Source organism: Pleurodeles waltl, chromosome 7, assembly GCF_031143425.1.
Source record: "Pleurodeles waltl isolate 20211129_DDA chromosome 7, aPleWal1.hap1.20221129, whole genome shotgun sequence".
NCBI lineage: Eukaryota > Metazoa > Chordata > Amphibia > Caudata > Salamandridae > Pleurodeles > Pleurodeles waltl.
Window position 1 is genome coordinate 930,030,639 of NC_090446.1, and position 144,179 is coordinate 930,174,817.

Here is a 144,179-nt window from a genome sequence, read left to right on the forward strand (position 1 = left end):
CACAAACGAGTTCGTAGATAGGATAATGCTCTATCCACTACACTTGCTTTCTTAACTCAGGGGACAACAAATAGATGTTGACAGGTAGTGTGCATATCTCTAAGCAGCACATAGAGCTAGAAACTGTTGACTAACAGGTATATTTCTCAGTTTAGGGTACATCATTCGATCCAGGCACAAAAAGTAATTTTCAGACTATGACCTTCCATGGTCTAAGACACTGAGAAAAAATATCTTACTGTCAATAGCGTCTGCTGCCATTTTAACCTTGATTCCTCTTCCCAAGCATTAATGAAATCTTCCTTTTCAGTTAAAAAACAAATGGGAAAAAATATCAGCGGCCCCTTCACTCACTTTCAAAACTCACCAGCAGAAAAAATAATCTAAGATGGTGGTCACGTACTGACTGTTTATAGTCAGAAAAAAAATATATATATGGAAAATATCACTTACCCAGTGTACATCTGTTCGTGGCATGAGACGCTGCAGATTCACATGCTTTGCACATCTCGCCATCTAGTGTTGGGCTCGGAGTGTTACAAGTTTTTTTTTTTTTTTAAGAAGTCTTTCGAGTCACGAGATCGAGGGACTCCTCCCCTTTCGGCTCCATTGCGCATGGGCGTCAACTCCATCTTAGATTGTTTTCCCCGCAGAGGGTGAGGTAGGAGTTGCGTATTACAGTAATAGTGCCCATGCAATGGAGTAACCATGTATGTACATAATGTAGTTTAAAGTGATGTATTTACAAATTTACAAATGTTCAAGATCAACTTCGAAATGGCTACAGGCTCCCGGGGAGGCGGGTGGGCGCATGTGAATCTGCAGCGTCTCATGCCACGAACAGATGTACACTGGGTAAGTGACATTTTCCGTTCGATGGCATGTGTATCTGCAGATACACATGCTTTGCATAGACTAGTAAGCAGTTATCTCCCCAAAAGCGGTGGTTCAGCCTGTAGGAGTTGAAGTTGTTTGAAACAAAGTTCGTAGTACTGCTTGTCCTACTGTGGCTTGTTGTGCTGTTAACACATCCACGCAGTAGTTCTTGGTAAACGTATGAGGCGTAGACCATGTGGCTGCCTTACATATTTCAGTCATTGGAATGTTTCCTAGAAAGGCCATGGTAGCACCTTTCTTTCAAGTTGAGTGTGCCCTCGGTGTAATAGGCAGTTCTCTTTTTGCTTTGAGATTACAGGTTTGAATACATTTAACTATCCATCTAGCAAAGCCTTGTTTGGAAATTGGATTTCCTGTATGAGGTTTTTGGAAAGCAATAAATAATTGTTTTGTTTTTCGAATTAGTTTTGTTCTGTCAATGTAGTACATTAACGCTCTTTTGATGTCTAATGTATGTAGTGCTCTCTCAGCTACAGAATCTGGCTGTGGGAAGAACACTGGTAGTTCTACTGTTTGATTCAAGTGGAACGGTGATATGACTTTTGGTAAAAATTTTGGATTTGTCTGTAGAACTACTTTATGCTTGTGTATTTGAATAAATGGTTCTTGTCTGGTAAATGCTTGGATTTCACTGACTCTTCTTAGAGATGTGATGGCAATGAGAAACGCAACTTTCCATGTTAAATATTGCATTTCACATGAGTGCATGGGCTCAAAAGGTGGCCCCATGAGTCGTGTTAAGACAATGTTGAGGTTCCATGAAGGAACTGGTGGTGTTCTTGGTGGTATAATTATTTTTAGGCCTTCCATAAAGCCTTTTATGACTGGTATCCATAACAGTGAAGATGAGTGGGTAATTTGCAGGTAAGCTGAAATTGCAGTAAGATGTATCTTGATGGATGAAAAAGCTAGTTTTGACTTTTGCAAATGTAGCAAGTAGCTTACGATGTCTTTAGCAGATGCGTGTAAGGGTTGAATTTGATTATTATGGCAATAATAAACAAACCTTTTCCACTTATTTGCATAGCAATGTCTAGTGGTTGGTTTTCTAGCTTGTTTTATGACTTCCATACATTCTTGTGTAAGGTCTAAATGTCCGAACTCTAAGACTTCAGGAGCCAAATTGCAAGATTCAGCGATGCTGGATTGGGGTGTCTGATCTGTTGATTGTGTTGAGTTAACAGATCTGGTCTGTATGGTAGTTTGATATGAGGCACTACTGAGAGGTCTAGTAGTGTTGTGTACCAAGGTTGTCTTGCCCAAGTTGGTGCTATGAGTATGAGTTTGAGTTTGTTTTGACTCAACTTGTTTACTAGATATGGAAGGAGTGGGAGAGGGGGAAAAGCGTATGCAAATATCCCTGACCAACTCATCCATTTAGCATTGCCCAGAGACTGATCCTGTGGGTACCTGGATGCGAAGTTTTGGAATTTTGCGTTTTCTTTTGTTGCAAACAGGTCTATTTGTGGTGTTCCCCAATTTTGGAAGTAAGTATGTAGTATTTGGGGGTGAATCTCCCATTTGTGGATCTGTTGGTGATCCCGAGAGAGATTGTCTGCTAATTGATTCTGTATCCCTGGAATGGACTGTGCTATTAGGCGAATGACAACTGCTTTGAGTGCGTTCCTCCCTGTTTGTTTAGGTAATACATTGTTGTCATGTTGTCTGTTTTGACAAGAATGTGTTTGTGGCTTATTATTGGTTGAAATGCTTTTAACGCTAGAAATACTGCCAATAGTTCTAAGTGATTTATGTGAAACTGTTTTTGACGAGAGTCCCATTGTCGCTGAATGCTGTGTTGATTGAGGTGTGCTCCCCACCCTATCATGGAGGCATCTGTAGTTATTATGCATTGAGGCACTGGGTCTTGAAAAGGCCGCCCTTGGTCTAAATTTATATTGTTCCACCATTGAAGCGAGGTGCATGTTTGGCAGTCTATCAACACTAGATCTAGAAGGTGACCCTGTGCTTGTGACCATTGTGATGCTAGGCACTGTTGTAAGGGCCGCATGTGCAATCTTGCGTTTGGGACAATGGCTATGCATGAGGACATCATGCCTAGGAGTTTTAATACCATCTTTGCAGGTATCTTTTGTGTTGGATACATGGCCTGTATCACTTTGTGAAATGTTTGAACCCTTTGAGGACTTGGAGTGGCTATCCCTTCTGTTGTGTTGATTGTCGCTCCTAAGTATTGCTGTGTTTGACACGGCAAAAGGTGTGACTTTGCATAGTTGATGGAGAAACCCAGCTTGTAAAGGGTTTGTATAACATAATTTGTGTGATGTGAACACTTTGTTAGCGTGTTGGTCTTGATTAACCAGTCGTCTAAGTAAGGGAACACGTGTATTTGCTGCCTCCTGATATGTGCAGCTACTACTGCTAGACATTTTGTAAAGACTCTTGGCGCAGTTGTTATTCCGAATGGCAACACTTTGAATTGGTAATGTATTCCCTTGAATACGAACCTTAGGTATTTCCTGTGCGAGGGATGTATCGGTATATGGAAATACGCGTCCTTTAGATCTAATGTTGTCATGTAGTCCTGCTGTTTGAGCAATGGGATTACGTCTTGTAACGTGACCATGTGAAAGTGGTCCGATTTGATGTAGGTGTTTAGTGTTCTGAGATCTAGTATTGGTCTTAGAGTTTTGTCCTTTTTTGGTATTAGAAAGTACAGGGAGTAAACTCCTGTGTTCTTTTGTGGAATTGGTACTAATTCTATTGCGTCTTTTTGCAGTAATGCTTGAACTTCTAGTCCTAGAAGGTCTATATGCTGTTTTGACATATTGTGTTTTCTCGGTGGGACGTGTGGAGGGAGTTGGAGAAATTCTATGCAATAACCATGTTGGATAATTGCTAAGACCCAAGTGTCTGTTGTTATTTCCTCCCAAGATTTGTAGAACTGGCTTAGTCTTCCCCCCACTGGTGTTGTGTGAAGGGGTTGTGTGACCTGTGAGTCACTGTTTATTTTGAGGGGTTTTGGGACCTTGAAATTTTCCCCGGTTTCTTGGGAATTGGCCCCCTTTGTATTGTCCCCGAAAGCCTCCCCTTTGATATTGTCCCTGGTAGGTAGGTGGTCTTGTTTGTGAGGTGCTGGCGTCTGTGGGTTGTCCTCGAAACCCTCCCCTAAAAGTTGTTTTACGAAATGTGCCAAATGTGCCTCTGCCCTGCGGGGAGTAGAGTGCGCCCATGGCTTTGGCTGTGTCGGTGTCCTTTTTTAATTTTTCAATTGCAGTGTCCACCTCTGGCCCAAACAATTGCTGTTCATTAAACGGCATATTGAGCACAGCCTGTTGTATTTCAGGTTTGAAGCCAGATGTGCGCAGCCATGCGTGCCTCCTTATCGTGACTGCAGTATTTATTGTTCTTGCAGCTGTATCCGCTGCATCCATGGCAGATCGTATCTGGTTGTTTGAGATACTTTGCCCCTCTTCCACCACCTGTTGCGCTCGTTTTTGGAACTCTTTGGGGAGATGTTCGATGAAATGTTGCATCTCATCCCAATGAGCCCTGTCGTATCTCGCTAGGAGTGCTTGCGAGTTGGCGATGCGCCACTGATTTGCTGCTTGTGCTGCAACCCTTTTTCCCGCTGCATCAAATTTGCGGCTCTCCTTGTCCGGAGGTGGTGCGTCGCCTGATGTATGCGAGTTGGCTCTCTTACGAGCTGCCCCCACAACTACTGAGTCCGGTGTCAGTTGTGATGTGATAAAAGCAGGGTCTGTGGGCGGTGCCTTGTATTTTTTCTCCACCCTTGGAGTTATGGCTCTGCTTTTAACTGGCTCCTGAAATATCTGTTTCGAGTGTCTTAGCATTCCTGGGAGCATGGGAAGGCTTTGATAATGGCTATGGGTGGAGGACAGGGTGTTAAAGAGGAAGTCATCCTCAATAGGCTCCGAATGTAGCGATACATTATGGAATTCGGCTGCCCTAGCTACCACCTGTGCATATGATGTACTGTCCTCAGGTGGTGACGGTTTAGTTGGGTACGACTCTGGGCTATTGTCCGATACTGGAGCATCGTAGAGGTCCCATGCATCCGGATCATCCTGGCTCATTGTGGTATGAGCTGGTGAGTGTGTTAATGGTGGAGTTTGTGCCGGTGATGCATGAGTTGATGGTGGTGGTGAGGGTGGTGGAGTTACCTTCTTTACCACTTTTGCTTGTGGTTGCTTGTCTCCCTGCTGGAAGTCAAGTTTCCTTTTTCTTTTGATTGGGGGGGGGGGGGAGAGAGAGTGCTGATCTTCCCTGTATCCTTTTGAATAAAGATCCGCTTTTGCGTGTGATCTGGCTCTATTGTTTGTAATTCCTCCTCAAATCTATGTCTTTTTAGTTGAGAGGACATTCCTTGTTCCTCTGAGTAGGAACCAGTTTTCGGTTCGGTTGCCGGGTGTTTTGGCACGAAACCGTGTCTTTGGATTTTTTCGGCTCCGACAAGATCTTTTTCTTTTTTGGTGTTGTTCCGTCTCAGTGCCGACCAACTTCGGTGCCGCTGTGCTGAGCAGCTTCGGTGCTGCTGTCTCGGTGTCGACCCTTTTCTGCACCACTCTGTCAGTCCCGAGATTGCTGCGTGCCTGTGTCTCGACCCGAGTCGGACGACTTCGACACCAGCTCGCCCTTTTTCGGTGCCGATGGACGGTCACCTACTTTCCGGGTTAAGCCATGGCCTGTTGGCGGTGGCGTCCCCTGGGCTTTGTCAGTCTTTTCATGTGTTTTTTGTTTCGACGTCTTACTCACGGTTGGTTGATCTTCGACGTCGAATTCTTCGGAATCCGACTCGTGGATGGAGAAAGTTTCTTCTTCCTCCTCCTCGAACTGTTGTTGTCCTGTCGGCGTGGACGCCATCTGCAACCTCCTGGCTCTTCGGTCTCTGAGCGTTTTTCTCGACCGAAACGCACGACAGGCTTCGCACGTATCCTCCTTGTGCTCGGGGGACAGGCACAAGTTACAGACCAAATGTTGATCCGTATACGGATACTTATTGTGGCATTTAGGACAGAATCGGAACGGGGTCCGTTCCATCAGTCTCGATGTTGCACGCGGTCGAGCCGACCAGGCCCCGACAGGGGTCGAAATTACCCCGAAGGGTCACCGGAGCTCTTCAAGGTTCGGTGTCGATTTGTTCTAACTATCCCGATACCGAACGAAACAATACCGACAAATTTTTCCGAGATTCTGACTAACTTTCCGACCCGAAACACGGAGCGAAAAGGAACACGTCCGAACCCGATGGCGGAAAAAAAACAATCTAAGATGGAGTCGACGCCCATGCGCAATGGAACCAAGATGGGAGGAGTCCCTCGGTCTCGTGACTCGAAAAGACTTCTTCGAGGAAAAACAACTTGTAACACTCCGAGCCCAACACCAGACGGCGGACTATGCACAGCATGTGTATCTGCAGCTACACATGCCACCGAACTTGCCAGTACCCAAGTGTCTGTTGTTATCTCTTCCCAATGTTTGTAAAATTTGCTCAGTCTCCCCCCCACAGGTGTTATGTGTTGGGGATTTCTGACTTGGAAGTCACTGCTTGTTTTGAGGAGCTTTAGGGCTTTGGAACTTCCCTCTATTCTTTTGGAATTGTCCCCCTCTATATTGTCCCCGAAAACCTCCCCGCTGATATTGACTTTGATAAGTGGGCCTTGTTTATGAGGTTGTGGGTTCTGTAGCTTGTCCACGAAACCCCCCTCTAAACTGTGTTATGCAAAATGTGCCTCTGCTCTGTGGGGAGTAGAGTGCGCCCATGGCTTTGGCCGTATCAGTGTCCTTTTTAAGTTTTTCTATAGCAGTGTCCACCTCCGGCCCAAACTGCTGCTGTCCATTAAAAGGCATATTCAGCACGGCTTGTTGTATTTCCGGCTTGAATCCTGATGTACGCAACCATGCGTCTCCTTATTGTTACTGCAGTATTTACTGTCCTCGCAGCTGTATCTGCTGCATCCATTGCTGACCGTATTTGATTATTTCAGATACTTTGTCCTTCCTCCACCACTTGTTGTGCCCTTTTTTGGAACTCTTTGGGTAAGTGTTCTATGAAATGTTGCATTTCGTCCCAATGAGCCCTATCATATCTTGCCAGAAGTGCTTGTGAGTTGGCAATACGCCATTGGTTTGCTGCTTGTGCTGCAACCCTCTTCCCTGCAGCGTCAAATTTGCGACTCTCCTTGTCTGGAGGTGGTGCATCTCCCGAGGTGTGAGAGTTTGCTCTCTTGCGAGCTGCCCCTACTACTACAGAGTCTGGTGTTAGTTGCTGCGTGATATACACAGGGTCTGTAGGCGGTGGCTTGTACTTTTTCTCCACCCTTGGAGTTATGGCCCTGCCCTTCACAGGCACCTGAAACACCTGTTTGGAATGTTTTAGCATTCCAGGTAGCATAGTAGGCTCTGGTATTGGCTAGGAGTGGAGGATAGTGTATTAAACAAAAAAAGTCATCCTCAATGGGTTCTGCATGCAAGGTGACATTATGAAAAGCTGCTGCCCTGGAGACCACCTGCGTGTAAGATGTACTGTCCTCAGGTGGGGACGGTCTTGCTGGGTAACAGTCTGGGCTGTTATCCGATACTGGTGCATCATAAAGGTCCCATGCGTCGGGATCGTCCTGACTCATTGCCGTATGCGTTGGGGATTGCATCAGTGGTGGAGTGACTACCGGTGATGTGTGCATTGATGGTGGTGGAGATGGTGGCGGAGTTGTCTGTCTTGCCACCTTTGCCTGTGGCTGCTTGTCCTTATCTTGAAAGGCAAGTTTTCTTTTCATTTTAATAGGGGGAAGAGTGCTTATCTTCCCTGTGTCCTTTTGAATGTGGAGCCTCCTTTGAGTGTAGTCTGGCTCCACTGATTCTAGTTCTTGTCCGAACTTATGTCCGTGCATTTGGGAGGACAATCCCTATTCCTCTGTGTAGGAACCTGATTTCGGTTCCGAGGCAGGATGTTTCGGAATGGAAACCTTTTCGGTAGCCTTTTTCGGCTCTGACAACACTTTCTTGAATTCGGCATCGTGGTCTCTCGGTGCCGACCCATTTCGGTGCCGCTGCCTCGGTGCCGAACTTGCTCGGAGCCGCTGTCTCGGGCTCGAGATTGCTGTGTGCCGGTATCTCGACCGGAGTCGGATGACTTCGACACAAGCGTGCCCTTTTTCGGTGCCGATGATCGTCACCTATTTTACGGGTTAAGCCATGGCCTGTTGGCGGTGGCGTCCCCTGGGCTTTTGTGGTCTTCTCGTGAGTTTTATGTTTTGACGTCTTACTCACGGTTTTCGGCGTTTCTTCGGGATCGAGCTCGTCCGAGTCCGACTCCTGGATGGAGAAGCTTTCCTCTTCCTCCTCCAAATGCCTTTGTCCTGTCGGCGCCGACGCCATTTGCAGTCTTCTAGCTCTTCGGTCTCTTAGTGTCTTCCTCGACCAAAACGCTCGACAGGCTTCACAAGTATCTTCTTTGTGTTCTGGAGACAAACACAAGTTACATACCAGGTGCTGATCTGTATATGGATACTTGTTGTGACATTTTGGGCAGAAGCGGAATGGGGTCCGTTCCATCAGCCTTGAAGAGACACATGGCCGGGCCGACCAGGCCCCGACGGGGGATCGAAAAAACCCCAAAGGGCCACCGAAGCTCTTCAAAAGTCAGTGTCGATCTGTAGTAACTAACCCGATACCGAACGCAAACAATACCGTCGAATTTTCCGAGATTCCAACTAACTTTCCGAACCGAGAAACGGAGCGAAAAGGAACACGTCCGAACCCGATGGCGGAAAAAAAACAATCTAAGATGGAGTCGACGCCCATGCGCAATGGAGCCGAAAGGGGAGGAGTCCCTCCATCTCGTGACTCAAAAGACTTCTTCGAAGAAAAACAACTTGTAACACTCCGAGCCCAACACTAGATGGCGGGATGTGCTAAGCATGTGTATCTGCAGCTACACATGCCATCGAACATATATTTCCAAACCCTACCACTAGTTGGGGGATAACGAATAGCATGTGAATCTGGGATTCTGGCTCCTGCCACTTGTAATTTAGACGCCGATAACTAGCTAAAGTTTTCAAGGTAGTCTACTTATCATAGAGTCACCTTCTGCAAGGTGTAATAGACGTGAAATAGGAAGCTTCCATCTTACACATGTCTAACAAGCAGAACAAAATATTAACTCTCAGAAAACAACTGACAACTCACTTGCTCCAGCCTCCAACACCCTAAAAATAAGCTGAACACAAATGCCGTTTCCACAACTGAATGCTTCAATGTTAGAGGTGCCCTCAGCACACTGAAACACTACACAGGAGATAGCACCAATATTACCCACCTGCATCAGCGGCTTACTACTGTTATTCATCTGTAAACGTTTCTCTCCAGCGATGAGCTTAAGAAGCTCCTTAATGTATCAGCAGTAACCTGGCTTCGAAAACCAGGTTTTCTAGAATTTTATTACAGATTCATCTCTCTTCTTCAAAAGACATCTATTTTGAGGGGGATTTACATTGATACTATTTAATGAAATTGTTACAAGAAACCTCTATTTTAATGTACCTTTTTTTTTTAAATCTAAGTGCACTTATGGGTCCGCATGTCCTTTGAATGAGCCCATACTGTTTGGCCCATTTATGCCTTTTTTTTATTAATGTGTTTTAATAAGAATGTCCCAAATAAAAAGTTTATTTTGCTCCTGAGCCGGGGGCTCACAGTAATGCAGGCAGCAGAATATCAGATGGAGACATCAGTTTTTTTTGGGGGGGATTAAGCATTTAGCCACCATTTAGCTAGGTACTCACTAGATGCCCATAACCCATACATGACATTCAGGATCGGCATTACATACTTGTTTTACTTTAAATATTAAAAACCTCAACCAATTCTCTGAATTGTAAATCTATTTTAATGTAGAGGTGTGGTGTGTGTCTCTTCATGAAGCCTCTGCACTGAAGTCTTCAAGATAATGACCAAGCCCTTAATACTTGTCCAACCCAGGTGAGGGTATGTGGTTGTAACCTCTACATGTGATTAAAAATACAATTTCTTGGGGAGTGGTGCTAGAATATTGGATGCGGAGGGGATGAGTGTTTAAACCGAGCTCTAAGATCAGTGTGCCAAGTGGGAGGGGGTTTGGCAATCCTTGCTTTGCAGCCTTAAAGCATAATGGAATAGTAAAACTACAAGTGCCACACACCACTAACAGAAAACTCCTGCCTACTGATACATGTGGCAGGTCACGTCCCTGGAATCGACTTGAAATTTCACACAGGATTTAAAATTATCTTCTAGAAATGTAACATTAAAAAAAACTCTTATCTGCTTATGAAACTATATCAGTAGAAATGCATCACACGTGCACCAGGTTAGCACCAAATTTGAAATCATGTTTTTCTTTTCTTATAATATATGACTGTAGAAATATTGCTTCTGGTTTCACATAGAAGCCCTTCATGCTACTTCGAGAATCTCGGTCAGAACCAAGGTAATCCTGTAACAGAAAACCAAGTGCCTGTATCATGTTTGTGGGAGGAATATTTTCTCACAAAAGTCACAATAGATGTCACCAATACAATACTTTAATAAATCAAATACAGTTGCCCAAATCCCAGAATAAAACATCGCTTTGGCAGATGATTTTTTTTTGTAGGTAGTTCTAAAGCCAGAAACCCCTCAAAGTGCCAAAAAAAAAAAGGAATTTTCATAGTCCAACATGATAATAAATTTTCCTCAAATACACTAGAGAATCAAGAGTACTAGTACTAATTGCAAAGAGCGAGGGTATGTTAACAATATTCCCTTTTTCATAGACCAGTCTAGTCATTCATCCAGACAATCAATCCGTTTTTCCTAACCTCAGACTGATAAAACTGCCTCTTTTAGATTTAGATGGGTAGGAAGGGCAAATTTCTGTACTCAAACCATGAAAATGGCGCACAAACAACAGAGCCCACTCAGAGAGGAAACAAAGATGAAAAACTGATTATCAAGTGTTCCAGAGTTTAAGACATCTTGGTTTTGTATTTTTGCTAGCTCTCGCAATGACCTTCTTGTGTGGTGCTTGATCACTTCCTATGTGGCATCCCTCACATTCTCTGTAGTGCCATTCCATTCCCTGTGCGATACTACCTCACTTCCTGTGTGGTTCTGCATCATTCCCTTATGGAATCTCCTCACTTCCTGTGCTGTGATGCTTTTTCTTTTCTCTTCCCACCCACCTATGGCTTTCACTGAGGTTTTAAAAGTGGCTTTAGATTTGACACCCTACTTGTTTCATTCAGTGCCCAAGGGATCGCGGACTTCGCTCTCCTCGTAGCAGGCTGGACGGTACATTATCTCCATCACCTCTACTGTGCATCCAGTGGCCTTTGAGGTCAATGGTCAAACATTCATGAATTAGAGAATCACATTGAGAAACAAAAGTAAATGCAAGGCTTCAGCTGATGAGGTTCCATGTGGCAGTGCTCAAGTCTGGAATCACTTCTGAGCCGAGGTAAAGGCTGTTCCTGCCTAGGTCTGGCTCTGTGTAAAGACAGACAGGATGTGCTTCATGTGCGTCAGCCGGTCCTTCAAGGAAGTCATTGAAAGAATCATCATCTGGTAGGTTGGATCAAGTGGAAGGATGGCGAGCAACCACCAACACCAGGCAGGTCCATCGGGGGAAGCCTGGAAGAGAGGGACAGTATCTTTACATTACAAGACAGAGAAGGGAGCAATAACGGAGCACGCAAAGGCGCCTACCGGCAAAGCAGTCTGAGTTTCAGGGTAAAAAGAGTAATGGACACTGCAGACCAGGACTCATACAGCATCCGGTTCAACAGGGAGGTTACTGGTAGAACTGTACGTGGACATCAGTGAAATTAAAAGGTATGTTGTACGCCAGGACTGAGATCAATCAGCAAATCTATACAAGGATCCTTTTGTGCGAACATAAGGGCCCTGCAGGTCAGGTGAAAAGTTGTTTTGGCAGAACGAGAGTGGCTTTCAGTAATGAAACAATAAAGATGTGTCAGCCCCGAATTTGGCACATGTGGGGTTTAAAATGCGCCGACTTTATTCACTGGTACAGCCTGTACACATGCACAGATGTAGCACAGCATCTCTTCAGTTTTAACAGTTCTACTTGTGTTACATTGAGGGTGCTGTGGGATGTGTTGAAATGCATTACATGGAGAGTTACACTGAAACGCATCACTCAAGATGTGTCTACTGAGAGTAGTAAGGTGAATATAATTGTGTAGTACTTGAAGATAAAGCACACATATTACCTAAAGTGACTAAAAGGAAATGAAAACAAATTGGTTTGAAATGGAAGAGGGAAAGAAACACTGGTTAATGCTCTGCACAATTCATGACAGAGGACCTGAATGATAGCTCAGATAAAAAAAAAAAAAAAACGAAATCTACCCTCTAAATAAACTACCATCTAAATAAATACGCAAAAATACCAGGGAAAGCATATAAAAAAGACACACTGGAGGTTTACAGTGCGAAGAACATTTACAGTGGACACAGACCTATCTTCGTTCCTTATTTAGAGTATGACAGGCTTCCCGTGGGCCAGTCTGGTCAATGGAGCTATGGCTCCCGCTCTCCAGGTAGAGCACAGGCTGCCATGCCAGAGTTCCCGCCCTGTATGTGTGCTGTCAGTAGAACTGCCGTAGCAGAATCTCCATTCAGAGCACCATGTTTGATTTCCGCTCGCAGCAAAGTTGATTTTTTTTCCTCACGACAAACGCCCAAAGTGGGAGTTTATTGTAAAAATAAAAAGAAGAAAAAAAAACAATAGTCGGATGTGAATGGAGTTTTCTCCCTCCGTAATGGGAAAAGTGAGACTTTTCCCGACCCCCCGAGGCCACCATGCCTCACACAAATGGTTCCTGGAGACAGAAAACGAGTGAAAACTGTCGTGCCCCCAAAGAGGCAGGGTATCATCACAATTATCTGACGGTCTAGGGTAGATAGGCTTTCCGGTTAAGGGTTTATGCCAGCTGAAACCCCACCGTAGTAAACCCAGCACCTCCCCAACTCTTAACAGGGCGTAGGAACCGCGAGATTGACATGTGAGGGCACCAACAGTTTACTGCTGTTCTGGTGTCTGCCAAGCACTTCATGATCCCCTAAGTGCATAACCAGCATTGCTGTGAAAAGTTAACTCAGAAAATATCTCCAAAGAAAAAAAATGCAGATTTCTATTTCAATAAGGGCAACGTGAACATTATTAAACCATACACCATTTTCAATCAAATTTTGCACAACCATACTGTGCCTTTTTATTTGACAACTACCTAAATAAGTGTGCGCTGCCCTAATTTGCTTCAAGTGAAAAAGTCCATCATTTCCAAGAATTTCGCTTTAATAGTAGCTATTTTTAGAAGCGATAATTTAGAAGTAATATTTTTAGAGGTGTTAATTTCAAACTACCGAAGTAATACTTTATGCACACACCAGAACCAGCCACGTGAATGGCTTTCTAGGCCCTCGATTACCAGTGCCCCGATGTTAGTTGTGATAATTACCGCACCCAATAAAAATGCGACTCTGAGGTTTTCAGGTGCGATGCTTACTTCCCACTCAGAGTTTTGCACGAAATATAGGGCATAGCATGCAATTAACCAGGGCATTGGGATGAAGACACTACAATTCTGAAACAGAATCTTTAAACCAGCGAGGTCCTTCTAACCAGCAACACACAGACGATATTCTATGGCTGCACCAGTTTGGTAAATCGGGAAGAATGAGATAAGGCCTCAAACTGAAATACGACCTTGCATCATTCCAGCCATACCCTGAGATATTAGACAGTTGCTTGTCACTTCATTCTCTAGGCCGCAGCTTTCTCCACCCTTCAGAGAATCCTTAAAGTAAAGAAATCCCCATATTTCCAAACATGCCCTTCTACAATGGGCTAGTGTCCTGGCCGGTTTTGTATATTTCAAGGCGAGAGAAGCAGCTACGAAACTGTTGCCTACTTTTAAGATCATGCAATAGAAAAAAATGGAGCCATCACTGGGGTAAATTCAAGTTGCATCTTTGAGCTAGTTTTACAACAACAGTTAATATTTTTGGTTGGTTGAAAATACATTTTCCCTTTATTTCATCGTTAGGTTCATGCATCCATTTTCTAGTCTCTAAATGTCATTTAAGCAAGGCATTTAATCTGTGATGTAGAGTCTTAACCCAAGACAACGCTTCTGATCATTTTCAATAATGAAAATGTCACTTACCCAGTGTACATCTGTTCGTGGCATTGGTCGCTGCAGATTCACATGTTGTGCACAGTCCGCCATCTGGTGTTGGGTCGGAGTGTTACAAGTTGTTTTTCTTCGAAGAAGTCTTTCGAGTCACGAGACCGAGGGACTCCTCCTCCTTGCTTCCATTGCGCATGGGCGTCGGCTCCATCTTAGATTGTTTTCCCCGCAGAGGGTGAGGTAGGAGTTGTGTGTGTTAGTAATAGTGCCCATGCAATGGAATGAATAAGTATGTACAAATTAAGGTTAAGTAATATATATATATACAAATGTACAGATGTTGAAGATAACTTCCGACGGCTACAGGCTCCCGGGGAGGCGGGTGGGCACATGTGAATCTGCAGCGACCAATGCCACGAACAGATGTACACTGGGTAAGTGACATTTTCCGTTCGATGGCATCTGTTGCTGCAGATACACATGTTGTGCACTGACTAGTAAGCAGTTATCTCCCCAAAAGCGGTGGCTCAGCCTGTAGGAGTGTAAGTAGTCTGAAACAAAGTTCTCAGTACGGCTTGACCTACTGTGGCCTGTTGTGCGGATAGCACGTCTACACAGTAGTGTTTAGTAAATGTGTGAGGCGTGGACCATGTGGCTGCCTTACATATTTCGTGCATTGGAATATTTCCTAGGAATGCCATGCTAGCGCCTTTTTTCCTGGTTGAGTGTGCCCTTGGTGTAATGGGCAGTTGTCTCTTTGCTTTAAGATAGCAGGTTTGGATGCATTTAACTATCCATCTGGCTATACCTTGTTTTGATATTGGGTTTCCTGTATGAGGTTTTTGAAATGCAATAAACAGTTGTTTTGTTTTTCTAACCTCTTTTGTTCTGTCGATGTAGTACATTAGTGCTCTTTTGACATCTAATGTATGTAGTGCCCTTTCAGCTACTGAGTCTGGCTGTGGGAAGAACACTGGTAACTCTACCGTTTGATTTAAGTGGAACGGTGAAATAACCTTTGGTAGGAATTTAGGATTGGTTCTTAGTACAACCTTATTTTTGTGTATTTGGATAAAAGGTTCTTGTATTGTAAATGCCTGAATTTCACTTACTCTTCTTAGAGATGTGATGGCAATGAGAAATGCAACTTTCCAGGTTAAGAATTGTATTTCACAAGAATGCATGGGTTCAAAAGGTGGTCCCATGAGTCTTGTCAAGACGATGTTAAGGTTCCATGAAGGAACTGGTGGTGTTCTTGGTGGTATTATTCTTCTTAGGCCCTCCATAAATGCTTTAATGACGGGTATCCTGAACAGTGAAGTCGAATGAGTAATCTGCAGGTATGCAGATATTGCTGCAAGGTGTATTTTTATGGAAGAGAAGGCTAGATTTGACTTTTGTAAGTGTAGTAAGTATCCCACTACATCTTTTGGGGATGCGTGTAATGGATGAACTTGATTATTATGGCAGTAGCAAACAAACCTTTTCCATTTGCTTGCATAGCAGTGTCTAGTGGATGGCCTTCTAGCTTGTTTTTATAACTTCCATACATTCTTGAGTGAGGTTTAAATGTCAGAATTCTAGGATTTCAGGAGCCAGATTGCTAGATTGAGCGATGCTGGGTTTGGATGCCTGATCTGCTGTTTGTGTTGTGTTAACAGATCTGGTCTGTTGGGTAACTTGACGTGTGGTACTACTGACAGGTCTAGTAGTGTTGTGTACCAAGGTTGTCTTGCCCATGTTGGTGCTATTAATATGAGTTTGAGTTTGTTTTGACTCAATTTGTTTACTAGATATGGAAGGAGAGGGAGAGGGGGAAAAGCGTATGCAAATTTCCCTGACCAGTTCATCCATAGGGCATTGCCTCGAGACTGTCTGTTTGGGTACCTGGATGCGAAGTCTCGGCATTTTGATTTCTCCTTTGTGGCAAATAGGTCTATTTGCGGTGTACCCCAAATTTTGAAGTAAGTGTTTAGGATTTGGGGGTGAATCTCCGATTCGTGGACTTGTTGGTGATCTCGAGAGAGATTGTCTGCTAGTTGATTTTGAATCCCTGGAATAAACTGTGCAATTAGGCGAATGTGGTTGTGAATTGCCCATTGCCATATCTTTTGTGCTAGGAGACATAGCTGTGTCGAGTGAGTTCCCCCTTGCTTGTTTAGGTAATACATTGTTGTCATGTTGTCTGTTTTGACAAGAACGTATTTGTGGGTTATGATGGGTTGAAATGCTTTTAGTGCCAGGAATACTGCTAGTAATTCGAGGTGATTTATATGCAGTTTTGTTTGATGTACGTCCCATTGTCCTTGGATGCTGTGGTGATCGAGGTGTGCTCCCCACCCTGTCATGGAAGCATCTGTTGTTATTACGTATTGTGGCACTGGGTCTTGGAACGGCCGCCCTTTGTTTAAATTTGTACTGTTCCACCATAGAAGCGAGATGTATGTTTGGCGGTCTATCAACACCAGATCTAGAAGGTGACCCTGTGCATGTGACCATTGTGATGCTAGGCACTGTTGTAAGGGCCTCATGTGCAGTCTTGCGTTTGGGACAATGGCTATGCATGAGGACATCATGCCTAGGAGTTTTAAAACTACTTTTGCCTGTATTTTTAGTGTTGGATACATGGCCTGTATGACCTTGTGAAAATTTTTAACCCTTTGTGGACTCGGAGTGGCTAATCCTTTTGTTGTGTTGATTACCGCTCCTAAGTAGTGCTGTATTTTGCACGGCACAATGTTTGATTTTGTGTAGTTGAGGGAGAACCCGAGTTTGTAGAGGGTTTGTATGACATACTCTGTGTGTTGTGAACACTTTGTTAGCGAGTTGGTCTTGATTAGCCAATCGTCTAGATACGGGAATACGTGTATTTGCTGTCTTCTGATGTGTGCAGCTACTACTGCTAGGCATTTGGTAAACACCCTTGGTGCGGTTGTTATACCGAACGGTAAGACTTTGAATTGATAGTGTATTCCCTTGAATACAAACCTTAGGTATTTCCTGTGCGAAGGATGTATCGGTATGTGGAAATACGCGTCTTTGAGATCTAAGGTTGTCATGTAATCTTGTTGCTTTAGCAATGGTAACACTTCTTGTAGTGTGACCATGTGAAAGTGGTCTGATTTGATGTAGGTGTTTAGTATTCTGAGATCTAAGATTGGCCTCAGTGTTTTGTCCTTTTTGGGTATTAGAAAATACAGTGAATAGACTCCTGTGTTTATTTCTGTACATGGTACCAGTTCTATTGCTTCTTTTTGCAGCAGTGCTTGAACTTCTATTTCTAGGAGGTCTAAATGCTGTTTTGACATTTTTTGTGTTTTGGGTGGGATATTTGGAGGGATCTGTAGAAATTCTATGCAATAACCATGTTGGATAATTGCTAAGACCCAAGTGTCTGTTATATTCACCCATGATTGATAAAACTGACTTAGTCTTCCCCCCACTGGTGTTATGTGGAGGGGTTGAGTGACCTGTAAGTCACTGTTTGGTTGTTGGTGTTTTGGGGCTTTGAAATTTCCCCCGGTTTCTCGGGAATTGTCCTCCTCTGTACTGGCCCCGAAAACCTCCCCCTTGGTACTGTCCCTGGTAGGTAGACGGTGTTGATTGTGAGGTGCTGGCTTGTGTGGCCTGACCCCGAAACCCTCCTCTGAATGTTGTTTTACGGAAGGTGCCGAAAGTGCCTCTGCTCTGCGGGGAGTAGAGCGCGCCCATGGCTTTGGCTGTGTCAGTGTCCTTTTTCAGCTTCTCAATCGCCGTGTCAACCTCTGGTCCGAACAGTTGTTGTTCGTTGAACGGCATATTGAGTACTGCTTGCTGTATTTCTGGCTTAAAGCCAGATGTGCGCAACCATGCGTGCCTTCTGATGGTAACTGCAGTGTTTATCGTTCTTGCAGCTGTGTCCGCTGCATCCATAGAGGAGAGTATTTGGTTATTGGAGATGTTTTGTCCCTCCTCAACCACTTGTTTTGCCGCTTCAGAAATTCCTTGGGTAGATGCTCGATGAGATGCTGCATCTCATCCCAATGGGCTCTGTCATAGCGCGCTAGGAGCACCTGAGAGTTGGCGATGCGCCATTGGCTGGCAGCTTGTACAGCGACTCTTTTCCCAGCTGCGTCGAATTTTCGGCTTTCCTTATCCGGGGGTGGCGCATCGCCCGATGTGTGTGAATTGGCTCTTTTGCGAGCTGCTCCTACCACGACTGAGTCTGGTGGCAGTTGAGAGGTGAAAAAAGCAGGGTCTGTGGGAGGTGCTTTATACTTCTTCTCTACCCTTGGAGTGATTGCTCTACTCTTGACGGGGTCTTTGAAGATTTGCTTCGTGTGCCTTAGCATTCCCGGAAGCATAGGCAGGCTTTGGTAGTTGCTATGGGTGGAGGAGAGGGTGTTAAAAAGGAAGTCATCCTCGACAGGTTCTGTGTGTAACGACACGTTGTGGAATTCTGCTGCCCTAGCTACCACCTGCGCATACGCTGTGCTGTCCTCGGGTGGTGATGGCTTGGTAGGGTATGACTCTGGGCTATTGTCTGACACTGGTGCGTCGTATAGGTCCCAAGCATCTTGGTCATCTTGGCTCATGGTGGTGTGAGCCGGTGAATGTGACGGAGTTTGTGCCGGTGATATTTGAGTTACAGGTGGAGGAGAGGGTTGCGGAGTTGCTTTCCTTGCCACCTTTGCTTGTGGTGTTAGTAGTTCAGTTTGGAACTCTATTCTCCTTTTTCTTTTGATTGGTGGAAGAGTGCTAATCTTCCCCGTTCCACTCTGGATGAAGATCCTCTTTTGTGTATGGTCTACATCGGTAGTCTGTAGCTCCTCTTCAAACCTGTGCTTACGCATTTGAGAGGACAATGAATGTTCCTCTGAATATGAGCCGGTAGTGGTTTCGGTTGGTGATTGTTTTGGCACCGAAACTGTGTCCTTTTTTGTTTTCGGCTCCGAGGCGAATCTCTTCTTTTTCGGAGTCGAGCCTTCTCGGCGTCGATCATCCTCGGTGCCGCTGTCTCTGCGTCGAGCAGCGTCGGCTCCGCCTTCTCGGCGTCGATCTTTTTCGGCAACACTTTCTCGGTCCCGAGAATGTTGTGTGCCTGTGTCTCGACCCGAGTCGGACGATCTGGGCACCAGTTCGGCCTTTTTCGGTGCCGATGGACGGTCACCTTTATGGGTTGAGCCATGGCCGGTTGGCAGTGGCGTCCCTTGGCCCTTGTCTGTTTTCTTGTGCGGTGTGCTTTTCGGCGTCTTACTCACAGTTTCGTCGACGTCGAATTCATCCGAGTCAGAGTCATGGACGGAGAAGGCTTCCTCCTCTTCTCCTGTTCCTCGAACTCTCGGTGTTCTGTCGGCGTGGATGCCATCTGTAGTCTTCTGGCTCGACGGTCACGGAGAGTTTTTCGGGACCGGAACGCACGACAGGCCTCACAAGTTTCTTCTTTGTGCTCGGGTGACAGGCACAAGTTACAGACCAAATGTTGGTTCGTATATGGATATTTATTGTGGCATTTTAGGACAGAATCGGAACGGGGTCCGTTCCATCGGTGTCGATGTTATACGCGGTCGGGCCGACCAGGCCCCGACGGGTGATCGAAATTACCCCGAAGGGCTACCGGAGCTCTTCACGATTCGGTGTTGATTCTAACTATCCCGATCCCGAGCGAAACAATACCGATGTAATTTTTCGAAGTTTTGACTATCTTTCCGTCCCGAAACCCGGAGCGAAAAGGAACACGTCCGAACCCGAGGGCGGAAAAAAAACAATCTAAGATGGAGCCGACGCCCATGCGCAATGGAAGCAAGGAGGAGGAGTCCCTCGGTCTCGTGACTCGAAAGACTTATTCGAAGAAAAACAACTTGTAACACTCCGACCCAACACCAGATGGCGGACTGTGCACAACATGTGTATCTGCAGCAACAGATGCCATCGAACATTCAATTTCACAATGGCTGGTATCCTATGCTACCGCTCACATCCAAGATTTGTGACTATTTGATGGGACAAAGAAAGGTACTCTGCATTGAGAGAGCACGTTCCCATGCTTTAAGCTCCTCCTAGCAAGCTGTAGTGTTTTTGACTACCACCTCAGCACACACAACAATCATGCAAGTGTGCATTGTATGATATGAAATGAGACCCAGATAACACCGGTAAATGCTTTACGTTTGTTCCTCCTTGGGGAGGTTTTGTTACCGCCTTGCAGACTGCCCCCTTACATGGATAGTTGCACAATTGCCGATATGTTTGACTGAGAGCAAACTTATTTTCTTTTTGCCGATATGTTGGACTGTGAGCGAACGTCTTTCTTTTTTTGTCTCTCCTTCGCGCTCATGCTCATGGCAGCCATGGGGCTTTGAATCATCTCACTAATGTTTTACACTTCATTTTCAATTTATCTGGCAAGAAACGTCCAGTTAGGAATTTACCACGCCAATAGCTCTAACTGGAGCAAATGCGAGACCTATTGCATTGCAAATGATTGTAACGATAGTGTTACTATCCCGTTACTGGACTGTAGAGGACTTGTCACACTAGTGACAAAAAACATGGCTTCAGAAGTCTGCTTGGAAATAGGAAAAGTATAGAACTGCTTAGATCCAATCACAGACATAAGCTGCTGGAATACACAAAGATGGCCTGCAACTTGGGTATAAAGATGGAACAGAGACTTTTAATAGGTCTAGATTTACGGACCAAAAGACTGAGGTCTCACTACAGTAGCAACCGTGAGATTTTGCTGTTCTACAGGGTTGAAGCAATGACTGACACCTTCTCTTGCGCTGTTAAGGACCAGTTATGTGGGAACAACTCTCCTAGACTACCAGGAGATGCTGCCTGGACCCTGCTTCCAGGGAGAAAGTGGATTCTGGTGCCCTTGAAAGAAGAGGGAACTGCTCTGAAGGAAGGGGGCTAGAAAGAAGCCCAGGCCAGGGTGATCAGGTACTCTGGATTTTCCAGGCGAGTCCCGGCTTTTCACCAGCTGTTCTGGCAGAATTCTGTAATTTTGGTTGAGGTCCCGGTATTCAGTGAGGGTCGACTGAAAAACAGAGAAGGCACAGTTCTGTGTTACAATGAAGTACTAGTTAGCAGCTCTTATTAGAAAGCTATTTAAATAACATGTACGATTCTGGGCTTAAAAGATTACTTTTTATTTATTTATTAAGTGCCTCGTATGCGATTCTATAGTGATGAGCTCTGTCGTTCTGTGCCCCTCGGATGATGATGAATTGAGCCCTTCTTTTATTTTAGCGAAAACTCTTGGTTTTAGCTTTCAAAATCTGATCACCCTGACCAGGCAAAACAAGGCTGTGTCGTCTAGGGCAAATAATCCGCCGTAATGCTGGAGGACCACGGACTGCCAACCATGGTCAAACTGAAAAAAAAAGTAACTCATGGTAGGCTCATTTGGCTCGGGCTGTTGTGACTGGCACAAGGATAACCCGAATGACAAAGCAAGAAAGCCTGCCAGTTCACGGCAACCTACTTTAGACTGGTACTGGTACTATTGCCTGCGCTTGCATCGTAAAGCAAACCCTATTGACTAGTCCAGAGCACAGACAGCAGCATCCCCGTCTGGAGAGCGCTGCCGACCTCGGGTACCAGGAGTAGGTCTGCTCCGACAGACAGCAATGCAGGTGCAGTCTGCTCGAAGGATGTCATTAACTCTATACCAAAGACACAGAGAGGTAAGAAGACACTGTTCCTGAAATGGAGCAGAAACAGATAGCAAAGAGCACTCATCTGACAAATCTCCCCTTTAGTGAAACACCATGGACAGTCGGATTATACTCAACCACCAAACTGAACAAACCCAAGTAGAGGATATATTCCTCATCAAAACATGGTCAGAAGCAACACTTCCAGACCACTGGCAGGAGAGGGGCGAGTATAGGCAGAAAAAGGAACCTGCACACTCACCCTACTTGAGACCCACAGAGTTCTCCAGGCGCATCAACAGGAATGCCATGTTGGAGTTTTCCAACAAGGTGGAAAGGGGGGGGGGGAGAAATAGGAGTGTCCTTTTAAAGTGGGCAGGGCTGTTTTTCTGAATAACAATGAATTTATTCTGAAATTTTGAAACCAATGATTTGAGATCGCTCATTTTTATAAATACATTTATTTAAGAATTCCATTTGAATAATACAGGCAATTGAGTTAGTTGGTATATTATTTTATACCCGAATCATTTTTAGGCGTCCCACAAATGTTATTTGTTATTTGTCAGGTATTCTTTGGTGCTGTGCTGAAGCAGACAGATCCAAAATAGGGTATCTACAACTGCACTGGGCAAGTCTTTCCTCTCATCTTCAACAAATAGGGTCCTGCAGTGTGTAAATATCGCTTGTTACTTACATTGGGCAGGTGCTTGGGAGGAGATAGTGTGACCGGAGATTGTCTAGCAGATATCTCCACCTCCCTGTTTAGGATATGTATGCAAGTCATTGTTTGAAACCTGTCTGAGCATTTAATCTCCATTGTAATGTGTTAATATAGAAACCTGTAACCTACCCCCAGACAAACACGCTAGGTTGGTGAGCTCATAACACTAACAAGAGCTTATATTGTAGGAAATAACTTTCACTGTGTATACAGACTCAAAGTACGGCTTTGGGTCACTCATGACTGCAGCTCCTTTGGATGGACATAGGGCTCGACATCAGCGGGTACTTCCTTAAAAAAAGCACACCGGGTCCAAAACCTTTTAAACTGTTTTAACTGACTTAGCTGCTAAAATGCTACATTGTCTCAAACCACTGATGTTGCTGTATATGTTGTAAAAACAAACTTATGTCCTTAACCTACCCTAAAAGGTGTGTCTTAATTGCAGGAGCAAGCCTTTGCAAGCGAGAAATGAGTTTGATTGAACCAGCAATGTAAAAATGATCCTGAGGTGATGTTGAGTGACAGCACTGGCCGTGTAGTTCCACCGAAATTACTACTCCGTATCCTCATCAGGTTGTATCCTGGAGCAGACCAAGGTTGGTAAGGATGGCACGATCCGTGCTTCTGGAACCCATTTTTATGCACCCTTCTTTTCTTTCATAGACTAGAGTTATTCCCAGTCGTGTGCCACCTGCCCGTCCTTTAATGCTGGAAAAGGGATCAAGGCCTCCCCGCTGCTCCTCTTCCCTCTCGGGATTCCTTTATATACATCCAATTGGATTTCATACAGTCACATCCCTAACCTAGCACATAAAAAATTGGCCTTCAAGGTATGTTCTCAGTTTGGATAGAGGTGTAGCCTTATGCCTGTGCAGATGCTATCACTGTCGCTAAGTGACTGCTTTAAAAGGTTATTCCTAGGTTTGGAATGCTGAGCTAGATCAGCAGTGACCAAGGGACACTTCACGACCTCCATAGAACAAGCAGTCAGCAAAGTTCTAGCAGATCAGCGCTCCGCGCTTTCAGTGTGTCTATCTGTAAAACAGCTAAGATCTGCGTAGAGACTCTGTTAGAGTGGCCAGACACACTATCACTAACTCCGTGGCCCTTGAGAGCGATCACTCCCCACAAAACTAAACTTGAGTCTTTATCAAATCAATTAGGGCTGACCCATGATGCTCCTTTCCAAACCTCCTGTCTCACCAGCAAAGTCAGACCTTCAACTGAATGATGTGGTGCTGCAGTTCTGCAGAAAGTTTATACATAGTCTTTACAGCTTTCATGATCATGTGCATGGTGTTTTACTCGAGTGCCCAGCAGAAGCTTGCCACTCATTTCAGCCTAGTGATCGGGTGTATGTGTAGGTTTAACAAAGGAAGATAGCTTTTAAGTACAGCTGGTGTGGTCCATGTCAAATCCTGCTCATCACAAGCCCTGCTGTTAAATGCGGAGGTTTACTATCACTGCAAGTGAGTTAGTCCTCCAGGGGGTAGCAGTGCTGCTACAATGGAGCCAGGGCCTGGAACGGCCCCTGAAGCACCTGCAGACGCCCTCTGTGCTACAGCCTCTGACCACCAATGGCCAAGCCCCTGGGCCCAGATTCGCAGCCTGCTTCTTCATCATACAATGGTGTCTTGACAGCCTCCCAACATTACGGTCTCCACCCTGAGTAAGCAGCCTTCTTCCCCCACACTCTGGATTCAGTTGCGGGTCTGGCTACTATATTTGTCGCTGCTCTGAGCATCTGGCTGGTAGTGGGATACATTCTAGCAGCAGAATGGGGAGTTATTCTTAGACCAAGCTGTGCCAAGACTCCAATGATATGAAACTGCAGTACAGCTTACAAAAGTAACTCCTAAGTGTTGCTGTTAGAAAAATACAGGAAAATAATTAACTCTTCTTCTCGCTGGGCCTGCAGTCCTTTGATAGGTGTACAGAGCAGCTTTCATTATACTTACATCAACGTAATGATGTGGGACACAGACTGCCGGAATTCGCTCGAATTTCCCCCTCTTCCTTTCCAGATAAGTTTACTATCTCCTTTAATTGCAACTTGCCAGACATCACTTATCTTGCAATTACCGATCAGGGATTTGTTTGCCAGTACCAAGAAGCAAAAGTATCCTGTTGTTCAGCATAGTAAATGTGATCTTGAATTCTTGAGATACACATCAAACATATATCAATTTAGCGTACTAAGGTCTAGGAGACATGTCACTTTTTTGGAATGAGAAATATAGGTTGTGTGCCGGACATCCTCAATGAATGCTTTCAGTAATAATTTGCCTATTTCCCTTTTGCAGACAGGCAAATGTTCTTAGAATTTATGTTGCTTGGTTACTGGGGACTGGTAGTTGGTCAGACTCCATTGAATAACCTTGGTTGATTGTGTATTAACTTAGCTGTTTTATAAAACTGCTAACAGGAAGGAAAAAAGCTTACTCTAACCTCAACAGATGTCGTATGGTCGGTTAAAAAAGAAAAACATACCAAGGTTTGTTAGTGAAGGCACCACTCCATGATGCCCTCCGGTATGGGAGATGGTGTGGTTTTGAACAATTCCACATTTACATTATTAGCTATTTTTCCACTATTTGCTGGGGGGTTGCGGTGAATGTCCTTTCCTGGGTCACTATACTGCCTTTGGCCTGCGGCCCGTGGCTGAATACCTACATGTAGTTACAAAAATAGGATCAATGCTTATGTTGTAGTGCAACAAATAAGTAGTGCAGCTCACGGAGTTGACTTTTGTGTTCTCCTTAAACTTCACGGACTTCATGGACCTAAAGAATAATTAAGTTGCATCATCTAACAGCGGTTAATTACCCTCACTGCAATTAGGGGCCAAGTCATAGGAAAAGACTCCTAGTGAGGAGAGAGTAATTAACAGTCGTTATTGCTCTGAAGGTAAGGACAATTCAGTAATTAGCAGCCACCTCCTCCAAAAATAGGTGGCAATAGTAGGATGGAAATTCTCAGAAGGTGCTCCGTCGGCCTCATCAGAAGGAGCCTTTGTTTCACAAATGACTGCCCAGGTTCCTCTAATTGATAGAAGCTCAATCAGCCAAAAAGAATTGGAGAACATTTATGTTTTCCCATTTTCATTTGGCTGACTGGGTTTCTGACTCAGAAAAATCAAAAGGAGAAGCGAGGGCATCCGCGGGTGCTTCAAAGGAGGTCAAGGGACTGCCACAGGAGAATGGAGTCATCTTTGTTCAACCGTACTGCCAAGAGATCTCACAGCACTCCCAGGGCCAACAGCACACCGGAGGGGCATCAGGAACTGGCATCGCGAAATACTCCAACCGCAGGTCACTAACGTTCCCCATAGCCCGAAAAGGTGCCAGCACCCAACAATTCATTCAGGGTGCTACCTAGAAACAGAGTGAAAGACTTGGCTTGTGGCTTGACGTCCATGATAAATGGCTCAGTAAGGGTAGCTACTCAGTACATGCATCTCCCTCCAATTGCCCAGTGTATACACGAAGGAGACCCTAATTCACGCATTACCAAAAAGATTGCTCACTTTCTCCCAATCTGGCCTCTTCTAATAACTACTGGAGGAGATGGGGGAAACAAACAAACACAAGCATCTTTTTTACAATAACAAAAAACCTTTCAAACTGCTACCTGGATATCATCATCCTTCTTGGGCAGAGGTCCACTCTGCAGAAAGCTTGGCCTAGATAGGTCTGCACGGTCTTCAGATATCCAGCTTTCTACCTGCTGGTAAGTCAGGTCATGTAACCTCTGCAGCTCCACCAGTTCATTCCCTTGTACCTGGCGGGGTAAAGGAAGGAAAGGGAGAGTTTAGGACCCAGTGGAAGGAGGAATGAAAGCGGGAGCGTCGGACAGAAAGTGACAATCTGGGCAAAAAGAGGGACAAAGAAGTACACCAAGGAAGAAAGGGATGAGAAGGAAAGCAAGAGTGTGAAAGAGGCTGGTATTAGTTCTAGAGAATAGATGAAAGGACAAGAGTGCAAATAAAGAAACAGCTAGTTGGAGAGGAGCAGAGCCAGAAGACAGAGAGATTACTAAACAGCTAAAGCCAATGGAGGCTAACACCATGGTGGAAGGGTTGGGGGGTGTAGCAAGGGAAAGTAATAACAATAACAAGAATAAAAATAATAATAACAAGAATAAAAATAATAACAATAACAATAACAATAACAATAACAATAATAATAATCACCTAAGAATAGTCCAGGAAATGAGAAAAGGGATAGGAGCAACAGAGAACTGACGCGAGGGAGAAGGATGAAGGCAGCCATAACAGAGGAAAGAGTATAAAATAAACAGAATGAATGTCAACTTGGCACTGTTTAAAAGCGTAAAGTGCCAAAGACAAGAGAACTACGTGGAGTAAGTAGCAGTGGTAGCTCCGTCAAGGGAAAAGGAAAGGGAACAGTGAACCAGAGAAAAATAAAGGCGCAGAAGTGAGGGATAAGGCAAATTATAAATTAAAGCAGAGATTTGTCCAGGTAATTACTATAGTGAGGCCTCCTAGGGAAGACAGGTAGAAAAGCATCACTATCGCAACAGTCGGAGAACTAGACTACTGAGGAGAGCATCCTACCTCCCAATTACTTGATTTTTCATCCACTACTTTAAAACCTATTCCCTAGCCCCCACCTCCTACTATTCAAACTAACTGCTGGAAAGACCATGACCGTCTGCCCACCAGAAGTGTTACCTTCCGATGCATTTTCCATGGCGTGAACAGCCTTTTCCCCATTTCATAATAAAAACCAGCGGTTCTGACCTTCTTATCCTCCAAGTATTCCACATCCGCAGTATGGTACCCATCTCGCTGTCCTCGTTTCAGCACCCGAAAACGTCGCCTTCCCACCGTGTCAACGAGGGAACGACCATCGGCCAAATACTCCAAGCGAAGAATCTCCAACATACAGCCAAAGTCTGCAAAACTGGGGGAATAAAGAGAGTGGGGGGGCTGAGAAAGAGAAAGAAGCAGGGAGAGGACTCGGAAGCACAAAATGGTTCTGAGAAAGGAGGAGGATCGCGAAAGACAGCGGAGAAGGAGAGGATAGCGAGAAAGCGAAGGAAGCTGGGAGCACAACAGGGCGAGAGAGTAGCAGAAAGAAGTAGGTGATGAATGGAGCGGATAGCTAACATGGATTTCGAGTAGGTGGGTGATAACCAACAGGAGTTACTGTTAAGAGAAGGGTAAGGCAAGCATAAAATAATAGAGAGCAGAAACAGAGCATTAAAGATAAAGGGATTACAAAAAAAGGTTCAGAAATGAATGTGACTGGGTGCAAGAATAAGAGCGGAGGAGGAGAATGAGAGATAAAGAGGAGTGGATTCAAAGGGAGTTGAGTGGAGATTACAGAGGAAGGGGAGAGAGGATTAGGGAACCTAATGAGGATTAGAGAAGAAGGGACGAGAGAGGAAAGGATTAGAGGGGAAGGGAAATGAGGATTGCAGAAGAAGAGGTGAAAAAGGATAAGGGAGAAAGATGGAGGATTGTAATGGTACGGGACTTGGCAAAGTTCACGGATTAGAGAAGAGAAGAGTGACGAAAAGGAAGGAGTTGAGCGAGGGTTAGAGAGGGCAAGAAAGAATTGATTTAGGAGCGCAGAGGAGGGAGGGAAATGTAGGAGTGGGAAATAGTGAGAAATAAGAGTGAAAACGGGGGAAGGACTAAGTAATTGTGACGTAGAAATAAGAAATACAGAGTAGGTAAAAAGTTAATAGAGAGGAAGGAGTTGAGTGTTAGAAAAGAGGGAGGAGAGTAGTAGTGATGAGGGGGCACGTAGTAGCAGATATGACGAGTTGAGACTAGAGATGAAAGGATGTGGAGAGCAGAGACCAGAATGAGTATGGAATAGTTGGACAAGTTTGAAAAGGCTTGGATACGACCAGGAGCGGGCCAGGAGAGTAATAATAAACAGGGAGACTTCAAATGTGGCTGTGGGTTGGGTAGTGAAGTAATTAGAGACTGAAAATTTGTGTCAAAGAGTAAAGAATACTGATGTAGCATCAGCTAGAGGAAGAAATTCAAACCTTAATGGGGCTGATAAATAAGGGAAAAGTAAGGTGTGCTGGTGCCTCAAGTACTCCTGGTACTTTTGTGAATTTCTTATCCTCCTTTAGATTTATCCACGGTGGACTTGACAGCATCCCTGCCCAGAGGGTACTCCTTGATGTTCAATAGTAAAGCATAGACCACATGCCCAGCACTTATAGCTGGGGGTAGCTAATGGCCCTTTGTACCAGGCAATGAGATGACCATCAGCTGGTGGTGGCTGAATGATAGAAGAGCAGTCCATTAAACCTGTGCCACTGCAGAAGAGGCTGCCTACTGTAGGTTACTGAGTAAAAGGTGGCTGGTCCCCCAAAACCATAGTCTTTGCAGTACCTGGACTATGAGTGGCTTATGTGTTGTGTTACATGTGTTTAGAGTATAATACCAGGAGCCCATGTGCAGAGTAAATGTTGCCCCTTTAAGACACTGTCTATTAGCCCACATAAAATGATAGTTCCTTTGCAAGTTACCTTCTAACTGTGGATAACTGCAGGTCCTTCATTCATGGATCCCTGCCTAAAACTGAAGGTGTCCTGTGGGCTTCGGAGGATGCACATCCATCCATTTCTAAGTTAAGTGTCGCCCCAGCACACTTTCTTTCATTGTGCTCAGGGATGCCTAGCAAGCAGAGGAACTTGGCAAAGGCTGTCTGGGCCAGTTTACAAAAGAATCTGATTTGTTTGCACCACCATATGCTCTGGCTGCATATATGCTCTGGCCGCCTACAAAAAAGCCCCAAAAGACAACAAAGCAAGATGCACTTCCTTCTGAATGAAAGGAGATATAACATTTTAAAGAAAGCTTCCCACTGATGACTACTACCGTTCTATAGCCAGTAATGGATGTTTTCTTTGGATTTCAAGAAGCCTCTGAGCTCCAACCACAAGAAAGGTTCACGAGGGACTGAACCACAGTGTTATGCTCCACCAAAACCTGAGAACAAGCCCTATTAACTGGAGTCAACCTCTGCTGTGACTTTGAAGAAGATGGAGCTGTACTCCCCAGCCTGAGGAGGGCTGCGCCCTTACCAGAAAGATCTTGCTGTTATGCTGACCAGAACAAACCGGGAATTGGAACACCATCATTAGAATAAAGAAGCTGCTAGAATCTTTCCAGAACAGCGAAGGTCAGTCGGCCGCCACGGACCATGATCTGCCACATCACAAAATGGCTCTATGGGTGCCCTTTGAACTATAGTAACAGCCCTAAAGGAGTCAAAAGGATGGACCCATTTGCCTGGGAATAGATTTCATTGGCTACAGCTGGTTGTTGCATCTTGGTAGATTTTGGGATCTTCCCTCCTAAATGGGTGGCTCAAACCAACCCTACATTCCCAGGTTCCCATTTGGTGGTTATCAGAGGACCCATGAGTTGTACCATAATCTGAATTTGTTAACCCAAAGCAGCCTCTAGTTTAATAAAGACCACTAGATTGAGGTACCCCAAGGGTGTTTGTTGTGGCTGCCCTTAACCCAACACCCAGTACTCCATTTACTACAACTATCACAAGATAAGGTAGATATGAAAAGATATCCTGCACATCCAATGAAGTCTCTGTCACTAGTTGCACTTGCTAATGGTGGGGCTGGGATCTCAGAGAGCCTACTGTCTGAAGGGATACCATAAGAATATGTTCTAAAAGAACCTGAAGGGTCACACATTCAACCTCATATTAGGACAGCACAAACAATCACAAAAGCATTATTTTACGTTGAGACAGTCCAACTATGGGCACATAACCAAGCAGAAAATGTTACGGAGTCATTTGTTCTGTCCATCTGTTGAAGTATCCAAATAATATTGTAATGTTGATCAGCCAAAAGGTGTTTGTGATTTTAGCAAGATTTCCTGAAACATGAAGGTGATACATTCAGCACAAGGCCTGTGATCTTAAACCCATGACAGCAATCAGGGGGTTTCTTTCTAGAAGAAGTAGTTGTCAAGGCTTATGGTAAACCAATATAGTACCATCTAGAAGTCCAGAGGGGTTGCTGTGAGGACGTTTGGATCCAGCATCTCACCTTGAAATAATTCTATTGTGGGTGCTGCCCTACATGAGGATGAATACTTGTATTTGATGTCAGACTAGTCAGAGCCCTTGATGGTTCACCATAATGTGTCTCTCTCCTGTGTAACATAATCTCAGACTTCCAGATACCCAAATTCATTTGGGCATCATAACTTTTCTGAACTTGGCTTTGGCACACCAAAAAAACTTTTCAAACTTGTGTGCAATACATTTGGGTTTCTGAGGCAAGTTTTAGGTTTTTCAAGTAATTATGTTTGCCAATCTGTGTGTTTGGGAAAACCAAACACACAGATTGATGTGCACCAAGCGGCCCACCTTAAACCAAGAATTGCCAAAAACATTAGCACAGATTGCTGACTGATCCCAACTTAATATATTGTATTTCCCTGTCAGTCATCTCTGCCCTAGAATAAAATTAGATTTCCCCAAAGCTGTGGAGAAAATAACTTTAGTCATAATAACCTAGAATGTATAAACCTAATGTCTAGTGCATAAACATAGTTACAGAGTATGATCAGTAAGTCCAGCCTCAGAAAGTGGTAGTACCTGCTGTACTTCTATATTTATCACAAGTAAATAAATATCTTCTTTTCTTAAGTATGATAGCTAGAACTGGTTCTTGTGTTTACTGTAGTTTGTTTAGTGTGCCAAACTAGTTCTGAATTTATAACCCACTACCACATCCTAAAGCAAGCCTCGATTGTTCGATGTCATTGTGCCTGCCCAGAAAAATGCCCTGGGGGAGTAACACTGGTTATCTAAATAAATGGAGTGCACCAGGACGTGTGACCCTTAGCACCAAAGATACTGTTAACTATCAGCTGACATCTAAGGTCTCAAATAAATTACTTTGTACAAAAACAAAAGGATTGAGGAAAATTGGGACATAGGCAGAGGACAAAGAATGTCACAAATGAAAGAACAGATCAAGTAAGGAACAAAAGAAAAACTTGGAAAATACAAGAACAAAAGCCTACAAAAGATGAAAATGCCCAGGAGGATGATGACAAAGTAGTGCAAAGAGAAAGAGACGTACAGAACAAACTAGATAGGGAGACAGTTTGGAGAAAGACAGCTTTTGATCAAGATTGGGTATCTATGTTCATTCATCGTCTTTAAATCTTTCTGTTTCAATTAGCTCAGAGAAGAAATGTTTAGCAACAAAGGAGAAATGAAGGAGGGTGTTGGATCAGAACAGCAGCCACACAATCTATCTTTTTCTGCAAAATTGAAGTGGTTGGATGCATTTGGTCTGGACAGGAAGAGTGTCCTAAGACCTGAAAATATCACGAAGAGGACACAAAAGGATGTAAACACAAAAGGTGAAAGCCAAGGGAGTGAGCAGACTAGAAAATAAGGATGGGAAAATTCAGACCACTCACTTTTTTCCACGTTCGTAGATGCACATGCCGAAACTTTTGGTGCCAGTCTCCTGGCAGCGACGCATCATCAGTCGATAGCGGGGCTCAAAGATGTGCAGGGGGCATGCTATGCCAGGGAAAGCCAAGGTGCAGATGAAAATTGGGACATCTGTGGTAAGGCTGTTTGGGTCAAGAATGAAGGGCCAGAGGCAGTTTGTAAAGAAGGTGGGATCAAAGCAAGAGGCCTAGGACCATTTAACATGCATATCTAGCTACATATCTGTAAGGCTACCATATAGAGATCTGAAGCATCTGAGCAGCATCACAAGCAACAAACCTGTCACAGCATCCAGACACAACCAGTCTACAGATGAGGGCAAGCAATTTGGCACACCCAAATGCAAAGCTGTACTGGCATTTAAAGAGCACAAATGCATAAGACATCAGTTAGCTAATGAGTAGATCTGCCTAGCCAATGTTTTTTGCACCAGCATTGGAAAATCAGAACCAGTTAGCATGCTTTTTTAGCTATGTCGGAAAAGAGTTGCAAAGATTTGCTTACCTGTAACAATAGGTTATCAGATTTCCTTTAATATAGATTCACACCTGTGCACGGCCCACCGTCCAGAATTTATCATTGTAATAGAGTCTTGTTCTTGTGGATATTTCCAGTGTGAGATGTGAGCAAAGGTGGTTCTCACAGTGAATCATTAGGATTTTAACATGAATGGCACAGATTCCCACTCTGTGGGCTTAATATCCAGATTCTATGTGCCCCTTCATCAGCTTGTGTGTGTGAGGCTGAGGTACTTCACTTGTTTCACTTCAAGAGGAGATCGGGTGGGTAAATATAAATCTAGAGAAATGTCAGAACCCTTTTCTTTGTAAGAAACTCTAATACATCTATGGGGTCATATTATATACAGAGCCCAGAGGAGCAATGAGCACTTGTGCCCACTACTTGGGCCTTTGGGAAACACTGCTATTTCAGAAGGGGACGACTTTATGTAATATGGACTGCGTTGGCAAACACGTAGTCCATATGCTCCAAGATTCATATTTGGCATAAGCACTGTCTTTCCTATGAATTAGGAAGCATGTGGAATATACACTGTACAATTTCTCCATTTGTGGTACTTCTTCAAAGGTCTCCTTGTCAAGTACTTAAACCCTTCTGCGTGAGTTTTCTTTTATCTTAGAATTCCTTGATGCCTTTAAAAGTAGCAATGACTATATGTTTACAGTACCCACTTGTAAGAACTCTGTATCCCCAACATATGGAAATGGCATGTTAGGAGTGTGGAAATTAGAGGGTTTATATGAATGCACACTGGTTATCCTTCCACATCCCCTTCCTCACTGACTCAAGAATTGTGACCTATTCCTCTGGGTTTTGGGTTCCCCAAAAATATACCTTTGTCAATCTTGTTCCTCTCTAAACCACAGTCTAGTCCATGACTGAAGAACAGTCCTATCCAATGCTACATTAGGCACCTGAGTTTGATCCTGTGGATTGAATCCAAAGTCACATAACCAAGAATTACAAAGTGTAAGACACGTTTGTCAACCACCAGCGTGCAGGGGCATGTAGCTTTAACGTGGATATTAACTATTATTTTTACTTAGAGGATTTATTTTGCTTATGCTAATTAAGAGGATAATGAATACAAAATATTCCATGTGTTCCCACTGCTGATGGCCCCATTTACAGGGAACGGATTTAGTAATACTCTGAATATTGACACTCTAGGCTCCCTTTTCAATCCAAATAAAGACTAGCTACGTATTGGGAATATGAGGTACTGGGCCAGTTGTAGTTGTAAGATTGACTAGTCTACTTCGTAGCTGGCATGTCAATTACTGGACTTGGTTCAGGGGGAAAAATGTACATAGATTTCTGTGCCCCAGACTTACATTTTCCTTCTACTCTTCAAGTGTCTGGCCAAACAGAATAAGGATTGAAAAAAAAGCATTTTCTTTCTTAAGACTCTTTCCAGCGCTCATACATAATGAAAGATTCTTAACAATAGTGTCAAAGTCACCACTGAAAGACATAGGTTTTCACACTACACTTTCAATATGACTTATATCAGCATATTGCAAGATCTCAAGTAATCTTATGGGGGGAAAAACTAATACTACATGACTTAAAAGTCATCACGTAGGTCTTCAGTTTTGTTATTTTCCCATGCATGCTCAAAGTCATCTTGTTGAGCATGAGGAGGGCAATGATCATGGGTGATTATATAGTAATAATAAAACATTCTAGAAAGCATTATCATGGGGTAATTGCCCACCAGCTAAGCTATACATTCCAAGCTGAAAGAGAGGATCAAGTCGTGGGTGAACAGACCATCATTAATTGGAGCCCTGAGTTGAATAATATAATTTGTCAATCCATGGAATCTATTCACATGAAGCAAGTGCCATAATATGGCTCGTATGGATGGGTGCTTGAATCATCCAGTAACCCAGCAGCACAGTCATCCAGGATCTCAAGCTGCCACGCCATTGGTTAGACACTACATAAAACCAGAACCTGCCAACATGCATCTCTCTTCAAGTTTACCCAAAACCAGAGAGGAATATTTATAAAACATCTCAACTTACAGAGCTATTAAAAAAAAAAAAATAAAGAAAGTAGAGCCCTATAAGTTGGATATTTATATTTAGGAACTCAGGGCTACGCAAGGATTCTCAAGACAAACAACCATATGTTGAGATTGTTGATGTTATATTCAAAGATTATCAGGAGTTATTCAGTAGGCAGATATGTAAAACATGAAATGATCCAATACGTCTCTCATTCCCACAATAAAAAGACCACTATTGCCAGATGCTTGAACCCTGTGTATTTGTGTACCTATACCTGAACAGAGGCAGGACTGAGATCATGCAACTAGGAAGGTTAGAATATAAACCTTATTCCTCCCAGATAATTCCCAAGGCAGGATCATCTCCTTCTACTATTCTAAAAGTGAAGAATTTACAAATACTTTTTGATGTTGAACTATTCTGTTCCTCAAGTTAATCCAGTAGTCAAGTGCATCGAAATATAGCTTTATCAGATTTGCAAAATATGTTACCACTCTTCCACATTAACCACTAGAGTATGTTAGGGAAAGCTCTTGCTTTAGCATGCTTGGACTACTGCAACTCCATCTAAATGATCAGCTGCAGAGAAAAATCAATGATAGGTTGGTTTTGGAGCCTTTGGATCCTATCATAATGAGGCTGAATCAGCAGGTGGAGGAGCACACAAACCCGGTCCTGAAACCACTCCACTGACTCCCTGTGTATGCACGCCTCAAGTTCAGGGTTCATGTAGTATTACAAAGTGTGTTGGCGTCTGGACCAACTGAAAGGCTAGCACCCCACGTTGAACCAAGCAGACCACTACATTCAAAAACTGCACACCTGATCATCCACAGACTCTTCCAACGATGAAGCACAAAAACGCGTCATTGGGTGCCTAAGGTCTTAGGCTTTGGAATGCCACAAATCCAAGTTTACTCCAAACCACATTCACAATGTCTGTTCTGGCTTCCCAATAACCGACCTACAACGAACAGGAGATGGCGACTGAAAAATGGGATAGGGAAGTCATGTTCACTGCATTGACTCTTACATTCTTGCTCACCAAAATGTGCTTTTATGTCCAACCAGGAAGCACTTGCATGTGAAAGACAGCATGCAACACTCACCAAAAACACTTAATAAATAAACTGATACAAAAATAGTATTGACTGCTCTCCATGCAGGTCCATTACTTACTTAGAGAGCTCCACCATTTCCAGGTCATGAACTTGTTTCCTTTCAGATAGTTCAACGGGGAAGGTGGTGGCCATGACGTCCTGCACCACTACAGTGGGCATGTACTTCCCATCTTTCAGATACTGGAAGATCCAAAGAGAAAACATAGTATTCATCAGCAACATTGGAAAAATACAACCCCTGGTGCTGACATGCTGACCCTGACAATATCCAAATCTGTCTAGGTTTGCATTGTAAAAGAACAAACAATATGAACCAGCTGGTGGAAGGCCTGCATGGTGGAAATTTGTAAATGCCAACACCAGAGAAAACCTGATAGGAACCCTCCTCAGTAGAGGTGTATTAATCAGCGAATGGAGACCACCTCAGGCACTACTACTAACAACCCTGATCCACATTGCTTAGCATCCCAGATGTATAATACTACAATAATTGCAAGAGCAGTGGTGAACCACCAGGTTAGAAATCACTAGCACGGCGGCCTAGCTACTACATTATCTGCTGAACAGTGTTCACAATAAAAAGGAAGGTTTTTAAACAGTAAGCACATGCTACTCAGTTATAGCATTCTACCTAAGGTATATTACATGCCAGTGGGAAAGAGATCAAGTGGTCTGGATGTAACCTCAATATTTAGAAGGCGTCAATGCTTGGAGGTTGATTATGTACACCTGCTGCACCTGTGTCTGACTCTTGAGATTTACTGGTAGAGTAATTTTATAGAAAACTACTTATGGTTGGATACCACCATTTCCATTCTCTTTACTGACTTTAATCACTTATGTCAAGGAGGTCCAATCTTCTATACACAGGGTGACAGCTGTAGCGTTAATGATGGAGGTTGGTTTGGCAGTTTGGGTCAAGACTGACTTGCATATGTCTGGCCCAAACTTACATGGCAAGATACTCAAAATAGCAATTGACTGGGAAGTGGCCTAAGTAATTATCAGTGGCTGAGATAATTCAATCATTCAATTCATCACTATTTTGTATATCTCGGGCTAATAGCAGGTTAGCTTTGAGCTAGGAAAAGGAGCTCATACCTGCCATCATGGCATGGGGTTCTGTTTTCCTGCAAAACAAAAATATATTAACTATTTAATTCTGCTCCCTAGTGACATGTGGGAGTCAATTTCATAGTTATTTAGGGCAAGGGAAAAACTCGACTTATCTGTGATATGCCACTTTTCTGACAGTCTGTTGGTTCCCCTAGCATCAGACTAATATGCTACATATTTTTTTTTTTATTTTTTTTTAGATATGTACACTTCCTTTTTTTTGCATACAGAGCCTGATACTAGTTGAAGCACAATAAACTGTATTTCTTGGTAACTGCCTCTTGCTCAAATGAATGAACGTAAAATGGAGAGGCAACATCTCACGGTCAATGCTATATATCACAATTGAATAAATGAGTCCGAAATTAGAGCTCAAAATGTCTTTAGAAAGATAGAATAATGTCTTTATTGTTCTTGTTTGATACAACACAGCCAAGCAGCTAAAGCGTGTCGCGCCTACGCACACAAGCTATATCAGGGCTTACATTCTGTAACTGATAACCCAAACAAGTGTTTGTAGTTGTTCGTACGTCAATTAGTGATACCAATATTGTTTCAGCACAGTCTCAGTGGAATATCCATCATCTGATCCATGTCAATGCTGTTTTTGGCATGCCTGTTCTGCATCTCTATTTAAAACTGACAAAAACCTTAATTTTGAACTAACTGAATCAATTATGATGTATAGAATGGACCGTGGAATGTTGCCTCTCCATTTTTTTGCGATGATTTAGTAATTTGGGCTTGGGCGGCTAACCCAGGGAGGAAAGTAACTTTTTGTAAATAATAAGGGATTCAACTGGCAATGCGAAGGAGCAGTCCTCAGCCCCGCTGTGGCTATCCATGTGCCCTGAGTTCTTCTTTGCTTTGCTATCGGTTTTAATCTATTGTCACTGTGAGGTGTTCTGTTGGTTTCTCTCAATGAATATATGAATAAAGTTAAGAAAACTCCGAATCTTTCTGATTTAACCCAAGAAATGCTATTAGCGTCTGTGGCTAGGGTGACCTGAACACATTGAGACAGTGGGTGAATAATAACGTGTTTCTGGTATTAAAAACTAACTAAATAAGACCTGTAGTGATATATAAAACAAGCTTGTGCAGAATGACCAGATACTATTTGGCAATATCTTTGGACCACAATATGCACAGTTTTGTACATCCAGAAACCTTATAGAACCCAATGCTGGATACACATTAAGGTAGCAACTAAATAGGTTAGCAAACAAAATACACATATGCAATACTTTCTCTCCAATGAGACAACAGTTCACTACATAATTTACACACATGCACACTGCTAACTGAGCTCAATTCACGGATAATAAACAGACATCTGAACACTTAAAGTACTTCACATGCACAAACACACAATTTACTGTTCCACACACACCAGTACTAAGGTCGGCAACTAGACCTTGTTAACAATATACAGAGCAAAATCTGCTGCATGTGCACTCACAAGCAGTACATATTCTTCTAAACAACAACTGTAGTAGCCACACTGCCAACATATATATGTTCTTGCACTGGCTAGGTATAGAAACAAGGATGTACTTTAACTGCCACCAGATGAAGAAAAAAAAAAAAAAAAAAAAAACTCTTCAATCTTCACCTTTAAGGGTTTTATTTTTTGACCAATGGTGATTACACTGTTGGCAGTGTTTCCATCAATGACATACTTTATACATTACCTGCGCCTACAGATAACAAATGTTGCTGCAATGAAATCAGATACCAATGTGCCTATTTCATAGACAATAACTACAGTTAAAAGGCTGACAATGGTATTTCAACATACAGATGTCCTTTCAGAGAATTCACCTGAAAACAAGCTGCCTTTTCGCTAATAGCAAACATATACGAAAAAGAAAAATGCTGGATGCTTCAGCCAGGTCACTGGTTGCAACATTGTTTTAGTATGACCAGTGAAGGCTCGGATGAACAGATTTGTGCCAATATGTCTGAGGTCATGAGCAGTGTAGCAAGAGTAGTGTGGGTCCACAGTTCAAAACAATTAATAACTTAATCCTATCTTTTCTTCAAATGGACCATTTTAATCAGGAGACATGATTTTTATGATGTTGGTTAGTTGTTGAACTTATGAGACAACCTTAGACAATCCTTAGCAAAAGCTTTTAAGTGATTTTTAGGGGGCTGCTTTGTTTACATAACCAAGTGTCTGGAAGTTACCTATACTTTTATCTAGGCACAATTTCCAGTCTTTGCAAGTCTTAACTGAGCTCCCGTGAGCCTACGAGCTGACGAGCTCTGCTGATGCACCTGTTCGCCTACTGAGTGGTACAAAAACCTGTGAAGACATTCGGCGGCACTTCAAGCAACCCCTTCAGATATATTTTCTCTCTGCTGATGACGGCCGAAAGCCAGAAACACGTGTCCAGAGATACAGCACTTGCTGCACCTACTTAAGGTGAAAGACTTTTTGAAAAATGTCTCTATCTTTAAATCAAATGACTGCATTTACCATGATGCATAGGGGCTATTTTATGCTGGAGTGTGAGGCAGTGTGCTCCCTTTTTTTTGTGTGTCTAATTGACGGCTCCCGTGAGCCTACGAGCTGACGAGCTCTGGTGATGCACCTGTTCGCCTACTGAGTGGTACAAAAACCTGTGAAGACATTCGGCGGCACTTCAAGCAACCCCTTCAGATATATTTTCTCTCTGCTGATGACGGCCGAAAGCCAGAAACACGTGTCCAGAGATACAGCACTTGCTGCACCTACTTAAGGTGAAAGACTTTTTGAAAAATGTCTCTATCTTTAAATCAAATGACTGCATTTACCATGATGCATAGGGGCTATTTTATGCTGGAGTGTGAGGCAGTGTGCTCCCTTTTTTTTGTGTGTCTAATTGACGGCTCCCGTGAGCCTACGAGCTGACGAGCTCTGGTGATGCACCTGTTCGCCTACTGAGTGGTACAAAAACCTGTGAAGACATTCGGCGGCACTTCAAGCAACCCCTTCAGATATATTTTCTCTCTGCTGATGACGGCCGAAAGCCAGAAACACGTGTCCAGAGATACAGCACTTGCTGCACCTACTTAAGGTGAAAGACTTTTTGAAAAATGTCTCTATCTTTAAATCAAATGACTGCATTTACCATGATGCATAGGGGCTATTTTATGCTGGAGTGTGAGGCAGTGTGCTCCCTTTTTCTTTTTTTTTTGTGTGTCTTAACTGAGCAATGCTCGGAACCTACTCCCATTACACCTTGAGCCAAGAAAACTGTGAAAGGGCATGCCTTGCAGGCAACTGCTATGAATCTAGTGCTATTCCTTACTCCTGTTCCCCCTAAGTGCCCACTACACCTTCACTCAGTGCCTGCAACAGACAAAAGGTGTAAACGTTGGTCATGCCGTGTGCACGTGGCATCTTGTTTATTAGCCATAGAGTGGGAAGACCAGCTCTTTGGAAGAAACCGTTTAAGCTTGGAATGCCTCCAAATTTACTAAACTTATTATTTCTCTACTCTCTCCCACCTGGTGTAAACTCTAGGAACGTTGAGAGGGTTGCTGAAGCAGCAAACGTCTGGGTCATTTATGAAGTATTAGACTTAATGTAAACCACAGGACTGTTTCAACACAATTAGAATGTACAATAGATTACTTGCAGACATTTGCTCAAACTCTTTTTTTTTTTTTAAAGTCCTTCCTAGATTAAAGTTATTAAAGCAGTAAATCTCACTGTACAAATCAATTTTAGGTATTGTGACTTTTAAAACAGCCTCAAAAGTATTTACTTCTATCTCTGGATCACAGTGCAAGACAAGTCATACTCATGCTTCGCCTGGGTATTCCTCCTTTGCATCCTTATAAAAGGCATTGGTCCAGTTTGTGAAATGTGAATAGTAAATGTGATCTATCTTGGAGTCGGGTGCAAGACTTAAGGCTCACACTCTTTATTTGCCCTGATGTTGCTGTTGTTTAAGCATGGAAACATTATATTCATCCATTGTATTCTACATTTAACCAAACAATAATCGATGCACTGAATAATTTAGTAATGTTCCCCATAAACAAGTTTGTATGTTATAATGTTTAAACTTTTGAAATCCTTTTTAACACTTTTTAACATTTTATAGATGATGTGTATAGTTAGCATTTAGATTTAAAGTTTTTTTTCATCATTTTACATGGCTGACTTTAGTGGAGGTCTAAAATAATAAACTTATGAACAGGAGCAAAAAAACTGTCAGAAAGAACCGCAAATACTGAAAAAGTATATAAGAAACGGACACACGTTTTATTACAGCTCCACTGAAAATCATAGGAAAACTGTGTAAAGTAACATTACAGATGTTTGTTAAGATTATGTCAATAAAAAACTGCATTAGTAAAAACACAACTTTACGTTACTGTATTATGCAAAGAGCAACATCCTCGGCTGTAGGGTGCAGCGCATGGCTGCAAGGCTCAGGAGTATTCTCTGCATGTATAGTGCACAAAGGATTAAATAAAGGCCTGGGCTGTGCATAGCACATTCAAGTTGTGGCCTGCGGCTATGCCTGTTGGCATTTTTCACGGGACATAGTATGACACTTTTCCTTCTGAAAAGCTCAAAAAAGGAAATTCCTTGTATGACCTACAGATCTGTCACATGAGATGTCAACGAAGTCATGTGTGAGGTCACTTGCATGAGCAGTGCATGTTCAGGCAGTGTAGTTGCAACGCTAACAAACTAGTACATTTCAGAGGTTTTGTTGTTGTAGATACAGCAATGTTGTCCGATTTTCAGGAGCTTTTGTTTTTATACAACACAATGATGTGGTTTTCTCCAAAGCGCACCTCTTTTGATTTACTCAGATTTAACTCTGGTTTAACTACTGTACATAAAGTGGCGAAGTCTGCACAATGTGCCCCTGTGCTTGATTTTCCTGCTATTGTCGATGTGTATGAACATCAGAAAAATAAAACAGCACATTGTTCTTCCTCAAACGAGGATTAAACCCTGTAATCTTGCCAAACACTCCCCAGGTCCTGGTGGACCTGTAGCTGCGCCTCTGACAGATGTGGTGTATCGACGTCATCGGTATCTGCATCGTGGCCCCTCCTGGAAATGTTATCAAGTGAATGGTCTTCTGTTATAGTTCCTGAAAGGCTGATGTTCAAATAGTTCTTCTATGTAGGTCTTAGTGAAGCAGATTATAACACTTCCTCGAAAGTCATTTACTTTCAGGCTTGTCCATGTGAAAATCTTTTTCAGAAAAGGACAATTGCAACATCGTAGTCTCTTCTTTACTGGGTCAATGACTGTAAAGTCAATTCTATTTCCAATGCCTTTTTTTTTTTTTAATCAATGATCTTGGTGACAGATGGCATACATTGCGTTGAAGTGAAGGTTTCTTTGGAATTGGAATCTTAACTCCAACTTTTCGGAAATCTAAAGTCTGTTTTTCTTTTGGGTTGGTGTGTGTTTGTTCACACTGTCTGCTGGTACTGGTTTGGGAGACCTTGAATAGCTAGTCACTCTATCGTGGTGATCTCCATATATTTGGTACTGCACGTTTTTCACGGATATTCTGTTGAAATGCTGTTCCATTTTTCTCAAGTTCTGCAGGACTCTTCCTCAGAAGAATCCTACTTCACCTCCCTAACTCACAAATACTATTTGAGTGGGGCACCACTAGCTCTGCAGCCTCCAAATTCAACTACTTAGCAGGTGAAAGGGTGTGTACATCCTACATTTACTATCTCCTCTATTCAAAAGTGTTAGGACTAGAAATTTCAACAAGCAACTATGGTCCTCTCGGAAGTCAACTGACTGCATCCAGGACAAAAATGAAACCGAGGGCTTTTCTGTAGTGTTTGACTAACTGAATTTTGTGACTACTGAATGTTTTACATTCACAGGTTAGACTAAAGTATTTTAATGTATTTCTCGCCTTATGGCAGGGTCTGAAATATGTCCACCACATTAGCTGATCTCTGCTGATCGCATGTTTCAGAATCCCAGTACAGTGTCACACGCCTAGAGGCCAGGTATTGGAATGTATGCATGCAAAGGATTTGTAATCCACATAACTGCACTGCACACTGCATCAGAGAGCTCCGTGTGTTTGTGAGCTGCACCTTGGAAGTTCGATGGAGAGTGCCACCACTCCTTCACAAGATCAGCCTGGGTGAGCTCTAGCCAGGCACCCGGGAATGAGCTCTGCAAATTTAAATGAATGGAGCAGCTCTCTCTCGTGCTCAGACATGGCGGTATAACACTGTACACCAGGGCATCTGGCTGGTAAGAAAGATCTCTGAGCAACAGCAACTAGTGCAAGCGTGTGAGAGACCATCAGCTGTACAATTTGGCTCTGGTGGGGTGGGACTGGACTCAACCAGCACACACAGCTTGTGGTGAGGTGCAGGGATAAGACAGACCTCAAACTACAGAAGCATCTGGTCGAGTGAGATGGACACACGGATTCAGACAGCACACACAGTGAATGGTGTGGTATGGGGCTGGTGCACTCATGGGAGTGGTGTTTGCACACACACAGCTAAAGGTTAGGGTGCATGGCTGTGATAGGCTATACATAAAACGTGGTTATGCGGGCGGGTTACAGGCATGGTTGCAAAAGGCTACAGATTGCACATGCAGTGGATGATGTGGATAGGCCTTATGCTGCATGGCCACATTGTATTATGCACATCTGCACAAAGGGTAGTACGATTCAGTGCCAGGGACTACTGGTGCAAAATGTCCTTTAAATAAAGATATATTAAAATATTGGCTTTTAGGCAGTTCTTGTTTTCATACATATTATGTGCTGCAGAGAAAATCAATCAACGCATAGAAAACATTGGAGGATGTGGCATCCTCCACTGGTTACAAGAGGTGGGTTTACGAAGACTTTGTTTTTTGAAGCAGACAGGAAAGGCATCAATGACCTTGAAAGAAAGCACTGCCCCCTTTCTATTGCTCGGATTCTTCCAATGAGCATTCTTTCAATGCTGCTTCAGGGGCGTTTAACGCGTTGGCAAGTTAAATATTCCCCACCCCTCCTTATGTCTTGCCCCTCTCACACAGTGAATACGTTTTCTAAATTGGAAGGTCTATACGGGTAAAAAAATATGTTAATTAACTTCTCTTCTTATCTCTTTTCTCGGTCATTACCTATGCTCCGCTCCGCTCCACTCTCCTGTCTCACTCTAATCCTCCCCGGCCACTCTCTAGAGCCTGTTTTTATTTCTGGATTTTAGTCTACAGGGGGGAGACATTAATCCTAAAGGACGTTAAAGCATTTTACTGAAATTACATTGGGAAACACATTTTAAAAGGTTGCATGTGTATGCACAAGATGTTTTCATTATTTAGCAGTGAACTAAAATTGCCATTTAATTCTGTAAATATGTGACTTAGCAGAGTACAGTTACCAAATAGGTTCATAATACAAGAGGAATACTCCTACTCAATGGTCATCGTGGTGCTATACAAAGCAAAAACAAATTCACTTCACCCACACCACACCAATTTTTTGTTTTTTTAAATGAAAGTACCTGTCTGAGGTATTGCTGTACTTCGGAGACGGTTAGGCTACGCCCGCCTTGTGCCCATGTATGCACTATGATAATCCACAACTTTCATACATGCGCAGACCCTTACAAAGTAGCAAGTGTGCCTGTATCTCATTACTGGGAAAAATGCTATGAGGCAATGTGGCTAAACTTGTCCATTCGGTCTGCAGAGTGAAATTTAGATGTATGAACCAAACACACCTACTTTCATTGATAGGCCACTACTGTGAGAAAGTAGCCTCTTTCTAGGATGGTTACCCCATTTTTGGCCTGTTTGTCAGTGTGTTTTTACAGTCTCACAAGGATCCTGCTAGGCAGGACCCCAGTGCTCATAGTTTGAGACCTATTTGTCAGTGCGTTTTTACTGTCTCACTGGGATCCTGCTAGCCAGGACACCAGTGCTAATAGTTTATGGCCTAGGTGTGTGCTCAGTATGCTTTACTGTGTCACTGGAATTCTGCTAACCAGAACTCCAGTGTTTATGCTCTCTCTGTTTACCAAATTTGTCACTATAGTTTAGTGACTGTATATACAAATTCTAATGGGCACACTGGACCCCACCTTACAAGTCATTACTACATGGGACCCAAGTAACCAGGGCATTGGGGTTCCAGGAGATCCTTATGGGCTGCAGCATTTCTTTGGCCACCCATAAGGAGCTCATACAAACACTCCTTCAGGACTGCCACTGCAGCCTGAGTGAAATAGTGCACACACTATTTCACAACCATTTTTCACTGCACCAGGTAACTTATAAGTCACTTATATGTATAACCTTCAGTTACTGAAGGCTAGGTGCAAAGCTACTGTGTGTGTGAGGGCACCCTTGCACTAGCAAAGGTGCCCCCACGTTCTCCACGGCCAATTCCCCGGACTTCGTGAGTGCGGGGACACTATTATAAGCGTGCACTACATATGTCAATACATAAATGTAGCTTCACAATGGTAACTCCAAATATGGCTATGTGAAGTGTCTAAAGGTTGTGAAAGTGAACCCCCAATCCAAATCCGGTATTGGGGGGCCAACTGCATGCACCCTGGGGGCTCCACCATGGACCCCCAGTACTGACAAACCAGTTCTCTGAGATTTCCACTACAGCCCCAGCTTCCACCTCACAGACAGGTTTCTGCCCTCCTGGGGATTGAGCAGCTCAATCCCAAGAAGGCAGAACAATGCATTTCTTTCGTAGAAGGGTGTACACCTTCTCCCACTGGAAACAGGTGTTACATGCATGGGAGGGCTATCCTCCCAGAGTCTCTGGAAATGTTTTGAAGGGCACAATGGTGGCTTCCTTGCATAATACAGTCTACACCAGTTCAGGGACCCCCTGTCCCTGCTCTGGGAAGAAACTGGACCAAGGAAAGGGGAGTGACCACTCCTGTCCATCACCATCCCATGGGGGGTGCCCAGAGCTCCTCCAGAGCATCCCTGGTGTTAGCCATCTTGGATTCCACGGTGTGGGGACCCTCTGGGAGAACCGGAGTGGCAAGTGCCAGCAGGTGACGTCAGAGACCCTCCTGATAGGTGCATACCTGGGTAGGTAGCCAATCCCCCTCTCCGAGTTATTTAGGGTCTCGCCTTTGGGTGTTTCTTCAGATTCGGTTTGCAAGACTCCACCAGGACTCCTCTGCATCCTCTTCTTCAGCTTCCGACAGTCGGATCAACCGCAGATTGCTCCAGGAACCGCTGTAATTGCAACAAAGTATCCAGGAAGGCTACTGTGACCTGCAACTTCAGCTTCAGCCAGGAACTGCAACAGTTTCCAGGTTTTGCACGCTTCGAGTACTGCCTGTATTCACACTGCACCAGAAGAACTGAAGGAATCTCCAGTGGAGTGACTGAGTCACTTCCCTGCTCCAGCAGGCACCTCTCTGCAATGACAACCGGTACTCTGGGATGCCTCTCCTGTCGACAAGCGTGATCTCTGGAACACAGGTGGTGGATCGAAGTGATCCCAACTGTCCAAAGGTCCAGCTGTCCAAATTTAGTGGAGGTAAGGACTTGCCTCCTTGTGCCAGACAGTACCCCTGTGCATCACATCCTCTGCAGCTCCTTGGGCTTCTGTGCACTTCTTCCAAAAGTTCTTTGTGCACAGCGTAGCCCAGGTCCCCAGCACTCTATCTGCGACACTCAGCTCCCCGAGTTGTTCTCCGGTGGCGTGGGATACCTCTGTGTAGTGCTGCGAAGACCCCACTTTGCAACCCCTTTGTCCCCGTATCCTGAGACTCCCATGGGTGCTGCCTGTTCTTCTGAGGGCTCTCTGAAGTGCTGAGAGCCCCCTCTGTCCCTTCAGTCCGAGTTGAGACCCCCAGGTCCCTCCAGGATCCAGGCAGCTCCTCTTTGACGTAAAACGCATTTGTGCGTGAACCAAAGCTTGTTGGCGGAATCCAGCGACGTAAACAGCCTGCATCCAACTAATCGACGTGGGACATCTCTTGCACTAAGCAGGAACCCGCAGCTATCTTATTTGGTGCATTTCTGTACTTTTCTTCCAACCGGAGAATCCACTTTTGCACCTTCTTCCAGGTTGGCAGGGGCTCCTGTTCTTCCTGGACTCTTTATCGACTTCTGGGCTTTGTCTCCTCTCTCCACAGGTCTTCAGGTCCAAGAATCCATTGTTGGTTTCTTGCAGCCTTGCTTGGTTCTTGCATAATCCTTCACCACAACTTGTAGTGTGTCCTGAGGAATCTTGCTGTACTTTACACCTGTTTTCCTGGGCTCTGGGGTATGATATTTTACTTACCTTTGGTGTTTTCTTACACTTCCAGTGCCCCTCTACACACTACACTTGCCTAGGGGGGAATCCAACTTTCGAATTCCACTACTTTAGCATATGGTTTGTGTTGCCCCTAGGCCCACTGCAATCTATTGTGTTTTTCACTGTTGGCACTATTCTAGGACTGTTCACTTACCCGATTTTGGTTACTAGTGTATATATTTTGTATAATACTTACTTTCAGAAGGAGCATTGCCTCTCAGATATTTTTCGCCTTGTGTCACTAAAATAAAGTACCTTTATTTTTGGTAACACGGAGTATTGTTTTTTTATTGTGTGGAAGTACTGTGTGACTATAGTGGTATTGCAAGAGCTTTGCATGTCTCCTAGTTCAGCTTTGGCTGCTCTGCTACAGCTACCCCTAGACAGCCTAAGATGCTAGACACTGCCTACATTTCACTAATAAGGGATAACTGGGCCTGGTATAAAAGGTGTAAATACCTTAGGTACCCACTACAAACTAGGCCAGCCTCCTAAAACTACAGAATGACATTGTCTGAGGAAAAATATATTTGTGAATTTTAATGGAAATGAAAATGTAAATTCCCACAGTAACACCCTCCCCATGACCAATAAGCAAGGAACTGTTCAAAATAAAATATAAGTGGTAGCAAACCTTTTCAAACATGTTTTGCACCAATTTATCAAAAAGGAACTAAGTAGCAATCCAAAAAGACCGCTTTTAATACTAGTGGTCTCTCCAGGCATATTTTGGGCACTCCATGGTGTAACAGTAGCCATCCTGATCTGCTGTTTGTCATCTCCTGCATACTAGTTGGCATCCCTGGACTATTGCTGCCCATCCCTGGGAAGTTTCTAGAAATCCCTACAATATTATGCATACAATTGGGGACCAAATTATTGTATTTGCTAAAATTCAAAAGCAAGTATTTACAAGGACTGCTTGACCGCATCTCAACCCAGAGCTGGGAAGCCTATTGTGCTGTGCGAGGAAGACACTAGTATTGGTGCCTCTGGAGACCGCATCATCGAGAGTACAATGAATGTTTGTGTTCAACATGGTTTTCCCTTTGGACACTATCTTAAACCCCCTTTTCCTGCACTTCTCTGGGGGATGTTTGACAAGTTGCTGCATCACCTCCCACTGAAACTGTCATCTGTAAACAAGTTCAACAGAGTTTGCTATGCACCAATGCATGGCTGCCCCTAAAGCTACCCTTCTGCCTGCTCCATCAGCTTCTTCTTAGTCTTTATCAAGTGGTAAGACATCACCCATGGTTTAGGCAGAGGCTCTTGTTAGTGTGGACTACCAAGGAGTCAGGAGAACCAGGCTTTTAATGCAACAGGTTCACCAGGTGAGGATTTGTATTTTCTTTTTAAATATAAATCAGCCCTAGGTGTTACTACCTAGGTGCTCCTTGAAGTTCTCTGGGGCAGGATTAAGCCTGCTCTCGAGCATGGCTAAGAATTCACTGTATGTTCAGACTTTAAAAGAGACTCCACTAGGAAGTCCTCTTGCTCTTGAACAATGTGCATGTCAACGTTATGATATGTTGTGGCCCTCCAAAATACCTCATGACAAGCCATAGTATCTTCAGTCGTTGGATGCCCTAACTGGGCAGGTGGATGACAGTGTCTTCAGAGGTCATCAGTGGGTGGTCACAGGTGTCAATAAGGTCATCAGGACGTCCTGGATCTGAAAAGGTGCTGTGGGGCCCCTCAAGCAACTCTGGTGGAGGCAGCGGTGGTATCCATGTCAAGGTGTTGTGCATGTGCAAGGTGGTGGAGTTCCTGCGGGTGTGGTACGTGGAAGAAGAGGTGGAGGTTTAACAAAGAGGGTTTGTGTCCCCATCGCTGTCTTCAGTGTTTGCTAAAGAAGGTACTCTAACGATGGATCTTTCCGGCGACATGATGAATAAAGAGATGCTTCTGCCTGGCAATGCGCTCTTCCTGGGTCACTGCAGAATCACTGCATCCGATTCCTCGGATCCAGGCGTTGAAAAAGCTTTTGGTATCAACATGATCTTCGACACCAGCTTCAGCTGTAAACAGGCATCCTTGAAGTCCTTTTAGTCCATAAGGCTTGACGGCCAATGAGGGTCAACACCCTAAGTAGGCGCAGCTTTAGTCAACTCTGCAGCCTCTGATAGACAGCCTGTGTCGACACTGAAGAATGCAGACTGGAATTTTGCCCCCAAGTACCGCATGCGCTGGTTGCCAAATCTTCAGTGTTGAAATTCAACCATGTGGGCCCGAAAAATGTATGACAAACACAACAAATTTGGAAACCTATCTCTGTGCGTCTGAAATCGGTTGTAGAAAAAACAATCTAAAAAGGGGTCAATGCCAATGCGTGTTGTACACTAAGTTAGGAATCACAGTACGCCTTGTGCCTCAAAAGGCTTCTGTGAAGTAAAACAACTTGCAAACATCAGAGCCCAACGCAGAGCATGTGTATCTACAGCCACGTGCTAGAAACATTAAACTATTTACTTAAATGAAACCTGAATTTTAATGGCAAACCGAGTGTAAACTCAGACTGAGAAAATGGCTTTGTGGGCAAAATGTGTACAGTCGCAGCAACTGATAAGCTTAGGAGAATTTCCAAAACGCCTTCAAGGCTAGTCTACGAGTGATAATTCAAGCTGTGATGGGAACACTTGTGGATGTGTTTTCCTTGGTGCAAGAAGTTTAATACTGTTATTTCCAGACTTGCATAGACAATTTGGTACCAAATATGATAGTTTTAAAACAATCAGTCTCTGCAGCTCTCTGAGCCCTTAGTTTGTAAGACTGATGTCAACTTGTACATGAATACATTGTCTGGACTTGTAATGTCGCTATCCAGGGTGAAAGTTCAGGTTTAAGTCTGTAAAATCTGTCTAACCTAAAACGCTGCCAGTGACTGAAGAGTTTACGAGCTGTGTAACATTCCTTCTCCGGTCCAAACACTTGAAATTAAGATTCTTAAGCATATTGTATTACTGAGAAGCTACATGCGCAGAGGTCAAGATGTGAAAGTTAAAGGTCTGGGCTTGCTTGGCACAACAAAACATATGACAATATTTCATGCAAGCCCTTTCAGGATTGCAAGGATGAAATTAAGCCAACTGCCTTGATACAAAGCGAATAAGCCGTCTTACCTCTCTTAAGCTCTGTTTGCACAGGGGACAGCAGGGCCTGTGGTCCAGACATCGTTCTAAGCACTCTTTGCAAAAAGTATGGCCACACGGTGTTGTGACTGGTTCAAAGAACATCCTGGCAAAGAAGACCAAAATGAAAAAGTGAAGATCTAGCCACTGAACGAGCATTCCAGCAAGAGTCCTTCGTATTCGCTCTCTATTTGTCCATGGCCCATCTGAAGAAAAGGCAGAAAGGAAGACCTGGAAAACGATGAGACTAAAGATAACAACAGCCTGTTCACCTACAACAGCACTAAATAAAAGAAAATGTAGAAAGGGCCAGGAAATAGACATCTGGCACATATCATAACGGAGAGATACTATTAATTCATCCTTTTAAGACTATGCCGAAAGTCTCCCACCCAATCAGAGAACTTAGTAAGAAATTCCAAACACAACGGGGGAATAACCAAAGGTCCTGATCCACCTCTCTTTCCGGAGCCCCTAAAGTCTCAAGCGCAAACCTCCATAGCAATACAAGAACCTGTATCTACTTAACAGAAGATCTCCTTCAGGCCTCGCACAAATCTTACAAAATCACAGGTACAAAGCACATCTATCCCACAACATTTTCTCTTTTAGTATTTCAGTCACACAAAAATGCTCTTCAACCCACTCCTGATACTACCAATTCAGAAGATAGGAGCCTGGACACAGAATTATCTGTGAAGTTCTTCATAGCTTACACTCACACTGAGGTGCAGTCCAGCAAGTTACCTGTTGTGGGCACTGAGTCACAGCCAAGCATTTAGTTCTCTTGTCTGCCAGATCAGTGAACTGATCTCACCAGAACAACTTCACACCATGACCACATCTCCCAACACTTATGGTCGGATTTATTGATAGGTTTTCCTAGCCCTCCTCCCCAGGGGCTTAACAGAGCCCCCACAGCCTCTCTAGTGTGCGGGGAATAGGAGGCTGAGAGGTCCACACTGGAGGGGGGTCCCTACAGCCTCTAGTGATGTGAGTGTGGGGTGTGTCCTTCAGCACATCTTGCAGGGGCGCCACCTCATGTTTTGGTACGCCACTGCTCCTACCACAGTTCCGCTCCTCTGCTCCACCAGCATATGCAGGAAGCCCAGACCACCACGTTCCCCAAAGCAGACGGACCACTCCCAGCATGCCAACTCAAAGGTGCTGGGACGCTAGGCAGCTGGCCCTCGGTGCGCATCCAGTAAGAGAATAAAAAGTTGACTTAATTTATCAAATGATATAGTCATCAGGAGCAGCTTAACTATGAGTACAAAGACTATCTAAACAGTTCCCCAGCACGTGTGTTTTTATTTCTTGCTGTGAGCACATCACCATCCATTTTAGTAGATAGCTGTCAAACTGGTTACATGATCATCTGAGTTTGTTAGATATCCGGGTCAGAGACTGTTTCATATAGCAGGTTGTAAGGACTACAAATTCACAGTATGTCGCTACTTAATCATACGTCTCCCAGATATTTTAGCAGGGAGTGCATGCTCACCCCACCTATGGATGCTGGCACATGCAGAAAGCTATTAGAGCTATTGTAGGAAAGTACCATCTTGCCTGGCATGTTACCCCCATTTTTCACTGTATATATGTTGTTTTAGTTGTATGTGTCACCGGGACCCTGGTAACCCAGGGCCCCAGTGCTCATAAGTGTGCCTGAATGTGTTACCTGTGTAGTGACTAACTGTCTCACTGAGGCTCTGCTAACCAGAACCTCAGTGGTTATGCTCTCTCATTTCTTTCCAAATTGTCACTGACAGGCTAGTGACCATTTTTACCAATTTACATTGGCTTACTGGAACACCCTTATAATTCCCTAGTATATGGTACTGAGGTACCCAGGGTATTGGGGTTCCAGGAGATCCCTATGGGCTGCAGCATTTCTTTTGCCACCCATAGGGAGCTCTGACAATTCTTACACAGGCCTGCCACTGCAGCCTGAGTGAAATAACGTCCACGTTATTTCACAGCCATTTTACACTGCACTTAAGTAACTTATAAGTCACCTATATGTCTAACCTTTACCTGGTAAAGGTTAGGTGCAAAGTTACTTAGTATGAGGGCACCCTGGCACTAGCCAAGGTGCCCCCACATTGTGCAGAGCCAATTCCCTGAACTTTGTGAGTACGGGGACACCATTACACGCGTGCACTACATATAGGTCACTACCTATATGTAGCTTCACAATGGTAACTCCGAATATGGCCATGTAACATGTCTATGATCATGGAATTGCCCCCTCTATGCCATCCTGGCATAGTTGGCACAATCCCATGATCCCAGTGGTCTGTAGCACAGACCCTGGTACTGCCAAACTGCCCTTCCTGGGGTTTCACTGCAGCTGCTGCTGCTGCCAACCCCTCAGACAGGCATCTGCCCTCCTGGGGTCCAGCCAGGCCTGGCCCAGGATGGCAGAACAAAGAACTTCCTGTGAGAGAGGGTGTTACACCCTCTCCCTTTGGAAAATGGTGTGAAGGCAGGGGAGGAGTAGCCTCCCCCAGCCTCTGGAAATGCTTTGTTGGGCACAGAGGTGCCCAATTCTGCATAAGCCAGTCTACACCGGTTCAGGGGACCCCTTAGCCCTGCTCTGGCGCAAAACTGGACAAAGGAAAGGGGAGTGACCACTCCCCTGACCTGCACCTCCCCTGGGAGGTGTCCAGAGCTCCTCCAGTGTGCTCCAGACCTCTGCCATCTTGGAAACAGAGGTGCTGCTGGCACACTGGGCTGCTCTGAGTGGCCAGTGCCACCAGGTGACGTCAGAGACTCCTTCTGATAGGCTCCTTCAGGTGTTAGTAGCCTATCCTCTCTCCTAAGTAGCCAAACCCTCTTTTCTGGCTATTTAGGGTCTCTGTCTCTGGGGAAACTTTAGATAACGAATGCAAGAGCTCATCTGAGTTCCTCTGCATCTCTCTCTTCACCTTCTGCCAAGGAATCGACTGCTGACCGCGCTGGAAGCCTGCAAACCTGCAACATAGTAGCAAAGACGACTACTGCAACTCTGTAACGCTGATCCTGCCGCCTTCTCGACTGTTTTCCTGCTTGTGCATGCTGTGGGGGTAGCCTGCCTCCCCTCTGCACCAGAAGCTCCGAAGAAATCTCCCGTGGGTCGACTGAATCTTCCCCCTGCAACCGCAGGCACCAAAAAGCTGCATTACGGGTCCCTTGGGTCTCCTCTCAGCACGACGAGCGAGGTCCCTCGAATCCAGCGACTCTGTCCAAGTGACCCCCACAGTCCAGTGACTCTTCAGTCCAAGTTTGGTGGAGGTAAGTCCTTGCCTCACCTCGCTGGGCTGCATTGCTGGGAACCGCGACTTTGCAGCTACTCCGGCCCCTGTGCACTTCCGGCGGAAATCCTTTGTGCACAGCCAAGCCTGGGTCCACAGCACTCTAACCTGCATTGCACGACTTTCTAAGTTGGTCTCCGGCGACGTGGGACTCCTTTGTGCAACTTCGGCGAGCACCGTTTCACGCATCCTCGTAGTGCCCGTTTCTGGCACTTCTCTGGGTGCTACCGGCTTCAGAGAGGGCTCCTTGTCTTGCTCGACGTCCCCTCTCTCTGCTGGTCCAATTTGCGACCTCCTGGTCCCTCCTGGGCCTCAGCAGCGTCCAAAAATGAAAATGTCACTTACCCAGTGTACATCTGTTCGTGGCATCAGTCGCTGAGATTCATATGGTCTGCATTAGCTCGCCATCTGGTGTTGGGTCGGAGTGTTACAAGTTGTTTTTCTTCGAAGAAGTGTTTTCGAGTCACTGGACCGAGTGGCTCCTCCTTCTGTGCTCATTGCGCATGGACGTCGACTCCATCTTCGATTGTTTTCCCCGCAGAGGGTGAGGTAGGAGTTGTACTATAGTAATAGTGCCCGGGCAATGAAATGTGTAAGTATGTACCTATTAAAGGTTTAAATAATATATATACAAATGTACAAAATTGAAGGTAACTTCTGAACTGCTACAGGCTTCCGGGGAGGTGGGTGGGCCCATGTGAATCTCAGCGACTGATGCCACGAACAGCTGTACACTGGGTAAGTGACATTTTCAGTTCGATGGCATCTGTCGCTGTAGATACACATGGTCTGCATAGACTAGTAAGCAGTTATTTCCCCATAAGCGGTGGATTAGCCTGTAGTAGTAGAAGTTGTCTGAAATAGAGTTCTTAATACAGCTTGACCTACTGCGGCTTGTTGTGCGGATAGCACATCTATACAGTAGTGTTTGGTGAATGTGTGAGGCGTAGACCATGTGGCTGCCTTACATATTTCATGCATTGGGATGTTTCCTAAAAAGGCCATTGAAGCACCTTTTTTCCTGGTTGAATGTGCCCTGGGAGTAATGGGCAGTTGTCTTTTTGCTTTAAGGTAGCAGATTTGGATGCATTTAACAATCCATCTGGCTATACCTTGTTTTGATATTGGGTTACCTGCATGAGGTTTTTGGAATGCAATAAATAGCTGTTTAGTCTTTCTGATGTTCTTTGTTCTGTCAATGTAGTACATTAATGCTCTTTTGACATCTAATGTATGTAGTGCTCTTTCAGCCACAGAATCTGGCTGTGGGAAAAAAACAGGTAGTTCTACCGTTTGATTTAGATGGAACGGTGAAATAACTTTTGGTAAAAATTTTGGATTAGGTCGTAGGACGACCTTATTTTTATGTATTTGTATAAAAGGTTCCTGTGTTGTGAACGCTTGAATTTCACTTACTCTTCTCAGAGATGTAATGGCGATGAGAAAGGCAACTTTCCAGGTTAGGAATTGTATTCCGCAAGAGTGCATGGGTTCGAAAGGTGGGCCCATGAGTCTTGTTAGGACCACGTTTAGGTTCCATGAAGGAACAGGTGGTGTTCTTGGTGGTATAATTCTTTTAAGACCTTCTATGAATGCTTTGATGACTGGTATCCTATACAAGGAAGTTGAATAGGTAGTCTGCAGGTATGCAGATATTGCTGCAAGGTGTATTTTAATAGAAGAGAAGGCTAGCCTTGCTTTTTGTAAATGGAGCAAGTAATTTATTATATGTTTTGGAGTTGCGTCTAGTGGTTGTATCTGATTATGATGGCAGTAACAAACAAATCTTTTCCACTTACTTGCGTAGCAGTGTCTAGTGGATGGCCTTCTGGCCTGCTTTATGACCTCCATACACTCTTGGCTAAGTTGTAAGTGTCCGAATTCTAGGATTTCAGGAGCCAGATTGCTAGATTCAGCGATGCCGGATCTGGGTGTCTGATCTGTTGGTTGTGTTGCGTTAACAGATCTGGTTTGTTCGGCAGTTTGATGTGGGGTACTACAGAAAGATCTAGCAGTGTTGTGTACCAGGGTTGTCTTGCCCACGTTGGTGCTATTAAAATGAGTTTGAGTTTGTTTGGACTCCATTTGTTCACTAGATAAGGGAGGAGAGGGAGAGGAGGAAAAGCGTAAGCAAATATTCCTGACCAGTTCATCCATAGGGCATTGCCTTGGGATTGCTTGTGTGGGTATCTGGATGCGAAGTTTTGGCATTTTGCGTTCTCTTTTGTTGCAAATAAGTCTATCTGAGGTGTTCCCCAGAGTGTGAAGTAGGTGTTCAGAATTTGTGGGTGGATTTCCCATTCGTGGACTTGTTGGTGATCTCGAGAGAGATTGTCTGCCAGTTGATTCTGGATCCCTGGAATAAACTGTGCTATGAGGCGAATTTGATGGTGGATTGCCCACTTCCATATGTTTTGAGCTAATAAACTTAACTGCGTTGAATGTGTTCCTCCTTGTTTGTTTAGATAATACATCGTTGTCATGTTGTCTGTTTTGACAAGGATGTATTTGTGGGTTATGATTGGTTGGAAAGCTTTTAGTGCTTGAAAAACTGCTAATAATTCTAGATGATTTATATGCAGTTTTGTTTGATGTATGTTCCATTGTCCTCTTATGGTGTGTTGATTGAGATGTGCTCCCCACCCTGTCATGGAAGCATCTGTTGTTATTACGTACTGTGGCACTGGGTCTTGGAAAGGCCGCCCTTTGTTTAAATTTATACTGTTCCACCATAGAAGCGAGAGGTAAGTTTGGCGGTCTATTAACACCAGATCTAGAAGGTGACCCTGTGCTTGAGACCACTGTGAGGCTAGGCATTGTTGTAAGGGCCTCATGTGCAGTCTTGCGTTTGGGACAATGGCTATGCATGAGGACATCATGCCTAGGAGCTGTAGTATTGTTCTTGCTTGTATTGTTTGATTTGGAGACATGTGTTGAATGACTCTGTTGAAATTGTGAATTCTTTGTGGAGTTGGCGTTGCTACTCCTTTTGTCGTGTCTATTATGGCTCCTAGATATTGCTGTACTTTGCTTGGCTGAATGTTTGATTTTGCAAAGTTGACGGTGAACCCCAGTTTGTAGAGGGTTTGTATGACTTGATTTGTGTGGTTTGAGCATTGTGTGAGCGAACTGGTTTTGATTAGCCAGTCGTCTAGATACGGGAATACATGTATTTGCTGCCTTCTGATGTGTGCAGCGACTACTGCTAGGCATTTTGTGAATACCCTTGGAGCGGTTGTTAAACCGAAAGGCAATACTTTGAATTGGTAATGTATTCCTTTGAATACAAACCTTAGATATTTTCTGTGTGATTGATGTATTGGTATATGGAAATATGCGTCTTTGAGGTCTGGGGTTGTCATGTAGTTGTGTTTTTTGAGCAATGGTAACACTTCTTGTAGTGTGACCATGTGAAAGTGGTCTGATTTGATGAATGTGTTTACTACTCTGAGGTCCAGAATTGGTCTCAGTGTTTTGTCCTTTTTTGGTATCAAGAAGTACAGTGAATAAACTCCTGTGTTTATTTGTGTGCTTGGTACTAATTCTATTGCATTTTTTTGCAGTAGTGCTTGAACTTCTATCTCTAGAAGCTGTGAATGGTGTTTTGATAAATTTTGTGATTTTGGTGGTATGTCTGGAGGGAATTGCAGGAATTCTATGCAATAACCATGTTGGATAATTGCTAGGACCCATGTGTCTGTAGTTATTTCCTCCCATGCTTCGTAATATTGACCTATCCTTCCCCCCACTGGTGTTGTGTGGGGGGGGTGAGTGACGTGTGAGTCACTGCTTGTTGGTAGTGGTTTTGGGGCTTTGAAATCTTCCTCTATTCCTAGGGAATTGCCCTCCTCTATACTGGCCCCGAAAGCCTCCCCTGTACTGTCCCTGGTAGGTGGACGGTGCGGACTGTGAGGTACTGGCTTGTGTGGCCTGACCCCGAAACCCTCCTCTAAAAGGTGTTTTGCGGAAGGTGGTATAAGATCCTCTGCTCTGCGGGGAGTAGAGTGCGCCCATGGCCTTGGCAGTGTCAGTGTCCTTTTTGAGCTTTTCTATGGCTGTGTCGACCTCCGGACCGAACAGCATTTACTGGCATGTTAAGTACTGCCTGCTGAATTTCTGGCTTGAATCCAGACGTTCTGAGCCATGCGTGCCTACGGATGGTAACCGACGTATTAATGGTCCTTGCGGCTGTGTCTGCTGCATCCATAGAGGAGCGTATTTGATTGTTGGAAATGTTTTGACCTTCTTCAACAACCTGTTTTGCTCTTTTTTGTAGATCTTTTGGGAGATGTTCAATGAGATGCTGCATCTCATCCCAGTGGGCTCTGTCGTATCGCGCTAGCAGCGCTTGTGAGTTTGCGATGCGCCACTGGTTTGCTGCCTAGACAGCGACCCTCTTCCCGGCTGCATCAAACTTTCTGCTTTCTTTATCTGGGGGAGGTGCATCCCCCGAAGTGTGTGAATTTGCCCGTTTTCTGGCAGCCCCTACCACCACAGAATCTGGTGGCAGCTGAGAAGTGATGAATACAGGGTCCGTAGGAGGCGCCTTATATTTTTTGTCCACTCTAGGCGTTACTGCCCTGCTTTTGACTGGCTCTTTGAAGATCTCCTTTGCATGGCGAAGCATGCCTGGGAGCATAGGCAGGCTTTGGTAGGAGCTGTGGGTGGAGGAGAGGGTGTTAAATAAAAAGTCATCCTCTACTTGTTCAGAGTGTAGTTCCACATTATGGAACTGAGCTGCTCTAGCCACCACTTGTGAATAGGCTGTGCTGTCCTCAGGTGGTGATGGCCTAGTTGGGTATGTGTCTGGGCTGTTATCATACACTGGTGCATCGTACAAGTCCCACGCGTCTTGATCTTGGTCGTCGTGGCTCATGGCGGTGTGAGCTGGCGAATGTGACGGGGTGTAAGTTGGTGAAGCCGGAGTTACAGGTGGAGGCGAGGGAGGAGGTGTTACCGTCTTTGCTGTTTGTTGCTGAGGAGCCTCTCGTGCTACAAACTGAAGTGTTCTCTTTCTTTTGACAGGTGGAAGGGTACTGATCTTCCCTGTCCCCTGCTGAATAAAGATACGCTTCTGCGTGTGATCCACTTCAGTGGATTGCAGTTCCTGTTCGAATCTGTGTCCTTTCATTTGTGAAGACATAGAAAGTTCTTCAGTATAGGAGCCTGAAACTGGGTCTGTTGGTGCTTTTTTCGGCTCCGAAAACCCTGTTGTTTGTTTTTTCGGCTCTGAGGTAACCTTCCTCTTCTTTTGTGCCGAAAAATCTTGGCCTCTATGATCTTCGGCGCCACTGTCTCGGCGTCGATCCGTGTCGACACCGAACTCTCGGTGTCGATGCTTCTCTTTAGCACTCTCTCGGTCCCGAGGAGGCTGCGTGCCGGTGTCTCGACCGGAGTCGGACGATCTCGACACTGAATGGGCCTTTTTCGGTGCCGATTGTTGGTCACCGTGAATTTGGGTTGAGCCATGGCCGGTTGGCAGTGGCGTCCCCTGGGCCTTTTTGCCTTTTTTAATTTCTGATCTCGACGTCTTACTCACTGTTTTTGGATGGTCGAGTTCGTCGGAGTCTGAATCCTGGATGGAAAAGGATTCCTCCTGTTCCTCTTCTGTCTCGAACTGTCGATGCTCTTTTGGCGTGGACGCCATCTGCAGTCTTCTCGCTCGACGGTCGCGCAGAGTTTTTCGGGACCGGAACGCCCGACAGGCCTCACAGGATTCTTCGCTGTGCTCGGGTGACAGGCACAGGTTACAGACCGAGTGTTGGTCCGTATAAGGATATTTGTTGTGGCATTCAGGGCAGAATCGAAACGGGGTCCGTTCCATCGGCGTTGTTCTCCACGCGGTCGGGCCGACTAGGCCCCGACGGTGTGCCGAAATCTACCCCGAAGGGCACCGAAGCGCTTCGATGTTCAATGCGTTGTCGTATGTGTTTATCTCGAACCGGATCGCAACGATACCGTCGAAAATCTTCCGTTTTCAGCTATCTTTCCGTTCCGAAACTCGGAGCGACAGGAACACGTCCGAACCCGATGGCGGAAAGAAAACAATCGAAGATGGAGTCGACGCCCATGCGCAATGAGCACAGAAGGAGGAGCCACTCGGTCCAGTGACTCGAAAACACTTCTTCGAAGAAAAACAACTTGTAACACTCCGACCCAACACCAGATGGCGAGCTAATGCAGACCATGTGTATCTACAGCGACAGATGCCATCGAACCGCTAACCGCACGATTTGCAGGTAGCAAGGCTTGTTGGCGTTCTTTCGGCGGGAAAACACTTCTGCACGACTCTCCACGGCGAGAGGGATCCGTCCACCAAAGGGGAAGTCTCTAGCCCTTTTCGTTCCTGCAGAAACCTCAGCTTCTTCTGTACAGTAGAAGCTTCTTTGCACCCGCAGCTGGCATTTCCTGGGCATTTGCCCATCTCCGACTTGCTTGTGACTTTTGGACTTGGTCCCCTTGTTCCACAGGTACCCTAGATTGGAAATCCACAGTGTTGCATTGCTGGTTTGTGTCTTTCCTGCATTATTCCTCTAACACGACTTCTTTGTCCTTAGGGGAACTTTAGTGCACTTTGCACTCACTTTTCAGGGTCTTGGGGAGGGTTATTTTTCTAACTCTCACTATTTTCTAATAGTCCCAGCGACCCTCTACAAGGTCACATAGGTTTGGGGTCCATTCGTGGTTCGCATTCCACTTTTGGAGTATATGGTTTGTGTTGCCCCTATCCCTATGTTTCCCCATTGCATCCTATTGTAACTATACATTGTTTGCACTGTTTTCTAAGACTATACTGCATATTTTTGCTATTGTGTATATATATATCTTGTGTATATTTCCTATCCTCTCACTGAGGGTACACTCTAAGATACTTTGGCATATTGTCATAAAAATAAAGTACCTTTATTTTTAGTATAACTGTGTATTGTGTTTTCTTATGATATTGTGCATATGACACTAGGTGGTACTGTAGTAGCTTCACACGTCTCCTAGTTCAGCCTAAGCTGCTCTGCTAAGCTACCATTATCTATCAGCCTAAGCTGCTAGACACCCTATACACTAATAAGGGATAACTGGGCCTGGTGCAAGGTGCAAGTACCCCTTGGTACTCACTACAAGCCAGTCCAGCCTCCTACAGCTATTAACACCTTAAACATCTTCAAATCACACATGCTCACGCCTGGGATCTTATCCCGGGAAAGGCTCTCTTCTAACGAACAGGTTCACACTCTTCCCCTGTTGAGAATGACCACTGGAAAGTATTGTGTTACAATTTCAGACTGTGAATCTGAAGTTGGGTAGTAGGTGTGGTGTAGTCACCTGCACGCAGGATTTCTTTGTACATGGATTCATCACCCAGACAACACGGAACACATGCTTTATACTGCCCACCGTCTCTACATGGTGTTCAGAACCACCACCAGGTGTTTGAAAATAAACACAACCATTTTCATAGCAGACTGTAGTACCCTGATTGGTTAATGCGCTAATCGATATCAAAGTGCTGATACATTAAGTGCTCCGCCTGTCAGGAGAATTAATAGTACATATTTAACGACGCCCATAATGATGTAATCATTTTCCTGCATCTTGTGTATATTTTGCAATGTTACTACCACTCTAAAGTTTGCCTTCTTTTTCGCCTTGTTTAGCGGTCATAGATTTGAAATGAGTTTAAGTGTGCCAATCAAATTTAGTGTCAGAAACGGCACTTCATTGGGATGTGATCCATCTTGTGCTAAGGTGCTAGTTATATAAACCCCTATTCCAGGCTGTAAGCTTTTCTTGCAGGAGACATATATATTTACGATTCAGCATTCTGCACTTGGGAGGGCTGCATATGACAGTTTGGATTGGTTACAACTACTGGTTACTGGTTACTTTCTCGAGCAACTTAACTATTCATTGTGATAGCATACCACTAGTAAAGAAAAATGCACAATCCTTTACTGCCGGGGAGGTCATAGTTGGAGGGCTTGGGTTCATGAATTTGGTCAGATGTTTGTGGCACTAACCTTACACTATGTCCCTCTTTTACATTTGCACAGAGTCCCATAGAAAAATCCACTCTGCGAATGTCATTACACTGTCCGTTGTGTAGACTGCGGGATATCCCTTGTACGGCTCTTTTTGAGCAGCCTGCCTTCTCTCTGTTCCATGATGTTGGGTGGCTTGGCAAATATAAGTAGCTGCTCCACCCCACAATTGCTTTCAAAGACTTTGGCGCACAGGGCCATAAAAGCTGCTCCAGGGAAAGGCATGCTGTATATAGGAAGTGAATTTCAGGCCTTAACCCCAGCACTTGTAAGAGTGTATGGTGGTAAGGGAAATCATCTGTAGAGTTTTCTCGTAGAAAAATCACAGACATTCAATGCAGTGTGAATACAGGCTCTATGTATTGGTATTTAAACCTCACGAATACAGCTTGTAAGCAACGGAATGCTGCACGTCAATAAGGGATGAGAGACGAAGGGAAATGAAGTTCCACATTCTTTTTTGGTCATCCATGGAAACCCCGGGTCTCTCCTAGCAAGGACAAGAGCTTCTTCCACAGACTCCATCTCCAGAGTTATCTTATGGCACCTTTCAGTTTGTGAAGGCAATGCTTTACTGCTTTTTTCTTGCTATTTCTGGATATGACTTTAGAGTCATTGCATCGGTCACGCTGAGTGAGACAGAGGTAGTTCTATATTTTTCTCCGTAAGTACCCTATTTTCATATCAGATGATGTCCTACTCAAGGTGATATGCTGAATCAGTACACGTGTAAAAGGGGTCTGCGGCTGTGACTGTAAAGTGGTGCACCATAATTTCACTGACTTTGCTGAAACACGCTTGAAGAACAGATCCTTGGTTGCCCCGGCGAAGTAAGCTAGGGTTGGTCATAGAGGTTAGAGTGCAGGTATAACAGGCTTAATTTGGCTATTCTCTTCACATTCCGCGTCCAGTGTTAACTGGTGTAAGTTATAAGTTGAAAACTGCCTAGTATTCTCTGGTGTATGTTCACCTCTGCAAGTGGTTTTGCTTGTGTTGAGCAGTTGCGTGTTGCACTGCACATCTTTTCTGTTTAACATTTAGGGCTTGCAATGCACGCATTCTGTTCAAGATTTCTCTACAAAAATGTGCAAATCATGAGTAAAAGTACAAATGCATCAGGGGTTGTGAATGATTCAAAGGAAAATACATACGAAATTTAAGACCTTTACTAATGTTTTCTACAGGTTTCAATGTAAAACAGCTTTTATAAAAAAAAAATTAAAAAAAAAAAAAAAGTGTACGAGTTAAGGGAGGAAGAATGCTGCTCAGCGATGGTCCCGGTGAAATCCTCCGTGTTGGGAGGTAGAAACATTTCTGGCAGTAGAGCTGCTTTCAGAGGAGCAAACCAACAATTCGAAACTGACCAATGGTGCAATAAGGTCCCGTCGTAGCCTCTGGTTATTTTATTTAAAAAGTTCTAATTGTCCATTTCTGACATCTTGAGGTGAAGAGAGGGCACTTTAACACCAGCCAAGTGTCAAGGACCTTTTGGGCACTACTTGGTGGGTTAAGATTTAAACTCCCAGAAGACACAAGGAGGGTCCAAAGCACTGCTCAGCTGGGCTCTCTTTTGTTGAAGTCTTCTTGCGTCAGTTGTGTGCCTGGAGCTTAAGAGGAAGCTAGCTAACTAGCCTATGAAGTCCACTCTTCTGTGTTGGGTTCAAGTGGGAGCAGGTCCAGCCCTTGAGGTTTCTCTTCACAAGTAAAACAGCAGGATCTGTCATTCTTCTGAGTTCCAGTCCTTTGGTTTGACAATGCAGTCCTTCTGTTTTCTGGAAGATAGCCAGGGGTGCCACTTTTATGCCTGGTAGTAGCTTGTGGGTGGGGAAGACTCCATGACAGAGGTAAGATTCCTGCATGCAACCATACCCACTCATATCACTTCCAGAAGGTTTGGCACTAAATGCCACAGTGCGCCTCTCTGCCCAAATCAAAGATGTCAGAATCTTCCTCCCCTGGTTCAGTGCTATGGGCACGCGTCATACCAGTGTAGGGTGTCAAGAGTCCTTTAAATCACACATACATTATGCAGAGACAATGAACTAAATGTGTGTAAATCAGTGTATAAGAAATTTTACATAAGAGGATTAGGTCTACAAAAAGTGGAGGAGTCACATGTCATTCATACTGGTATGCAGTATATTTTAAGAGTAGTTTGGCTGCAGAAGCACAAACTCGGGATTTAAAATGTAACTTGGAGGTTGGGGAAGCTTTACTAATAAGAATTTGTTTCTACACACAAACTCTTTTAGCTAATGAAAGGCTGGGGGAAACAATGTTTTAACATATACATTGCAGTTTGCATGCAGCTCTTTAATGACAGTTTTTAGCTCAATGTGTTATAACAGAATTGTAACCTATGAACTGCAATTAACAAAAGGATCTACTTGACAACAGTGGTAACCCACTGAGCTATATCTACATAAAATACAATTCTGAGATCTGCATCTTACACGTTCTTTGTAGGAGGTAGATTAGCCTTATGCGCTACTTAATGATGAATCAAAACTGCCACCCCCAAGTTCAGAGCTTTGCAGTCCGCCTAAAGCCAGTCCTAGTACCCTAAAACTATATAAAAAATGTTTATACCACAGTACGAACAGAGAGCTCTGAACAGCTCTATTGAAGAAAATGGAGCAAATGAAACATAGTGCAAAAACATGAGCAGAAACATTCAGCTAGAGCAGTATATTTTTCATGCCGAAAATTACACAATTCTTAATTTTCTGCCAGAGCATGCGACTAGTGCTGCACATTTTCCAGATGAAGGGAATGCCACACGTGTTAGTGGAGTAACGAAACTTAAGGAGGGCCTCCCTGCAAAGTACATGGAGGCCTCCTTCCGAAATCACTCAGGAGCTTGCAGGCCAGGGTACTGTGCTGAGGAGACCTGAAGCTCGCCCCACCCGCACTGAGGGGGGCTTTGTTACGCCACTGACACATATTTACTTGTGGAGACATTTAGCAATGTGAACACACACAGGAAAAGAAAAGATATAGGATTTGACTGGTAATGCAACACAGATAAAACATGCATGGTGCAAAATCACAGGTAGCAGTAAATATGTATGTGGCAGCATCTCTCGGAAGAAGGGTGCAACATACTGAAATACCACCTTTGAAGAGGGTGAGGAGGCAAGGTTAAGGTGCAGTGGCAGTTCCTCTGCTATGGCTGAGAAGCATCGCCCCCCCTACCCAGCCCAACCCCCACCCCCCCACCAGCAGAAGCTGCAAACCTTGTTGTGAAAGGGGGGGAAATGGGGGTGATGAGCAGTAAGGAAGTGCACTGTGCACCCCCCCCTCACTGCATATGTATGTGTGGCCGGCCATCTCGGGCCAGCCAAACACACATGCACAGTAGGCTCTCTCCAGCCCAGCACTGTGTTGCCGGGCTGGAGAGAGCCTGCACAGGCTCCCAGTCTGCCTTGGAGCGCCCTGGCTGGGCACCCCCAGCCAATCCTGACACTGCTCTGACCAGCGTCAGGATTGCCTGCAGGGCAGGCTGGCAGCACTGCAGGACGAAAGAGCAGTGCGGCGAGAAGCGGAGGTAAGTTTTTTTTTTTTTTTTAAAGTTTATTAAAATTCCTCTCCCCAGGGCCCCACCCTCCCCCAGAACACCACACTACCCCCTGTAACCCCAGCGAGCTGCCACTGTTCAGGTGACGTATTCTTTACTCTTACTACATGTCAGGAGCTCTACTGTTTGTGTTCACATTGTGAAGTGTACGCAACGTCTTCCAGTGTAAACAAAACGATACCAAGATCAAATAAGGAGGCAGACTCTTGTCAGGGCTTTAATATTTGTATGACTGGAACAGGCGCTGCAGTTGGTTGTTTCAATGTAAAAGGGGTCTTTGAAGTTCACTGCATTTTCAACAAAGGGTCTTGGATGTTTACTGAACTCTCAACGCTGATGGTGGTTGCCCTTTGGCCACTACAGCTTTTTGTACTTAACCATGGCGCCATCCGTGGTGGTCTGTTGGAATCTACCATTTATCCAGAGTGCAATCAGAGTTTAGCTCCTTTATGCATGAACAAGAGGTGTTTAGGATGAAAGGCATTATAGATTTGGGTCCAAAAGAGCAGCTTCAAATGGAGGACGTGGATGGTACTGAGTAGAATTTTGAACTCTGGGTTTACTGGGCATCTTTGAGGGCTGCATAGAGGCACTGTGCAAGGTCATTTCAGGGACAAATGAATACTATGTTCCAACCACAAATTGGCAGTCTACTTTTATGGCTCTTTCCAATGAGTTAAGTTTGATATAAAAGTTGCTCTTGAAGTAATCTTTTGTTCAACATCAGCATCTTCTTTGCCAATTGACACAATTAGGGAGGCCCTTGCCAAAGTGTTATCCCGGACATACCCTTTGATTTGAGGCTGGCGATTTTAAGAATGAACACTTGGCAAGAATTTTCATGTCGAGTTTACACACGTTCTAGCTGTCATTTTTCAAAAACGTGTATTCTCCAATTCACACTGAAATACTGGTAAGATTCCAAATACAAAGTTTCACATAGCCAGTCATCAATAGCAAAAGACAACCGCACATCTTGACACAACTCTGCGGTGAGCTTCAACCAGGGTACCTGCAACATTCACATCTTCATTTTCAGTGCTGCCTTTAGGACATTAGAAAGAAAAATGTATCTGAAAGAAACCTTTGGGATAGGTTATGAAAATAAGGTATGCTTCAGACCGAACACCTATTCAGAAAAGGAAACTGAAATGAGGCTGAACTAAGCGATAATGCCGGAATTCAGAGAGCCCTTCGAGTCAATTGCCAAAGGGAGATTGTTACAATATTTTTTATTCAGTTACCAAGTTAGAAACTGCATGGCAGCTTAATTAAAAGAATACCACTAACTCATTCACGCTGCAAAATTTGGGTTATTCCACCCCATCCTACATTCCCCATCAACTCACGTTTCCAATGCCTGCTGAACACATTACACAAGATAAAACTCATGGATTCAATAAATCTGCCAATGATCAGTGGCCCCAGATCCTTGTCACCCAACCTAGTTACTGTCACGTGTTCCCTGTTGCCTTCTGTGAGGTTATAATCACTATCCCAGTTCCCAACCCCACCAGTTCTTCTTTCCCAGCTCACCTCACACACAGAGAGCATTCAAAATCCGCAGGGGACAGCAGATCTCGGAGGACCACGGAGCTGAAGTTGGTAGATCCCACAATGTCTTCTTGACGGGTATCTAAGGGCATAGAGTTCCAGAGAAAGAGTGAGGATGAAGCTTACCAATGACAAACCCTCCCCCTCATGCAGCTCCACAATCATCACTGCAGGACACCGTCATGATGTAGGGTCTTGGTCTATGCATGCGTTGCTGCACTTTTGATTCAGACTATCCTCACACAAGGAGAGACTTTGAATTCCTGTTCTGAAAAGATGAACGGGGAGACTTGACAAAAGGATGTTCATTTGAAAGACCTGTACAGTCAGTGTACAACTAGTCACAGATCCAACGTTCACACATGGAGCCTTAAACGTCTTTTACAACTGTGGCATGGAGTCAGTAACCCATTAGGCATTCAAGTTGGTGCTTATGAAAAATAAAAAGACATAACGGATTGGGCAATGCCCTCAGGGACCTCACATTAATCTCTATATACCCGATTTACAGGGAGAAGCTAATGGTGCATTTGCTAAGAAGGGAAGAGCTTGACAGTTGCAACCTGCCAGTCAATAACTGCTGAATTACTCTAAAAGAGGGCCAGAATATGATGGATCAACTGCTTGATCTAGAGAGGCTGAGGCGCCACCATGTGTGCTGGAGGTATCTGCTGAAAGACAATTTAAATAGTGCCAGACTTTCATGGTAAGGAAAGTATAGTGCCATAAACTCCCTTGGTATGAACACTACCCTAGCACAATAAGTCAATTATATATTCGGCCGATGGCAACATACTCCTCTATTGCGGTTACATTACTAGAGTCCACATTTGCTGGAGAACAGTCAGCAGAGATCAGCATTAGCAGATGTTCCAACAGATTTGTGCCTCCAAATGGCTCACTTGGTGGTGAATTCAGCCACATTATTGAAAAGCTTTTACCACCTGGTGGAGGACACAGTTTCTTCTGCTGCCTTCGAGAAGGGGGTTAAGGAATTTTAGGGTGGACTGATATTGAGCCAGTTGAATGTCTCAGTCAGGCCCTGTGTGTCTAAACCACCAGGGCAGCTTTTCACCATCAGCCACAGGTATCCGGGCTAGAGTCGCTAAAAGGACAGTTGGGCTCAGAAATGCTCAGCACGTAGTCTAAGATGTGACGTACAGATCCCCATCCCTACCAGAGTTTGAGGCGCTTGGTTGTAAATTACTAGTTTCTCAAATAGATTAGGGTGCTTCTATGAGCATAACAGGAACAGGGGAGATATGAACCCGAAATTCAGCTGGGAAATAAGAATATCCTGCAGGCATTATTGTTAAGAGATGCACTAGCAGCAGAATATTCTATCATTCTACGAGTGTGATGGTATTCTCTCCTGCAAATGTCTGGAGATACTGCATTTTGATTACTGATGTTGTTACAGGGTTTCCACTTTTCAGTTAAAACCTATTGTAACTGATAAAATACGATCAAAGGGAATATTAGCTTTTTAGTAGAAAATAAGAAGTTGCTTTGATTGCTTTTATTACTATATAACCCTTCAGCGTCAAACAGTGCCATTATGCAATTTTCTGTGATGGATAATACCACTGTGGATGACTCAGGTCATGGTAAGCCACTTAATATGCCCTTGTCGCCATCTGCAATGTCCCTGGGCCCCCAGGACCCACTCCCACACATTTCGGGAGCATAGATCACCTCATATGGCTACAGCTCAGTGTCCACTGCATGTTGCCTCACAAAGGGCAGCAGGTTTGCAGCTCAACTCGGAGCATACTGTCTCTGCAGGGCAAACAGCAACTTACTGATGTCATTCCTCTTCAATGAGAGTGGTAGGCAAACCGTCTTTCTGAAAGCTGACCTATCTGGATTTTGGCTACAAAGATCACTGTGCATATAGATTCCTCCACAATTAATGGCCTCACATAAAACACCACATTCAGCACTCCTGTTCTTGGGGTTACACTGTGATTATTTGAAAAACAGGTCTGTGACAGCTGTAGCCCTTCATGCACAATAAGGAGCCATAACATATACATCTTCAGTACACATGCACAATGAAAAGAGGTCCATACCCTGGTTTTTGGTGAAACTGTGCTGCTTTTTTTTGCATTCGTTAACAAAAATGTTGAGTTAGTGAACTAGCTGTCAATAGTAAAGCTCAGAAACACGAAGAGACAATCACAGCTGTTTGTTTGCTAGTATGTGCTGCAGATCCTTCAATGTCAGCATCTATCTTGGCCTAAGAATCAGCTAAAAAGGCTTCATGCAAAGCATTCTACTCAGTGCTAAAAATAAGATGCATCATGGACATAAATTTGTAATATTAATGTCACAAAGTTGATTTTTATTTAAGTATTTCACTTTTCACTGAGCCGTAGAAGCTACTACCAGGCTCTACCTCCCTACAGTGGCAGGGAGTAGGTTTCCAGACCAGATTTTGGATGTGTCCTTCGGAAGGATGAAGTTATGCCTACCTGAATTTTGCCAGTGAAAGCAAGAGCAAGATGGGAGAATTGTACCTGCTTTGTCGCTCTGTATGTCTTACCTTGGAGAACATGAAATGTCCTACTGATGCAAGTGAGGAACGCCAGCCAATTTCTCATTTAAGCTTCTGCCCTGAACACCACTGATCACTTCTTCTACAGCTCGGGTACAGGTTTGCTACATAAAATTAGCTTAATAAATGGATGGCTTCGATTGAACCGACCTTCGAGGACTGCATTATTGCGGTCTTTGAATTGATGCAGAGCAGTCAGCTCAAATGAAACACCGACAAAATGGAAATTCTTTTATTCGGGTCCCTCTTGATAAATTGGTGGGAGACATCGGGCCATGCCACCCCACCTCCCCAACTTCTTTGGTGGCAAAAAAATCTGGGGGTCAAGCAGGACAATCTTCTGTCCATGCAACCTCAGATTTCTGTGCTACTGGGTCAATGCTTTGGGAAATCCCTTATCTCAGAAATGAAAATGTCACTTACCCAGTGTACATCTGTTTGTGGCATCAGTCGCTGTAGATTCGCATGTTTTGCATAGCTCGCCATCTGGTGTTGGGCCGGAGTGTTACAAGTTGTTTTTCTTCGAAGAAGTCTTTCGAGTCACGGGACCGAGTGACTCCTCCTTTTGTCTCCATTGCGCATGGGCGTCGACTCCATCTTCGATTGTTTTTCCCCCGCAGAGGGTGAGGTAGGAGTTGAATTGTAGTAATAGTGCCCATGCAATGGAGTGACTAAGTATGTACTTATTTAAGGTTGAAATGATATATATATACAAATAGTTGAAGGTAACTTCCGAACTGCTACAGGCTCCCGGGGAGGCGGGTGGGCACATGCGAATCTACAGCGACTGATGCCACGAACAGATGTACACTGGGTAAGTGACATTTTCAGTTCAATGGCATCTGTCGCTGTAGATACGCATGTTTTGCATAGACTAGTAAGCAGTTATCTCCCCAAAAGCGGTGGCTCAGCCTGTAGGAGTGGAAGTAGTCTGAAACAATGTTCTTAATACGGCTTGACCTACTGTGGCTTGTTGTGCGGATAACACGTCTACACAGTAGTGCTTGGTGAATGTGTGAGGCGTAGACCATGTGGCTGCCTTACATATTTCTTGCATTGGGATGTTTCCTAGAAAGGCCATGGTAGCACCTTTCTTTCTGGTTGAGTGTGCCCTTGGTGTAATGGGCAGCTGTCGTTTAGCTTTAAGGTAGCAGATTTGGATGCATTTAACTATCCATCTGGCTATACCTTGTTTTGATATTGGGTTTCCTGCATGAGGTTTTTGAAATGCAATAAATAGTTGTTTAGTCTTTCTGATGTTCTTTGTTCTGTCAATGTAATACATTAATGCTCTTTTGACATCTAATGTATGTAGTGCCCTCTCAGCTACGGTATCTGGCTGTGGAAAGAACACTGGAAGTTCCACTGTTTGATTTAGATGGAACGGTGAAATAAACTTTGGTAAAAATTTGGGATTAGTCCTTAGGACAACCTTATTCTTGTGTAGTTGTATAAAAGGTTCTTGTATTGTAAACGCCTGAATCTCGCTTACTCTTCTTAGGGAAGTAATGGCGATGAGAAATGCAACCTTCCAGGTTAGGAACTGTATTTCGCAGGAGTGCATGGGTTCAAAAGGTGGACCCATAAGTCTAGTTAGGACAACATTTAGGTTCCATGAAGGAACAGGTGGTGTTCTTGGTGGTATAATTCTCTTAAGGCCCTCCATGAATGCTTTAATGACTGGTATCCTATATAGGGAAGTTGAATAGGTAGTCTGCAGGTATGCAGATATTGCTGCAAGGTGTATTTTAATGGAAGAGAAAGCCAGGTTAGATTTTTGTAAGTTAAGCAAGTAACCCACTACATGTTTTGGAGTCGTGTGTAATGGTTGGATTTGATTAATATGGCAGTAGCAAACAAACCTCTTCCATTTACTTGCATAGCAGTGCCTGGTGGATGGCCTTCTGGCTTGCTTTATGACTTCCATACATTCTTGGGTAAGTTGTAAGTGCCCGAATTCTAGGATTTCAGGAGCCAAATTGCTAGATTCAGCGATGCTGGATCTGGGTGTCTGATCTTTTGGTTGTGTTGTGTCAACAGATCTGGCCTGTTGGGCAATTTGATGTGGGGTACTACTGATAGGTCTAGCAGCGTTGTGTACCAGGGTTGCCTTGCCCAAGTTGGTGCTATTAATATGAGTTTGAGTTTGTTTTGACTGAGTTTGTTTACCAGATAAGGAAGGAGAGGGAGAGGAGGAAAAGCGAAAGCAAATATCCCTGACCAGTTCATCCATAGGGCATTGCCTTGGGACTGCTTGTGTGGGTATCTGGATGCAAAGTTTTGGCATTTTGCGTTCTCCTTCGTCGCAAACAAGTCTATTTGAGGTGTTCCCCAGAGTTTGAAATAGGTGTTCAGAATTTGGGGGTGAATTTCCCATTCGTGGACCTGTTGGTGATCTCGAGAGAGATTGTCTGCGAGTTGATTCTGAATCCCTGGTATAAATTGTGCTATTAGGCGAATTTGGTTGTGAATTGCCCAATGCCAAATTTTTTGTGCTAGCAGGCTTAACTGCGTGGAGTGTGTGTCCCCCTTGTTTGTTTAGATAATACATTGTTGTCATGTTGTCTGTTTTGACGAGAATGTATTTGTGAACTATTATTGGTTGGAAAGCTTTTAGTGCTTGAAAAACTGCTAGCAGTTCTAGGTGATTTATATGCAGTTTTGTTTGATGTACGTTCCATTGTCCTTGTATGCTGTGTTGATCGAGGTGTGCTCCCCACCCTGTCATGGAAGCATCTGTTGTTATTACGTATTGTGGCACTGGGTCTTGGAAAGGCCGCCCTTTGTTTAAATTTATGTTGTTCCACCATAGAAGCGAGAGGTAAGTTTGGCGGTCTATTAACACCAGATCTAGAAGATGACCCTGTGCTTGTGACCACTGTGATGCTAGGCACTGTTGTAAGGGCCTCATGTGCAGTCTTGCGTTTGGGACAATGGCTATGCATGAAGACATCATGCCTAGGAGTTGTAATATCATCTTTGCTTGTATCTTTTGTGTTGGATACATGCGTTGTATGATGTTGTTGAAATTTTGGATTCTTTGGGGACTTGGAGTGGCTACTCCTTTTGTTGAGTCTATTATGGCTCCTAGGTATTGTTGTACCTTGCACGGCAGAATGTTGGATTTCGTGAAGTTGACGGTGAACCCTAGTTTGAAGAGGGTTTGTATGATCTGATTTGTGTGGTTTGAGCACTCTATTAACAAATGGGCCTTGATTAGCCAGTCGTCTAGATATGGGAACACATGTATTTGCTGCCTTCTGATGTGTGCAGCGACTACTGCTAGACATTTGGTAAAGACTCTTGGTGCGGTTGTTAGTCCGAAAGGCAATACCTTGAATTGGTAATGTATTCCTTTGAATACAAACCTTAGGTATTTCCTGTGCGATGGGTGTATTGGTATATGGAAATACGCGTCTTTGAGGTCTAAAGTTGTCATGTAGTCGTGTAGTTTTAGCAATGGTAACACTTCTTGTAGTGTGACCATGTGAAAGTGGTCTGATTTGATGAATGTGTTTACTATTCTGAGGTCTAGGATTGGTCTCAGCGTTTTGTCCTTCTTTGGTATCAGAAAGTACAGTGAGTAAACTCCTGTGTTTATTTGTGTGTTTGGTACTAATTCGATTGCATTCTTCTGCAATAGTGCCTGCACTTCTATCTCCAGGAGATTGGAATGATGTTTTGTCAAATTTTGTGCTTTTGGTGGTATGTTTGGAGGGAATTGTAGAAATTCTATGCAATAACCATGTTGGATAATTGCTAGAACCCAAGTGTCTGTAGTGATTTCCTCCCATGCTTTGTAATAATGACCTATTCTTCCCCCCACTGGTGTTGTGTGGAGGGGGTGAGTGACATTTGAGTCACTGCTTAGTAGTAGGGGTTTTGGGGCTTTGAAATTTTCCCCTATTCCTAGGGAATTGCCCTCCTCTATATTGTCCCCGAAAACCTCCTCTGTACTGTCCCTGGTAACTGGACGGTGTTGCCTGTGAGGTGCTGGCTTGTGTGCCCTGACCCCGAAACCCCCCTCTAAAGGGTGTTTTACGGAATGTGCTGTAATTCCCTCTGCTCTGCGAGGAGTAGAGTGCGCCCATGGCTTTAGCAGTGTCCGTGTCCTTTTTGAGTTTCTCAATCGCTGTGTCCACTTCTGGACCGAACAGTTCTTTTTCGTTAAAAGGCATATTGAGAACTGCTTGCTGAATCTCTGGTTTAAATCCAGACGTTCGTAGCCATGCATGCCTTCTGATAGTTACAGATGTATTAATTGTCCGTGCAGCTGTATCTGCAGCGTCCATGGAGGAGCGTATTTGGTTGTTTGAAATGTTCTGTCCCTCCTCAACCACTTGTTTTGCCCTCTTTTGTAGGTCCTTGGGCAGATGTTCAATGAGATGTTGCATCTCATCCCAATGGGCTCTGTCATAGCGCGCAAGTAGTGCCTGAGAGTTAGCGATGCGCCACTGGTTTGCAGCTTGTGCTGCGACTCTCTTACCAGCTGCATCGAACTTGCGGCTTTCTTTATCTGGGGGTGGTGCATCTCCAGATGTGTGGGAGTTGGCCCTTTTCCTAGCTGCTCCTACAACAACAGAGTCTGGTGGCAGCTGTGTAGTGATGAAAACCGGGTCTGTAGGAGGCGCCTTATACTTTTTTTCCACTCTTGGTGTGATTGCCCTACTTTTGACCGGCTCCTTAAAGATTTCTTTTGCGTGCCGGAGCATACCAGGGAGCATAGGCAGGCTTTGGTATGAGCTGTGGGTGGAGGAGAGGGTGTTGAATAAAAAGTCATCCTCGACCGGTTCTGAGTGGAGGCTTACATTGTGAAATTGTGCTGCTCTAGCCACCACTTGAGAATACGCAGTGCTGTCCTCTGGTGGAGATGGCTTCGTAGGGTATGCCTCCGGGCTGTTATCTGACACTGGGGCGTCGTATAAGTCCCATGCGTCCTGATCTTGGTCACCCTGGCTCATGGTGGTGTGAGCTGGGGAATGTGATGGAGTTTGTGCTGGTGAGACATTAATTACAGGTGGAGGAGAGGGTGGTGGAGTAACCTTTTTCACCACCTTTGTTTGTGGTGTTTGTTCAGTTTGGAACTCCAATCTTCTCTTTCTTCTAATAGGGGGAAGGGTGCTTATTTTTCCTGTCCCCTCCTGTATGAAAATACGCTTTTGCATATGGTCTACGTCAGTTGATTGTAGCTCTTCCTCAAACCTATGCTTTCGCATTTGGGAGGTTAGCGATTGCTCTTCTGTATAAGAGCCTGAAACTGGGTCGGTTGCAGTCTGTTTTGGCACCGAAACCCTGTCTGCATCTTTTTTCGGCTCCGAGGTGACTTTTTTCTTTTTCGGGGCCGAAACCTCTCGGCGTCGATCTTCGTCGGTGACGCTGTCTCGGCGTCGAGCCGTGTCTACACCGGTATCTCAGTGTCGATGCTTGTCTCCAGTACTTTCTCGGTCCCGAGAAGGCTGCGTGCCGGTGTCTCGACCGGAGTCGGACGATCTCGGCACTGTTTGGGCCTTCTTCGGTGCCGACGGTCGGTCACCGAATTTATGGGTCGAGCGATGGCCTGGTGGCAGTGGCGTCCCCTGGGCCTTGTAAATCTTCTGAGTGGTTTTCGACGTCTTACTCACGGTTTGTGTATCGTCGAATCCTTCGGAGTCCGATTCGTGGATTGAAAAGGTTCCTTCCTCTTCTTGTTCCTCGAACTCTTGGTGGGCTGTCGGCGCGGACGCCATCTGAAGTCTTCTGGCTCGACGGTCTCGGAGTGTTTTTCAGGACCGGAACGCACGACAGGCCTCGCAGGTGTCTTCACTGTGCTCAGGTGACAGGCACAGGTTACAGACCAAGTGTTGGTCTGTATAGGGGTATTTATTGTGGCATTTGGGACAGAAGCGGAACGGGGTCCCTTCCATCGGCGTTCTTCTGCACGCGGTCGGGCCGACCAGGCCCCGACGGGGGATCGAAAAACTACCCCGAACGGCACCGGAGCTCTTCGATCTTTCGACGCAGTGTTGAATCGAACTACGCCGATCCCGAACGCAACAATACCGACGAAAATCTTCCGAAATTAGCTATCTTTCCGTTCCGAAACTCGGAGCGACAGGAACACGTCCGAACCCGATGGCGGAAAAAAAACAATCGAAGATGGAGTCGACGCCCATGCGCAATGGAGACAAAAGGAGGAGTCACTCGGTTCCGTGACTCGAAAGACTTCTTCGAAGAAAAACAACTTGTAACACTCCGGCCCAACACCAGATGGCGAGCTATGCAAAACATGCGTATCTACAGCGACAGATGCCATCGAACATCTCTTATTTCCTGCCTTTACATAGCAGCAGGATTGTGATCCATGATCTGATCACATTGTGCCTGGATTAAGCGAATACTCTCTGTCTTTAATCAATCAGTTAGGGCGCCTTCAGGTTGTTGAGAACGCCACTGCCAGGTTCATAATGTGCTTGCCCAGTCGTACTTCGATCTCTCCTGATTTCAGTTATTTGCACTGGTTGCCGGTTAGGAAGCGGATCTTATTTAAATTCCCTTGTCTTGGTTCATAGGGCAAGGCTTCAAGCCAGCCCAGGCTATCGAGCTAGGAGGATTATTTTCTATTACCCCTCGAGAGCAATGCGGTCAGCATCTGGGGCGGTGCTGGTTGTTTCCTGTATTAAGGATCTAAGAAAGGGAGGCAAAGCATGGAACAAGCTTCCATGTGATCTTCAGAAGATTCCTCTAGAGGATGTCCTCAGAAGGCAACTGAAAACCTGGCCCTTCTCCTCTAGGGAATAGGGCTTCTGTGCGTATCATTATGCTCTCAGCGCCAGGACATTCTGAGCAGCTGCGCCCTTTGCAAGTCATTCATTCATTCATTTGTTAAATGTGTTGGTCACGTGCAGATTCCTTAAACGCTGAATTTACAGTGTATCAAAATTACAAAGTACTTCGCAAATGGTGTCATTACTAACCTTCAGTCTTAAAATGCTTACTTATTCTTTCTTCCCCCGAGTTTTCCCCGTGTTCATGCGCCTTGTGTTTAGTAGGCTCGCCACTCTGGGTTCCCTGCAGTCGTGCATCAGGCTGGCAGAATAAAAGCAGAAGCTAGCTTTCACTACAGACAATCTTTACCATCACTTAACATATGATATGAGGTTTAGATTGATGACAGATTCAGCTACATACAGTACAACACAACAGTACCTTCCTGTCGAGAGGACCCTCTGCATCTTCAGCCAAAGTGGCACTTAATGGCACAATCAATGCTTTTGTCTCTGGACTCCAATGGTCAAGGTACTGTGTGAGCAACCTGAGAAGAGCTTCAGGAGTGTCCGGAAGTGGTGACACATCAGGATGGAGAAGCTGAGATCCAAGGAAAAAGATCAAGGTGCATAGTTTAGGCAACCATACTCATACAGGTGCAAGTGGTTGTCCAAGGTCTTGGTCAGCAAAAGTGAAAATATATGCAGCATCAGACATCACTTATGTCAAAGTGACCTACTTTGTACACTTAGGGCAGCTCTTCTGTATATGAACTCCACCTGCAAACACAGAATTCACATTGCTTCTGATACTGGAACCCACAATTGCCATTGAAATGAATATGCATTGGTTCTGAAGTGCAGCTCCTGCTCCTTTACAACAGTATACCTTAAATACAGACCTACGAAGATACCTACACTGCTACTCAAAATACTGGGTTTACTTGTACCATCAATGTAACTAGGCTCAGCCAGGAGATATGTGAACTCTGGATGGCATCAAGCTGTTTGGCAATAGCTCTATTTTCCTTGGTACGTGCCTCTAATGTCAAAGCTTTTGTGAGGTTTACTGTCCAAGGTCCCAATCTGCAACATTTGCCTCAAGACACGTCTGTCTAAAGTCTGACACCACCATGGCATCAAACTTTCACTGCTTACAATAAGCGTACTATTTATCTGTAGTTTCTATACAATATAATGTGATAAGCTCAACAAAGCGGATTATTTCTTTAATTTTCATTAAATTGTACTCGCTATAACGCCTAGCAACTTTATTGGTGGATTATGCAACTGGAATATTTTGTTTCACAGTGTGGAACAAACTACACATTTCTGTAACCTCGTGATAAAAACAATAAAGATATTTAAAGGCTGCCTAAAGTGTGTTATTAACCTTCAACATTAAAACATCTGTGCAACTTCAGAGATAAAGCTGCAGTTTAACAACACATATTTGTAGGCCACCTGGAAAGTAAATCGCGTACATACAGTTCCCACCCGAAGGATCGAACACCAGTCGGACCTAAGCTATGTTACTGCTGTCATGGGCCACCTCACACCTGTATCTCCCACACTTCAGTTTATCTTACAGAACTGCTATATACAGTAGAACGTGTGTCACAGTTCAGATTCCTTAACCCTCTGTTTTCAGTAAAGGTCACCACAATCCTCAGCCCCAGTAAAGGATCTGGTAGCACTACATGATGATAGGCCAGTGCATAGGGAGAAAGTGGTGCAGAGAGGGACAGAGTATACAGATACTGGTGTCAAGAAAAGGAAACTTTGAAGAAATCCTTGACCTGGAGATGGCTTCATCAGTTATGGGGGACAATCCAGGAGAGCATGTATAGGATAAGGTAGCAGAAATTAGGGCCAGGAAAAACCAAGTCACATGAATGAAGCATGAGAAAACCCACAGGTGTATTACGGGTATGGGAGGAAATTGTGGACATGCAATTCAATTGAGGAAACATGGAGCAGGTAAATACAGGCCAGAGAAAATCACAAACGTGGGACAAGAAGTTTGGGGGAAAAAAAAGCAGACAAAGGATAGGGAATGATTGTAGGAAAGTGCTAACCAGGACCCTGGTGATTGTACTCTTGCCCTCTAAATTTGGTTGCATGGGATTTTGCACACCCCACAATTGGCATACTGGTGCACCCATAAAAGTCCCTAGTATATGGTACTTAGGTACCAGGGGTTATCCATGGGCTGCAGCATGTATATTGTGCCACCCATGGGAGCCCATGCAAAATGTGTCTGCAGGCCTGCCATTGCAGCCTGCGTGAAAAGGTGCATGCACCCTGTCACTACAGGTCACTTCACCAGCTCACTGCAAGTCATCCTTATGGTAGGCCCTCTTAAAGGGCCAGAGGGCAGAGTGCAGGTATCTGTGTGTGAGGGCACCTCTGCATGAGCAGAGGTGCCCCTACGAACTCCATCTCCATTGCACTGGACTTCGTAAGTATGGGGAAGCCATTTTACTTGTGTACTGGACACAGGTCACTACCCTGTGTCCAGCTACATAACGGTAACTCCGAACCTGGGCATGTTTGGTATCAAACATGTTGGAATCATACCCCAATACTATTGCCAGTATTGGATGTATGATTCCATGCACTCTGAGGGCTCCTTAGAGGATGCCCAGCATTGCTCCTACCAGTCTTCTGGGGTTTTCCGGGCAGCCCGCGCTGCTGCCACCCCTCAGACAGGTTTCTGCCTTCCTGCTGCTTGACCAGCTCAGGCAGAGGAAGGCAGAACAAAGGATTTCCTGTGGCAAAAGGAGGTAACACCCTCTCCTTTGGAAATAGGTGTTACATGGCTTGGGAGGGGTAGCCTCCCTAAGCCATCGGTATGCTTTGAACGGCACATTTAGTGCCCTCCTTGCATAAACTGGTTTGCACCAGTCAGGTCCCTGCTCTGGTGCAAAACTGGACAAAATAAAGGGGAGTGACAACTCCCCTGTCCATCACAACCCTAAGGGTAGTGCCCAGAGCTCCTCCAGGTGGCCACCTGGTTCTGCCATCTTGAACCTAAGGTGGGCAGAGACCTCTGGGAGCAACTGAGTGGCCAGGTCAGGTAGGTGATGTCACAACCCCTCTTGATAGGTGGTCATCCTGCTAGGTGACCAATCCCCCTTCCTGGGCTATTTAGGGTCTACCTCTTGGGTGGGTCCTCAGATTTGACAAGCAAGATTCCAGCAGGAATCCTCTGCAACATTTACTTCATCTTCTGGCCACTGGGACTGCAACTGGACCCTCCAAGACAATCTGCAACTCCACTGATGACTCCGCTATCCAACATTGTTTCGCCGGCTCCTTCCAGCAACTGCAACCTTTCCCCCGGCTGTGCATCCTCTGAAGGCGACAAGTCTTCAGCCTGCACAAGTAGTAAGAAGGAATCTCTCTTGGAGCCACTGCCCTGCATCCACAGGCACCAACTGCAACAGCAACCAGTTGCTTGGATCTTCTCTCCTCTGGAACTGCGTAGAGACTGCATCACAGGTGGTGGTCTGCAGTGGTCCCCTAGGGTCCTCTCTACCAGCTGTCCAACTCTCCTTGCAGGCCAGTATCCCTGTGCACTGCACCTCCTACAGCTACCAAGGCTTGTTTGTTCCTCCTCTAAGGGATCTTTAGGCTCCGTGTAGCCCGTCCCCCAGCACTCATTCCTGCAAAGCACAGCCTCCTGCCTGCTGCTCCAGCGACGTGGGACACTCCTTCAGCTGTGCTGAGTGGGCCTCACTGCAACTCCTGTGCTTGCTGCCAGTGGCTGGTCTGTGGGGGGGTGCTTCCTATTCTTGTGTCTCTTCCAGCTGCTGAGGGTCACACGGACTCCCCTCCTTGGGTCGAGTCGCCTGGATCTTGCTGGTCCTCTTCAACCTTGCAAAACCTTCTTCTCAGACTCTTGCATTTACCAAGGCTTGTTGTTGGTTTTCCAACACCACTGACTGACTGCATCTCAACTGCTGACTTGGGCACCACTTGCATCACTCCTGGAACTCCTCTTCACCTCCTGTGCTGCACTGCTGACCTTCTTCGCCCACGTGACCCGGTCCTGCATCCACAGGAGGGTGGGTAGTGGCTCCTGCCACAGCAGGACATTCCAACTCAAACTGGACTTGGTCCCATTCCTTGGCAGGTCCTCTTCTGTCAGGATCCACCTTTGGGTTCTTCCAGTCTTGGTTAGGTCTTGCATAATCCTCTTCCAAAGTCCTCCTGTTGGTTTTGGGGAAAACCAAGTACTTACCACCTCTGCTCTCCCGGTCGTTGGGGGTCACTCTGGTGCTCACCTCTTGGGGTTCCTAGTTCCTCCAGCTCCCATCTACTGATTCCACTCCCTTGGGTGGGGGACTGCCTTTCACATTCCGCTCTTTTAGTATATGGTTTGACCCTCCACTGGGGCCCTCACTATTTGCTATTGCTTTTACCAATGCCTATTGCTTTCAATGCTATTTACTGATTGCTAATGTGTATATAATAGTGTGTTTACTTACCTCCAGTTGGGGGATTGCCTATACCGTATTTTAGTATTTGTGTTACTATAATAAAGTACCTTTATTTTTGTAACACTGTGTGGTTATTTCATGTGTGTAAGTGTGGTATGATTAAAGTGGTATTGCAGAAGCTTTACATGTCTCCTAGATAAGTCTTGGCTGCTCATCCACAGCTACCTTTAGACAGCCTTAGCTTCCTAGGCACTGCCTACACTTCACTGATAGAAGATATCTGGAATAAGGTGATAACACTATAGGTGCTCACAGCGCACCAGGCCAGCTTCCTACAATGATGAAACTATTGGGGAAGATGAAATGCAAAACTAGGATTGTGACTGAGACAATCAAACATGCAAGACGAGGTAGAGAAAACAAACTCAAGTCACCAGTGCAGATAAAACTATCAATGAAAATGAGCCAAAGGAAAGACAAGAAATTAGAAATGGCATCTTCAAGATGTGGGTGGGTCAGATGAAGAGAAACATTAACCTGGAAGAAATCTGAAAAATTGGGCAAATCGAATGCGAGACACGGTGGTGAGGGAAGAGGAAAAAGAAATGTTCAAGACGAAGTATGAAAAAATTCAACACGTAGAACAAGGCACTGAAAATCGATCAAAGGGAAGGAGGAGAAATCAAATATAAAAATAGCATCGACAACACAAAAAGACACGCAATTTCAAACAGAGGAAATCAAACAATAGACTGGCAAATGGCAGGAGACCAGCAAAAGTGACTAGGCGGGGGCATCAAATGTAATGAGAGGGTAAGGTCAGGCGCAAAATAAACAGGGGAATTCAGATGAAGGAGGCCGCAAGATTTGGACACGTGAGAAGGGAACTTAATTCAGAGACAAGCAAAGGGATGGCTCGAACATTTTTCCCCGTCTTGATCCCTGGAGAATGCAACCCTGTGTTTAAGCCTGGAGAATGTTACCTTCGTGACTTCTTTCTCAGCAGCTAACACGTTGGGGTTGAGCATCAAACAGTGCTGGAAATGTCGCAGGGCTTCCATCCTTTGCCCCATCAGAACCAGGACCTCGCCTTTCTTGCAGAATCCCTGAAAAGAACAAAGCATTAGAGCCAGCGTCATTGGGCAGTGAAGACAGAAACACACAAGTTAAAAGCACCATCCACGTCTGTATATCAGCAGTGACTCCCCCGTTCAGGTCTCCTCAATGTCCCCTTTCGTTCATGTCTCTCAAAGTCATATTTTCATGTGTCTTCTTCAGTGTCCTGGTGTATTCTATGTCTCAGTGTGTCATTGGGTTACAGTCATGTCTGGAGAAGGGCAGGTGGTTTCCAATCATGTTTTGGTGCCGTCAGTTGGGCAGCATTGTGTACAGTGGGTGCATTTAGGCATGGCATGATAATTCACCACTACCAAACAGAAGGGCAAAGATCGGTAGGGCACTGTCTTGTAGTCTGAGACGCCAGTTAACGTCCCATTAAGTTGAGTGGGGTGCAGACAGAAGGGACCATCAAGTAGGGTGGGGTGAAGCCACATGCAAAAAGAACCATTCCACTTAGAGTCTGGCAAAGAACTACATACTCCAAACACTACCAGGAAAAACAAGCCCACAATCAGAAATTAGAGCTCAGCGATAACTCTCACTAAATAGCAAAGTGAGGCATAAAAAAGAAGAGGAAAAAAGAAGGGCTATCAGGTCTGAGAAACAAAAGTCGAGAAACAGTTCTACTGAGGCTAGGCCCGGATTCCAAAGCTAGCCCCACCTGCAAGCACAATGCAAAGCAATCACAAATACCGAACTGGAAAGCACATGCTACTTTACTTTAAGAGTTGTTTTGCAACTTTATTCTTTTAGAGATGTGCATGGGGTGTAGCATTCAGGCACTTGGTGGGTGTGCTCAGTAGAGTGTCAAATGACATCAACGTGTCTTGAATAGTTCACTGTGTCGATGTGAAGCTCAGAGTTCCCTTCACCATAAACGTCATCTTGAGACTGCATTTTGCCTGACATCATCTTATGTGCCAAAATGAAGAAATAAGTGTTCCATTTCTTAATCACCACTCCCACCTCAACGGACAGGTAGGGTTAGCTGGAGCCAGCTGCAGAGCCAGTGTTACATGGAAGCAACTTGTTTCTTTTACACTAGTTGACACCAAAATGAAGGATGATGGAATCATCCCGGTTCAACTTCACCAGACCTACTTAAACAAGTAAGGGTGCTGGCTTAATAGTGAGCTCAGTAGCTGCTCTCAGTGACAGAACAAGGGGCACACACTGTGTCCACCAAGTGTGTGGAGGGTCTGTTCGTGGACTGTTGACTATTAGCGTGGACTTCAATAGGCTGATCTGAGCAACAACTCACAGGAGCATCAAAGGGTCACAGAGCTTACCTGTGCCACGGGCTCTGGGTGACCACCTGTCCACTATTTACACTTACAGTCCCTTATTTTGGGTGGCAGTCCATTGTCTGTTATTGAGTATATTATAGGCAGCGTTTCTCTGTAATTTTGAAGTTGGCTTTAGTAACAATTGCTTAAGCAGTTTAGGGCACTTAAGCAAGAAAGCAGTCCCATGTGACAACTGTAGTGTCATGTTTTTTTTCGTGGTCTGCATGTCTCGGGCGGCGAGCTCCAGAAACTCCATTTAGGTGAGAACTTGTTGGTACCAGCAGCATGCATCTCTTGTTGCTCCAAAGCAGCGATGTAAGGTTTAGGTTTTTAGCTCTGCGCAGAGTACTGAAAAACTCCAGGAAGCGTCATGGAGCAGAGTTTTTTCTCTTGAGCGTCTTGCCAATGTTAAGTCGGCAAGCAAGAGAAATTGCTAAGTTGCCTAGGGAGTTTTCTGAACGCAGTCAGTCACGACAGGTCACTACCGCTCACGTTGAGAAAGCTGCCGCTCACGTTGAGGAAGATGCCACTCAAGTAGAAATTCTACCTGAGGGGCAGAAAGAAGTTAGCGCCCTCAGGCACTCTGTTTGATGCCGTTCAAGATGATTTTACAGTGCAGAAGATGATCCTGGCACTGAAAATCAGCGCAAACAGCTAGACTTACCCAACCTCCGCCGCTTGCAGAACTCGGCGTACAGCGGCAGTGTTTTTTCAGCACTACACGAAAGTCTGCGAACTCCGCCCAGACCTAGTCAAGTTGCACGGGATAGTTCCTCTGTTAAACTTTGCCTCCCATCTTTCCTGTCTGTATATTCTCTGGTATATGTTTGAGAGAAAAGCTAGCAAACCTATGTGGAAGATGAGCAAGTTCTCTGGCATGGCTGAATGAATCAAAGCACATGTGAAGGTCAGGAATTAAAGTCCATACAGCACATGAAATTACCTTTCTTCTAGGGACTTACAAACAAATGGAGGAGAAATATTATCTTTGCTAAGACCTAGGATGAGTTGTCAAGTTTATATTGTCTGAATATATTAATATGAGAGTTTTCTTAATAGTAAACATTTGCATCCACCACCATCCTTCATGGTGCATGGCAACTCAGAATTTCATGTTAAATGATCATTCTTTCAACGTACACTGATGTGTAGTCATAAATGTTGCTGACATAAATTGAATGAGCAAACGTCCGAGTGAAATGTTACCTACAAAATGTATTACCCATTTCCTACTAGTTCAAGCTCCATGAGGCCAAATAATGTTGTCTTGTACAGTAAAGTTTAAGAAAACATTACATGTGCATTTGTAAAACTCCTGCTCACCCCTTGGGGCAGCTTTGCAACTGGCTAACAGGTGTTTATTGTTACCCAACTCAATGGTACACATTTTATCAGCCTCAGAATGATGAAAGGCTGAACGGACCTGCCAGGAGTTGAACCTGTCTGTGGCCATGAAGTCAAACACAAGTTCTTTAATGGATGCATTAGTCCACTGAGACATCAGATCTGGCGAATAGATAGAGAAATCGACATTAGTGAAATAGAGAATAACTTCACTTTTACAAGAGCACCTGAGAAGCTATGAAACCTGGCCAAAAGCCCGTTTTTCCCCCAAGTCTTAAAACATCTTTGTGTAGTGAGGGACTGATCCATTGAGGCCCTCTAGAAAACTATGCAATGCCAATACTCTACGCTAATAAGTACCTGGGCACTCTTCATATAAGAAATGAAGGCAACTCAATGTACCCTTTCTGAGAAGTAACTCTAGTTTGAATCTACCAAGTGCATGACATATATAATGTATCTTTTGGAAGATTTTCTAAAGGTACCTTGTGGTATCTAAGACACCAAGCTACAAATATCTTCCATAATGCAGAGTAGAACCTCTTGTTGTAGGCCATCTGTCTTTCCTAAAAACATCCAGAAACTACTGCAGAAGGGTTACAAATTCAGGAATGATGCTTTCATATTCGGAACGAGAGTCTAGATGATTCCTGTGGCTCATGATGCGCAACCTTGCTTGGGTCGGTAATTTTCAAAGTGTGCTGATCGTCTGCAGTATTGCACAAACATAACGTGTCACATGCTTCATACCACCGTTTGTTGCCATTTCTAGATGCTTTAAAAACAGGTGTTACGTCACCTATTTACCCAAACATGTTTTCAGATTGAATCCTGGCAAGCTCATCTCCGGTTTTTCAAAGTCATCACCTGCAGACCATATGAGGTCACATCTGCATTGCCCAATTCAATATCTCTGGTGGCATCTTTGATAGAACTGGAGTTTTTGTGCACACATTCGTTCAGGAAGTATATTGTTGTACTATTGTTTGTCCAGACTTGCACCACCTTTTCATGTAGGCACACTGTTACCCTCTTTGTAAAAAAAGAAAAAGAAATACTCCAATTCTAATGCTGGTGTGCAGCAAGTGTTGTAGACCTCCCTTCACATTTACACCATCAAATGTGTCTGTCCATCAGCACAGCCCAGCGTTGAACATTTTGACACAACCTCTATATTCTTGAAGTTCCCTGTCTAATGTGACCATTTAATACACTGATCTTGTGAAATAATGGTTGTGGTGTGTCACCACCACTATTCTTTATCAAACACTGCACCATATGGCAAAACAACATATACGGATTGTTCATGGCAGGAGATCACCGGATAACAACCTACATTAGTGTTAGCGTGAAAGTGTTTGTCCAGACTGACACAAATATTAAGAGGTTGTAAGAGAAGAATCAATCTGTCAAAAACTATCTCCTTTAAAATAAGCAAATGCATGGAGAAAACCGTTTGACCTGTCGTTGCTTGAACAATTATTTTACTGCCCCTCAATGGCTATCTTTCTTCAACCAAATGAGGTGGCAAGGAAAATGTTACTTACCCAGTAGACATCAGTTTGTGGCATGAAGTGCTGTAGATTCACATGCTTTGCACAAGTCCACCATCTAGTTTTGGGCTCAGAGTGTTACAAGTTGTTTTTCTTTGAAGAATCTTTTCGAATCACAAGATCAAGTGACTCCTCCTCCCGGTGATAATGTGCATGGGCATCGAGTCTTTTGTTAGATTGTTTTCCTGCAGGCGGATGAGGTAATGAGTGTGTGTATAGATGTACAGAGAGACAGATAGATATAGATAGATAAAAAGAGATGTCCATGCAATGTATGTACATATTTACAATATTTTAAACCACAACTACAGGCTTCCGGGGAGGAGGGAGGGTGCATGTGAATCTACAGCACTACATGCCACAAACAGATGTCTACAGGGTAAGTAACATTTTCCATTTGATGGCATGTGTAGCTGTAGATAAACATGCTTTACATAGACTGTCAAGCCGTCCCCTCCAAATAAGCGGTGGCTAGTCTGTAGGAGTTGGAGTAGCTTGAAAAAGTGCCCTAAGGACTGCTTGACCAACCTTTGCCTGTTGAAGAGCTAAAACATCTACACAATAGTGTTTAGTAAATGTGTGTGGTGTAGACCAAGTAGCAGCTTTGCAAACATCTGCTATTGGAATGTTTCCTAAAAAGACCATAGAAGCACCTTTTTTCCAGGTAGTGTGTGCTTTAGGAGTTGTTGGTAATTGTCTTTTATCTTTAAGATAAGTTTGAATACACTTGACTATCCATCTAGCTAATCCATTCTTTGAAAGTGGATTATCTTTGTGAGGCACTGAAAAAGCTACAAAAAGTTATTTTGATTTTCTAAAACTTTTAGGAGCTCTTTTAATATCTAGTGTATGGAGAGCTCTTTCAGCAACTGCGTCTGGTTGAGGGAAAAAGACAGGCAACTCAACTGATTAATGTGAAATGGTGAAACTACTTTAGGTAGGAATGTAGGGTTTGTCCTAAGAACTGTTTTATCCTTATGTACTTGGAAAATGGTTCCTCTAAAGTGAACACTTGTATTTCACTTACTCTTCTTAATGAAGTCATAGCTACTAAAAAAGCAAATTCCATGAAATAAATTGAAAGGAGCAGGAATGCATGGGTTCAAATGGTGGACCCATAAGTCTAGATGGACAATGTTAAGGTTCCATAATGGAGCTGGAGGAACCCTAGGTGGAGTAACTCTCAAGTCCTTCCATAAATGCTTTAATGACAGGAATTCTAAACAAAGAAATGTGCGGTCTGTTTTGGAGATAAGCAGCTATAGCTGCTAAGTGAAGTGTAATAGAGGAGTATGCTAACTTTGCCTTTTGTAAATGTAGCACATAACAAACAATATATTGTACTGACAGTTTAAGTGGATCAATGTTTTTAGGTTGACCGTAATGTACAAAACTTTTCCATTCAGCAGCATAACACTGTCTAGTTGTAGATCTGCCTGCCTCTTTAAGAATGTCTATACATTCAGAAAGAAGTTGTAAATACCCTAACTCTATACCTTTAGGAGCCATATTGCAAGATTGAGTGTGTTGTGGTCTGGATGTCTGATTTGACCTCTCTTTTGAGTCAAAAGGTCTGGTCTGTTGGGACGTTTGTGATGGGGAACCAAAGACCGATCCAATAGTATTATCTACCAAGGTTGACGTGCCCATGTGGGAGCTACAAGGATCATGGTCAGTGATGTCTGTTTCAGTTTGCGTACCATAAATGGAATGAGTGGGAGAGGCGGAAAAGCATAAGCAAATATCCCTGACCAATTCATCCATATGGCATTGCCCTTGGAATGAGAGTGTGGTACCTGGACGCACGTTTGGGCATTTTGAGTTTTCTACAGTGGCCAAGAGATCTACTTCTGGTGTTACCCAGATGAGAAAGTATTGGTGAAGTACTTGTGGGTGAATTCCCCATTTGTGGACTTGTTGAGCGTCCTGCTTAATAGGTCTGCTAACTGATAGTCCATTCCTGGGAGATATTCTGCCAATAATTGAATAGGATTGTGAACCGCTGACTTCCAAATTGTCTAAGCTAGAAGAGACAATTAAGGTGAGTGTGTTTCCCCCCCGTTTCTACAGATAATGCATTGTTGTTATATTGTCTGTACTGACTAATACCACTTTGTGAGAGATTTGTGCCACGAATGCTTTGGGTGCTAGGAAGACTGTTAGCAACTGCAAATAGCTGGTGTGATAGGTTTGTTGAATGGGATCCCATTTCTCTTGTATGGTAAAGGATGCTGAGGTGGGATCCCCAACCCATCTGCGATGCATTTGTCTCAAGAGTGATCTGAGGCACAGGGTCCTGAAAAGGCTGCCCTTTTGAGAAGTTGTTGGGATTGCAGACAGTGGTGAGTCTGGCGGTCCAACAACACTAGATCTTGAAGATGACCCTGTGACTGAGACCACTGATGAGACAGGCACTGCTGAAGTGGACACATGTGTAGTCTTTCATGGATAACAATGGCAGTGCAGGAGGCCATCATCCCCAATAGTTGCATCACTAGTTTTACTGTGCAAGTATGATTCTTCTGTAATTGAAGCAGAAGATTTTGAAACACCTGAATCCTTACTGGGTTTGAATATGCCAATGCTGAATGAGTATTGAGAATTGCTCCCAGATAAGGCTGTATTCGTGAAGGTTGTAGATGGGATTTGAGATAGTTTGTTGTAAATCCCAAATTGTGTAGAATGTATTCTGTCTTGAGTATGCTGCTGACATTTTTGGATGGTATTGTCCTTTATGAGCCAAACGCCCAAGTATTAGAAGATGTGAATGTGTTGCTTCCTGAGAAATGCAGCTGTTACAGCTAAGCATTTTGTGAATACCCTTGGGGTTATTGTTATCCCGAATGGTAGTACTTTGAATTGATAATGTTTTCCCGCAATGACAAATCTTAGGTACTTGTGATGTGCCAAATGTTTGGGAACGTGAAAATAAGCATCTTTGAGATCTAATGCCGTCATGTAATCTCCTTGTACTAATAGAGGAATAACATCTTACAGAGTGACCATATGGAAATGCTCTGAAAGTATGTATAGGTTGAGAGGCCTGTGATACAGAATCGCTCTTAAAGACCCATCTTTATTTGGTATGAGGAAATATTGTGAATATACTCCTATCCCTTGTTGTGATAGGGGAACTGGTTCTATAGCTCATTTGAGGAGAAGGGACTGCACCTCTTCTTTCTAGAAAACAAGATGGTCATGTGAGTTTTTGAAAACAAGGATATATATTTGGTGGAGTGGAGAGGAGTTCTAGACAGTGAACATGTTGGATAATTGATAGAATCCACTGGTCTGTGGTGAGATTGTACCATTGTGGATAGAAATGTGCCAGTCTTCCTCCCAGAGGAGAGGTATGTGCTGTGGGAATTTGCAGAAAATCACAGTTTTGTAAGAGAGGAAGATTCTCTAGAAGCAGATGCTTTGCCTCTCCCTTTATTATTTGTGCCTTTAGAAGATCATCTAAAGAAACCTCTGTAAAAGAAATGTGTTCCTTGCTTTTGTTGTGAGGTAGAGGGTTCAGTGGTTGATGTTTTAAAACCACCCCTAAATTGTGGCCTATGAAAATTACCCCTGCCGGGCGTAGTTAACAAGGTACCCATATCTTTAGCTGTGTCAAGAGACATTTTTTAATTTTTTTTATAGTGGTATCTACCTCTGGGCCAAATAAACGCTCCTTGTTATGTGCAAGACTGCTTGTTGTATCTCTGGTTTACATCCTGAGCACCTTAACCATGCATACCTTCTTATAAGAATGCTAGTGTTCACACCACGTGCTGCTGTGTCAGCAGCATCAATGACACATCTGATAGAATTATTGTAGATAGTTTGTCCTTCTCTATCTTTTGTCCTCTTTTTTAATACTCCATTGGAAGATGTTGCAATAACTCATCCATCTCATCCCAGTTGGCCCTGTCATTCTTTGCCAGGAATGTTTAAGAATTTGCAATTCTCCAATGATTTGCAGCTTGAGCAGCTACTCTCTTGCCCACTGCGTCCAGTTTTTTGCTTTCCTTATCTGGAGGAGAAGCATCTCCTGTAGACTGACTGTTAGCCTTCTTTCATGCTGCACTTCCCTCTATAGAGTCTGGTGGCAGTTGCATTTTTATGAAGTTGGATGTGAGGGTGAAGCTTTATATTTCTTATCTACCCTTGGTGTGATTATTCCTTCCCTAACAGGTTCTTTAGCTACATCATTAGCATGCCTGGTAACATGGGTAGAAATTGAGACTCTGTGTGTTGGTTAGTGTGTCAAAGAGAAAATCCTCTTCCATTGGACCTGTATGCATTTGCACATTATGATACGCTACTGCTCTAGCAATAACTTGGTTGTATGCAGTTGAATCCTCAGGGGGAGAAGGTCTTGCTGGATAAAGGTCACGGTCACTGGGGAGGATGCGATCTGAATCGTACAGTTCCCATGGATCCACATCATCTCTATGAGATGACGCTTGTGGAAAAAATGGTGGGTGACTAAAGGATGTATGTGGTGGTGGAGTAGAGGGAAGTACAAGAGAATGAGATGAAGGTGGAGGTTGTTCTGGAGCCTTGTCTTTTTCTTTGGAGACTTCTTTAGGGGGAGGGACAATGTCCAATGTTTCTTGGAATGTAAGTCTCCTTTTGATTAGAAGGGGAGGAGAAACCATGATTCTTCAAGTTTTTTTTTTTTTTTATGTGAATTTTGCACTGTCTAGCGTCCATCACTTTGAGGATAGGCTATACAGAAGATGTCTCCTCAGAGGAACCTGTAGAATCTTTGCCCACTATAGTTTTTGGCTCCAAACTGAATGCTTTTTTCTAACCAAAGTAAATGAAAATAGTTTCTTCGACTCGAAAAATGGTTGTTTCCAATTTTCGACTCGATCCCGAAACAGATTGGGATGCAGATGCCAGTTTGCTCGGTGCCAGAGGCATTTTGGGCTTTGTTAATTTCGGTACGGAACCAAAGGGTGGGGCATCCAAATTTATTTTTCGGATCCTACCATGGCCCGAGTCTTTACATTTTTGCGATGTTGCTGGGGTACTCCCATACTGCGCTGCTGAGATGGATTGACCCTCGGTGTCCGAATCTTGGTCTGACTCGGAGTCTTGAATCGAAAGAGATGCCTGGTGTCCAAGTTCTTCTTGTGCGCGTTCTGCTCCAAAGATGTAAGAAGTGTCATCTGTTGTTTTCAATGCCATTTCTAGGCAACATGCTCTTCAGTCCTGGAGGGTTTTCTTGGATCGAAAAAAATCTACAGGCGTCCCTGGTCTCCTCTTTGTTTTCCAGGGACTGACACTAATTACACACCAAGTGTTGATCAGTGTACGGAAACTTGAAGAGACACCGAGGGCAGTACCAAAGTGGAGTACGTTCCATTAGCCTAACATTCTCTGACCTATAGTTCTCAAAGTAGGCCCAAGAAGCGAAGGACACGCCTGAGGGCATTAAGTCAACCCCGATAATAAAATCTGGATCGACTAGTAAAAGTATGGGATACACAATCGAAAACTATACCAACGTTGATAGAGATATGGAATTTAAAGTTCGAAAGATACTGAACCTAGATTCAGCAGAGCGAGAGGAAACACGTCCAAACCCGACGGCGGAGAGAAAACAATCTAACAAAGGACTCAATGCGCATGCGCACAATCAAAGAGAGGAGGAGTCACTCGATCTTGCGTATCAAAAAGATTCTTTGAAGAAAAACAACTTGTAACACTTCAAGCCCAACACTAGATGGCAGACTTATGCACAGCATGTGTATCTATAGCTACACATGCCATCAAACATGGTGTTTCCTGGTCTTTTTGTTTTGATCCAGGACTGTTTAGATGGCAAATCTTACTCTTTTCAGACAGTTGGGAAACAGTTCGGTCAATGGGCCGACATACTGTGACACATTTTCTCCCTCTTTGGCACTTGTGTCACAGGTACCTGTGTGACATTTTCTCAATTTTTTTATTTAGCTCTTCGTCTCAACCTATTTTGCATTATAGGAGATTGTAAAGTGTTTAAAGCCTCTTCAAATATTTTTTCTTCTTTTGCAAATTCTGGGTATACCATGTTTCAGTTCTTCAGCCCCATGGTGTCTTTTCAGCATTGAAGTCCAAAATATGTGAAGGTGGCAGTTTCAGGATCAACATCTGTGAGGCTTCAAACGTATGTCAACTGAGGGCAAAAAAAGAGTCTGTGCCTCAAGGATGTTGACATCAGTAGGACAATGTATTAAAAATAGTTTGTAGCCAGTCGTTTTTTTTTTTTAGATCCTTCTAACCTAACCTCTTCAGCTGATGTACTATGACACCATTAGCGCGTAAAATCTGTGAGATTAATATTTCTTTATAGAAAGAAATAATTCAGGAATTTTTTTTATGTAATTCCAGAGAGTAGTACTGAAAGACTTCACTTTCATTGCTTGAAATTATGTTTTTAGGAGTTTATGGAAAGTCTTCTTCAACCCCCAAGTGTCCGGTACAAGAGCAGTTAGCGAGGTTGCATTTCACGGATCCTGAACAAAGCTTTGAGCTAGACCCATTGACTGCCTCCATAGTGTGGAACGGGAGTCTACTTCCAATTTTAAGAACTCATGGTTCCAGAGCTGACAAAGATTACATTTTAGGTGCAAATCTATCCAACAGAACTGAAAGAAATTTAAGGGACAATGTACAGGATGCTTATTCCTTCTCTTTTTTTTTTTAACTCCATTGTGGACAAAATAGAATAGTGGATTTTGTATTATTTGTGCTTATTCGACCTGCACAGCAATTGCAACGGTCTAAAGCTAGGTTGTTCCGATTCCAGTTCCTGGCACCTCACTTGCACTTCCGAACAGAACACAGAGAAAACAATCTGAAGAGGATGTCTAAACTGTGGTGGTGTCCCTTCTCAGAACAGAACTATGAGGCACAAATAAGAAGCAGTGGCGAGGGAAGGCAGGCAGGGGAAACAAATAGTGACAAAGGGAATGACAGGGGTGCCTTGTTGTGCTAAAAACAAAAATAAGATACACAGGAAAGAGGGGGGTGGGAGGAGGTGCGAATAAGAAGGGACTGCAGGCAAGAGGAGAGAGCTACACAGCCACACCCTAGTAATCAATAACATCAGGTGAAAGTGACTATCTCAGTGAGTCAACCAGGACACAAAGGTCGGCATCTGCTTTTCAACTAGTAATGAAAAAGGCATTACGATTCTGAATCTAATCAGTACATATAGCAATCATACTCAGTATGTGAACTTATAATCGATTTACGTTTCTAAAACACTATTTGATCAACAAAGGGGTGGAAAGGAGGCCTTGTAGAGTTCTATCTCATACCACTCCCACTGCGCAAAACAATCCGCCAGAACATCAAGGAATGCATAATATCAAGTGTGATTAATCCGATTCAGAAGACAAACTACTACACACCTGCTAGAAATCTGTGTCACTGGTAAGAGAGAACTTATTTCCTTTTAAAAGTTTGCATAGATTCAGCTCACATTACCCAATGCTTTGTTGCAAAACTAAAGCAGACTGCTGATCTATGGCAAGGTTTACAAAACCTGGCTGCTGGTTTTAACAAATAAACAAACAAAGACTATTTCTGAATACACTACATGTAAAATATCTGTGCAGTAAACAAACAATGCTTATAATCTACCACATGCACAGAGCACACCTTGCTAGCTAGGACTGTCTGTTTATTATAACCTCTCTAATTCTGTTTTCATTCTATGGGCTACAGCAGTGGTTACCAACCTTTTGATTTCTGTGGACCCCCACTTTAACATTAATGAAACCCAGGGACCCCCACTGAATCATCATTAGAATCCGGGGACCCCCACCTGAGTCATTACTGGAAGCTGGGGACCAAACTTGTCAATATTTGTTAATATTTTTTAATTTTCTAGGCTCTCGCGGACCCCCTGAGAAGGCTTCGCGGACCCCCAGGGGTCCCCGGACCACAGGTTGGGAACCACTGGGCTACAGTGTTTATTTTAAGTGTTCTAGGGCGTTTGGGCAAGAAACATGTGGTAAGTTTGATTAATGTGAAAAGCCTGTATTTTCTAAGCAGATAGGTCTAGGGTTAATGTTCTAAGCCAGATATGGAAGAAACGAAAGCAGGTCTATATTGAAGACTCCCTTGTCTTCGTTAGGGTCCAGCTTTTGTTTCTAAGTGAAATTAAGTTCTGATGGCAAGGAAGCCTTCATTTTAGTCCTGCCTTCATTTCTATGACAAATAAATGAACAACTATAATGAAACTCGAGCTTCAGTTCATTTATAACCAATGAAGAAGTCCTTTCTCAGAATAGAACTATGTTCTCTCTATACAAAGGGGAGGTAGGATGGAAAGGAGACTTATTAATAATGACTTGTATGCCATCCACTCAACAACAAAAATACAACCCACAAATAATCAACTACCCAGCCCTTGTAACAGGAATAACTAGCAATCGAGAAGGAAGGCAGGCGGTGCAAACGAGGAGAGACACACAAAGGGAATGGCAGGGGTGGAAGGTGGGAAAAAAACAGTAAGCTAAACAAGAAATATGGATAGTGGGAGGAACAAACAAGACGAACATGTTCACAAGTGCTCTCTTCAATCTGATGACTAACACATGTTTTTCAGCCTAGAGTAGTTCATTAGCAGATCACACCGGACCACAACATAAAACCTCACCACTGCTATAATTTATCATGCACACAAATCTTTATCTTTCCAGACATTTGACTAGAATAGCATCAAAACATCTCCTAGAAAACATCCTTCTCTGGGCCTTCACGGATGAATATGAACAGACTTGACAAAGTGAATGGGTTGCTTACTGCAGATAGGACCTCAGTGGCTATGTAAGCAACAGAGGCCACATCACCATCACTGTGCCTACCACACGTGCCTCGCTATAGGACATGTAAACCTCAAACAATTGTTAAAATTCCATCCTCCCATCAGAAACTCAAGACAAACTATCCTCTTCTAAATAGAAATCCCTAGTTTCCATTTCACCAGAACGAGCAAACTGAGCCTCTCCTGTGCAAAATGCAAGAGCATAAACCCCTGACACACACACACACACACACACACACACACACAGATCAAATGACAAGCACCGAAGCTTCAGACATAGTAGCAAGATTTGGGTTTTTTTCAACGCACAACCCAAACACTAAGAACAGCATTCCCGATACCTTCAGCCTCTGCTTTAAAGTGCACAAAACTAGGGCCTGCCTTGTGCTGTGCGATATAAACATATCAGGGATGGATAGACAGAATGCCTAGAGCTATACACAATTCCTGCACTTTATTACAGGCTTCTGTTGTTTCTGCTCTCTCTGAGCTGCAAACAACCTTATGCATTTGTCAAAACACCATGCCAGATACAGAGTGGCCCTAAAATGCAGATTCATCACCTCAGGGCTAGCTGGTTCCATTCTGCACACCATGTCCAAGTCCTCCAAAGCCTGCTGATATTGCGATAACGACGTGTAAACCTCAGCACGCATCAACCTGAGAGAGATATCCTGTGGTGCTGTGGGGGCAAAAAGAAGAATCATTGAACTTTGAGTAGACACTAACTGGTCAAAACTCAATCACTGTTGACCAAGGCAAAAGCACTGGCCAAACACAAATACAGTACAAGCAAAAAAACATAGAATAATGGCTTGTATATAAGAAATCAAGTCTGTAAATTAAAACTGAGGAGACTTTGTGCGCATAAATACAGGAGCACCAAAAATAATTTAAGCGCAGGGCTGCACTTGGCAGACCTCAAATATGTATACAGGAGCACAAGAAAGGGAGAGGTGGGTGGGAGAGAGGGAAAGCAGCGGTGGGGAGAAGCATTAAAAGAGTACGTTTCTCTAGAGGTAGACGGAGACCTCATAAAATGACTGAAGAAACCTCATGAATATGGAGGCACCATAAACCTCTCACGCTTTGGAGCATGGAGATCTCATCTGTAAAGCAGAACTGAGCAACTACAATGTGTGCCTACAGATACACAGAGAAGACATTGCACATATAAGTGCAGAACACTCAGGACACCTGCACAGTGGTACTCTAAGGAAGGTGGGAGTATTAAGGCACTCAGGAGATATTGGAGTACACTGCAGCACAGGGAAGAGCGTATACATATAGAAGCATACAGGAAGACTGCCTCAAATTAGTACATGGAAACTCAGGCCTTGAAGATGACCCCATGCTGAGGAGACCATTTACATGTAGTACAGGAGCAATAAGAAAACCATGTGTGCTTAAGAACCTCTTGAAAACTAGTACTGTTTTTAATGCATCCATATACACGCTGGGAGCCAGGAGTACAAGTTTTGATTGGGCAGAAGTTGTGTGCTTCCACAAAAATGTGCTTGCCCTCCATAGAGCTGTGATAATTTTGTTTGTTTATCCATCTGAGCAAGCTTCAATTTTCAGAGGTACACACATGACATTGGAACGCTATTAAAGTGTCTTAAATAACTAGATTATTTATGTTGTCTTTCTCTGGCAGAATCATAAACGGAAGGAGGGCAAGCATCAACCTACATGGATTTTTAGGTCTGGCTTGACAGTGCAGCTGTCATCTGACATTTTAACTTACAATAATATTATTATACAGTTCTTTACTGTCACACAAATACATATCTATTCACATGCGATTTACTTGCAATGCAACACATTACCATAGAATATTCCTTTAAAGCCACACCTGTTGGCATTGCCAGTGCTTGTTAAACAAGCTTAAACCACTAGTAAAAAAAATGAATGCTCAGCTAGGAAGAGACCAGAGGAGGTGAGGTGCGCATAGATAGCTGCTGTAGAAGAAGGACCTGACTGAACACTCCAAACAAAGCAAAGCAATGAGAAGTAGGGGAGGAGATGTAATGATCTTATGGTATGTGAGGTTCAGTTGAAGGCGGTCAGTATGATGTAAGATTCTAGTTCAAGGAAGAAAGTCAGTGCTTCATTTTTGCCTGTGAGTTTTAGCCCGTTGGCACCAGCACTCTTTTCTGGGGATCAGAGGTTAATTTAAATCATCAGGCTTTGATCCACAGCGAGAAAGGATAAGGCAGAAACTAGTAAAGGAGGAAGTTAATGATAGGAAAAGAGTGAAAGGGATCAAAGCGCATCTTCAAGAGAGAAATAAAGAGATAAGTGGCAATAAAGAAGACATATTCTGGGGGATGGAAGAAGTAGTAGGAAAGACTAGAGAAAAATTGTCGTATTAGTCCATTTAGCTGAAAATTAAAGTGTTAAGCAGTCTTTGCAAAGTAGAACACGATGTTGAGGTAGGATTGAGGATGTGAGCGGTGGAGGTAAGGGAGGCATGAACTGCACTCCAGTGGCCCATTAGCAGTTTGTCACACAAACTGAGGGCAAGTCTGTAAGGGAGGAGAGTGAGCAGAAGATACCCATGTGATGAGCAAATATGTGATATGAGAAACTGTAAAAGAAAATGTCTCACAAGGACTTAACATATCCAGAAAAGAGGAAGCTGAGCAAGGAATCCAGGGGGCATTCACTGATTTTGAAACAAATATTGCAGGAAAGAGTGAGAGGCCAGTGGCTCTTAATGGATAAGGTTAGTAACTTTTGAAAGGATGTTTGTGACTCGGAGAGGAGGGTGGAGGGTTTCGGAGAATAACCAAAACTGGGGGGATATAGTTTTCTTTTTTCCAGCTTATGACGGGTATGACAAATAGAAAGATTTTCTGTATTGAACTGTATACAGTCAACACTTCCCGCAGCGCTGTTTGCGACATAGACTGAATTCTGCAAATAAGCCATTGTTTGATACTGTATATACCTGTATGTCACAAAAAGCACAATAAACTTTGAGACTCTTAAACAAATGCAGCCAGAGAGAGGAAACACATTGACTGCGCATTTGATAACAGGCACACAAGTACCTGTTTCCGAGTGGGGGACGGATTAATTTTACAGATCCCTTGTCTTGAGAGTTAAAGTTTTAAAATATACCACTTTGCAAAGAAAGTTTGATTAGAGGGATTGAGGGCCTGGATCATTACTTAATCAGAGGTGTAAACGTACATGGTTTTATGGGTGGGAAATGCAGGTGGTGTTCTTGGTGCTTACTTAACTCCAGTGTTATCTAGCGGCTTCCATTGTTGCACAGGCAAGCACAGTTCCTCATGCAACCATTCATTCACCAACGACCAATGGCTTTTCATCTTTAATACAGTTAAATGGCATCAATGCATACAGTGCTCACCATCATTAAGCCGAATAGCAATTCAACCTCTCCATCATAAAATCCTCCTCTGGCCTTCCGTCACATGACAGTGGCACAGAACATATTAAGGAGTATTTAAATCAAATGGACCGCAGCCCATTGCAATGGATGGCAATCTAGAAATGCCATGTTACAAGACAGAAGAGCCCACTGGACCAGGAACTCTAAAGTATGGAAGCAGAGGGCACCACCCTCCCCACTCAGTAAGGCATGCAATGTCTCAGAGAAGGCACACACCGGTACTGTTCCTGCTCGTGATGTCCCAGTGTCACCTAACCCCAGGTAGTGCCCAGGTCCGTTCTGAAGAAATGAATGAGGGCACCAAAGAGCCTGGCATGGACATCAGTTATCAGGACTTTGACGGAACAGAAGTGAACTAGGGGGTTGTATGGAATCCTTTTCACTTTACATAATAAAAAGATCAATACTAATCTGTGCCTATGCCAGATTAAAAAAAAAAAATACATGTGTGAAAAACTTAGTATCTATGTGCAGATACCCTAACCTCTAAACCTCGTTATGAAAGGGCCGTGATTGTTAGCCTGAAGTGACTGGACACTGGGTATCATTTACTGAGCTGATAAGACGCCTCTATTGGAAAGGTCACGTGAATTGGGAAAGAGTGAAATTTGTTTGGCAGTGGGAATGGTTTCAACTGTAGCTGGAACTGGACCCCGGTTTATATGCTTTAGTCTCTCACAGATTATTAGCGAGGGGTCCTCCACCATTGGATCCTTCATGAAGTCAAGTGATTTGAATTATTTTTTATCTCCAAGTTGTAAATTATTAGTGTAAGATTAACACACAATGCACAGATTCCAAACGTTCTATGAGGCTATGCCAATGGTGGAAATGAGAGGTACAAATACACGACATTTAGCAGAGGCATTAAAATGGCTCGGTAAATACTGCAACTTTTCCACCCCAATAGTCGGGGCTGGTTTTTTCTAGCCACTAAGGAGGGCGAGCACAAGGCCCATGCCCAAACTGTATCTTTGGATTGGTCATAAGGGTCCCAAGAGATGGCTTCATTTGTTTCATTCTTTGGACCAGATGCATTCAAAATTATTTTCAGAGTTGCTGCAAAGGACCGACTACATAATGCAGGTATTTCAACCTATAAAGGTGTTTCCAGTCTGTTCGGTATGCTGCGGGCCGGTCGAATCTTAATTTTAATCCACGATTGCCACCCTCTTGTCTAAACTACACACCAACGAAGACCTCGATGTGGAGAATGCAGGACTTCTAAATTCAGGAAATTATCAGATCAACCACATTCTGAACCCATCTATTGTACATTCCGCGGTAGTGGTATAGTTGTAAAGAGGCTCATAATTTATTATGAGGTTCTGTACAACACGGACCAGGTTCCAAAGAGAAAAAACAGCTCATGGAATTTAACAATTATAAGCTGTTACCATACAGAAATTAAAGTCAAACGCAGTGAACTGGCCTCACAATGGCAACAGAGGTCCGTGGGAGTAGGTTTATAAAATGGCAGTGCTGGCGGGCGCCCACACGCACAGATTTATGGCCCAGTTCATGGATGCGAGTAAACCGATCGGAGCTGTGATCCATCAGTGACTTAGAGAGATAAAAGAAGTAGCCTCGGGCAGCCTGATGCTACCATTCAGAAGCAGCAGGTGGGGGCAGGCAGGCTCTGCATAACAATTATGTAATTATCTGTCATCTCAGTAAGACAAACACCACTATTACACGCATTTCCAAGAACCCATATATTCGCCCAATTCCAAGAAGGGCTCCCAGTCCCCAGTGCACTGGTCAGCCTCCACTCCTACCAACCACCTCCCGGAGGAGAGCAGATTAACACCTCCACCCCCAAACCAAAGAGTAGCACAGGTGGTCAGACCACCAGATGCCCCTATTGGATCAATGGTCAGGCTCTAACACCCCTCTCCCCCAACCCCATGTGGGCCGCATGAAAGAGACCACCCGCGCGGAGCCTGAATGTGTCACCTCATACACGCACAGGACAGGTACTCCTGATAGTAAGTAGCACCGATGATGCCCTATCTCACAATCCTCGACCACCCCGTCCCTAGGAAACTACGGGTAAGAACCCGGAGAAGGAGGTTGATCAGCCCGCAAACAGAAACACTGGACAGACAGACTCCCCGTGAGGGCCACGGGTCAGCAGGGAGAACAAGTCCTGGATTCACAGTCGTCGACCCCGCAACAAAAATAATAAAAACAGATGCAAATATAACTTGCGAATAGGGAAACAGATGCGAACCCCGCTCCCTGACAGGGACACAGCCACACCTGCAAGAGTCACAAACGTCAGACTTCTCACTCCTTCCCACTCACAACAGACTCATAGGTCAGGCCCAGGATCAGATTACATCTGAAAAAAAGTTTAAATCTTAAAATCCACGTCTGTCTGTCACAAGGAAGGCACACAAAGCATAAAGTTCAGAATGGCAGGCGTAAGTAATCACGAACACCATACTTCCTGCTTTAAAGTAAAAAAAAAAAAAGGGTTTGACGTTTCTGAGAATATCCATCAAACAAGTTCAACTGCTGTTGCAGGTAGGCGATCCATGCTGTGGAGTTCTGTGGAAACAGGACAAAACATTCCACGCCACCTGGAAGGTAAAAAAAAAACAACCAGAGCATGCAAAGGCAGCCCTGGAGGGTGTGTGTGTGTGTGTGTGTGGGGGGGGGGGGGGGGTGGGGGGTGATGACATGCTAAGCCTGTGCATGCCATTACCTTTTCCCCAAAAGGGCATGTTGGGATTTCTACAAAGAGGCAATTCTTCAATATAAGTCTTCAATACAAATCCAAAAACATCCCCAAAAAAGGCAAAGAATCCACCAGCAAAAAAACACACACAGAATGTAGGGTAGAGCCCGCAACCAAGATCAGAGCATATAATGCAGTCATCAAATAAAGTGCAAAGGTGGCACAGTATTGCAAGATTAAGCACTTTGCATGTGCAAGGGTTCCACAAACTCAAGTACTACGGGTTCTTGCATCCATTTACTGATGAAATAAAATCGGCCATATTAAGATTCCCCATGTTAAGAGTGAGGGCCCATCCGACCTAGATTTATAACGGCTAAACACAGAAAAATAATAAGCACCAAATTGTAAGGAAAACAGGTACTGCAAAGCCAATAGGCCTGGGTTATTTTAAGTGAAAACGTGGTAATGACTGCACGTTAGATTGAGTACTTGAGGAGCTATGCTGTCAGCTACTACTTCAGAGTCACACTGCATGAGCTCTGGTGAAATCATGACCCAGCCACACACCTCTTCACCCCACACAAAATGTCTCTCTAAAAAGTGTTCAATGACATATGTCCAAAAAGCACAGAATGTCCATTCGAGGATGGTGCTGAAACACTACTGACGACTGCTTCCAAAATCCCTAGCTTCAGCTAGTTAAAGTGCGGATTGATACAGGATAAGTGCGTGTGTGGAAGCTGAAATAATTGGTGAATTACTTCTTGGGTGGAATGAATGAGCAAGCGGTTCATGCATTGGATGAAATAAAAGGTACAGATGGGTACGTGAGGGAACGCATCGCTGACAATACCTGGACAGATAACTGGGTGAGCAAATGCACGGATAGCTGTGATAAATGAGCATATGGATGTGTAAACTGGTAACCAGTGGCCCTCATTTGCTATTTGACTGGATAGGAATCGTTCAAGAAATTACACATTGCCGTCGGTTTAGGGCCACTTCTTCGCAGCACAGTTCTGCAAGGCGGGGGGGGGGGGGGGGGGGGGGGGGGGGGGGTGCAGAGAAATCTAGATATTTAGAAAAGGCTAGTTTACTGATTTATGTCTGAAGCTAGAGGTATTGGGGCAAAAAGGGGAGTACACACCAGTATAAGGAATGGGTGAAGTTAAAATGTACACTATACGTCAGAGGTTCTTAATCTTTTGACTTCTCTGGACCCCTAATGAATCATTACTGGAGTAAAGGGATCCCAACTTTATTATTGGAAATCGGGGACTCCAGCCTCAGCAATTAATATGATTTGTACCTTTGTACACAAAAATATAGACACAATTATACATCAAACAAATGCTCAAATATTGAAATATTTAGATTTATTCAAAGTTTTCCATTTTTCAATTGTGTTTCTTTATGTATATACTTTATTAATTTTAATATTAATTTTGTTAAACATTTGGAGCCCCCCTAGAGTAGGCTTCGCGGCCCCCCAAGGGTTCTCGGACAAACAGGTTGAAACCAATGTTATACATAAAATACCCCTGAATTATGTTATACAATGGCAGTTACATAGGTATAAGTATTCAAGTCTATTGTATAATGAAAAAAAAGCATCAACTTTTCAACATCAGGGTGGTCAGAAGAAGCTAGTTCCAAAGGTAACCATTCTATGCTAAGTGGGATATGTGCGTCTTTTTCAAGGCAAACATCAAGTGCATGTGTGCATGTCAAATACAGTCGGAGGTTGTGAAATGCTAAGGCGCGCTGAAGATCCCAAACTACAGTAAAATTGAAGCTATATGCTGATGGGATACATCACTGAACGGCTAGCATAAGGGTTAACGCTGGAAGCATAAGTACATGATATACATAATACTTATGCATGGTACAATAGGGATGAATCTAATAATGTTGTTTGTAAAAATAACAGTAAAGTGGACAATGTCTTACGTGTGAGGAAGCCCGGGTACCATCGTAACAAGGTAAAAATGCAAACCCTACTGAATAGAAATAGAACATGAGAAAACATGCAAGAAATGAAGGGTTTATTGATCATGTGGCTGTAAGGCTACATATATTCGGGAGCAACATGGAGGTCTGTTATGATATAAGATCTATCATGCTTAGGACTAAAAAGTAAAAAAAAAAAAAAAATGAAGCCAGTTTGAAAATATCACATAGGACGCTCTTGGGACTCACCGTGAGGACGATGAGGGTGGGAAGCCAGACAGAAGTTGGTTAGAGGAAGGACTTGGGAAGGGAATAATTAGCAGAGCGCATCAAAAATGGCAGCCATGTCAATACACATGTATAGAATGCAAGGAGCAGCTCCTCCAGAAGGGCATCCGAAAGAACAATAAGACCATTAAAACAATTATAAAAAGCATTTAGGTGTGCTGTGGGGAATAGGAATAAATACAGTCAACGTGCTTATGTCGAAACGATGCAAAGTTAATTCCAATCCTATTGAATTTCCAATGGAATCCCCGACATTAATGGATAATGACATGGCAGTGTATTCAAACCCTACCTCAGAGATCAAAGTGATAGATGGCTCATAAAAAAGCTCTTTCGCTGGGATTTCATGGCAACAACAAAAAATCCAGCAAGGAGCCACAAATAGCTATTAAAATCTAGGATCTGTGGAACTTGCTTTCATGGAATGGGTGACAATGGGAGAGTACCCTGGTGTTTAGTCTGCTCTAACGCATTCAACAGCCGAGAAAACACGATGCCCATCCTGAAGAAGTGACTCCTTACCCCAGGCCCGGCATAGCAAGAATAGGGAGGGGCATGGGGCCTGAAGAGAAAAAGTTAAAAAGCAAGTGCAAAAAAAAAAAAAGTGGTCTCTTTTTTACATGCACTTCGCCTCCTCCAAAAACAATGAAAAAAAATGTGCGAATAGAGAAGGGGCAATCATCTCCACATTCCCCTCTCTTTTTCGAATTCCTCAAGCCATTGCCCTGTCTGAAAGGGTATACAACTGTACTTCTGGCTCATTCAATACATCAGACCAGAGTTCTGATCACGGATATGGCAGTAATTAAAAGATCACCCGACCAGTGTGTTCCCTTAGCCGCTGCCGCCCGGCCAGGTAAAGAGGGACACAACAGCTTGCTGATGAGGTTGGAAAGTCTCTCGCTGCCAGTATGAGACACAACTGTGCTACCAGGAGAGTCGAAGTGAAGCGCACCGGGAGTGGTGACCGAGGAACTCTTTTCTGCCACAGAGCTTGCTTTTATCCTTTCCGAGGCGTATGTGGTGGTAACTGGCAAACTGTGCCCGACTACGGCAGCAAAGCCAATAGTGGAAGGGGTTGACCTATTGCTCACTCTATATATGCTGACCGGTGGGCCAAACAAAAAAGTGATCGACACTCCAACTAGCCAGCGGCTGGAGGAAGCTAACCCAATGTCCCTCTCTGTGTTCCAGGTATTGTTTATTACATTAAAAAAAGTCTAGACTGAAGCTAAAGCGGTCCAGATAGTTAAAAAAAAAAAAAAGAAAGAAAGAAAAAAAAAAAAAAAAAAAAAAAAAAAAAAGTAAAAGCTTGATAAGCTACGGACACTGAACACTATCAAACTAAAATGAACACTTCTACTTAGAAATGGAAATGTTAGGAATGCAGGTAACTTTCTTCTGCCCGGCACACAGAACCTGCACAACTGGAACCGTGACTTGCACGGGTTATTTCCGTACTCCTTACCTGCTGCGCTTATGCTGAGCCAGGTACCCATGGGCCCACCTGCACTGGAATCGCTGAAAGCACGATTGGAGGTTAACCTTCGAGTGAACAGTCGCGTCGTGCGCACGAAGTAAGAAGGCAGAGCCTTCTGGGGGGGGGTGCTTTTATACCCCCCCCACCAGTGCGCGGCGGCCCAAACCGGTCCGGCACTGCCAGTGACCACCGACGTTCTCCAAGCGTCGGACTTCCGCCCGTGCGTCTTGCGAGACGCGCAAGCGGAAGCCCATGGCCAGCCTGCGCACAACTAGTGCGCGGTTCAGGCCCCAGCGTCCAACCCCTAAGGGTCCGCGCTCCCCCCATGTTGGGGGGGTGCTCTTCCATAGGACTCTGAGGCCGCCATAGGGCCCTTACCCCAACACCGGTCATACACCAACCAACAAGACAATTTTGTTTGATGGAAAAAGTATTTATTTTTATATATACTTTCATAAAAATTCATATACACAATTTTTGCAAGTCATCATATGCACATTACTCAACTAAAACATTTCACTGCAAACTTTAATATATACATATACTGTTATAGACGCTACTTTGTAACCATAGATTATTTTGACAGGATCCCTTCCTGTCCTGAACCTCCTTTGGACCACACAGGGACTGATCGTCACCTGTATCCTTAGGGGGGGCGGTATCCCTGCTTCCTCTGTTCCTTGCCCCCATGCTCAGGGGTCCGCCCCCTCTCCAAACACCAATCAACCAAGGGGTGTACCAGGGCGGCCCAGGGCATGAACCCCGTGACCACCCCAGTGATCTGGGCTCCCTACCCCCAAACAGGTGTATCCATCCGCAGGTTGGTCCAGGACTTCAGGATCCTATCTCTGTTGTTATACCGGGGCCCCACCCTTAGGGTCCCCTCTGTTGCTTCCGGTTACTTTATTCTCTCTTTCTGCGCCACGAGGGCAACCAGGGCCCCAGGGTCCTACGCCCTCCCCACCAGAAAACAAACACTTAGCGAAGAACCACATGTCTGCCATGAATTGGTCAGTACCTGCATCGGATAAATGAACCAAATCTCTATGAAACATTTCAGGTCCTTTCAATTGTCTATGTGGGATGTTCCACAAACGGCCTGGACCAGGGCAAAGCTTAGACATCTCCGCGTTAAGCCGCCTAACTGAGACATTGATTGTTCTTGGTTTGATTCCTGGGCCCCATTTTTTCCGTGGCACATGTGAGACCAGGCGATGGCTGCATTAGGAAATTGCTTAGCAAGCTTTGTTATTTCTAAGAATATTGCCTCTCTGGGGGCTTTACGACCTAGATGTACCAGGTCGTTGCCCCCAAGGTGAATGATGATGAGGTCCGGGTATTGGAGCCCTGCACATCCGCGAGCCAAATCAACCAGCTGTTGTAACTGTTTAATTCCTTTGCCGCCACCCCCGCACCACCTGAAGGCCACGTCTAAGCTTGTCGCCGGATTCGGTTTACGGAGCTGCTGCAACCGGTACGCCGCCCGACGAACGAATGAATGCCCCAGTACCCAAACCACACGCGGAGCCATCTACTGCAATAAAGGGAAAATTGTGTGAGGAATGATACAGAATGTTAAGATACACACATAAACTCCAAATTAGACCAGCTCCGGCCTAACGTAATGCTTATAACAGTTAGACGACCATCTGCCAATTGCCTTAACTTCAGAGATGGGCAAGCCTGCCCCCGCAGCTAACGTAGCCGCGCCAATCCTGAACGAGTGAGGGGAGTAACCTAGAGGCTCTATGCCTGCTGCCTTTAATGATATTTTCATTACCTCTGTAAATTGGTAGCGCGACAGACAGTCCCCATTTGAGTGTATAAATAACGCTGTTGATTTTTCTAAAGGGCGCATCTTTAGGTAAGCATCTAGGTTGGCTACCGGACAGATAAGAGACCCCTGCGCTGCCCGAAGAGCAATCCTCGCCCCTTTTCCTGACTGATCAGTCTTTGATTTGCGCAGCAGTATGGTGGCGGAGTTATTATTGATTATTACATCTGGGCACTGGAGGCCCCCCGCATGGTCGTTCTTGGAAGTACCTAACATTTCCCCAATACGGAAGGCCCCATAGAAGGCCACACAAAAAGCTGATGTGAATAAGGCAGTCTCAAACGGGGAGGAAGAAACTAAAGCAACTGCACCCAGTAATTTCTCTAATATCTGGGGGGTTATAGGCCAGCTGGAGTCTACTTTGGGGCCCTCCGCTCTTGACCACCCCACCAGTGCCTGCTTAATAATAAAGGCATTGAGTTTAGAGTCTTGCCCTCTTAGTTTGGCGAAAAAACGGATGGCTGCCAAGTTGGCCTTGGCGCACGAGACAGGTTTACCATTGCTCTTTAAATGTTGCAAAAAGGCACAGATTGCTTCGGATGAAAACCAATCTGAGGAGTTCACTGATTTCAAAAACAGTCTATAATGCAAGAAGGCCCTTTCGTATGCCCCCTTTGTTCGTGTCGCCAAAGAAGCCCCTACTAGGGCTGACAGCATGGGACACCAATCCTCAACAGTGATGTTGGAAACTCTGTCATCCTCTCCGACGCCTGTGGGTGGAACCTCTGAAAATCCTGCATTAATGATCGAGACAAGGCATCAGCTGCATTGTTATTTACCCCAGGAACATGTTTCGCCCGGAATGTGATGTTGAGTTTCAAACATTGCAGCACCAGATACTTAAGTAGTCTCAGCACCCATCTGCAGCTAGCCTTTTGTCTATTGATCGACTCCACGACTGCCATGTTGTCTGACCAAAATACTACTGTCTTGTTTCTCAATGTGCCCTCCCAAACAGAAACCGCTACAATGATGGGAAATAATTCTAAGAATGCTATATTTTTGGTGAGCCCCAACTCCACCCAACCAGTTGGCCAATCCGCCCTGCACCATGCAGAACCAAGGATAGCCCCAAAGCCCACACTGCCTGCAGCGTCCGTAAATAGGCCAAGGGAAGGGCTGTCGGCAGGGGGATGAGGCCAGATCACCGCCCGGTAAAGTCTTGTAGGAATGCTTCCCACACTCTCAAATCGTCCTTTACTTCAGCAGCCAGCCTGGTGTGATGGTGTTTCTCGGTCAACCCTGCCATAGACCTAGCTATGGATCTGGAAAAGGGACGGGGCATGGGAATGATCCTCAGGGCGAAATTCAATTGACCCACCAGGACTTGCAATTGGTGCAGGGTGACCTTGGTATGGGATAAGACAGTTCTGATGGACCCCTTAAAAACTTGAAGCTTGTCCAGAGGAAGGCGGCACTCCCCCGCTATGGTGTCAATTTCTATGCCCAGGAAAGTGATGCATGTGGAGGGGCCTTCTGTTTTTTCTTGGGCTATTGGGACCCCGAATTCCCTGAACATGGTTGTCAGAGACTGCAGGGCCCAAAGGCATTTTTTAGACTCAGGAGGGCCCAACACTAGGAATTCATCCAAATAATGTATTACATTCGCATGACTTGTACGCCTGGTGAAAATCCATTGCAAAGCAGAACTGAACTGTTCGAAATAACTGCAGGACACACTGCATCCCATGGGCATACATTTGTCATAAAAATACTCCCCATTAAATTGGAATCCCAAAAGATGGTAATCTTCAGGGTGAACTGGCAAAAGCCGGAAAGCTGCTTTGATATCTGTTTTTGCTAAGAGCGCACCCCGCCCTAGACCCCTCAGCAACCTTAGTGCCTGGTCTACAGTAGCATAACGCACTGAACATAGAGTCGGGTCTATCGCATCATTCACTGATGCGCCGCGTGGGGCTGAGATTATGGATCAATCTGAACTGTCCCGGCTCTTTTTTGGGTACTACTCCTAATGGGGAACAGACAAAATTAGCTGTGGGTGGGGAAGTGAAGGGGCCAGCCAGTCTCCCTAGAGCGCATTCTTTTGCAATTTTTCTAGCCACCACGCCGGGGTTTTTCACGGCAGACATAAGATTTCTGCAATGACCTAAGGGGGGGACCTGGGATGCTGGAATTCTAAAACCCTGTGAAAAACCTTAATCAGTAGTTCAGCTGAAGCCTTGACTGGGTAAACCTTCAGCCAAGGCAACAAAACCTCTAAATGAATGGGAGAAGGCAAGGAAGAACTAGGTACTGGATTTACTCCCTTCCTTAGCTTTGTCCTTTGGTTTTTTAAGGCATTTAAATTCGGGGTGAGAGGGGTGCCCACAAAATGCACAGGAGTGCCTGAATTTGCACGTCCCAGGGGGGCGTGAACATACTTTCTTGTTAAACGCCCAGCAAGACCCTTTTTTGTCGCTTGTATACTGCGCTCGAAAGGGCTGCTTGCTGGGTAATTTGTTGTTCACGCACTCCAGCCAAACATTTACTTCAGTCTGGTCCCAACCAATTGCTGGATCCTCTACCTTTGCCCATCTGAAATCACGGTCACACTCCAGCCAAGCGTTCCCCCCGTACATATGGTGAGCTTTTAAAATTTTGTTTGCATAAAATATCATTGACAAACCAATTTCAGGCTTCTTTTCCAGCATGACCGACATAAACACATTAAAACCGAATAACCAATTTGTAATATTCTCTTCTATCTTAGTTTTTTTATCTGTATATGATGAAGCTTTAGTATCTTTATCCTTTGATTCCATTTCCCTTCTCTTAGCCCTTACCAGGCTAAAAATGTTCACAAAATCCCCTTTCCATATTTTCTCTTTGATTTCAGAAGCCTCATGTGCAGCTAACTTCCCTGGCCTAGATAGCAATGTGTCTGCACCCGTGACCTCAGCTGGAGCCGGGGTTACTATGGTGTTAACACCCTGTTCTATGACCGTACCATGTTCTTTTTCCACTGGAGGAGTCTGAGACAGCGAGCCCCGTGCCTGGCTGACACACGGGCCTGAGGTCGCCACCTGCAATGAAGGAACATTACGCGCTGCTACCAATGCCTCCACCTGGCGCTTAAGTTCAAGTACCGTGTTCTGCAATGGGTCACTAGCCCGTGGGGGGTGGTGTTGGCACTGGCACAGTGAGATTGGCCAACATCTGTGATACTGACACCAATGTTTGAGTTGTCAGGTCCTGGGATGCCCCTGGATGGGCCCTTGCCGCCTGCCCCGTGATTTTGCTAGCTCCCGGTGCCACTCCCTGCGCAATGGGTAATGCTTGTGTGGGTACATCATTGGTTGGTGCTGCTAATGCTGCTACAGAACGCTGTATATCCGCCAGCATAGCTTCCACACCTCCCGCCGGACCCGTGCTAGGCGACCCCACCCCAGCGTAATGCCCAGCAATTTCTTCAGAAGGCGCAGCCGCTGCAATACTGGGGGCCACCACTGTGACTAACTCAGTCACAGGAGGAGGGGGGGGGGGGCGAGAACTGCCTGAGGCGTAGGTTGTTGGACTACCGTCCCCCCAGTCTGTTTTTTATTCCTACGCTTTACTGGAGGAAAAGCTGCAGGTGGTGCTACGTTCGCACAGCGCGGGCGGGAAGCGCCTACCTCACCGTCATCTCCATCTGAAGGAGCAGCCTCCCCCTCTGAATCCCCGCCCCCTAACTTAGCTAGGACCAATTTCAATAGTTGGGCAAGATCAGGATCTGTGCCCTTCCTCTTACCTCCTCTCACCCTATTAGATGCTATAATGCCAATGTTAGGTAAACAAGTTGTAGGCAGTGGTAAGAAAACTTTCTAAACTAATTAACCTGAAAGGAATAAATCTGTTAGCCCAATGCCAACAGCACTTTTGCAAAATAAAGTGGCTAACAGTCCTAAGACACTGTCACGCAATGCACAATTAAACACGTTCAAATTAGCGACAAAATTACCAACATACCAATACCACAATTATACCTGCAAATAAGCACCTTCAACAATTGATATATGACACCGTTTCGCTTTACCATAAAGATGAAGAAAATTGGGGGGAGAATGAATATCTGTTGCCACAATCACTTTAGCCTTAGCGCCACAGCTCTCTCCCACGTGGCACCCCAACAATTAAACCATTAAAACAGGGGGAAACCCTTTAACTAATTGACCTGGGGTGAAACCCCTAGCAGGTGAGAGCGCGCACAGAACAACCTCCTAACAACGGAGTTAGCCTCCGTGCGCTCACTCACCTCGCTTTCTTGTATGAAAATTGCCCACATGATTGTTTGACGAGGTCGCTCCCCTGCGCCTGTAACTGCACGTCCGATTCGAATCACCCGACTCTACAAGGTCGCTCCCCTGCTATCCGATCCTCAGGCACCTCCGGATCCTGCGTGCACGGCAAGAGTTCTAATAATGCTGCTCCCTTGCTGCCGTTCTTCTCACAAGGTCGCTCCCCTGCTTCTCATCCAGGACGCTTTGGAAAATTGCCGACAGGTCCGTCCGCTCGGGCCGCCGCGCACAAAGTAAGGAGGCAGAGCCTTCTGGGGGGGCGCTTTTATGCCCCCCCACCAGTGCGCGGCGGCCCAAACCGGTCCGGCACTGCCAGTGACCACCGACGTTCTCCAAGGGTCGAACTTCCGCCCGCGCGTCTCGCGAGACGCGCGAGCGGAAGCCCATGGCCAGCCTGCGCACAACTAGTGCGAGGTTCAGGCCCCAGCGTCCCCGACCCCTAAGGGTCCGCGCTCCCCCCATGTTGGGGGGGCGCTCTTCCAAAGCTCCCGTCCATGTGGAGCTGTTGCTTAAGTCAGCAGTGCCCAAATGACCAAGGCCTTATTGATGATCTACCAGCAGACTGTTTTGCTCATATCATCAGCCTAAGTTCCCCGCAAGTCATTTAGCACGCTATGGCAGTGGTCCTTAACTTTTTTTAGGATATGCCATCTAATCACTACTGGAACTCGGGGAACCCCACTGAATTATTTTTGGAATAACGGAATGCCCTTTCTTTGAGTCATTAATGGAAACCGGGGACCCAGGTCGAAGCATTTTCAATGATTTGAACCTCAAAGCAAAACACACAAAAAACAGAAACAGGCATTCATTAAACAAAAGCCCACATTCTGAAATACTGTATTTAATTCCACAAACAAATATAAAACAAATATTTAAAAGAAAAAAAAAAAAAAAGAATTTTTTTTTTTTTTTTGGGTAAGACTGGAGCTTTTCTAAATTCAATATAGGCCACCCATTGTCCAAACTACATTCTACTTGAAGCACCTGCTCTGCTTTCACAGATCAATTTGAATAGACTAACTTACATTTCAGTTTCCAATTTCAAATTCCTTCACATTAACAGAACGTTTTAAAAATTTCAATTTTACATTTTGCGCTTTTATTTTGAAACACTTTATTCATCTGTTAATATTATTTATTTTCTAAGCAATGGCGGCCCCCCTGAGTACGCTTTGTGGACCCCCAGCAGTCCCCGGACTTCAGGTTAAGGACTGCTGCACTATGGAATACATACAGGGCTTAGGCGTAAGGTGGAAGTGGCACACTTTGAGATGGTGCCCTGGGGATACACCACACCCAACTGACTCAGTTCTTCAAAAGCTGCTATGCGAAGTGCTCAGTGCTGAAGGACTCCTAGGAAATCACAGAAGACCTGTCTGTAACTGCAGCGTGGTCACTGGTTCTCTATGATAAATAGCAAGATTTCCCTCTTTTGAGAGGAAATAGCTTTGCCATTTTTGCTATGTATCAAAGTGCATTGTGCTTTTCAGGATGGTCGGTACCAAGATCCCGAGACTGGACTGTTCAAGTTTTCTTTGAAGCAGATATTTCGTAGGGCTACATAGTGAAATTCAAGGTTCAAGTTGAATACTGGCAACAATTTATTCAAATGAGATAAATTGAAGGAAATGTAATCTGTCCATGCCTTTATATTTCTGGAATGATAGGTTTAGGCATTTTCAGTATTCTGGTCCTGTGTTGTGTAGGGCTTTGTATGTGTGTGTAGGAGAAGTTGGAATGGACTGCGCTTGTGGATGGGAAGCCAGTGAAGCTTCCAGAAGTACGGTATGATGTAGGTGAGGCACGGGAGGTCAAATATTAGCAGTGCAGAGGTTTTGTGTATGGTCTGGAGTCTGTGTAGGAGTAGTTTGGAGATTCTGGCATGGAGAGTGTTACTGTAGTTCAGCCTGCTGGAGATGAGTGCTTGCGTGATGGTCCGACTAGTGCTCTGAGGCAATCATTTGAAGATTTTGCGCAGGATGTGGAAGTAGGAGGTGCACGCTGCATTGACCTGAGCCATCATGTTGAGCTTGTCATCGAGGATGATCCCTAGATTTCTTACATGATCTGTGGGTGTTGGTCGTATCGCTGACAGTCACCAGGTGGAGTCCCATGCAGAGATCTTGTTGCCAAAGACCGGTGCTTCCGTCTTGTCAGAGCTGATTCACAACCAGCCTGCCACCATGGTCATGCAGTTGGCGAGGTTGGTTCTGGTGGAGGTTATTTTGTCCGTCAGGAAGAGGATGAGTTGGGTGTCATCGGCACAGGAAATGACGGTGATGTCCTGTGATTGGATGATGTTGGATAGCAGGGTCATGTATATGTTGAGAAGGGTGGGGCTGAGGGAGGATGCCTATGGGACTCCGCATATCAATTTCTTGGTCACAGATGTGAAGGGTGGCACCCCGACCCTTTGGGTTCTTCTTGCGAGGAAAGAAAAGATCCATTTGAGAGCGGATCCTTGTATGCCAATCTTGTGGAGTCTTCTTATGAGGGTGTTATAGAAGATAGTGTCAGAGGCTGCAGAGAGAATGAGCAGGATGAGGGCTGCTGTTTCTCCTCAGTCCAGGATGATTTGAATGTCAAGTGGCAGAGATGAGAGCCGTTTCATTGCTGTGGCTCTTTCTTAATCCTGACTGAGTGTTGTCTAGCAGATGGTGAAGTTCTAGGTGGGTTGCGAGTTGCTTGTTGATGGCCATTTCAATCACTCTGGCTGGGTAGGGAAGCAGGGAGATGGGTCAGAAGTTGCTCAGAACATTATGGGTCATCAGTGGGCTTCTTGAGGATGGCTTTGATTCCTGCAAGTTTCCATTCATCCTGGAAAGAGGCAGACGTGATTGAGGTGTTAATGATGGGAGTCAGGATGCTGCTGATTGGTGATGTTTCCAGGTTGTAGATGTGGTGTGGGCATGGGTCTGTTGGGGCCCCTGAGTGGATGGTCCGCAAGACTGCTGCTGTGTCTTTTCTGGTGAGGGCTGTCCATTCAGTCAGATGGCCATCTTGTTTGGTGGTCGGTAGGTTAGCAGCGAGTTCTCTGGGGATGGGTTGGTGTGCAAAGTTGCTGTAGATGTCTGCCATTTTGTTGTAGAAGAAACTGGAAAGGCTGTTGTAGAGTTGCTGGGATGCAACAATGTTCTTGACAGCGGTTGAGGGCATGGATAAATCCTTGACAATCATGATCTCCTTGCAGCTGTTGGAGCTTTCTTCAATGTGGTCCAGTGTCTCTTATTGGTGGGTTATTACACCTGAGTGCAACCTTGAAGGAAGTTCTGTTGGTTTTGTCATGCCTACCTCTCCATTTCCTTTCTAGCTGTTTAGTGTTGTTTGGTGTCTCAGAGGTCTTCTGTGTACCAGCTGGCCTGCCTGTGTCATCTACTATGGTTGTTGAGTTTGATGGATGCGAGGGAGTCCTGGATACAGTTGTTGATGTCCTTGTCATGGTTGTCTGTGGGGCTAGGTTGATCTGTGCTGAAGGCGCTGAGCCAGTCGGCTTCTATGATTTTGCCCCAGCTTGGAAAGCTGAATCTGATGGGGGTGTTAACTTGAGGTGTGTTGATTTGGAAATGGATAATGAAGTGGCTGGTCCAGATGAGCAGTGTGGAGGAATTGTATTTGATACTGTCGCTTGTGGTGAAGATGGGGTCCAGTGTGTGTGTCCTGCAGTGTGTGTTGTTTCTGGGATGAGGTGGGTGATTCAGATGTTGCTCAAGCTTTCAAAGAATGATGTGGAGCAGGGTCATTTCGGTCTTCCAGGTGAAAACAGATTGCTGAGGTGAACATAGGCTCTAGAGTCGATGGTAAGCGAAGCAACCACGAAGAAATGAGAAATACATTTTCAAAGAACGTTACGTTTTGACATTAGGAAATTATCCCCAACCTGAATATTGTATTTAAATTCCCCCTGCCCAATCACACCCCCGAGCCCTACGCCCTGGACAGTGTTTCACTGCTCCAAACTACATGGGCACTATTTAAACACATTTCCACTGTAGCTTCATTTTAGCTTGTTACATGCTATGATCCTTCTCTTCAGCGATGTATATATTTTTAAGCAGTTCACGCAAAAGCCATTTCATATACCTTCCCCTAACTATCTGAAGGCCCTCCATGCCAACTACTGGGTGTCTTCAATCCTCACTCTTTTGTCAAGTTGTGCAGCACTGGCTGTAATGCACAGTATAAATAATGCTCTGGCAGAGATATGTGCAGCTCTAGTCTTCCCTGCCTTATTTTGTAAAAATGTGTGCACAATGCTTTCTTATCAGTTCATTTCCATAGTTGTGCATCAGTAAATTGTCTGCATGACTGTGACGCAGTCTTGATTTTTGGTTAAACTCTGCTAGGTTAACATACATCATCACTATTCAGCATGCAGATAATGCTTCTGCTGTGATCCGTTACTAGGATCTGTATCAGGATGAACTTGATATATGCTTAAGGCAAATCCCTTTAGAGCCAGTCGGGCCAGTTGCCTCCTTGACCACAAAACATAGGCTTAGATAAGGTGCTTATAAGAGAATACGTATGAATTGCAGGACAGAAAAAAAACCTGAAAGTGTGCCTTGGGTGACAACAATTGACATACAGCTCTAGTGCCTCGCCTTCTCTTTTGTACAAAACACTTCTGCAAAATTCAGGACAGATGCAGCACTTTCCTTCTGTCGTCTTCACACAGGGTCTTCAATGCCTTCAGTGCTATGGCTGGGTATCTTGCTCTAGTTGTCTACAATGTGGATGGCCTAAACACATACATTTTGAGGGAAGGTATCCCACTATACGCCACTCCACTGAACACACTCTACGCAGTTCCACTGTATGCCACTACACTGTACCTCACTCCACACCACTCCACCTACTGTACACTCTCACTCTATGCTACTTCAGTCTAAGCCACTCCATTGTACACCATTCCACTGTGTCACACCACACTGTACGCAACATCACTGTACACCATTCTAAGCTATTTCACTCTACACCACTCCATTGTATGCAGCTCCAGTGTACCGCACAACACTGTATGCCACTCTATGGTATTCCACTAATACTCTACGACAGTACATTCTATGCTACTCCACTTTACGCTAGTACACTCTACCCCATCCACACCAATCTTCACCACTCCACTATACACTATTCCATTGTCGCAACTCCAATCTATGCCATTCCACTCAATCTCACTGTAAGCTATTCCACTTTACGCCACTCTACTGTACACCACTCCACTTCATCCCCTTTACGCAACTACACTCTATGCCACTAAACTCTGCGCTATTTGACTGTATGCCACTCCACCCACTTCACTCTTCGGTAGTTGACTGTATACTATTCCACTGTACACTATTCCAGACTATGCCACTCCAGTCTAGTCCAGTTCACTCTACGTTATTTCAGTGTAAGCTACTCTACTGTACTGTACACTATTCCACTGTATGCTACTACACTCTACACCACTCTCCTGTATGCCACTTCACTATATGCTATTCCACTGTATGTCACAATAATCTAAGTGACTCCATTGCACCAGTTTTGGTCCCATAATACTTGCTTTCCTTTGAAATTCTAGATGCTTGCCCCTGTTTTTTTTTTTTTTTTTTCCTTTGGGATGTGTTATGTATGATTTATTTCCACTTAATGTGTTGGTTTCTTTTTTTATTAGGATGGATTACATCTACTTGTACCATTTCAACTTTATTGTGCTGTTGCTTAGTCAGCCTTAAGAAAGGCCCAGGCCTGTGCGCCACAAAGGGGCGAAATACATATTGGCTATCTTTTTCACTTCACAATTCACAATCTGGAGTTTGTTCTAACTAAAAGTAATAAATACTATGCTGCACACTAAATAGGGCGTTGTAATTTTTCACACATTGGATTTGGAAAATAATTAAATAGTTTGCCAATCATCTTTGTCTCCTATCTCTTTATAGCCACGCAAAGCTATTCTACACCACTACACTTTATGCAAATCCACACAATTACACTTTAGCCCCTCCACCACTCCACGACGCGTGACTTTATCATTTCTAATTTTTGTTTAGTTTATATTTGTTTTTTATAGAAAGAATAAAGTTATAATACTTTGAAGGTGGTTCATAAATTATATAATTAAGATATAACTATAACTTGAGAATTCCTAATATTTGTGCAGCTTAAGTTTTGTTTCTATATAAAGAATAAATAAAAATGTTCCCAACTGTAACCAAGCTTTAACCTTTGTTATTTTTCATTGAATATTTACAATATGAGAACAATACCATTTCAGGCTTCGAGTGCTGCATTAATTATGCAAAAAAGGGAAGAAAGGAACTCTAGGTCATTCCCAAGTTTAGGTGGAGATCAGCTACTATAAAGACTACCCCACAACACCACTGCCTTTCTGGATATCCTCACCTTAAATGTCTACTTTCTAGCAACGTTTTTAGGAATAGGATTTGCACAAGAAAGTGTCAAAGTCTTTTTGCCATTTTTACAGCTAAGTTTTAATGAAGGTATTTTCTAGTGCCTTCCCTGCAGCGCTGCAAAAAAATAATATACATAAAAAATGTTTTAGAATCAAAAGGCTTTGGCTAACGTCAGATACAAAAATGCGCAGAAGCTGCACACATGTCACACTAAATAATGAAATTTACAGTTCTACTGAAAACTGGCCTTATTGCACCAATTTAAGAACATGTTGATATTTGTCAAATATTTAAAAATAAAATGTTTATTCAATTATTATGTAACGTAAGGTCTGGTGAAAGACACACTATCCTGGTTGTGTTCTCCAGGGGAAGAGGGAGAGAGTCTTGGCACGCTGCTACAACCTCTTACATAAGACAATGTAAGTTATGGAGTGCAGCTTGGGTAACACCCACATTGGCAAAGCGAGTTTTAGAGACGTCCTGGGTTTAAGATACTCTGCCATCCCAGAATGCACAGCTTCGTCACACACACTGTAACCCTGTCAGGGAACCAGGCGATGGGTGTCGTACTCAGAAAAAGCTCTCGCCCTGGAAACTGCTAAAAGCAACAGTCTAAATTAGAGAGAGGGCCAATGTACAATTAAAAGGCATGTCTTGCTCTAGGAAAAATCCAATACAGTAGTAATAATAAATATTGCGAGAACACATCACTGGCCATACCGCCCTGTACCGCTGCAGCGCTTGGCTACTTCCAGTGACTACAGAAAAGCACTAAAATTAAAACAATGGCCAAGCCAATTGATCTTGCCTATGCCAGAGTTATTGGCTTTGTCAATGTGTTTTATCCATGTTGTACACCAGTGTGGTTGTTGTTCAGCATGGCTAAATGTTAGTGGAAAATAGCAAAGCAACCCAAAGTGGTGTGCCGTAGACTGGAGTGGCAAAGAGCGGAGCAGAGTCACGGAGAATGAAGTACAGTGGCTAAGGGTGGAGAAGTGTGACGAAGAGTGGAGTGTCATGGAGTACAGTGGAAGGGTGGGTGTAGAGTGGAGAGGCGCAGAGTGGAAGGACACACAGTGGAATAAAGTGTCTGAGTGTCGTGGAGTGGAGCAGCTTAAAGCGGAGCAGCAAGGATCAGAGTGGTCTAGAGTGAAGTGGTGTGAAGCGCAGTGGTGTATAGTGGGATAGAGAGGAGTAGAGTGCTGTAGAAACACTTCTGCAAAATTCAGACATCTTTTTGTACAATTCTGGAGTGGAGCAGACTGGGCGTGGAGCGTCAGAGTGGAGTGATGTAGAGTGTAGTGGCTTAGCGTGGACGAAAATGGCATGGCGTGTTGCAGAGCGGAGTAGAGTGCAGTGGAGTGTTCTAGAGAGGAGTGGCACAGGGTGGAGTAGAGTGGTCTAGAGTGAAGTGGCATACAGTGGAGTGTTGTAGAGTGCTAGAGTAGAGTACCATAGAGTCAAGTAGTGTAGGGTGGAGCAGAATAGTGTGGAGTATGCATGGTGTTGTAGCGCACTGCCATTACAGACAATACATTTTCAATTGACGTAACCATTACATTTGCAAATAAAGTTTTACTGATAAAACTAACAATAAGGTGTGAAAATACCATCACGTAGTGTACTGATTTTGATTGTATTAAAATATTTGCTTCCACCACACTTCCGAATTACAAAAATAAAAAAAAATAAAGAAGGTTCTTTATTTGTGCTTTCCCAATTCTGATATATTCTGAAATATTTGCACAGTTTATTTACAGACATTCAAATTTTGTGTGTTACAGAAAAAAACCTTTTCTTTCTTAGTACCCGGCAAGATTGACACATAATTCCTATCACTTTGAAGTCAGAGAAAGAAAAGTAAACACCAAGCTCCCTTCAAAAACAGAGCCCAACATTAACCTGTGTCTCTGACCGCACAGCACATGGGACAAAAACAAAATGTAAAGGCCTACTTACAGAAAGCAAGGAATCGTGGAAGAATGCATGGAGTGATGGTGAATAAGCTTTGCTCCAAGGGAGGGACGAATACATGCTGGACACCATACAACAAATACAAGCGAACAGAAAGCCAGAAAATGTGAGTTATAAACCACAAGGCCAATGGGATGCAACGCTCGGAATCCTTTTCCGTGGAAGCTTTCAGAATGCCCATAAAAGTATTTTAGCAACCAGACAGCTGCTCTGTCTGGTAAGTTTCGACCTAAAAACGAGTATGAAGTGGAAAGAATACAGGGTCCCTAGCTTTGACTGTAGATGTTCTTCAGTTAAAGGAGACAGCATGCCTACAGAAGATGGGTGATTCAACGCATAAATGACATGCTTCATTAATAGAGTGAATTTGTGCATATGCTAAACTAAGCATTAATCAAAGAATGCATGCATCAACAGTATAGATGCATAACGAAATTTGAGCCCCTTTCCTCTGCAATGTACCTGGAAGGGATCCCTCCCTCCTGGACTCAGTCAGGGGGCGTACACAGTCTACTGTGCTGAGGGGGCCGTTTGGACATACCCCACACCAAAGCCCCTCCCCGGCGTCCTTGGTTACGCCACTGTAACAATGAGTATGTAAAAGAAGGTTGATGGCAGGACCAGTGTATCCATCAATTTTAAATTTTACATAAATGAATGCTTATATAATTAATCGCATGAATACACAAATGAATAACTCAGGTAACATACGAATCAAACAATGGCTGCACATAGGTCTGCGGGCAGTCAGCTTCAAGCGCTTCAACTTCGTTGAAGGTAAAGCGCATTGGAAAATTGAGAGACAGCTCCCACTCTGCCCACCACCTTACCCATCTCCAAGGCTCTCTGTGCCGCTCTCAGCGCCTCGGTGTAGTCCCGATTCTTGAGCAGTTCGCGCAGGTCGGCCTTCAACCGCGCTGCCTTGAAGCCGGCATCAAGGCACTTGTCGAGCAGGCCACCCAGCAACACGTTACACCTCACGCTGCCCCGATGGCGCAGCCGCTGCCGGCAGCACGGACAGCGAGAGAGCCCTTCGGAGCCCGCCAGGCACATTTTGCAAAAGGTGTGCCCGCAGGACACAGTCATTGGGTCCCAGATGGCGCCACGGCATGAGGGGCAGCGGAATAGATCCATGGCAAGTCGTGCCCCAAACGCAAGGACCGTCACAAGGGACGCAACTGTCTCAGTGGCATCGGAGCTCACTATCAGTCGAGGCACAAGAGGACGAGGCACTGCGCCACCTAACGCAGGGCACGGCTGTCCTAGGGAGGCATCGGAGGTCTACTTCTGTGTCAACGTGTCCCCCTAGGGCTGGGGCCTTTCACTAACTCTATAAAAGGAAGCTCAGTCTGGTGGGCGCGCTATACACGACTTCGTTTTCACTCACTCACTCATGCATCCTACCCCCAACTTTGCTTTCAGTTTCTTAAAGACGTGAGCCTTCCCTCTCGATGCCGACAGGAGAGAACAAAGGGACAGCTGGAGGCATCTGCCCAGCCGGCTCCAGGCCCTTCCAAACCGCCCTTACACACCCGTGACAGTCTAAATGGCCCAAGCTGGATACCTTGTCTCCTCCAGTCGCTCACAGGGAAGGGCACATCAGAGACCCCAGGGACCAACAAGGGGAATATTCTAAGAAGGTGGCATTCCTTTCTGAGGTTGCCTCGCGAGAGAAAGGCAGGGAGTGTGCGGGAGGTAAATTTACAAATCAGTCGCCACCATGGTAAAGGTAGGAAGCCTGGCGTGGGGCAGGGGTTGACGGGGTAGGGGGCACCGGTTCCAGAGAGCTGGTCGGCTAGGCATTCTGTCACTACCCTATTTCCTTCTATTCTCGGTCCTCTTCTCCCGTCCCTCCAATAGCCTTCCACCGACCCTCCTACCTGCTGACACAGACCCCAGCGCCCCCGGGAAGCTATCGAGTGGGGCTCCCGTTTGGTTGGGGGAATGAGTCTGGTGCCTGGATGGCCGCTTGGACCCCCGGTGTCAAGCTCCGGTATGACCCTCCTGCGCCATTCGTTGGACCGGACTTCACTCTCTCTCACACCAGTGTCCAGCACCCACTGTCCACTGCCCCAGCTAAAGCCAGACACAGGTGCTCAGACCCCTCGTTGGGGTGCTTCGCATACACCATTACATAAACTGCACCCATGTGATGCTGAGGGACGGACTCCCATTGGCAGGAGCCGAAGCCCCGCCCCCTCCTGTTGTGAAACAAGACACTACATACAGTCCATGGTTTCATAAGCGGTAGCGAGGGGTCATATAGCCCCCCTCCCTTTCTTAGGTAACCTGGCAGAGTTTATGTCAGTTCTTAGTTCGTTATGATGTTATACCTCAAGGATAGAAAGGGAGTGCAGTGCGCATCGTCCCCTTTGGTAAACAAACACATAACACTGCCGGCAGATGAGCTGTTTTTAAACTCAATGCCTTGTTTTTATTGCTGGATATTTGTCTGTTTTGTGTTTTATTCCAGCAGCAACCAGACCAAAAGACGAGACCGACCCCTAGAAGGTGGGGTGAGGGGACGTAGTTTCTCTGCGGTGGCTGTAAACGCACGTCTGCTCGATAAGGAGGAGCCGTTACATAAGCTAATGATTTGAGGACTCGGCCTCTCCTGCCACTGTACCTCGCAGAATTCGCCAGGGGTAGAAAGCGCTATACAAAATAAATGACCGCTGAGTTGTTACGTAATAGGTTTAGCCTAGTTAACTGCACAATGCAAACAGTCGCTTCGATCTACCAAGGGCTTCCACGTCAGCGGTGACACGTTCAGCCACTTTGCGGCTATTTAGCAGCAGCAAGTTGTAGTCTGGGTCTTGTAGTATAGATTTTGACAATGTAGGCAGGGCCTTCAAAATCTAGTGCGCAAAGCACTGTTGGCGAAAAAGATAAGACTGAATCAACGTGTCTCCCATGACAATGGGCCACTTGGCTGCTATGAACGAATAGGGTGTGTGGCAAAAGAAAACAAATATTTGCAAATGCAATGGGTCTCATGTTTGCTCGAGTTACAGCTATTAGCTTTGTAAACTCCTAACCGGACTTTTCTTACCACATAAACTGAAAATGAAAAGTAATACAATTTCATATAAGGGAGCTGTTTAAAAGCGCCACAACATGGCGTGAAGGTTACTTATCAGAACAAAAAGACCGATCAGGTTTCACCTGTGGATAGTAATAAAAAAAAAATGTGCGCTATGTAAAACCTTGAATTTGCGAGGGGAAGCCTGGATAAACAATAAAATTAAATTGGTAATCATGAAAAGCACTCAATTATGGCCAGCAAGATCACACTGCCTACAAAATAAAGAGAAAAAGTAGTTCAGAAACCATATGGAAAACACAGAGCCTCGTATGTTTTCAGTAGTTGGACGGTGCTCTTGAGGAGGCCTAAACACCGGAAAAGGCATGACTAATGAAATCAAGTGAATTTTAAAAGGCAAGCCCACATACCAACAGAAGTGATGGGTGTGGTTAAAAGCCACAGAGAGATTACAACGGGGACAGAGCGCTTGCATGCTCAACCCTAAAAACACCCTAGATTAAGAGCTGCAGCACTTTAAATCTTTCACAGAAACAGTGGCGACTGATAAACCATGTAAGTGGTTGCTCGCATATAAGCCAAGTCATTTTGCACTGAGTGAGTAAGGCAGACTGCCCCACCTGCCCCCCCCCCCCTCTCGCCCTTGGAAAAAACACAAACCTAGAAAAGTTTTTAGAAAATAGGGCACAAAACCACAAACCTAGATTTTTTTTTAGAAAATAGGGCACAATAGTCCACCCCCCGAAATAAATGCATTCTGGCTTGGCAGTTGAGTCTGGTAGTCCTGAGTCAGATCTGTGATGTCTGTGTTGGTTTTTATCATTCTTTTGATTTCTATGAGCTTCAAACTTGTTAGTTGTTTGGACCAGGTGCATAAATATATAAAGTGACTGGATTACCAAAAAAAGAGTACATCTGCACCCATACAAGTGTTCCTTGAATGGATGTAAATAAAAAACTTTTTTGAATTCACAAACATTGGCAGTACTATGCTTGGAGAGCTGTGCCAGTCTCAGTATTCCAAGCATACTACCAGCAATCAATCACCCAAAGGGAGATAGGGAGAGTGCTTGCAAATAGTCTATCCACTGGCAATTATTTGGGGAAGCATTCAAATAAAAAAAAATACCCCCACATCAATGGAGCTATGTCCCAGGGTGTACAGGACATTTTTCTTTCTTTCTTTTTTTTTAATTACTTTTTACTGACCCTCACTAGCAGGATACATACAGACAGTTAGAAAAAGCCATCTGACCATCCACTCTAAAAAGGGCGGACAGTCAGATGGCTTACCTCCGTCAGCTCTTACTCCGTCAACCATGGAGATCTACCTAGACTCAGACACAATTGTGATTCTGATTCTTTCAAATAAAAACTGTTACATCTGCCCCATACTTTTAATCAAACATAGTGGAACAATTATAAATGCAACAGTATGCCCACATATAGACTGTTGCAATGCATTTTATGCAGTCTGTTAGAAATGGGGTCTTTGGTTGGCAGTTATGTTACCCCCTGTCCAAGCAAGGACCCTCTCTCTAGTCAGGGTAAGTCACACACAGTCCAAATTATCCTGTGCCCACCCTCTGGTAGCTTGGCACTGAGCAGTCGGGCTTATCTTAGAAGGCAACGTGTAAAGTATTTGTGCAATAAATCATACAATAAACACCACAAAATACACCACACAGGTTTAAAAAATATAGAATATTTATTTGGAAAAAATAAGGTAAAAATGATCAAGATTTGATAAGAACACGTTTAAATATCACTTTAAAGAATGATAAAAAAAAACGTAAGTTTTTCAAAAGCAATAAGTGTCTCAGGCAAGCACAAAGTACCTGGTTGGCTTCTAAATTATCCACAAGGGACTGCAGTGGAGAAGATGCATGGAAAGCAGGGAGGTCTGCATCGGTTTCTCTGGGTGCACACAGACGATACGTCAATATGTTTCACGCAGCTAGGGCCTTGCGTTGAGTTCCGGTGCACGGACTTGGATCATCTTCGGGTTGCGGGGTATTTGGATGCCCCGGGGACGATGCAGAGAAATCCTGGGCGTGCCGGTCAAAGTCACTGGAGCTGCGCCGATCTGGTGGGTAATGCAGGGATATTTCTGTTGCACAGCAGGCGCTTCGTCGATTCTTCTCACAGGAAGTCAGGCTGCGTCGTTCCGGCTTGGCTATGCGTCGATCCAGTAGGTCGTGTGTCAAAGTTCCTGTTGCAAAACTGGCGCGTAGATCTCCACTCGGGGAGACAGGTTGCATTGTTCTGGTTCGTTGAGCAGTGATTTTCACACCGCCTGTACAGGCTGTGTGTAGTTTCTAGCAGGTTGTGCGTCGAATTTTCACCACACAAGGAGTTTTTTGCACAGATGAAGTCTTTTTTGCCCTGATACTTCAGAAAACAGAAGGCAAGCTCAAGCCAAGCCCTTGGAGAGCACTTCCCAGCTGAGCCAGAGGGCAGCAAGGCAGCAGGGCAGCCTTCCTTTTCAGCAAAGCAGTCAGGTGAGTCCTTTGGGCAGCCAGACAGCTTCTCTTGGCAGGTTGCAGGTTCAGGTCCAGAAGTGTCTGAGGAGTTGGTAGGATCAGGGACCCTGCTTAAATACCCAAATGTGCCTTTGAAATGGGGGAGACTTCAGAGAGTGGCATAGAAGTGCACAAGGTCCCCTTTCAGTTCCATCCTGTCTGCCAGGGTTCCAGTAGGGGGTTTGGCAGTCCACTGGTTGAGGGCAGGCCACTGTCCTGTGACATATAAGTGTCAGGCTCTCCACCCTCCCAGCCCAGGAAGTACCCATTCAGTATGCAGATGTGTGCAGGTGTGACAGCATCCTGTGTTGGGGGTTATCTGAGTGAAATGCGCAAGGGGGCTGTCAACTAACCCAACCAAACATGGATTGTAGGGCACAGAAGGATTTAAGTGGAGAGAAATTATCACTTTCTAAAAGTGGCATTTCTAAAATAGTAATATTAAATCCAACTTCACTAGTTGGCAGGACTTTGTATTACTATTCTGGCCATACTAAATATGACCTTGTTACTCCTTTCAGATCAGAATCTACCACTCAAACAGTATGTGAGGTTAGCCCTAATGTTAGCCTATGAAAGGGGCAGGCCTCACAGCAGTGTAAAACTAATTTAGGACTTTTACACTTCCAGGACATATAAACTACACAGGTACATGTCCTGCCTTTTCCCTACATAGCACCCTGCCCTATGGGTTACCTAGGGCCTACCTTAGGGGTGACTTATATGTAGAAAAAGGAGAGTTTAAGGCTTGGCAAGTACTTTGAAATAATGCCAAGTCGAACTGGCAGTGAAACTGCACATACAGGCCTTGCTATGGCAGGCCTGAGACATGGTTAAGGGGCTACTTACGTGGGTGGCACAATCAGTGCTGCAGGCCCACCAGTAGCATTTAATCTACAGGCCCTTGGCATATGTAGTGCACTTTACTAGGGACTTATAAGTAAATTAAATAAGCCAATTGGGTATGAGCCAATGTCACAATTTTTTAAGGGAGCGAGCATATGCACCCTAGCACTGGTTAGCAGTGGTAAAGTGCGCAGACTCCTAAAACCAGCAAAAACAGTGTCAAAAAGTGGAAGGAGGCAGGTAAAAAGTTGAGGGTGACCACCCTAAGGCTGACAGGTCTAACATGTGTCCCCCAGCTGAAAGTGGGGAGAGCTACTCAACCTCCTGGGAGCTCTCATCGCTAAGGCGGAAGTATCTGGAGAGACCATCAGCATTGGCGTGGTCAATTCCGGGCGATGCTCCACCGTAAAGCCCATCCCCTGTAGGGAAATGGACCACCTTAAGAGTTTAAGATTTTCGTCCCTCATCTGCATGACCCATCTGAGGGGCTGATGGTCTGTCTGAACCCGGAAGTGAGTCCCAAACAGGTATGGTCTCAGCTTCTTCAGTGCCCATACTACAACAAATGTGTCTCTCTCAATAGCACTCCAACTTTGTTCCCGTGGTAGTAGTCTTCTGCTAATACAGACTACTGGTTGGTCTAGGCCCTCTTCATTCAGCTGTGCTCTGAAGCGTCTGTCTGCACGATTAATTCTATGGTGTAGCCAGGTGCCTTGAACACGGGGGCCGTGCACATGCCTTCCTTCAGAGAGTCAAAGGCTTTCTGACAAGCCTCTGACCAATTCACCAACCTAGGTTGTTTCTTGGATGTCAGTTCTGTTAAGGGGGCTAGGATGGTGCCATATCCCTTAATGAATCTGCGGTAATATCCTATGAGGCCTAAAAAGGCCCTCACCTCGGTTTGAGTTCTAGGTGGTTGCCAGGCCTTGATGGTTTCAATCTTGGCCTGAATGGGCTACACCTTGCCACCACCTACTAGGTGTTTCAAGTACACCATGGAACCCTGCCCAATCTGGCACTTACTGGCCTTGATGGTCAGGCCTGCCTGTTGCAGGGCCTGAAGCACCTCCTTGAGGTGGAGCAAGGGTTCCTCCCAGCTGGAACTATAGACAGCAATGTCGTCTAGGTAGGCTGCGCAGAAGGCATCCTTGCCACCTAGGACTCTATTAACCAACCGTTGGAAGGTAGAGGAGCCATTTTTCAATCCAAAGGGAATTACTCTGAACTGGTAATGGCCGTCGGGACTAGAAAAAGCGGATCTCTCTTGTGCCCCTTTCATCAAGGCGATCTGCCAGTAACCTGACATGAGGTCAAAGGTACTAAGGAACTTGGCAGCGCCTAGCCTGTCTACGACCTTAGCAGCTCGGGGGATGGGGTGAGCATCTGTCTTTGTGATGAAGTTGAGACCCCAGTAGTGCACGCAGAACCTAAGTTCTGGCTTGGCACCAGGAGTAGCAGCCTTGGGAACCAACACCACTGGGCTGGACCAGGGACTACTGGACTTCTCTGTCACCCCAAAAGCCAGCATCCTGGCAACTTCATCCTTGATGCAGGACCTCACTTTGTCTGACACCCTGTACATTTTATTCTTTACAGGCAGACTGTCTCCTGTGTCAATGGCATGGACACACAAGTGTGTGAGTCCAGGAGTGAGGGAGAATAGGGAAGAGAACTGCTCCAACAACTCATAGCAGTCTCCCCTCTGATCTAGAGTGAGGTAGTCAGAGAGATTAACACAGTCCACTGACCCATCACATTCCTTGGCAGAGAGGAGGTCAGGGAGAGGCTCACTCTCCTCTTCCATGCCCTCATCTGTCACAAGAAGCATACTGATGTCAGACCTCTCAAAATGAGGCTTCAGCCTGTTGTGGTGGAGAACCCTTAGAGGGTTTCTAGGGGTCTTGACGTCCACTAGGTAAGTGGCCTTTCCCTTTCTCTCCTTGACTTCGAATGGGCCAGTCCAGCAGTCCTGGAGAGCTCAGGCTCTACTAACTCCATCACCCATACTTTGTCTCCAGGTGAGAATTCTACCAGAGTGACCTTCTGGTCATACCACTCCTTCATCACCTCTTGACTGGCCTCGAGGTTGCACTTGGCCTTTTTCCAGAAACGTTGAGTCTGGTTGCAGAGGGCCAGCATGTAACTGACCACGTCCTGGGGAGGTTTCTTGGGAGCTTTCTCCCCTCCCCCTCCTTGACTGTGCTTAGTGGTCCCCTGACAGGGTATCCATAGAGAAGTTCAAAGGGGCTGAACCCCACCCCTTTCTGGGGCACCTCCCTATAAGCAAAGGGAAGGCTTGGCAAGAGGTCATCCCACTTATGCCTCATGGCCTCAGGCAGTGCAGTGATCATGCCTTTCAGGGTCTTGTTGAACCTTTTAACAAGCCTGTCAGACATGGGGTCTCTAGTTGGCAGTCGGTTTGCACCCTGTGCAAGTAGGGACCCTCACTCTAGTCAGGATAAGGGAGATACCCGCTCAGATAACCCCTGCTAACCCCCTTGGTAGCTTGGCACGAGCAGTCAGGCTTATCTCAGAAGCAGTGTGTAAAGCATTTGCACATAACGCACAGTAATAAGTGAAAATACTACAAAAGGACACCACACCAGTTTTAGAAAAATAGCCAATATTTATCTATATAAAACAAGACCAAATACGATAAAAATCCAACATACAGTAAGAAAAATATGAATTCTGCAAGATTTTCTCAAAACTACAGTTTCTTGAAGTCGATAGCTCCACCTCGTGCTATCACGGCGTCGTGATCAACAATACCAACAGTTCAGGCCAGCCGCAGCGTTGCGGGCCAGCTACGGTGTCAGGAAGACCTGCAAACAGTACCTTGGATTTGTAGGGCGTCGTGATCCTCACAGTGAGCACCGGAGAGTGGCGTCACTGGCGTCGGTTCCGGAGTCGGTGCAGGAGTCGTCAGGCCCCTGAAGTCACGCACCTCGGGGATCGAACTCCGGGCTGATGAAATCAGGTGCGCTGGCGTGGATGGTGTCGGGGCTGTGGTGCGAAGCGGGACGATGCGACATGCGGTGCCCACAGGTTGGCAAACTTCAAAGCAAAGTCTCAAGTGTTTGCAAGATTCTTCCTTGTTCAGGCCATGCCCCAGGCACTCACCAGGGCGTCGGAGACGGCATTGTTACGACTCGGTCGTTCCATTTCCAGGGGGCGCTGTAAGGGGACTGTCAGAAGTCTGGGAATCACCTTGAACACCTATCTAGAGTCCCTTGCTGACTCCTGTTTGTTTCTCTTTTCTCCATGGTACACTTGTGTAGGACTACATTTGCTTCTTGGGACTGCAAATCCCATAATGCATAGCTTGGTAGTCAGGAAAACCCGGATTCCGTTTCCCATTGTTTTCAATGGGAGAAGTCCAGTTGCTCCTTTTCACTGGATCCTCTCCTCCAGGACTTGCAAGTGTCCGAAACTACACACACCTGAAACCTCTCCTGTGCAGCCCAGCTTGGAACTGCTTATAAGCAGCCATTTCCTCAAGCTCCCTGTCGTGCATCGGACTTCAATTCCTTTGTCGGATGGTGTTCCAGTTTTGTTCCTGTTCTGTTCCAGCCTGATCCTTTTTCCTGTTTCTCTGCCCTGCTCCTGATTTTTCCAGCCAGAGTCTGCTCCCTATTTCTTAGCCTTGTACCTGTTTGTTTCTTCCAAAGCCTGCTCCCTGTTTCTCTGCCCTGCTCCTGCCTTGTTTCAGCCTGAACCTTCTCTCTGTTTCCCAGTCCTGTTTACTGCTCATTTCCTACTCCCTGTATTCCAGTCCTGTCCTTGCCTGTTCCAGCCAGAGCCTGTTCTCAGTTTCCCAGTCCTGTCTCTGTCTGTCCCAGCCAGAAGTTTGCGCCCTGTTTTCAAGTCCTAGTCCTGCCTTTGCTTCAGCCTGAGCCTGTTCCTAGTTCTTGCCTCTGCCTCTTTGTTTGTTCCCTTCTGTTTCTGTTTCTTCTTGGTTCTTTGTGTCTGGTAAGTGTTCTATCAGTCTTCACCAGTGTATACGTGTCCTCCTGTGTACTGGGGTTGGCTCCTGGTTTCCAGGAGGCAATTCCAGCCCCCATCCTTGTCCAGTGTTATACGTTGTATTTCGTGCCTAACAGTGACAGTGTGCTATTGCTGTTTTCTCAGGAATCGCCACTGTGTTTCCAGCTTGACCCACAAGAGCGTGTCCTGTGTATGTAAGTACTATCCTTGTTTGTGCTCTAGGGTCCAGAGACAGAATCACTTCTGCTGCCTCCTTTCTATGGGGCTGGCAGGGTGACTATCTGTAAGAGCAAACTGCACAGAGGCATTGAGATTCCCTGTCACTGTGGGAGGTTCTGCGCCTTACTCTGTGTACAACCCCAGCGTGTTTGTCCACTGGTAATCCGTTTCCTGTTTGTTCACACAAGGGTTGCTCTGCTTTTACTTTCCTGTGCCTATCCATAGCTGTCCTTTCCGTGTATGCCTTTAGCTGCTCTTCTGCCCCAGTACACTACCTCTGTAGGATATTTGGTGACCTCAAGGGGTGTCCCAACCAAAGTCCTGATCAGCCCTGCCCGAAACCGTGACAGAATGCACGACCCAAACATTTCAAGCTCCCCAGGCAGCAAAGGCACACACAGACCTAAAATGGTTTCCTGTCATGTTAAGACACCCCTTTCTAAACCTAGACATTCTCTGAAGACCTCTAAAAGAGGCCTTAGTTTAAAGGATAGACTTGTTAAAGAAAACCATAACTTGCAAGTTCAGTACTACACTGAGTGGCTTGCTAATCTTTCAATGATAGACTATTATGTTATTTGTGGCTATGACCCCCAGTCCCTGTCTGTAGAAGAATTACAAGGACGTAATGAGTTTTTGCAGTATCTATTAGCTGAAGCCAGTAAGAATGTTCGTAACCGTGGAAGTGCTTTTGCTACCTCTGCACAAGACATTTACTCTCAAGAAAAGATGGTTAATTCCTCGCCTCATGCTAGTGCATCCCAAGTTCACTTCCAGCACTCTGCCGAAACAAAGAACCCTGACACTGTTCAAGAAGCCACACTACCGATTCCCTTGTTTTCTGTTGAGTGCTTCAGCCCATCTAGGCCAGTTTCTCAGAATTCAAAGTGCAGTGCTGACTCTTATAAAGACCTATCAGTCCCTCAGAGTTTTCAAGTCAGCAGGCTAGACCCTGTATCTAAGGGATCAGTAAAAACTGTGGGATTCCTTAGTTCAACTCAAATGGCTTGTGCTCCTCCCAAATTGGATGACAGTACACCAGTCTCAATTCCTAAGTGTTGTGCTGACTCGAGTAAAGATGTACCAGTCCCTCAGTGCTTTCAAGTGAGCAGGATAGAACCTGTATCAAAGGGATCAGTAAAGACTGTGGGATTCCTTAGTTCAATTCAAAAAGCTTGTGCTCTTCCCAAACTGGATGATAATATACCAGTCTCAATCCCTAAAAGCTCTGCTAAACCCTTTTCTATTCTGAGTGGGTTTGATAACAATATGGACATACAGACACTAAAAGAGCAGTTTTGGCAGATTAAAAGGCAGATATCAGACTTCTATGATGAATATGTTGTAACATACACAAGAAATCTTGCACATGGGCTCTTTTCATCAATGCATATTTCACTGTTGGCAGAACCAGACATTCTGTTTATCTGTAAGGTAGAAGAAGTAACAGAGCAGCTGATGGAAACTACTGCAAGGCAATTTGAAAACCTGAAAAAAGAAAATGATCACCAGCTTTCGCTTAAAGAACAGTATGCTACCTCCTGTGCCTCTCCAAAGACTGCTATAAAGCAGATTTTCCCTGCTATGAATGAATGTCAAGAGACTGCTCCAGTTATAAATATATCAGCCTCTTCTTCAGACTCTCTCTCAGCTTGTAGTTTTCCAGAGAATATCCCTGTGCAGTTGACTGAATCTCTGACATCTCTGAGAGATTTGACACCTCTTGATTCAAAGGATAGATCAGAGTCTTCAGAAGGAAGTGTCTCAGCCCCTCTATCAGAACAAATAAAGCCAAAGGAAGAAGAGAGTTCTGATGCAGACTCCAATAGCTGCACCTTAAGAAACCAAAATATGACTTTACTGGAGATTAATGGCAAGTTGTGCAACAGTGTTGAAGAATCTGAATCTAGTGTTGACAGTGGTTCCTGCCTTACAGTGAACAAACCTGCAGATAGTGCTGTTCAAATGATGCACACACCAGAATTTTCAGATTGTGGGGATACTCCTGCCCTTTCAAACAATATCATAGAATTTTCAGATAATGAAGAGACAGTTCCTGTTTCAAGTGAACTAATGGATGTTTCTGACCGTGAAGAAATACCCACAATTACTAAGAATGTAATGGACTTCTCAGAAAGTTTAAAAATCTCTTCTGTGTCAAAGCAAACCGTGGAGATTTCAGAAAAGGAAGAAAGCCAGCAATCTGAAACTAAACAGCCTGTCATAAGAAATGAGAGCCTTCTCCTAGAACTGGACACAGTTGCAGCCTCAACCACTGATCCTGACCTGCTGATCCCTGCCAATGTGTATCCTGTTTCCAGCTTCACAATTAGTGAAGAACAGATCTCTGAGCTACCGGTATCTGATCTTGATGTAAAATCAGCCGCACCAACGTCACCTGCTGTGTCCCTGAAACTAAAGACTCCTGAAAACCAGCAATCTGAAACCGAAGCTCAAGTGCTGAAAGATGTAATATTTCCCACTAAAACTAAAGACTTGAATTTGCATCTTGTATTCGAAGATCTGATGATAAGTACTGTTCTTAGTGTTTTATTGCAAGAAACCATCATCAATTCAAAGGCTAGAGCTGAAAATGTAGGTAACAGTGTAAAGGTGATTTCTGAAGAGACTCCAGTTCTACTTCTTTCCAAAGAACAACCTTTCAGCGTAAACAGAGTTGAAGATCAACTATCTGTAGTAGAAACGCCTTGCAAAGAAACCATTTCTGATACCACAAACACACCACAGAGCACTTGCAATGAAGAAATCCCAGTCTTGTCTGAAGATCACCCTAAAGAATTAGCTTGTGGAACTTCTACATTTTCAGATGTTAAACCAGTTTCTAAAGACTTAAAAACTCTTGTTGATCCTGTGATTGATACTCCGAAGTCATCCAAAACTAAAGAAAATTCTGACTTTTACATGTTTACCTTGAGACCACCAGTTACCCATGTCTCCCCAGTCTCTATGCTTTGCAAGCCTCAGACCACAATCAATGCAAATACTGCTGCAGAAACAGACATATCCTGCTTGTCGGAAGGAGGTATAGACCTTACAGTTACTAATACGCCAATTATCTCCTCCAAAGAAGACAGTACTGAACAGGGAACTAATGTCCTAAAGAATACTGCCCATAATGCCATTCCAGATCTCCTTGCTCCTGAATCCACTTCACCAGAAACCAACTCCATGCACTCCTCCCGTATCAATCGAACAATAAAGAGGAAAGACATCCGAGCCCATATGGGTATTAATACATGCTTTGCTCATTGGAATATTCACCTATGGCAGGACTGTAAACTTATCAACCAAGGTTGGTGTTGGATTTTCTTGCTGTGGCTTTTCCTCTTGAACTTTTTTCAGCCAACGGATCGCCTTCTCTTCTTGAGCAGACTGGTGGGAGGGGGTATACTGTTACGACTCGGTCGTTCCATTTCCAGGGGGCGCTGTAAGGGGACTGTCAGAAGTCTGGGAATCACCTTGAACACCTATCTAGAGTCCCTTGCTGACTCCTGTTTGTTTCTCTTTTCTCCATGGTACACTTGTGTAGGACTACATTTGCTTCTTGGGACTGCAAATCCCATAATGCATAGCTTGGTAGTCAGGAAAACCCGGATTCCGTTTCCCATTGTTTTCAATGGGAGAAGTCCAGTTGCTCCTTTTCACTGGATCCTCTCCTCCAGGACTTGCAAGTGTCCGAAACTACACACACCTGAAACCTCTCCTGTGCAGCCCAGCTTGGAACTGCTTATAAGCAGCCATTTCCTCAAGCTCCCTGTCGTGCATCGGACTTCAATTCCTTTGTCGGATGGTGTTCCAGTTTTGTTCCTGTTCTGTTCCAGCCTGATCCTTTTTCCTGTTTCTCTGCCCTGCTCCTGATTTTTCCAGCCAGAGTCTGCTCCCTATTTCTTAGCCTTGTACCTGTTTGTTTCTTCCAAAGCCTGCTCCCTGTTTCTCTGCCCTGCTCCTGCCTTGTTTCAGCCTGAACCTTCTCTCTGTTTCCCAGTCCTGTTTACTGCTCATTTCCTACTCCCTGTATTCCAGTCCTGTCCTTGCCTGTTCCAGCCAGAGCCTGTTCTCAGTTTCCCAGTCCTGTCTCTGTCTGTCCCAGCCAGAAGTTTGCGCCCTGTTTTCAAGTCCTAGTCCTGCCTTTGCTTCAGCCTGAGCCTGTTCCTAGTTCTTGCCTCTGCCTCTTTGTTTGTTCCCTTCTGTTTCTGTTTCTTCTTGGTTCTTTGTGTCTGGTAAGTGTTCTATCAGTCTTCACCAGTGTATACGTGTCCTCCTGTGTACTGGGGTTGGCTCCTGGTTTCCAGGAGGCAATTCCAGCCCCCATCCTTGTCCAGTGTTATACGTTGTATTTCGTGCCTAACAGTGACAGTGTGCTATTGCTGTTTTCTCAGGAATCGCCACTGTGTTTCCAGCTTGACCCACAAGAGCGTGTCCTGTGTATGTAAGTACTATCCTTGTTTGTGCTCTAGGGTCCAGAGACAGAATCACTTCTGCTGCCTCCTTTCTATGGGGCTGGCAGGGTGACTATCTGTAAGAGCAAACTGCACAGAGGCATTGAGATTCCCTGTCACTGTGGGAGGTTCTGCGCCTTACTCTGTGTACAACCCCAGCGTGTTTGTCCACTGGTAATCCGTTTCCTGTTTGTTCACACAAGGGTTGCTCTGCTTTTACTTTCCTGTGCCTATCCATAGCTGTCCTTTCCGTGTATGCCTTTAGCTGCTCTTCTGCCCCAGTACACTACCTCTGTAGGATATTTGGTGACCTCAAGGGGTGTCCCAACCAAAGTCCTGATCAGCCCTGCCCGAAACCGTGACAGGCATTGTGTGAGGGCAGGCACAGTCCTTTCAGGTGTGAGTGACCACTCCTCCCCTCCCCTACAGCACAGATGGCTAATCAAGATATGCAGGCTACACCCCAGCCCCCTTTGTGTCACTGTCTAGAGGAGAGGTGTGAACAGCCCAACTGTCAAACTGACCCAGATGGGGAATCCACAAACAGGCAGAGTCACAGAATGGATTAAGCAAGAAAATGTCTACTTTCTAAAAGTGGCATTTTCAAACTAACAATCTAAAAAAACAACTTCACTAAAAGATGTATTTTTAAATTGTGAGCTCAGAGACCCTAAACTTCACATTTCTATCTGCTCTCAAAGAGAATCTGCACTTTAAGGATATTTAAAGGCAGCCCCCATGTTAGCCTATGAGAGAGATAGGCCTTGCACAGTGAAAACCGAATATGGCAGTATTTCACTGTTAGAACATATAAAACACACTAGTATATGTCCTACCTTAAACATACACTGCACCCTGCCCATAGGGCTACCTAGGGCCTAACGTAGGGGTGCCTTACATGTAGTAAAAGGGAAGGTTGAGGCCTCGCAAGTGGGTACACTTGCCAAGTGATATGGAATACACTGGAATAGCTATGGACCAGGTAAAGCTACAAGCCATCCTAGACTGGCCTTCTCCTTCCTCTATTAAGGAAACGCAATGTTTTCTAGGATTGGCTAATTTTTATCAGCACTTTATCTTAGACTTTGCAGAACAAACCAGCCACATAACTCAAACATTAAAAAAGGAGAATTTAAAGAAAGGCTTTGTCTGGACTAGGGCGGCTGAAATAGCTTTTCAGAGTCTAAAAAAGGCCTTCACTCAAGCACCGATATTGAGACACCCACATACCAACAAACAATTTATTGTTGTTACTGATGCTTCCGAAAGAGCCATCGGAGCTGCCTAACTCCAACATCAAGAAGATGACGGTCTTGAACATCCTGTTTTCTATTTGTCCCATGTACTCTCTGCGTCGGAACAACATTACTCAGTACTTGAAAGGGAGTTATTAGCTCTGAAAACAGCCTGCCTAGAGTGGAGACAGTTTCTTATGGGTTCCAAAGAGCCCTTCGAGGTGAGAACAGACCATCATAATCTACAATGTTTATGTAATTGTTTATGCCAGAACAGTCGTCAGGCTCATTGGGCCTTTTTCTTCAGTCAGTATGACTTTTATGTCACCTATATTCCTGGATCCCAAAACATACTGGCTGATGCTCTGTCTCGCCGTTATCCAGATTGTATTCCAACCCCATCACAGTATCTACTTGAGCCTAGTAAAATCATCGGAGTAGCTCAGTCTTTCCTGGATGAGGTACAACTGGAATATTCCAACCTGTCTGATCAAGAATTAAAGAAACTAAACCCCCTAATATGTAAACTGCAACGGTATTATTATTATAAGAACCTGTTGTTCCTCCCTACTAATGGAGTAAGAGAAAAGGCACTACAAATGTGCCATGATTCGCCGGTTGCTGGTCATGGAGGCATCAAGGCCACACAAGAACTACTCTCGCAATCTTTCTGGTGGCCTACCTGGAAATCGGATGTCGAAAGATACATTCAGGCTTGTCCCATATGTGCTCAAGTAAAAATTCCCCGTACCAGACCTGCAGGATTACTACAACCATTACCTGTTCCACCAGCTCCCTGGCACACCATTTCTACTGTTTTCATGTGTTCAGTCCCTCCACCAGCAGGAAACCGGGTTATCATGGTCACCATAGATTCCTTTACTAAGATGGTTCACTTCACTGTCCTGAAAAAATTACCTACTTCACAAGAACTAAGTCAGATATTTATCCATCATATTTACCGTCTCCATGGACTTCCACACAGCATTGTATCTGACAGGGGACCTCAGTACATCTCCCGGTTTTGGAAACATTTTTGTAGGACACTGAATATCAATATAGCACTATCATCGGGTTTCCATCCTCAAACCAATGGACAGACTGAGCGTCTCAACCAAGGACTGGAGCAGTACATTCGCTGCTTTTGTAATTCTACCCAGAGCAACTGGAACACTTACCTTACTATCGCTGAATTCTCTTACAATAACACTGTCCATAGTGCCTCCAAGGTCACTCCTTTTTTCTGTTCTCATGGCTATCATCCTACCTCCTTTCCTACTACTCCTCAGTCTACCTTTTCTCTGCCTGCTGTTACTTCATTTTCCAGACGACTTTTACAGATCCATAGATTGATTTGATCTAACTTGTTGAACACCAATAGATACATGAAGAGAATAGCAGACAAGAAATGTAGGGATGCTCCAGAATATCACCTTCAAGATAAAGTCTGGCTTTCGTCAACATTTTTGCCTTTACGCCTATCTCAGAATAAGTTCACACCTCGTTACTACAGTCCTTTCCGTATCCTCCAGCTGATTAATCCTGACACTGTCCATCTTCACTTGCCTCGTACCTGGAGGATTCATCCGGTCTTTCATGTTTCCCAGCTCAAACCCCATGTACCTGATCCTTACTCTCGTCAGTTTCCTCCTGTGTTAGTGGATGATGTACCTGAATATGAGGTACAAGAGATTTGTGACTCTCATATCTTTCACAAACGTCTTCAGTATCTGATTCATTGGAAGGGTTACCCTCTCAGTGAATGCTCTTGGGAAGATGCATCTTCTGTTCACGCACCTCTTCTGATTCGCCATTTTCACTGCTTGTTTCCGCACAAACCTGGACCTTCGGGGGAGGGAAAGATTTAAGGGTAAAGAGCCATATCTTGATACAGACACTCTCTATACATTTGCTTCTTGTGAAACACCTTTTTATGCCATGCTCCTTCTTAGGAATTGTAGGAAGATTTTTGTCGATAGTGCACTTTATAAACTCTCTGCCACATGAGGAATATACTTTTCAATTGTAGCCACTAAAGTATGTTAAGATAGATATTTGATTCACCACTGTATTCATCTATAGAAATTTATGTTTGGAAATGTATATTCATGTCGCTTCTTCTAGAATAGTGTCTTTTCATCTTTCTTCAGGCCCTGCATAAACGTACCTGTGTCTGATAAAGCCTCACACATGGCACATCAAAGTCTACCGATCTTTGAGAGTGTGTGACAAATCTGACACACTACTACTACATCAACAAAACTGTCTCTTTGGATCAATACAGAGTCGAGCATGGTCCGATGACTTGCCTTGCCAATGTTATTTGCAGGGATGTCCGAAATTCGCCTAAATCCCTTTTGCGTAATTACGCAAAATTTCAGAAAATGTACACAAAATAAAAATTTGGCACTTAGTGCTATATTTTAACTCAGAATGAGTGCTCACATCCATTATGGACCAAAGGATGCATATTGTGCTTTAAAAAGCACAGATTACACAAGCTCTGCGAACAACAGCAGCTTAAGTTCTGGTTGTTTATATTTTTCCCATGTTCTGACAGTAAGATGTTTAGCTCAATGTTCTTTAATTACATGATCAGGGCTGCAAAGATCAAATAAGCAGAGAAAAGGATACAATAAGAACGTAATACATGGTAACAGGGAATTCTCTCCCATTATCTCAGGGATAGGATCCCCCACAGAGAGACTATCCGAACACATAGATATTTTCTAACAACCATTTGTCAGCAACCTACCTTCATACATTAGGGACACAAAGGATCTATTATGCAAAATTAGTGTTTTTGAGTGGTCAGAGGGACATTTCCTAGTGACTTTGGATGTTGCCTCACTTTACACTAGTATCCCCAGAACAGAAGGTATGGTTGCCATACAGCAATTTTTGGATACAGGAGACGCTACCCTATTGGAACACTCCAACATTCTGATAGATTTTATCAAAACCGTTTTGGACAATAACATCTTCATACATAACGGTACATGATACAGTCAAATACAGGGAGTAGCCAAGGGTGCAAAATTCTCGGCTTCCTTCATAAATTTATACATGGGTTATTTTGAAAAAGTACACCTTTGGCAAAAGTTCCCTCCTGAACTGATACAACATGTTTTGTACTGGGGGAGATACATAGATGATATACTGATGTCTTGGTCTGGGGACTCAGACCTTCTGGGTCACTTTCTCCAACATTTGAATGCAAGCACATACAACATCAAGTTCTCCAGTGAACATAGTATGACAAAAGTACATTTTTTGGATTTCACCCTATATACGAAGCAGAACAAAATTTGTTCCAAGCTATACAGGAAACCCAAGGCTTGTAATGCCATGCTACACCCCAGAAGCTCCTATCCCCTCTCACAAATTAGAGCTATCCCCTTTGGAGAAGCCACCAGCATTAGATGTAATTGCAGTGAGGACAATGATTTCCACAATGAACTAAATCAGATGGAACAATGCTTCACACTAAGGGGCTACCCCCAAAGCATTATATGTAGAGCTAGCAACAGGATCAAAAAGACAAATGGTTAAGTCTACTGACTACATCCAAAAAGGAAAGAAATGTATAGCAAATTATCTCTGATCACCCCTCATAGTGCTCTAAATTCACAGATCTACAAAATGTTGCACAAACATTGGTCTTTCCTATTAGCAGATAACACTCTTAAAAAGGGCCTCACCAATAAACCCAGCATGACTTACAGTAGAGGTCGTACACTAAGGGACTTTTTGTGTCACAGTTTCCTACCACCTAATACCACTGATACATGGTTACCTAAACCGCCCAGCGGTTCCTTTAAATATGGGTGTGACGGGCTGGAACCTGTTCGCCCGCACTCGGCTCCCACTTGTGCTGACGCTGCCCCTGTTGCTCTGTGGCTCCCTGCCCGTGATTGGTGGAAAGACCGGCAGTGGCGGGGCGCTGGGAGTTCAAAAGTGCTGCAGCATAATCCTACGGCGTTCAGAGCTTTGGAGGAGCAAGCAAGAGGCAAGGGAACAGCCGTGAACCATTTCTTGGAGGAGGAGAAGCCCAGCAAAAGAGAGGTGAACGCGGAAGCCCAGGAGCGGAACCCGCCAGAGAGTCGGAGACAGCGGTCCCATCCGAGTCCCGGAGGGGAAGGCGGAAGACGAGCATCAGGAGACCCTGTTCCAGGCAACCGGGAGGACGAGTTGCAGCATCCCACCATGCTTCAGGAGAAGCGTGGCCATTCAGGTGCGTGGGACTACGTCCCTGACCAAGAGTGAGAGTGAGAGAAAGAGAGCGGAGTGAAAAGAGGGGGAGGGTGGGGGTCGGAAACCACGGAAAGAAGGGAGTGGGGAGGACAAAACAGGGAAACATAACAAGCACGAGCACTGGGGAGGGGGGGAGGTTGGAAAAGAGAAACAGACAAGGACAAGAGTAAAACCCGAAAGGAGGGGGTGATAAAATACGTACCACCAGTCACCGTAGAGCACCGTCACCAATAGTAGACCAGCTAAGCCACGCACAGGAACGGTTGAGCACTGAAGGAAATTAAAAGACAGAAAAGACAGGAGTTGAAGCACTAAGAGACAGAAGGAAGAAAGCACATACTAATCTGAATCAGTCTGAGTACGATAATCTTGAGAAGAACAGTGAGACAGGGAAAACAAAGAAAGAATAAGGAGACAAAAGAGATACAAGTATCAAGTACACTTACCGCTATATTCTCTTCTCTCCACATGCACTTCCCGGGGGATGACCTGTGAACCAGGGAGGCAGAAAAGAAGAGTGAAGACCAAAACCTCAAGAACAACCCACCACCCTAAATTCCCACAACCAAAGACTGAATGATACTCACCTGTTTCATACTACATCTTCTATCATCAATAAAAGACCTTTCCCCAGACTAACGGGATCTAGAGTGATTTATCCACACCTTCATGCTTACAAATGGTGTCAGAAGTGGGATCTTGAGAAGAATCCACCACCATGGAAGAGAAGGCGACAATGGCAGATGTGATAGCCCAGTTGGCAGAAGGGCAACGGCATCTCCAGTTGATATGGGAACAACAAATGAAAGAAGCCAAAGAGGAACAGGAGGCATTGCAAACAGCGCTCAAGAGCCAGGCAACGATTATGGCTAATAACCAATTAGTACATGAAACAGCATTGGGGAAGCTTACCGACACCATCGCCCATATAAAAGTACACCCCACGGTACCAAGTAGTGTGTTGCAACGCTACCAGGAGCAGGAAGACCCCGACTCTTTCTTCACAAACTTCAAAAGAGTGGCCAGTACTGCTAATGGGGTCAGTATATCGCCCCCTACTCACCGGCCACCTGCAAACAACATACCAAGCTATCAATCCGAGTGGGAACCTTCCATACAAGGACATTAAGAAAACTATTTTAGAAAGAGTGGGTTTGGACAGTGAGAGTTATCGCACCAGGTTTAGGCAAATGAAATGGCAGCATCAGGAGAATCCCCGTACCTTGTATTATAGAGTCCAACATGCAGCCGGGAGGTGGTTACATCCTACGGAGAAGACAAGAGAAGACATGTTTGACATAATAGTCTTAGAACAGTACTTGGATGCTTTACCACCTACCACCCGGAACTGGGTAAGACAGCATCCCGGACTCACAAATGAGACAGCCGTTGATCTTGCCTGTGCTTATCATAGAGGCTCTGACTTCCGGGCTACCGTTAGTCGGGCTCCCCCACCTCCGGTCAGACCAGCCATTCCTAGAATACAACTACCACGGCCAGTCGGAACCCACGGGCAGGACCAAACTCAACCAGTGGGCCTGGGACCCTCTGGATACTCAGGCCCTGGTCCTCAATGCTACAACTGTTCAGAGTGGGGCCATATTGCCCGATATTGCCCACATAAGAAAGATGCCGAGGAGCCCATGGAGATAGGTCTACCCAAGGGGAGAGTGTTCTGGACCGGAGGAGAGAAACCTAAATATACCCTCCCTATCATCGTCAATGGAGTTGAAAGAATGGCCCTAATCGACTCCGGATGTAGCCAGAGCGTGATCCGGGGAGATTTAGGGGGTTATTCTAACTTTGGAGGAGGTGTTAATCCGTCCCAAAAGTGACGGAAAAGTGACGGATTTACCACCAGCCGTATTACGAGTCCATTATATCCTACGGAACTCGTAATACGGCTGGTGGTATATCCGTCACTTTTGGGACGGATTAACACTCCTCCAAAGTTAGAATAACCCCCTTAGTATTGCCAGGGCAGGAAGATACCGAGACCCAGGTTCTCATCACCTGTGTACATGGTGATCAACGGTATTATCCCATTGCCACTATAAGGTTGAAATGGAGAGAACAAAACGAGAACCTCCGGGTAGGGGTACTCTCCACCCTGGATGAGGACATAATCCTCGGGACTGATTACGAGGACTTTCCCTCCTTATTGGAGAGAGCTGGGCAAGAGCACCTTCTGAGGGGTTGGTGGACGGAGGCACCAAGGGGAACGATTACAGAGGAACCCAAACGGGAACGGATTATCCTCAGCAGAAGACAAAAAATAGAGCAACTACGGTCTTATATACAGAAATGCCCATCCCAAGGCGGTCCTATTGTTAATGGGAAGGTTTGCACAATCACCGGGGATTTCCGGCAGAATCAGAATGAGGACCCAACCTTAAAACACGCATGGCAGCAGGCCGAGTCTGGGGCAGCACCAGGGGTAGGTCCCAGATTCCTGATTCGTAATAATCTGTTATACAGAAATCCCACACCCACTAGAGGAAACGATCTGCAGTTAGTAGTGCCCAAAAGCCACCACCAACAAGTGTTACAATTAGCACATGGGGATAACGGGGAAGGACACTTGGGAAGGGAGAAAACTGAGGAAGCAGTTCTTAGACGCTTTTATTGGCCAGGGGTTTATGGCGAAATACGTAAGCATTGTTCAGAGTGTCCCAAATGCCAGTTGTATAACCCATCTCCACAAAAACCCGTACCCCTTCAACCTCTTCCGATTATTGATATTCCCTTTACCAGGGTTGGAATGGACCTTATTGGGCGCCTCACCCCTTCCACTCGGGGTAGACAATATGTTTTAGTCCTGGTGGACTATGCCACACGATATCCTGAGGCCATTCCCCTTCCCAGTATACACACTAAAGCTATTTCCCAGGCAATGATAGAGTTCTTTTCACGGGTGGGTTTCCCGAAAGAAATATTGACTGACCAAGGGACTCCTTTTATGTCTAGATTAATGGCTGAAGTATGTTGATTGCTAGGGGTGAAACAAATCCGTACCTCAGTATATCATCCGCAAACAGATGGGCTGGTGGAAAGATAAAACAAAACCATTAAATCCTTACTACGAAAGAGCATATCTGAGGCCGGTAAGGATTGGGAAAAGAAACTACCATTGGTTCTATATGCTATTCGTACCCATGTACAAGCCTCCTTAGGCCATAGCCCTTTTGAGATGTTATTCGGTCGACAACCACGCACACTGTTAGATATGTTAGCCGAACAGTGGGAGGACACAGAGGAGGAAGTAAAAGACCTCTTAACATATACCAGGGATTTATGAGAGAATCTTCATACAGCACGGGAAGAGGCACATACTGCCTTACAGGAAGATCAGAATAAGCAGAAGCAAATATATGATACCCGAAGTGCAGTTCGCACCCTAACAGTAGGGGATCAAGCTCTAGTCTTACTCCCTAGCACTGAGAATAAGTTATTGGCCAAATGACAGGGACCGTTTGAAGTGATAGCACAGATCAATCCCACCACTTATAAATTGGCCATTCCCCAAGGAAGTGGCAGGGAACAGATATATCACATCAATCTTCTTAAAAAATGGCTAAAACCCACAGAAGGCTCTTCCATTCATTTTATCAACTCGGATGTTACTGAAGACATCCCGTATCCCATGTTACCTCCCCAGGACCTGTCCAACCAGGTACAACCATGGATCAATCCTAATCTTAAGAGATTGTATCACCACCAACTAACTCGCCTAGTACATCACAATCAAGATGTCTTCTCTAAATATCCGGGCAGAACCACCCTAGTCCAACATCCCATTCGCCTGAAAATGAATACTGTCTCACAACAGTGACCATACCGCACTCCTGAGGCAAAACAAAAGATTATTGAAGATGAAGTCCAAGCCATGTTGGCAGCCGGTATCATAGAACTGTCAGCCAGTCCATGGTGCTCGCCAGTCGTGTTGGTACCCAAGCCAGATGGCAGCACCCGGTTTTGTGTAGATTACAGGGGTGTCAACAACTTAACCTATTTCGATGCATATCCCATGCCTAGAATAGACAAGCTTATTGAGAGACTAGGCCAAGCCAAGTACTTATCCACCCTAGATCTCACGAAGGGTTATTGGCAAATACCCTTAAGAAGGGAGGACAAAGAAAAAACAGCCTTTGCCACCCCTTTGGGATTATATCAGTTTACTGTCCTCCCTTTTGGGCTTCATGGGGCCCCCGCCACCTTCCAAAGACTCATGGATGAAATCCTACGACTGTTTAGGCAGTATGCTGCTGCCTATCTCAATGACATTGTTATCTATAGTAAGACCTGGGAGGAGCACATGGCACAACTAGATACCATATTACAAGCTCTACGAAAGGCCCAGTTAACCGCCAATCCTGAAAAATGTAGACTTGGACAGACTAGTATCAAGTACCTGGGGTATATTGTGGGGAGCGGTCGGATTAGACCCCAAGTAGAAAAAGTAGAAGCCATCTCAAAAATGACGTCCCCCAAGAGGAAAAAAGACATTAGAGCCCTCTTGGGATTAATTGGCTATTAAAGGCGTTTTATTCCCCATTTCTCTACGGTGGCAGAACCCCTTACTGATATGCTAAAGAACACCTATCCCAACACCCTTGGTCCTCCCTCTGTAACTGTCTTACATAGCTTTGACAAGTTGAAAACCGATCTCATGTCAGAACCTGTGCTTTGCTGTCCTGATTTTGGTAAACCCTTTGTGTTACTAACTGATGCCTCCGACGTGGGTCTTGGGTCTGTGTTGTCCCAACCGCAGGATGATGATACCCTCCACCCTATATTGTACATCAGCAGGAAGCTTCTACCAAAGGAATTACATTATCCAGCTATAGAGAAGGAGTGTTTGGCGATTAAATGGGCGATTG

The 144,179-nt window shown here is 44.7% G+C and overlaps 1 protein-coding gene across 2 annotated transcripts; it reads right to left on the minus strand.

Annotated features, from left to right (window-relative positions):
* Positions 1 to 10,426: 10,426 nt before the first annotated feature.
* LOC138245736 (LON peptidase N-terminal domain and RING finger protein 1-like) lies at positions 10,427 to 120,887 on the minus strand. 2 transcript variants are annotated; one of them, XM_069199602.1, is made up of 12 exons: positions 119,564 to 120,887; positions 94,986 to 95,104; positions 81,295 to 81,417; positions 76,309 to 76,467; positions 76,077 to 76,188; positions 66,549 to 66,648; positions 50,095 to 50,209; positions 35,632 to 35,753; positions 31,879 to 32,037; positions 27,184 to 27,346; positions 26,052 to 26,201; positions 10,427 to 11,529 (listed from the first exon to the last, which is right to left on the minus strand). In XM_069199602.1, the coding sequence occupies exons 1-12, from the start codon at positions 119,865 to 119,867 to the stop codon at positions 11,374 to 11,376; spliced, it is 1,782 nt and encodes a 593-aa protein (XP_069055703.1). In that variant the 5' UTR covers positions 119,868 to 120,887; the 3' UTR covers positions 10,427 to 11,373. The 2 variants fall into 2 exon arrangements, with proteins under 2 accessions (XP_069055703.1, XP_069055704.1); XM_069199603.1 differs by having other exon boundaries at positions 76,098 to 76,188; positions 119,564 to 120,882.
* Between the last annotated feature and the right edge of the window lie 23,292 nt (positions 120,888 to 144,179).

Bases quoted from the DNA above. Each gene is read 5' to 3' on its own strand.
- LOC138245736 (XM_069199602.1), bottom strand. From the start codon at position 119,867: ATGGATCTATTCCGCTGCCCCTCATGCCGTGGCGCCATCTGGGACCCA. The intron at 27,347-31,878 runs GTGAGTGGTCTG...TTATTCCCCCAG, and splicing joins ATCTACGAACGTGGAAAAAA to TTTTGCAGACTTTGGCTGTA. The intron at 26,202-27,183 runs GTCAGAACCGCT...TTACCCCGCCAG, and splicing joins AATACTTGGAGGATAAGAAG to GTACAAGGGAATGAACTGGT.